Below are 144179 nucleotides of genomic sequence, written 5' to 3'. Positions count from 1 at the left end.
GTCGCAGGCATGGCCGGTCCTCCTTAAGTCGCCCTCCTGTGTCCCTTCCTTCCCAACTCTTGAGGCTTGTCTGGAAACTCGCCCAAGCAGCGGAATACATTAGCGGCCTGAGCGGGTGACCGGCCCCTTGCAGGCAGCCGCGAGGACAGGTGTACGGCGTGTTTAACAATTCCACGAACATGATGGAGGCTGGGAGCTGCTAGTCAGTGCTCCCGCCTGAACCAGCAACATTAACATACAAAGCCTGGGAACAGGTGTCGCAGAGGTCATTAATGCCCAGTAATGCACGATCACTGCGTTGGTGACTAGGGCGCCCGTGTGGGCTAATGGGCACACATTCCACCAGAGGCATTTAGCAAAAAATACTGTGGTGGACATTTTCCAAGTCCCCAAAATGTTAACGTAGCGTAAAAGATTTAAGCCTGTTTTTGAACCAGTTTTAACACGTAGTGGGCCTGTGATGTCATCAGGGGGTCAAGGGTTGTGTGATGTCACTTCCGCTACCCCTGGCATTTTGGTGAGATGACGTCGCTGTATTGGGCCCGATTCATGGAACAGTGCGCGTATATCCCACGAAGGCCAAGAACGACACTGTGTGAACCTGCGCGCAGAATAAAAATTGCGCGCTCCGCGTATTCGTGGAATTGTCTGCGCAAAGTATCCGTATACCGAGGTCGCGGCAGTAACGCCCCCACGCAAAGTGAAAACAGCCAACACAGCTACCTTCGCGTGCTCCCCCGGCCCGAATACATGTATCCTTCAGACAGTGCATGGGGTCCCCAGCAAGCAGGCCTGCATCTTGGGGACCTTGTGCGGGGGTCCCCCGTAACTGTTAACAAACAGAATGGCATACTACATCCGCACAACATTTGCGCTTTGAATAAAAAATGACTATTGTAAAAAATAATGCTTTTTGTTTTACAGAATAGAGTATCCCTCAGTTTGCTCTCCAATGAATCCCCAACCAATTAAATTAACCCCCTTGAAGGGCATAGGTCACATTTCTACCAAATCACATTCAGGAGCAGGGGCTGCAAGAAACCAATTTTCAAGAAGAAACCCAAATCTGCTCTCTTCATGCCTAAATAACATTTCTAATTGCCCCCGTCAAAAAATGCCTAATAGCCCACACAACTATATACACGTGTTTCTAAAGGGAGAGGGGCTCGCCCAGGTATTGTTATCAATAGAAAACAGGGCTGAGCCCCCGGATCCAAAATTATTCTTACACCTGCCATTGCCCGTACAGGGGTGAAACACTCACGTACCCTAGTTAACAAGATGGAGTGGCATCCTGTGGCAGCTCAGCCAACTATCGCCCGTCTAGATGCTCGCCGATGACTCGTCTAAATCTAGAGGTCCAGGAGGTGGAGGGGCTTGAAGGGGTAGACTGACGGTACGATGTATTTTCATCGCGGGATGTTTTTTCGCTGATTTTTTTACCGCACATATTTTAATGAAAAAACCCACCAAATTATTTAGGAGAGGTTAGAAAATTATATATATGGGGCGAGGGTGTTTAGGAATACATAAAACATTAAAAGGAAAAGAGGGGTTTGGGGGCAACCCCCCAAAAAATAATGAAAACAAATTTGATGTTTTTTTTGTTAAAAAAATTGCGGTAAAAAACCCCACAAAAAAACATCCCGCAATGAAATGACATGGAACCAGACAGACGATCCATGACGGGCCTTTGCCCAGATCTGTTCCTAATCTACTCTCTTTGAACATTGCTGGGGGGAAAAACACTTAGTGGATAGAGACTGGTGTAAGTCCATGGAAGGGTTTAATATCATCTGCTTTCAGGAAACCTGGGCTATTGGCCAGGTTGACCTCCGGAGATTTATGACCTTTAGTTTTGGAGCACACAAAGGGCAGAGAGGAAGACCTTGTGGGGGCCTCTTGATTTGGATGGACACCACCTTGAACTGGGATGTTGAGCAGATCTTTACTGCTCCCCAGGTACACAGCAATCAGTAATCCAAGTCCCCGACGATTGTCCTCCGTTACTGTTTACTATCTATAATAGACCCAGGGACACTGAAGCCCCCAAGGCTGCTTCTGTCATCCAGGAGAGTGTCTCATCATGGAAACTACTAAATCTAAAGAGGCACCACCATATGGTTTTGCGGGACTCGAATGTCCAGCTGGAACCTCTTAGAGTGGTGGAGGGGCTTTGGGAAGATGACGATGAACCCTGGGGCCTAGCACATATGGAAGGCAGCTTCCCTCTACGGTCACATGGTAAGGCTGTTGATATAGTTCGATCTTTAAATAATCTAGAGCGTCAGCCTTGTAATGGCCGGTTTTCAAAAGATCAGCCATCCAAGGCCACATATCAAGGATCTAATGGTAGTTTCAGAATTGATTATATCTTGATTTTGGCCCCCGATTGGTACCAAGTATCTGCGTGTCAGGTCCTAGATCGTCATGAAAGTGACCGCAGACCCATACTGCTAACTTTAAAGTCTAATGCTACGATGACTGAGCAAAATGATCACCTTGTCACTGACCTCACAGTTACTGGCCATGCTCGTCGTACCTATAAATGGACCACAGTGGTCCAGAAAAACTGGATTCCATCTATCGATGCCTCCATATTAGGGTTTATTGAACAGATTTGCAGCATCAATTGCTTAGACAATGATGTTATTTCTGAATTTGATAAATTGACCGAACACCTCCAGTCCCAGGTTACAAGCTCCAAAACTAATATCAGGGGGAGAGCCAGGAAAAAGGAAGTCTGGTATGACACTCACTGTAGTGTAGACACGGTAGCACTTCTCAACTACTTAAAGACTACTCCATTGGTAGATAGTCCTCAAATGAGTGCTCTTAGGTGTATTTATAAACATATAACAAAAGCAAAGAAGAGCGACTATATGAGGGCTAGATGGGACCACATGTTTTAAGCCTTCAAGAGAGGCGATTCTGCCAGCTTTTGCACACACGTGATCGAAAAAGATCTTAATGGGGAAACGCACTTGTGGGCTCGTATCACCCCAGACATGTGACAGGACCATTTTGAAGGCATGTATAAAATTGTGCATGGGTGCAAGAGTCTTCTTGGCGAGGACTCCATGAACATTGCAGAGCATGGCTCGCAGCCAGGGAGTTCTGACCAGGGTCATGGTCTCAAGTTTTCCATGGAGGAGGTGGAAGATGCCATTAGATCACGGGCAAGGGGTAAGGCCATAGGCCCTTATAGGATCCCAGTGGACATGTTTAAAGAAGACATTAGAATATGGGATCCACTTTTTGTAAGGGTATTTAAGTGTTTCTAGCCACCAATACTATTCCTAGGTCTTGGCAAACAGCCAAGATCATTCCAATTTATAAAAACAAAGGAGGGAAACCCAGCCAACTATTGTCCCATATCATTGCTTGATGCCTGGGCAAAACATGTGCAAAGGCACCTGCAAAATTGGGCTGATTCCGAGGGACTGCTTAGTCATCTGAAAGCAGGCTTTCAATCAGGAATGATATGATATGATAGGTTATTTATAACACGCTTAATACTCAGAGAGAGCATTGGAACTACTTCACAAGTCAACTACTATCAGAGTAAGACTTGACAAGAGGGGAACCCTTTCCAAGGAAATATCGACTTCGAAGGGCCTAAAGCAGGGGTGTCGCCTGGTCCCTGCAATTTCCAACCTCTACACGTCCGACATTGATGAAGAGTTTCTAAATGTGAGATATTTTCCACATCAAATCTCTGGAATAGCAGTCGAAAGACTCCTCTATGCAGATGACCTCTTACTATTAGATCAAACAGAGATTGGTCTGCAAAGACAGTTGGACGCACTGGCAATCTACGTTGATGGTAATGCGTTAACAATGAATCCCAAAAAATCAAAAATGTTAACGCTAAGCAACATAAGGTTCCCACAACACTCTAAAAAAGCTTGGTTCCTTAAAGGGGAGAAAGTCCCTGAAGTGGCAGAAATGAAATACCTCGACCTGTCCTTGAACAACAGCACCACTGATTCCTTTGGCCTGGAAATACTAAAATCTAAAGCCAGGAATCTGGCTACTCATGCTAGAATCATCAAATAGAGGTATGGTCAATTTTCCCTGTCCCCAGTCATCGAGTTTTATAAACTCAAGATAATGCCAATGCTTTCATACAGTGCAGAAACTCAATTAAGGTTGGCTGGTTCAGCTCGGCGACAGGCTGAGGGAATCCTCTGGAGAAGAACTCTCGATCTGCCCAACTCATTGCCAGTCGAAATAATTCAGAGAGAGTTAGGTCTGACATCTTTGTACGCTGCTCTGGAGTGGAAAACGCTAACTCTTCTTTGCAAATGCCTGGACCCCCGTGAGGAGAGGAAGGCTTCGACTTACTACACCACGCCTAAAGAAAAACCAGGAAAGATCCCTGATTGAGTGGAAAAGCATATGCTCAGAGACACTCCAAAGGTTGGCCCTCTCAGAAGATACTCTTCAGGAAAATCCAGGATTCGTGAAACGAAAACTACTTGACCTTGACTGGATAATCACAAATGACAGGATTACCTCATCCGAAATAGGAGGTGAAATGCAAAGTATTCCTGGGAAAAGAGAGGACACATTGAGTTACATTAAGACATTTCCCTCGCCTATTCTGAGACAAGAGTTCCTGAGACTTTGCCTCAATCTCTTCCCCACCAAGGAGGTAACCGAGAGATGGCGGACGGAAAGTGAGCGCAATTATACATGTAGACTATGCGCAGAACCTTTTGACACCCAGATGCACTTAATGACTGAGTGCTCGGCTTTGAAGGACTCAAGGACAAAACACCTGGGTGAATTTCTAAAACACTGCTCTACAAGGTCCCCCAGAGAAACTTGGATTCTCCTAATGCAAGGGAGAAGAACCACTGTAACACTGAATTTATTGGCTTTTTAAAAAGATATCTCAAACAGGTTTTTGAAATTGCAAATGAGTTCCATTGTACCAAAGGTGAATTAACAAAACGACAATGAAGCCTGGGCTGTGTGGTTATGTACACTGTACTTGTACGTGGTAGTTGGCTCATACACCTTCCGCTGGTGTTCTTTTGATTTCATTGCATTATCGCCATTTTAATACTTTGTATGTTTTGTTTTTTCTTGTCATTATTTACTCGCTTTTTTCTGAACAATGAATACGTTGTAAAATCATTTTTACGGTCTTTAAAAGTAGCCTCAAAAGTTTAAAATTGTAAACTAAGTATTGCCATTAAAAAAAGATATATATATAACATGCTTAATACGCAGATGTTTCTAAGCGTGGACCCAGGGGATGAAACCTGTGTCGCTCTGTGTCGTCTTGCTTCCAAGGTGAGCACGTTGCCGCTGAGCTATCTTCCTGAGTGCAATGAGAAAGAGCACGCTAGATCAAGGGTTCCGCTTGCACCTGTTTAGGCAAAAGCATATAATATTATCTTAAACCACATTATATGCATTCTTCATCCATCTAAAAAGTGCCTACAACAGTGTGCCTAGAAGGCGATTGTGGGAGACGCTGAGGGCCAACCATAGTCCCGGCCAGCTGTAGAATCTGCTGCATCTCCTTTATCCTAACAACACTGCAGTTGCGTGATGGAATCTACCGGCGATGTCGCGCAACCACTGAATGTGGTCAAAGGCATAAGGCAGGGATGTGTGTTAGCCCCCTTCTGTTTTGTGTCTATATTAAGTCTATTATTGATGAGTTATTAATTTGTAGCTCTGACTCACCCCGGCTGGGGTCTGACAAACTTCCAGCTCTTTTTTTTGCTGACGTCGCTGTTATTTTCTCAATTACCCCATCTGGGCTAAGACTAGGCTTCTGTTGTTTTTCTAGACGCTGCGATGAGCTGGGGTTGGACATTAATGCGACAAAAACCAAATCTATGCTCTTCAGCCCCAAGAACTCAAAAACTAAACCCTTGCACTTAACAGTGGGCGATGCTGTACTTAAACAAGTATCAAGGTAGGATTACGGATTATATTGATATTTTCGAATGCCATCGTTTTGAATGGCAAAGTTTCGAATTAAAATGTGTCAAAAAATGCATTTTTTTTAAATGGGGAGTCCCCCCAAACCCCTGTTTTTTTACCCCTTAACACCCATTTTAGGTAAAAAAAAAAACTTTACCTACAAAAAAATGCATTTTTTCGATGCATTTTTTTCGAAACTTTTGTAATTCGAAACTATGTTTTCAAAAAAATGACTGAATACCATTATTATGCATTCGGTTTGAAAACCATGTGAATTGGTCACTGCACCTCCTTAAAGCCAGTACTTCCCTTGAGAAATCGAGCAGAGTAATCAAAATGTTCTACCACATGCTTGGGGGAGGGTGCTTAAGCCTACCTTGGAACTTTGCATGATGCAGGCCAAGTCTTCTGCCTTGTGTGGGTCTGACACCCCGGGATCATGTTAGCACACAATCCCCAACCAAAATAGAGAATACATTCATAAAAAGCATTCTGCATCTACCACAAAGTGTACCAAGTGCGCTTGTTCGCATGGAATGTGGTTTAAGTCCTATCGAAGTTGAAGCCAGTTCAAGACCAGTTTATTATTGGTTACGGATCTGGGCCACTTTGTCTTTGAGCGAGTACCGGGAGGCCCCGACCATATAATGTCCCTGGATGGGGGGACGGCTAATTCATGTTAAGAGTTGCCTAGTGTCGCTGGGGTAACAAAGCCTTTGGATGAGCCTTTCAGAATCTCTGCCGAATCTAAAGCACGGGTGATGGAGGCACAACCTATCAATAGACGAAGGACAATGGAAAGCTCCTGCCTTCCTCTTGCGCATGCGCCGGAATATTTGCTTTGTAAAACGACATTTGGGTTCAAAGAGTATGTGGACTCCATTTTCCCCACATTTGCACAGGCTCTGTATTTGGAGTTTCACCTAGGTGGATTAAAAGTCCGAAAATACAATAGTTGTTGGAAAACGTACCCGGAGGCAGCTGTTTGCAGAGGAAGAGACGCTTGTACGTTTTGTGTTTGTCTATGAAGGGCTGAAATCTCTTAGAGGGAGGCATCTTAAACCCTTATTGTGACTGTACAGCTTCCGCACTGCGGTGGATGCTCTTGTTTCTTGCAAACCTACTTCGAATCTCAATGTTGTACGTTTTGCATCACGACACCTTGCGCGAGCATGTCTGAGGAGAAAGAGGTTACTCACATCTAGGACCTGCAATGTAAATACATATGAGTATTTTTAGTAAACTCATGATTACTTTTTGTATTTGCTTTGGATCTAACTTTCTGGGAACTTGGTCGTTTTTTATCTGACCAAGGGCTATCTTAATCATGTATATCTCTGCTGTTTTTATTGTGATCTTAACTTTGTTCTCGGTTTTATGAGTGTTGTATTTATTGATCTGCATTGATAAATGAAGTGGTTTGTGCCTAATGACTTTACAGTCGAATAAAGGTTTAACAACAACATACCTATCACAATTCTTCAAAAAGCCAAAAGCTTCAATACTAGCTAAGTCCAAAGAAACCTTCCAATGCGGGGCTTTCAGACTGAAACTATACAAATGCATATATCATAACATCTCTTTACATGAGTGAAATGTAGTAATGAGAACCGACTGTTAAATATATCATATAGCTAAGAATTGCAAAAAACCAAAAGCAAAATGCAATAATGAGAAAGAATATTAAATCAATCAATCATCCATCTCAAACATGTAATAAGCAGCACGAGCACACATGGAAGACACGCTACTCCCGAGCAATGCAACTTCTAGGTCAGGCAGGACATCCTCCATGGCTGTGGCCGGCCACTTGTTTAAGGACCATCTGACAGCAACTCCTCAGCCTGTCCCATCTGATCAGCCAGCCCCCCAATCAGGCTAGCATGGCATTTATATACATTCCATATGGAAACCCCCTAATTATTTTACTCCCATGTCACTGGATGGATGATCTCCCTGGGTCCAATGGGTCTAATGCAGTTCTATGTCACAGGGACGTTAAAGTCCTGCCCACAGGTGTGATGTGTATCAACAATCTAATTAGTACATCCCCTTCGGCTTAATGCTGGAGTAAGCAAAGTTCAACGCCCGGCGACATGTGTGTCACACGCAAAATGCTTGCATGGTCTGCCTGGTTACCAATCTGCAGAAACAAGTACCCACCGTGCCGGAGGCCACGCTGCCTGTGCCCAGTGTAATGTTTCGGGGGCAGGAGTCTACAAAGCAACAATCTCATCATCATGTTATTGCTGCAAAGCTGAGAAAAAGAAAAAGAAACACCTTAATGACAGGCAATAATTAATAAGGTTTTGCAAATTGCAGAGGCAGCGGAATGTGACAAAGAGGCCCCTCAACACTGGGACCTCAGGATGCCGTCCCCAGGTCTTCAATCTCAGTGGTTTCTCTGGACCAAATCGCCCAGGCCCGAAAGCTCAAAACCCTCAAACCACGACTCCCAGAACCCACTTCTGGGTCAGGAAGAAAACGTGGACTAAATACGAGGGAGTCACTTGCGGATGTGTAAAGAATACGCCAGTGGGAAATGTGCATGGGAGTCCCAAATGTCTAGAGGGACATCACAAAACCCATCCCTATCCAGGCTTCCCAGACTTTGTCAGAATACCAGGAAAGAGAAGGACTACATCTCCCACAATCCTCTCCTACTAAAGGAAAATCTGGACTGGACTTTATGCCTGTGTTGCTCTGACTGGTCTTGCTTCCAGTGCAAACGCGTTGCCCCTGAGCGATCCTCCGGGCCCAGAAGATGGAGCAGGAATGCAGTGGAGGCGCTTGGCAGGAGCAGAAGGAGTAGGAGTGCGTGGAAGGAGGATAGAAAGTGGTTCCTGTAGAGCAGAAGAGGAGGCTTGAGGTAACAGAAAGTAAGAAGGTGGAAGAAGAACCAGAGCTGATTTACCACTCACCCTCAAAATCTCCAAGGAGCCCCATTGACTCCAGCAATGGGTACTAATTCCACGGTTACTCCACTTGTTACCCCCTGGTAAATCTGCAGAACTAAGCCGCAGTAATGGTTAATGGGTTTGGTGGAAATTCCAACTAAATTACCGCCAAACTCATAATGCGGTCCGTTGCCTTCCACTTACTTCGATGGTTACCCATTGCTTGAAAACAAATCCACAATGTGATACTTGCTGGAAAATAATTTTGCAAATGAACTTTCGCTGAAGCAAAACTCTGACAAATTACTTCTGCCAGAAAAAAATAAAAAAAATTATTCACATTTGCACGAAATCAAATCTGCAAGTCAACTTTTGCAGGACGGTCTCCTGGGTAAATGCTAAATCAGTCTCTTCTATGAGATAACTTGGAAGTTCAAGTGTCGAGTCCACAATTATTTTACAAAAATAGAAGAAAACTTACTTTTGTTTGAGAATTCCTTAGTAAGGTAAAACCCTCACACAACTTCTTTTCCTAGAAGAAAGAAATGTTTTTTGTTTTTTTTAAAGGTACCAAATATGATATTCACTCCTTTCTGCAATCCTAAATGTGCAATGTTTTACTGTGCAACAACACATACAGGGAAACACTGGTGGGGCACTAAACCGTGCATCTGTGCATTCATTGGTCACTCTCCCTGCAGGCCTCTCGGGCCCTCTTTCAGTGAACCAAGAAGCAGACAGCCAGGCACCTTCACTGAAAACCAGTTAACTCCATGGGTACCTCTACACAGCCACAGCCATTGGGACTAGCACAATACAAGGAAGGACTATATTTTGCTATAATATAAAGAAAGCCACCTGCAATTGAACTTTTGTTGTATATGATATGGCATTTATAGCACGCCTGTACACAAGTGTATAATAAATCGGTACATTCCCTCAGTTTGCATAAGAGAAAAAAGGGAAACTTTTCCAAATTTTCAGAAGTCAAAAACGGGCAAATCCCCATAAATTCAAATTTCGCAGACTAGTTATTTTTACTTTGCTTCTTCACTTTGCTGTATTTTTCATTTTGTGTTCTCACTGTGCACCATTGCGAACTATTGCCTTTTTCCCATTCACATCTGATGTACTTCTTCCTAAGAAATGGCCGATTGAAAACACTTGGTCCATATTGTGGTTAACTGACCGACAAGGGATGTGCACTGTAAGATGATGATGCAGTGGTGCACTCAGGCAGCTGACACAGTGAAATGCACTCATGCATGCTCTGTTTGCTGCTGCACTGCAGGTGAGGAAGAGGACACCAATGACCCGTGATGCTGCGCTGCACTCAGGCAGCTGAAACAGTGAAATGCACTCATGCATGCTCTGTTTGCTGCAGCACTGCAGGGAAGGGAGAGGACACCCATGACCCGTGATGCTGCGCTGCACAAAGGCAGCTGACACAGTGAAATGCACTTGTGCCTGCTCTGTTTGCTGCAGCCCCGCAGGTGAGGGACAGTACACCCATGACCTGTGATGCTGAGCTGCACTCAGGCAGCTGACACAGTGAAATGCACTCATGCATGCTCTGTTTGCTGCAGCACTGCAGGGGAGGAAGAGGACACCCATGACCCGTGATGCTGAGCTGCACTCAGGCAGCTGACACAGTGAAATGCACTCATCCATGCTCTGTTCGCTGGAGCTCTGCAGGTGAGGAAGAGGACACCCATGACCTGTGATGCTGCGCTGCACTTAGGCATCTGACACAGTGAAATGCACTCATGCATGCTCTGTTTGCTGCAGCACTGCAGGGGAGGAAGAGGACACCCATGACCCATGATGCTGAGCTACACTCAGACAGTTGACACAGTGAAATGCAATCATGCATGCTCTATTTGCTGCAGCACTGCAGGTGAGGAAGAGGACATCCATGACATGTGATGCTGCACTGCACTCAGGCAGCTGACACAGTGAAATGCACTCATGCATGCTCTGTTTGTTGCAGCACTGCAGGTGAGGGAGAGGACATCCATGACCCGTGATGCTGTGATGCACACAGGCTGCTGACATGGTGAAATGCACTCATGCATGCTCTGTTTGCTGCAGCACTGCATGGGAGGAAGAGGACACCCATGACCCGTGATGCTGCACGGCACTCATGCATGCTATGTGTGCTGCAGCTCTGCAGGTGAGGAAGAGGACACCCATGACCCGTGATGCTGAGCTGCATTCAGGCAGCTGACACAGTGAAATGCACTCATGCCTGCTCTGTTTGCTGCAGCACTGCAGGTGAGGGAGAGGACACCCGTGACCCGTGATGCTGCGCTACACTCAGGCAGCTGAAACCGTGAAATGCACTCATGCATGCTCTGTTTGCTGCAGCCCCTCAGGTGAGGGACAGTACACCCTTGACCTGTGATGCTGCGCTGCACTCAGGCCGCTGACACAGTGAAATGCACTCATGCATGCTCTGTTCGCTGCAGCACTGCAGGTGAAGAAGAGGACACCCATGACCTGTGATGCTGCGCTGCACTCAGGCAGCTGACACAGTGAAATGCACTCATGCATGCTCTGTTTGCTGCAGCACTGCAGGGGAGGGGGAGGAAACCCATGACCCGTGATGCTGTGCTGCACTTAGGCAGCTGACACCGTGAAATGCACTCATGCATGCTCTGTTTGCTGCAGCCCCGCAGGTGCGGGACAGTACACCCATGCATGACCTGTGATGCTGAGCTGCACTCAGGCAGCTGACACCGTGAAATGCACTCATGCACGCTCTGTTTGCTGCAACCCTGCAGGTGAGTGAGAGGACACCCATGACCCGTGATGCTGCGCTGCACTCAGGCAGCTGACACTGTGAAATGCACTCATGCATGCTCTGTTTGCTGCAGCACTGCAGGTGAGGAAGAGGACACCCATAGCCTGTGATGCTGCGCTGCACTCAGGCAGCTGACACTGTGAAATGCACTCATGCATGCTCTGTTTGCTGCTGCACTGCAGGTGAGGGAGAGGACACACATGACCTGTGATGCTGAGCTGCAGTCAGCCAGCTGACACAGTGAAATGCACTCATGCATGCTCTGTTTGCTTCAGCACTGCAGGTGAGGGACAGTACACCCATGACCCGTGATGTTGAGCTGCACTCAGGCAGCTGACACTGTGAAATGCACTCATGCATGCTCTGTTTGCTGCTGCACTGCAGGTGAGGGAGAGGACACACATGACCCGTGATGCTGAGCTGCACTCAGGCAGCTGACACCATGAAATGCAATCATGCATGCTCTGTTCGCTGCAGTACTGCAGGTGAGGGACAGTACACCCATGACCCGTGATGCTGAGCTGCACTCAGGCAGCTGGCACCGTGAAATGCAATCATGCATGCTCTGTTCGCTGCAGCACTGCAGGGGGGGAGGACACCCATGACCCGGTTCAGATCAGGGACAAGTTTCGATTAGAAAGAAATCCTAGATCTGGAAGCCAGAAAACTCCAGCCCACCTTCAGCGCTATATGATTTCATATGACATGTGGGGCCCTCAAGGCACTTTGCTGCCTTATCAGAGGGGTGGAAGGGCCCTGCCGTGGAGCCTCTCTCATCTTAATGCCTCTCAGATATTTAGAGTGGCAGCCCGGGGCCACAAGGGGCCCGGTTACTAGGGGCCGCATGCGTGTCCCGAAAGGAACTACTATAAATGATGACGCAGATACCGGGCTCATACAAGTATTATATTTAATGTAGTGTGTGTTTCCCTTATTAGTGTTTGTGTGTTTTTGGATAAACCTTCCATCCCTACATGGGTTAGGAAAGAATGAAAACACAAGGAAAGAACAAAGGAACCGAACTCCCCTGACCAAGAATGGACTGGGCAGAGAGATAAGAATCTAAAGAGTTTTAGAAATGAAAACTGACAGTTGAAATAGAGTTGAAGAAAAGGAAATGAGGAAACGGAGAACAGAGAGAAAGAAAATATTTTTTTTTCTTCCTGGGGGTCGCTGCCTCGAGCGGCCCCCCAAGCATCTGGGAGCCTGCCTGTGTGGGAGCCCTCACTGTGTAAACCACAGGGGCTGAGCTGTTCGGCAGGAGCAGCTCAGGGCCTAGGCAGCTGACAATCCGCCGGGGACCAGACCGGACGGGCCCATGCAAGTAAAGGGTGCGGGCCGTATGAGGGGGTGGGCCAGACCAGGATGCCCGGCAGTACCCCAGTTAGCCAATCACGCAGCCAGCTTGATGGGCCCTTTATGAAAGTCCTCCTGGGTCACGAATTCGGGGCGCGGCCGAGAGGGTTGAAGAGCGGAAACGGCCAGTGAAGGAAAGGCCCAGGATGGCGCACAAGCCAGCCCGGGTGAAGAGCTGGAGGAGGTGAGTCCAGGGCTGCTCCGTCAGGTAGCCCAGGTGAAGAAAATCCCCAGGCTGCCATGACATAGCAGCCCGGCTGAAGTCCAGCATGAGACACAGGAGGGCGGGCCAAGAAGATGTATAGATCGCAGGCACGCAGCAGTATGTTGTGATATGCACAGACTCGTGCATGGGCACTTGTGGAATGTTGATGCATGTTGAGAGTCAACATTCCACAGTGGCCGTTAGGTTGAGCAAGCTGAAGCAGGAGGCATGTGGGGTCTCGCAATAAAGCACTTATAATCCTCCTACCTGTGTCCGGTGAGGCTTTGTCATTCCTCCAGTTGCACATGGCCTTTTCCAACCTTAACAACTCTCCTAGAAGGCAAGAACTTGCTGTAATCTTTGTGAACCATCCTGGGATTTTTTATGTGCACCTCATCCCCAGGCTTAACGTCCAACTCCTTTCTAAACTTTTGTGAAGACACCGTGGCCTCCTGGCACGCCAAAATGCTGCAATGAACAGCCTGCAAATCCATATTACATGGCCCTCCACCACCCATAGCCAGGGTTCTCAACATTGTCCCTGCTTTCCTGCCCCTCATGAGCTCAAATGGAGATCTGCCCGTAACAGTGGCAGGGGTTCTCTGATATGCTGCCAAATATTGTGTCACCACTTCCTGCCAATCCAAACCATTGGCCAAAGTCAATTGTATAGCCGATTTAATCGTACCATTGGCCCTCTCAACTAATCCATTAGCAGAAGGATTATACAGAGCTGTTCTATAATGAGAAATGGCATGCTGTTGCAAAAATTCTCTCATTGGCCTGGAAGTGAACTGCACCCCATTATCTGTAACCAAACATGCAGGTAATCCCTCACGATCAAAAACTTTCCTCAAGAAAGCAATAACTGAATTGGTTGTGACACAGGGACATGCCGCCACCTCAATCCACCTGGACGTATAATCCACCAACACCAACATATATCTCGACTCAGGCTCTAAACACTCAAACGGACCCATGATGTCCAAAGCTAATTTCGACCACACTTGCTCTGGAACCTCTGCAGGATGTACAGGTTGTGGATGCAGTACCTTACTCTTATCGCTGACAGAGCATGCCTGACAGTCTTTCACCACTTGTTCCACATCCTTGTCCATGGACGGCCACCAGTACTCCTCCCTGAGTCTCCTCTTAGTCAAAGATCGACCCAAATGACCAACATGTGCCAATTCCACCATTCTACCTCTCAGACTTTCAGGGGGTATCAACCTACTTCCCCTAGACACACCCCATGGACCCTCGGCTAATTCATGCAAAACGTGGGCATAACCTTTCCCTTCAGGCCTATCCTCAACCGTGTGCCAACCTTTCACTAGACCTTCCCTAACCCATTTCAACTCAAGGTCAGACTCAGACTCCACATCCCACAACGACTTCTCCACTGCCGAAGCCACGAAAGCCACCTGACATTCCTGCAAATCTTCCTCTTTCACCGAGCCCGTCTGACTGTCCGCCTCCACAACAGGCAAACGGGACAAACAGTCTGCCGCAACATTAAGCTTTCAAGGAAAATACTGCAAGGAGAAATTATAATCCTGTAGCTGTACTGACCACTTGGCAATCCTCGGGGATACCGCCATGACCCCCTTGGTAGAAAACACTTGCACCAAGGGTTTATGGTCCGTTCTGACAATATAGTGTATGCCCCAGAAAAATGTCCTGAAGTGTCTTGAAGCCCATAACACTGCCAAAGTCTCTATCTCAATTACCGAGTACCTGGTTTCCAAATCCCTCAAAGTCCTCGTGCAAAAGCCATGGGCATCCATTCCCCATTCATCCATTGCTCCAGCACTGCCCCCAGACCCACCTCACTTGCATCCACAGTCAGGGCAGTTTTATTTTTCGGGTCAAACAACTTCAGACAAGGAGCATTTTCCACATCCCTCTTGACCAACTCAAATTCTGCTGCACACTCCTGCGACCACGCAAACCGGACACACTTCCTCATAAGAGCTCTCATGGCCACCGTTTTTTCAGCATAATTCGATACAAATTTAACATAGTACTCCGCAAGGCCCAGAAAGGCCCTTTTCTGATCCTTATTGATCGGAGCTGGTGTATCCCTCAACACCTGAACCAACTCCCCTCTGGGGCTCACACCTCCTGAACTCAATGTATGTCCTAAATATGTGACCTCCTCCTCTCCTACCTGACACTTGGCCAATTTTACAGTCAAACCCTTGTCCTTAAGAATCTGAATGACCTTCCTCACCCTGACATCATGCTCCTCCCTGCTGCTGCCCCATACCAGAAGGCAATCTTGAAAATAGCTGACTACCCCTCCAAACATCTGCTGCATCAATCTCTGGAACACAGCCGAAGCCGAAGCAAGGCCAAATCGCAAGCAACAAAATCTGTATGCCCCAAACCGAGTCACAAATGAAGTAAGAGGTCTAGATTCAGCGTGCAGATCAATTTGATGGTACGCCGTTGACAGATCAAACGTTGAAAAAATCTGGCATCTCCTAATGTCAGCAACAACACGTTAATATTCGGCAAGGGATGCCTATCCACCCATATGCTTGAATTTAGCTCCCGGAGATCCACACACATTCTGATGCTCCCGTCACCCTTCTTAACTAAAACCACGGGAAACAACCACTCTGAAGATTCAATGGGCTCGATTATCCCTGCTGACTGCAGCTTAGCCAACTCCGCTTTGAATGCCTCCCTCGCCGCTACTGGCGCTCCCCTCACTTTATGTACTTTAGGAACTGCACCCTTCTTCAAAACAATGCGATGTGTAAAACCTCTGAGCTTACCAAGGATGTCAGAAAACACCTCCGGAAACTCGCCCATGAGCACAGTCAGGGTAAGCATTCTGTCATTCTGTACCACTCCCTCCATGACACTGAGAACCGGTTCCTTCTCACCTGGATGAATCTGTATTTTTAGTGCCACCTGCTCCTCCCAGCCCAACACACTTGTCCCTTTTGAAGCCACATACAATTTACCCAACGTTTGCCTCCCTTTGAAAGAAAAATTTGACCAATTGTAGCCAAGTATGTCGATAGGACTCTGCCCATATGCACATGGTTTGATGTCCGGAGCCAGCAAAGTAGAAATCTGTTTACCCAAAACTTCTTGATACACTTCTGGGGCCACCAATGTATAAGGTGACCCCGAATCCACCAGCATATCCACAGGGTGCTGATCTACCAATACCGACACCCATGGACCCTTCCGCCCCCTTCCCTCCACATGTAATATGACACTATGATTAGATCCACCACCTGATGCCCCTTCTAACAACATGCTAGAGTCTTCTTGAGCCACACTAACGACCATCCCCTTACACATGCGTGCAAAGTGGCCCAAACGCTTACATTTCCTGCATTGAACATTGCAAGCAGGACAGGATTTAGAATCAGCAGTGTGACTCGACCAGCCACAATTATTGCACCCCTCTTTACTCTTAGATGCTCTACTCCCTTGCACCATATTTTTATCCAAACCTTTCTTGTTCCTTGACACTACGGCATGTACCATCTCCCTATTGATATCTCTTTCAGTAACAATTTGTACGCTCGTCTTAGAAGCTTCAATTGCCCTGGCAATCTCCAACACCTTATCAAGTGAAGGATCACTCTCTTTCCACAACCTTTCTCTGATTTTTTGATTGGATGTCTTCATCATAACCTGATACCTTATATTTTCCTCCCCATTTCCGGGGAACCCACACGTAGCCATGAGTGCACGTAGTGCCGTAACATAAGTATAGATGCTCTCCGTGGTACCTTGCGCCCTAGAGAAAAACTTATACCACTCTAAGACCACATTAACTCTTTTACCAAAACGCATTTGCAATTTCCTCAAAGCAGTCTCATAAGTACTAACAACCATTTCTCCCTCACCTCCCCCTTGGACCATTACATTCTCCCCAGGCAGGTGACGAAAAACCCTCAACCCTTCAGTACCAATACAATTCAGTAACGCAGCCTCCTTTTCATCATCGTTGAACTTTGCCCCACCAGCAGCCCTTAAATATACTTTGAAGGCATCCACCCACTGCTCCCACGGAGCAACAGGCTCTCCAGGATTTGGCAGAAAAGCAGGCGGAGACCTGGCAGCTGTATGCATCATGGCTGGATGAAAAGCCTTGTTCCTTAGGCCCCCAACAAGCACTTGCCCAACACTGTGAGAGCCTCAACACTTGCTGTTCCCTTGAGATGGTGGATGTCCCCACTGTCACCTTGTGCACGTGCACCCACACATAATTGCAGTACAACTGTGAGTAGGCACTGGGTGAGTCACAACAAAACAAGTGATGCAAGGGCAGCCTTCCAGATATCACAGCCCAAATCAGATGCACCCCCTTCACCTGCCAGGGCTCCACAGCAGTTATATGCCCCAACACAAATCAAGTGAAGCAAAGACAACTTCCAGGGATCACAGCCCAAACCAGATGCACCCAACTTCACCTGCCAGGGCTCCACAGCAGTCACGTGCCCCAACCTTACCACCAATGGCCTCCTAGGTAGCACATGGCAGATGACTTGTTGCAACTTGGCTCCCATGTGTCCGTGGACTGAGTTAGTATGAGGCCTCTGCTTCCACCGAAGAGCTGATATCAGCAGTCAGCTGATTCCAGAAGCACGCCGCGCAGCACCTCCGCAGCCCCTCCTCCCTCCGTCAGGAGGCCAACGATGAGTCGCTCGATGTGTGAGTGCTGTCGGGGGCAGAGCAACCACCCGGCACCCAGCGTCCCACTACGAACACACGCAGGGATGCGGGCCCGCGCACAGCGTTATGGCTGCTCCGCTCCTCCTCCAAGCCGCTTGATACACCTCGAGTTTGATCGTGATCCCGAGTCTCTCAGCTGATGGTTCAAGAAAGTGCCTAGTGATGGGGGCACGGCAGAGGCCCATCCCTGGACCCCATACTGTCCCAGCTTCCCAGTCCCGCTTCCAGCAAAAGGTGACAACTTTCGCCCTGGTCTGCATTCTGCCCCTAACAATTACCATGTTGACTCTTTCCAGCCCCATTCCCCATGATGGACCTCTGCCCACAACATGGCCATCCTGTTCCCTGTCACAGTTCCCTGTTCCTAAACTTTCCATTGCTCACAACATGTGACAATTCCCAATCAATTGATCACATCAGGCCATTTCACAGGTCCTTACTTCCCTTCTCCCTAGCTAGCGCCTAGTGAATGTTCTCTGTCTCTTCATGGCCCCACTGGACTCCCTGCTACAGTTATGTGTCCCCCCATGAACAGAAGTGTTCTCCATGTGAGATCTCTGTCCCCCTCTTAGCCCATCCCACCCTCTAGGATGCTTTCTTGTCTTTCCCCCTCCACTGCTTTCTGCTGTTACGCTCACCTTGTTCCCACAGGCGTGTCGAGCGGAACTGGACAACCATGGTCTCCACCACCGTGATGCGTAGTGCAGAGATGACTGACTGGACTGGCCCACCTAGCTTCGTCTACTTGACCCATAGAAGTAGTCTCCTAAAGGCGAAGAAAGGGAATTAGCCACCCGTGGATTTGAGTAATAGCCCCTCACTGCGTCCCCATTAATCACCTCTGATATTCCCGTTCACAAAGCTCACCTTATAGTTTTGAATGATGAGCTCTCCATCCTGCAAGGAACGCAAGGGCGCGTTGATGGCCAGTTACTTCACTGGCTTGAGGATATTGGAAGAGTTCTAGACAAATCTTGGCTCCAAACCTCCTGGCGAAGGACCGTAAGTATATAGTTCTTAAGAGTTCAAAAATGTCGGAATAATCACTCTTGTCCAATTCCTTTGTTTATCTTGCAGCTTAGACCCAAAAAAAGATTGTCCTGTGGCAGCTAAAAGCGTTCAGGTAAGAGTCTGTTTTATCTCACACTGTCCGTTAAATGATGCCAAGGTTTAACTTGCTGCTTTCTCTTTTCTTACAGGTGCAGCGTAAGAAGATTTGGCGTGCTGGTGAATAATACCTCAGGTGGTAACATCAGGTAAGTATATGGTGGCAAGAGATTGTCCTTGTTTGTTACCTCGGCTCACCTTGTTGTTTTCTTGTCCCCCTTAGGTGCTGGAATGCGGCAACACAATGATGGAGACAGCCCCGGATCGTAGAGATGCTCCGAGGAATGGTGAGTATGGCGCGGCGCTGCTGCTGGCGATGCAACGTGTTTAAAATAAAGTCTGTTTCTTGTTCAAAGGTGCGATGAATCCGGAATCAGGTAAAAAACCCAATAATGTTCTTGTTCTAACCTTTCTTCTTCTTTCCCTTCTTTCTAGGCGCTCTGGACTCGAGGCGGGCGTGGCAAGAGGCTGGATGCTGACTGCAGGCACTGTGAGCGTTACGCTGCAGGATGCAGAATAATGCGAAGCATGTGCTGCTCTTCGGGCCTGGTTTAAATAGCCCCCAAAGTAGTCCCAGGTAAGTATTCCTCCACAACCACATCCGAGTAACAAAATTGTCCCTAGGTAAAGTAGTCCCTTCCAAGCCTCACATGGGCTTGGATCTCTTGCAGCATGGTCTGCATCAGCTACGTTTTAACATATGAGCCTGACGCCTATGGCGCCAGGACTGATGCCCCATATGAGCCTGGCACCATAGAAGCCAGGACTGTACCCATATAGCCCCTAAAGGGGTTGCTGGGCTTTCTCTGAGTAACATGATGCCTGCTTCTGGGGTTGATGGACTTGGTCTGGATTCCCGGGGGTAGGCATCATGACAGCACTCCCCCCCAAGGCCCCTCCTAAAGTCGTTCTTGCCCTTGGTCTTGGTTTGTCTGGGAAATTCCAGTGGAATCTTCTCACCAACCGAGGTGCATGAACGTGGTCACTAGGTTCCCATGACCTTTCTTGTGGTCCGTAACCTTTCCAGTCGATTAAATAAAAAAGTTTTGACTTAACCATTTTAGAGTCCAGGATACTTTTAACTTCAAATTCGTGTTCCCCGTCTATAAGGATGGGGTCAGAGGGCTTGGTTAGTCTTGTTCCAGGTTGTACAGGCTTCAGAAGTGACACATGGAAGACGGGGGGAATTCGCATTCTAGCAGGTAATTCCAATTTGACGGCCACCGGGTTGATAATGGCCTTAATAGAGTAAGGTCCCAAATATCTAGGGTTAAAGGTCCGCGTTCCCTTTAGAGGTATGTGTTTTGTGACCAACCAAACTTGATCCCAAATCTGGTATTGTGGAGCATCACTCTATGCAGATCAGCATTTTTCTTGTATTTTTCTTTCGCTTGTTTCAAATGTTCAGCTGCTTCCTTAAAGGCTTGTGTAATAGTAGCGTGCAGATGGTTCACTGAGGGCATTTCCAAGTGTTGAGGTGAGTCAAGTTCTGAGGTTCGAGTATGGTGCCCGTATATGGTATAAAAGGGGCTTTGGCCAGTTCCAGAATGTACAGAGTTATTGTATGCATATTCGGCAATCCATAGAATGTCCTTCCTATTACTTTTTGTCTGGTGTAACATACAACGCAGGTTCTGTTCAAGAGTCTGGTTGGTCCTCTCCATCTGACCATCGGTCTGGGGGTGTTGACTGGTTGATAACCTCACGTCGATTTGCGCCAATTGACAACATTTCCTCTAAAAATGTGAAATGAATTGACTACCTCGGTCAGAGACCAATACGGAAGGAAATCCGTGTATTCGAACAATGTTTTCGAGGAACTCCTTGGCCAGAATTGAAGCTGAAGGTAATCCCTTTAAAGGAATGAAGTGGGCCATCTTGGAAAAAAGATCCACAATAACTAGAATGGTGTTAAATCCATTACATGGAGGTAGATCTGTAATAAAGTCTAAAGATAAGGTGTGCCATGGCGTAGGTGGAATATCCAAAGGTTGTAAAAGGCCAGGTGATTTTTTCTTCTGACTTTTGTTTTGGGCGCAAATGCCACAGGACATTACAAATGACTTTACGTCTTTCGCAAGGTGGGCCACCAGAATTGTCTCTTAATTTTAGCTTCAGTCTTTGCGATACCTGAATGCCCTTCCATCAGGGTGTCATGATAATTGGAGATGACTAGTTCTTGTAGTTCCTTGTGTGGCAGAAATAGTCGCCCTTGATAATAAGGTAGGTCATTGATGACTGAGTAGTCCGGGCCTTTCTTTACCCAGTCCTGCAGGGCTGTTGGATCGAAGAGTTGTTGGATCTTTACCTGAATATCTTCTAGTGTCTTTAGAGTAGTTATGCCAAGAATTCTTTGTTCTGAAATTATAGATACCGGTTCTGGGTTCACATATGCTTCTCCCATCCCTATTCGGGATAAGGCATCTGCCTTGCCATTTTTACAGCCTGGTCGATAAGTGATCACGAAATCAAACTCGGCAAAGAACAATGCCCATCGAAGTTGGCGTGACGATTGGGCCTTGGCTGTTTTCAAATACTGCAAGTTCCGGTGATCAGTGATTACAGTAATGGTATGTCTGGCACAGAGAAGATAGTGCCGCCAAGCCTTGAAGGCGGATTTGATGGCTGATAACTCTTTATCGTTAACTGCATAGTTTAACTCGGGTGCCGAGAACTTTCTGGACCAAAATGCTACTGGGTGAAGTTGACCAGTTTCGAGATCCTTCTGGGACAGGACAGCTCCCATGGCTAAACTGGATGCATCAGTTTCAACTATGTATGGAAGTTCAGGGCGTGGATGCTTTAATACAGGTGCAGATGTGAATTTGCTTTCAACTCTTGGAAGGCATTTTCAGCTTCTTCGGTCCACAAGAAGCATTTGTTTTTTCGCAAGAGTGCTGTGATAGGGTGTACAACATGTGAGAAATCCGGAATGAATCTGCGGTAGAAATGAGCAAATCGGAGCATGCTTTGTACTCCTTTAACTGAACTGGGTGATGGCCACTTGAGAATTGCGTCCACCTTTCGAGAGTCCATTCGGACTCCTTTTGGGGTCAGGATAAATCCAAGGAATTCAACTTCCGTTGCATGAAAAACGCATTTTTCCAATTTTGCATATAACTTGTGCTTGCGTAGTTTCTCAAGGACTGCATGAACATGCTTCACATGGTCTGATTTTGAAGAGGAGTACACTAGAATATCGTCTATGTATACGACAACGCAGACGTCAATGAGTTCACGAAGGACATCGTTCATCAAATACCGGAAGGCTGCTTGTACATTGCACAACCCGAAGGGCATCACCTGGTATTCTAATAACCCGTACTTAGTGCGAAAAGCAGTCTTCCATTTGTCGCCTTTCTTTACACGTACCAGATGACATGCCCCTCGGAGATCTAATTTAGTGTAGATGCAAGCGTCCTTTACTTGGTCTAGTAATTCAGGGATCAGAGGCAATGGGTATCGGTTCTTAACCGTGATCTGATTCAATGTGCGGTAGTGTATGCATGTTTTGAGGTCACCTTCCTTTTTTGGCACGAAGAACAAAGCTGAAGATGCAGGGGACTTGGATGGACGAATGAAGCCATTGGCAAGGTATTGGTCCAAGTATTGTTGTAGGTGAAGGTTTTCAGGTTCCGTAAGGGCGTAGATCCTACTACATGGAGGTTGTGCACCGGGTATGAGATCGATTTGACAATCGCATGATCTGTGAGGTGGTAAGGTGTTTGCCTGTTCTTTTTGGAAAACATCCTGGAATTCTTGATATTCCTGAGGTAACTGCACGACTGGAGTAGCGACTGTGGCCAGGCCTTTGTTCAAGGGTTTTTTCGGGTAACAAGTATGTGCACAATCCGGGAAGGTTATTCTCTTCTCTCGCCAATCAATACAAGGATTATGTGTTTCAAACCAAGGTATTCCCAGTATTATTTGGAACTGCGGGGCTTCGATTAAATCAAACACAATAGTCTCTCGATGCCCATTCTGACCCAATAGTGTCATCTCTGCGGTGGAATGAGTTACAGGCCCAGAGGCAATTTCAGTTCCATCGACTGTGGTGATGACATCCGAAGTGGTCTTTCTGCAGAGAGGTAGATTCATCCTAGAAGCCAATTCGTGGTCCACATAGTTTCCTATGGCCCGGCTATCAATGTATGCCCTTACTGCGTGCATACGCGATGGCTGCCTTGGATCTATAAGGACCATTGGTATGATGAAGTGCGAGGTCTGAGTATCCTTCTTCAAGCTCAGCAAACGGACCTCTACGCTTGTCGGGCGTGGTCGTTTCCCGAGTCAGACTCCATATGGCTTTAAAGAGCAGCTCCTAACACTTTCTTGGGTGGTTTTACAGGGCAATCCCATAGAAAATGTCCCGAAGTTCCACAGTATAGACATAATTGCATTTGCTGTCTCCTTTCTCTTTCCATCTGAGTCAAGGGTCCTTTAACCCCTCCAATTTGGATGGGTTCTGAGGCATCTGCTCCTTTGGGGGTAGCGTTGGGTTTAACCAACACCCGGCTCTCGAACTTGGCTCGGTCAGCCTTTCTGTTCTGAAGTCTGTGATCTAACTGGACCACTAAGTCTATATATTCAGCACAGTCTTGAGGTGGGTACACAACTTGAGCCAAAACATCTTTGAGTTCTCCTTGATGAAATAACGTAATCCGTTTTACCTCGGGCCATCCAGTTTCCACCACCAACCTATTGAAGTTTACGATGTAGGTTAGAAGGTCCTGGTTACCCTGTCGTAGGGACAAAAGTTTGTTATCCAGGGCCTGTCCTTGGGAATGCCGGGCAAATAGTCTTTCCATGCTCATTTTAAAACCCTGAAAATCCAGAAGAATAGGGTAATCCTGATTGACTAGTGGAATTGACCAATCTGCTGCACTGCTGCTAAGATATGATAATACAAAGGATACTTTGGCTTGATCGTTTGGAAAGGCTCCAGGTCTGCATAAAAAGTGCAAGCGGCATTGGTTCATAAACACGGCAAACTTTTTCGGGACCCCAGCAAAACGTTCCGGTGGGGCTAAAGGAATGCTCCCTGGTAGAACTACTTGCACAGGATTGCTTGAAGAAACATGAGTTGAATTCCCCCCGAGTCCTTGTAATGGTGTTTGCCCAGCATTGTTTTGCAGTAATTGTCTAGCAAGATCATCAGTGCATTCCTTAGAAACAATCAGCTCTCTCAGGGTATTAGTTTCTTGGCAAGCGGCATGTACTTCAGCCCTAAGTTCCCCTAATAATTGGGCTAGTTGGTCAGTTTCTGAGGTCTCCATGACACCCGGGTGAGGATTTGTAGGATGACTTTGTGTTCTGTTACGCTCACCTGGTTCCCACAGGGGTGTCAAGCGGAACTGGACAGCCACGCTCTCCACCAACGTGATGCGTAGTGCAGAGATGACTGACTGGACTGGACCACCTAGCTTCGTTTGCTTGACCAGTAGAAGTAGTCTCCTAAAGGCGGAGAAAGGGAATTAGCCACCCGTGGATTTGAGTAATAGCCCCTCACTGAGTCCCCATTTATCACCTCTGATATTCCCGTTCACAAGGCTCACCTTATAGTTTAGAATGATGAGCTCTCCATCCTGCGAGGAACGCAGGGGCGCGTTGATGGCCAGTTACTTCACTGGCTTGAGGATATTGGAAGAGTTCTAGACAAATCTTGGTTCCAATCCTCCTGGCGAAGGACCGTAAGTATATAGTTCTTAAGAGTTCAAAAATGTCTGAATAATCACTCTTGTCCAATTCCTTTGTTTATCTTGCAGCTTAGACCCAAATGAAGATTGTCTTGTGGCAGCTGAAAGCGTTCAGGTAAGCGTCTGTGCTATCCCACACTGTCCGTTAAATGATGCCAAGGTTTAACTTGCTGCTTTCTCTTTTCTTACAGGTGCGGCAAAAGAAGATTTGGCGTGCTGGTGAATAATACCTCCGGCGGTAAAATCAGGTCAGTATATGGTGGCAAGAGATTGTCCTTGTTTGCCTCCTCGGCTAACCTTGTTGTTTTCTTGTCCCCCTTAGGTGCTGGAATGCGGCAACACAATGATGGAGACAGCGCCGGATCGTAGAGATGCTGCGAGGAACGAGGAGTATGGCGCGGCGCTGCTGCTGGTGATGCAACGCGTTTAAAATAAAGTCTGTTTCTGGTTCAAAGGTGCGATGAATCCGGAATCAGGTAAGAAACCCAATAATGTTCTTGTTCTAACCTTTCTTCTTCTTTCCCTTCTTTCTAGGCACTCTGGACTTGAGGCGGGCGTGGCAAGAGGCTGGATGCTGACTGCAGGCACGGTGAGCGTTACACTGCAGGATGCAGAATAACGCGAAGCGTGTGCTGCACTTTGGGCGTGGTTTAAATAGCCACCAAAGTAGTCCCAGGTAAGTATTCCTTCACAACCACACCCGAGTAACAAAATAGTCCCCAGGTAAAGTAGTCCCTTCCAAGCCTCACATGGGCTTGGATCTCTTGCAGCATGGTCTGCATCAGGTAAGTTTTAACATATGAGCCTGACGCCTATGGCGCCAGGACTGATGCCCCATATGAGCCTGGCGCCATAGACGCCAGGACTGTACCCATATAGCCCGTAACAGGGGTTGCTGGGCTTTCTCTGGGTAACATGATGCCTGCTTCCGGGGTTGATGGACTTGGTCTGGATGCCCGGTGGTAGGCATCATGACATCTGCCTGGTGAGAGATTTCTCTCCCCGATCCGTCAACGTTTCCCTCTATCTGACTGTTTCCTGTTTCTCCCCCTTGCCTTGGCCAATCCTTGTAACTTTTTCTTGACTCTCGCTCTTCCTGGTCCCTCCCCTTTTCAAAGTTTCCCACTCCATTGCCTGCTCACCTAATCCCTCTGTCTTCTCAGTTAGCAACGTCTATCAAGCGATAGTCGGATGGTGCAAACCCGCTCAAGTTGGTAGAAGTTACACTTCTGGAATTTTTAGAAATGACCATGGATGCATGCTGAAAAGGTCAGAGGGCAAATTAAGAATCACTTTCAGGACAAGGAACTTAGAACAAGAAATAACAAGGAATAATTATACAAGACTCTGGGTTTAAGTGGACACACACGCTTATTTAGTACACACAATATGGTCATTGCGCAACATCACTCCTGGAGAAGGTGGAAGTGGATCCATGCTGTCATGCCTTCATATTTAGATGCAACATCCGCATACTGGTCTAGGGCAGTCTTTCAAAGGTTTACTGACCGGATCTCTCCTGACCTTCTGTTTCATTCGATCATGGTCTCTCTTGACGATATTCTTGTTTATTCTATCACTAAGGAGCAACACCAACAACATCTTAAGGGAGTCCCGCACCAGTTAAGAATTAACAAAGGTTTGGTCAAACCCGAGAAATGCTCCTTTGAGGCAGGATCAGACTGGGGCATGCACTTGTCTCGGGCACCAATGAAAAATTGTCCCAAAGTTGCAAATGGCAATTCAATCCTTTTGTGACAGACTGTTTGAATAGTACGGAAGGGGGAGTTTTTTGATCAAATGCAGTACACATTGTGCAATTTAATGAATATTTATTCAGCAACGATGGTCAAAACTCCTACTGGCATAGTGAAATAACTCACATTGGCCCACATTGGCCAAAGAAGTGGCCCAATTTGACCCAAAAAACAGGCCCACACTAGCATTTCAGGTTTTTGGTTAGGGCATTGCCCTATTGCCCTATAGGCCAGTCTGAACCTGATTGAGGTCCTGCTTGTTTCCTACCATGTAATCATTCTGTCTGACAACTGGGTTGAGCTGGATCCACGCAAGATCACTGCCATCCTCCAATGGCCATCTCCAAATTCCATCCAGGACAATCAATGGTTTTTCAGACTGGCCAATTTTTTTACCGTCGGTTAACGCAAGACTTGTCCAGGATCGTTCTGCCTTTGACCGCCCTGCTTAAGAAGAACGTAAGCTTTACTTGGGAAAGGAAGGCGGGGCAAGCCTTTCAAATACTGAAATCCAAATTCTATTCTGCCCCAATTCTCATTCAGCTCTATTAATCTCGGCCATTTATTGTGGAAACTGATGATTGCTACTTCTCGACATTTGTGTAGTGCATGTCGTGTTGAGTGCCTGAATCTCCTGTTGGTATTTTCTTATTTTCTCTTTATATTTTGTGTGTTGTGCAGGGTCAACTGGCGAGGACTTCAGTCATTCTGTTCACCGTCAAGTGGAGTCAGATGTCTTGTTCCCTCTTCACGGGTAAGCTGTCAGTAGTCCCAGTGTATTGCCCTGTGTTCCCTGCCTTCTCTCACATGACCAAATCTTCTCAGGTAGGTACATCTTGCAACGGTGAGTAATACTGTTAAATGGGATATCATATCGTGCCTCCTTTATTGTAAATATTGGCCTAAGCCCAGTCGCTTTGCGAAGAAAACTGCGTTGCAAAATTCCGATTTTAGATCGACTTCGCTGCCATTTTAGGTCCATCCGCCATTTTGATTTATATTCCAATGTAACTCTGTGTTCTAAAATGGTGGACAGTGTTTCCCGCTTGTAAAAGAGCCGTCCTGAACTTTGTACATTAGTTAATGTACAAACTGTCTGTGGGCCGAATGTTTGGGTTGAGTAAAGAGACCTTGTCCCATGCCTGACTTGTAGACAAAGGATTGTCTGCACCAATAAAGTCTGATCTACGGACATACATCGACCACAATGTTATACAAATACTGAACGTGGACACTAGCTGAACTGCATTGTAAAGGACATGTGTTAAGGCTTATTGTTAAATCCGAGAATACACTGTTGCCATTGTGACTTGTTTGTATATGAATTTAGGATGATCCATGTGAATATTGTCGGACAAGCCAGAAGTGAACTCGGCACAAACTCTAGACCATGAATTATTAACTTGCAGAGGGGCTGGGCATTATGATCACAAATGTACAAAATGCACAACTGTTTAGACATCTAGTACCTCTCACTTCTCACACCGAATGGGCTGGTATTCGCTGTGATGTACTGAAGGCCAGATAGCTATCTGTATCTGACTTTGTTTCTTTTTAACTGTACAGTTTTAGAATAAAGATCTGTGAATCTTTATAAACCCGTGTTTGATGTATTTCCTTTTTGGGGTACTCAGCCTCGATATTTCCTTTTGCTTTAACAGATGGCGCCCAAATAATGACCCTCAAGAATGATGCCATCTCGTTGAAGGTTGATGCGGCTATCGGACCGGGATCGGACAGTGAAAAAGGGGGCCCCTTTCTTGGATGAGACGCGATACCTCAGCAGTACTGCACGACCCAATCCCTGCATGGTGAGCCCGCGGTCCGAGACGGCATCTTGACGAGGGTCCATATATCGAGGCGGGCAGATTTGCCGAAACCACCAACCACGTGTGTCCTTTTAGTTTTTAGTAATCCGATCGGACCTCCTTAGAATTTGATTAGGTTAGTCTTTACACGATTCTTAAGTATCCTGAAAATTTATTTTGGCATATTGCACTCGCGAGTACAGTTACTGACCAACTAACACCAGTATTCTGATATGCCTGGGAAATTGTCTGCCTGCTTCAGGGTGTTATTCCGCAGTGACAGACAATCTTTGGAATTTGGCCGACCAGCGCCAATGAAGGGATCGCAGGCGTGTACTATGCACGGCATTGGTAGTATAGTTTTTAATGATATTTGGCACAGACAAACTAGACATGCTTCCAAACTTCAGTGGCCAATCAATGGTAGTTTTGAAATTCCTCGTATTGAATATTTAGAATCTATATTATTAAAGGTAAAGGCTAGACCTGCAGTATTTGATGTATTACAGAATTGGAAGAAAGAAGCTTTGCAGCAACTTAAGAGTAGGGAAAAACATGAGCGCCATCATTTGACAAACGCCGAAAAAGCGTTGTTATATGATCAAGATAAACAATCTGAGTCAGTTAGGAATATGGATAGGGCTTTTTCACTTGGTATACAGAAAATGTATCCTTCTGAAGACTTTCATGTATCTGATGAGCTGATTGACAAACTTCTAAATGAACGAAGGCCTGGTTCCACTGCGCCACCTCTGTATGTTCCTCTTCCTGCTGTTTTGCCTCTTCCGGCTGTTGTTATTCCTCCTCCCATAGCTCCTCCTGCTCCTCCTATTGCTCCTCTTGTTCCACTTCCTCCCGCTGTTGTTCCTCCTCTTGTCGTTGCTCCTCCACCTGTTCCTCCTGCTTTGCCTGCTGTTACGGGTTTGGTGGGTTTGCCTGCTGCATCAGTGACAGCACCCCTTTTGCCGAATGTACAAGATTTGCCTACTCTTCCTCTTCCAAGTGGTTCTGTACCATTTGTAGTTGGTCGGGGAGCGGGATAAAGGGTTGTAACGCGTAATATTGTGTCTCCAGAGAGAAAGCATGAATTTACTGCATGGGCTAGACGCTGCATGGAGAAGGGCGAACAAGCTGATGTTTTTGCCACACTCTCTAACTTAGACAATTTTCCTGAGAAACAAGTTTTTATTGAAGGGTTGGGAATGCATTTACGTATAATGTGGAACAGATTAAATGATATAGAACTCCCACAAGGGTTGAGGGATATGAATATTTTAGCACATTCATGAGATACTGCGGAGAAAGTACATGAGCACGCCGAGAGGGCTTTTGAATGTAGAAGGGAGTTGGAAAGGTTGCGGAATGAAGATATTGATGGTGATAGTTTGGATGCTATTTTAGTACAGAAACAGTTCTTTCTGGTCGTAAATCGATAAATGAGGAAACACAAATTTGTACAAAACATGCGATTAGGTGGATTTCAGACATGTCGATAACTCCCGTAGAAGTATCTGACACTTATAGTCAGTATATTTCAGAAATGCAGAGGAAAGTGATACAGATAATGGTAGAGTACCTGCAGGATGAATGTATAAAAAGAAAGATTTGTTGTCCAGCAGAATTATTGAATATTTATAAGAGGACTTTTTTCGTTTGACACTTCTTCATCTGCTTTAGTGCTTGATCGAGCTCTGTTGCTCAGTAAGCTTTCGGAGTTGCCTACTTCTCAGTTGCATATGAGGGAGGTTCCTCCGACATTTGTCCCAAAAGTTGAGATCCCTGCTAATGTCGCAGCAGGTACACCTGCACAGGATATCCCTGCACATTATGTGTCGCAGTTTGTTCACGTCCCGTTATCGAGACAGGAAGTGAACACCATTAAACAATATATTCACAATATTAGGAAGAATCCAACAGGGTTATACAAAGAGATAGAGTCTGTCTTGCAATCATCAATATTCACCTTGAGTGATGTTGATTTGTTATTTCCCGTACTCCTACCTGTTGATTTATGGATACAGATTAGAACTGTAGACGATGTACCAGGGTTAGGAGATCCATGGAATAATATGGTTAGATTAGATAGAGAAAGGCCAGCTGGCGAGAGACCGCCGAAGGTAATACTAACACTGCCTGATAGAATAGTTTCGAAATTGAAAGCAATAATCCCTGAAAGAGGGATCTTTTGGGACAAACGTACTGCTTGTGTCCAAGGGAAATCTGAGGGTGCTACCGAGTTCTTTAATTGGTTCGAACAAGTATTTTCAGATTACAGCGGACAAGATTTGAGCACAGAGTCTGGGAAACGACTATGTGTGGACAAATTTGTGGAATGCTGCCTGACATGCAGTCGCAAATTATGTCTTCAGAGAGCGCTTGGCAAGCTAAGTCTCAGTCAGAAGTATTGCATATGGCTCAATACTATTAGAATCGTGTCAACAAAGAAAAAGAAAGAGTTGAAAAGAGAAAAGGCGACTTAAAAACAAAATTCCTATTACAGCAAATTGTTAGAGGCCCTAGAGGGGGTAATTCACAGTTTAGGGGTCAGTATCCTCCACAGGGAAATGCGCCATTGGGATATGTAAACATAAACCAGTGTGCTTATTTCAGACAAGAGGGTCATTGGCATGCACAATGCCTGATTCTCCAACAGAGGTCGAATAACGCATTTGGAAAAATGTATTGACGATCCAGATGACTTCCTGGGGCAGGGGGTCCTGGTAGAAGTCAGTTTTCGCAGGACTCGCAACAACTTTTTTCGCAGGATAATCAGGCACCGAGTGTGGATAATAGAAACATTTTTGATCATCCTTCTACTGTTTACCTCTCTGAAGAACTTCCTTTTGACGACATTCTCTTTCGTTTGGATTGCCCGAAGCAGGGTTTGGAACCAACGCCTATTCCCATTAATCAGAAAGGTCCCTACGTTGAAATGATAGTGGGAAATAGGAAACATCTATTTTTGATAGATACAGAGGCACAGAAGTCTTCCATCTACCATTCACGGGTTCCAAATATTCCACTGTCAGGGCAAACCAATGTTTCTGTAGGGTTTTCTGGCACACCAGTAGTCTGTCCGGTTTCTTCGCCGGTACCGATTACCTTTCGTCCATTTTCGGACCACTGTCTATTCCTTTTGACTACGAACTGTGGAGAGAATTTGTTGGGGTTGAATCTGTTGAAGGAATTAAATGCGGTAATTCATGGTTCTTCTGATGGAGTGCGTTTGACGATTTGACCACAGCAACTTTCTGTCTCTGAGTTCTTGACCTGACCTTTGCTGTCGGAATTCAGTGATGTTCCGGAGTGCTTATGGGCAATTGATGATAATGATGTCGGTGTATTACAAATTGAACCTGTTAAGATTGTTTTGAAACATGGAGTAAAGTTGCCACGTATTAACCAGTAAAAGATTTCGGTTGATGGTGAGCAGCATAGTCTCCGATTTTGTGCATCGTGGGGTAATTGAGGAAATTGCAGGTAGTTTGTGCAATAGTCCGATTTTGCCTGTGTACAAAAAAGGCGATAATGCAATTCCTTTTTGTTTCATTATTGATCTACGTGCCATCAATAAGATTGTTGCTCCAGAATTTCCCACTGTGCCTGATGTGACGACAATATTGACTATGATTCCGGCTTCAGCTACTCACTTTAGTGTCGTGGATCTTAAGAGGGTTTTCTTTAGTATTCCTATACACAAAGATAGTAGATACTTGTACGCGTTCACCTTAGGGGGACGCTCGTTTACTTTCACCTGTGCGCCGCAAGGTTACACAGAGAGTCCTAGCATCTACAGTAGGGCTTTGAAAGAGCAGCTTGACACACTCAAGTTGCCTACCACTTGTACACTGCTTCAGTATGTAGACAATCTACTCTTAGCTGCTCACTCAGAAAGCGCTTGTAAGGAGGGCACTGTGTTGTTGTTTATTCATCTAGCACGACATGGACACAAAACTTCACTTAAAAAGTTTCAGTATTGTCGACAGGAGGTCGCCTATTTAGGCTATCTCCTCTCAAAGGAGGGAAGATGGTTGACGCCTGAGCGGATAAAAATCATTTCTAGCATGTCTATCCCAAATACACAGAAGGAAGTCAGACCCTTGATAGGAATGGTTTCTTACTGAAGGCAGTGGATCCCCAATTTTTCGTTAACGATTAAACCAATGTTGGCTTGACGAAGAAGGGCATTTCTTCGTCATTGCCGTGGCACTTGGAACACCAGCAAGCGTTTGATTTGCTCAAGACTGCACTGTGATCGGCACCAGTTTTGGGCAAACCAAATTATGAAAAGGCCTTCGTGGTGTATGTGCATGAACGTGATGGATGTGCTTTGGCTGTATTAACGCAGGAACATGGACGGAATAATAGGCCGTGCGGCTACTTTTCTTCCATCCTTGATCCTGTTGCATGTGCTTTGCCAAGATGTTTGAGAGCTGTTGCTGCTGCTACTGCGTCCGTGAAACAGAGCGAGGGAATGGCCCTAGGCCATGCTTTAACCCTGATTGTACCTCACTCTGTAGATGTTCTATTAAATAGAACCCAAACGCAACACCTCTCCTCTGCACGATTAACGAGATACAAATTGATCTTGTTTGCACCGCACATCAAAATTTAGAGGTGTTGTGTTCTTAATCCGGCTGAACTTTTACCTTTCCCGCAAGGTACTGCTTGCAGTGACCAAGAGTCACATGACTGCCTTTACACCACAGAGCAAGAGACAAAAGACAGAATTGCTCTAAAAGATATTCCTTTGAACAATCCACAAGGGGAGCTGTTTTGTGATGGCTCCTGTTTCAAACTTCCGGATGGTACATCCACGGCTGCTTATGCAATCACCATATTGAGCACAGTTGTGGAGACCAAAAGAATCACATATAACTGCGCACAGGCCGCAGAGATTATAGCATTAACCCGAGCTTGTGAACTTTCCGAAGGGCTTACAGTAAATATATATACTGACAGTCAGTATGCCTTTGGGGTGGTTCACAACTTTGGCAGACTTTGGGCAGAATGAGGTTTCTTGACCTCTCATGGCACTAATATCCATTACGGCTCCTTGATAGTATGGTTACTCTCAGCGCTTGCACTCCCTACTCAGTTAGCAATTATGAAATGCGCAGCGCATCAGAAGATTATAGATAATGTGGGAAAAGGGAACACCATTTTCTGACCAGATAGCCAAACAGACTGCTACTGATCTCTCTTCAGAAATGTATTCTTCAAGGGAAGCCACAAATGCCTGTACTTTGGATGAGGGTATTGAATCAGTGAAAGACATTCAGGCCGGTGCCACTTCAGAGCAATCTAAGAAATGGGCTGAGGGTTTGGCAAAATTGGATGATGGCGGGTGTTGGGTGGACAAAGTAGAAGGGAAATGGTTACTGTCAGATGCATACATTACGATGATGGTCGCTATGGCTCATGGTCCCACCCATATCTGTGTGCAAAAAGTTACCAAAATGTTGCAAAATGTGTGGGTGAATGATAAAACCTCCAAAGTAGCCGAGCGCTTTGTTCAAAGCTGTATGATTTGCTTGCAGCATAATGTGGGAAAGGGCACATCGACTCCTAGGGGTAACTTTGATCCACCTTCTGTCCCCTTCGAGGTGATACATTTTGACTTTATTGAAATGGAGCGTTGCAACAACTACAAGTACCTACTAGTGGTTGTCTGCGCTTTTAGTAAATGAGTTGAAGCCTTTCCTGTCAAAGATGCCACAGTTATGACAACGGCGGAGACCATGCTGAAGGAATATTTTCCTAGGTTTGGTTTGCCAAGAGTCATCTGGTCTGACAATGGTCCACATTTTATCGCTGCTGTAATTCTACAGATATGGGCGGGATTACAGATTGATAAATGGTTCCATTCGGCTAGACACGCTCAGAGTGCTGGTTTAGTAGAAAGACACAATGGCATCATCAAACAAAAACAAGCTTGCTAAAACGTGTGCCGGTACCAAACTAAAATGGCCGGACGCCTTACTGATCATGTTGTTGTCTATGAGAACGACCTCTCAAGCTTAGACTGGGCTCTCTCCATTTGAGGTGGTCATGGGCAGGCCAGCTAACATTTGGAACCTGCCTAGGCCCTGCTCGCTACGCGACATTGAGCATGTACTTCTTTTTGATTATTGCGGACAGTTAAGTAAAAATCTGTATTTGATTTACCAACAGGTGCAAGAAGCTCTACTTGTTAGGGTCGAGGGCCCAGGTCACAGCATCCGACCTGGGGAGTGGGTGCTTATTAAAGCATTTGAAAGAGCATCCTGCCTCGCACCCTGTTGGCGGGGCCCACACCAAGTTCTTCTGGTCACACAGACTGCTGTGCGAGTGGAGGGCCGGAAGCACTGGATACACGCGTCCCACATCAAGAGGATTCCCTTCCCTTTGCCACACGGTACAGAAGACACAGTTTACCCTACCTGCCCCGTAACCAACGATCAGGAATCATCAAACAGCATCGAGAGTGCATCAGAGATTCTCACAGAGCCTTTTGGGCCTGGAGAAACAGCTGCTTCATCTCCACACTCTCCACCAGATCCTTTTGCACCAGTATCAAATTCTGTGTTAAATCTTGCTTTGAATTTACTGCTTCCATCAGGAAGTAACGACACGTTGTTTGCAGTTCACTCAGTACCAGGGATCACAAGGTACGATCTGCGTCCGAGGAGTTAGACTTATTGCACGGTTCGGCTGTGCCATCAAGGAAAAATCATCGAAGGGCTTGTCTTTTTGGCCCGATCTTTTGTACGTAAGGGGATTCGGTTGGCTAGGGTTTGGGAAAGGACTAAGAAAATGCTTGATCTGGAGATCGCCAGCAAATTAACTTTGGTGAATCCGTTTGAAGAAACAATGCCTGCAATCGCTACTACTCAGAACAGATAATAGACTGTGTGACCGACTGTAATAATTAACAATCGAATGTGTGGGGCCCGAAAACCTATTGTTGTCTTGTGATTATGTTAACTGGCTTCACAAATTTCATTGCTTTAGGATTTTGGTATTTGGAAGAAGTACATCCACTTGAAATTCCCTTACCCACTGAAAATGTACCTACTGTTTCTGCACCTTTCGTGCATCTGCACACTCTATCTCCTAGAGACTCTCAGCACAGACAGAGTTACCATAACAGTACTCTATTACTTATCATGAATGCCACACATGCCATTTTTAACAAGTCCAATTGCTGGGTCTGCTCGCATTTACCGCAATACAGGGATAAGGGGCTGGGTTGGTATATTCCCCCTTTACGTTTGACTACTGCATGCTATGCTTCTCTAAGGGCACTATTCTTTGGCTGATGGAACAATAGCATCTCGGGGAACTTTTATGGAACCAATTTGAATGACTTTGAGAAACATGTTCTAACGCCCCTGGGATGCTCACTCTTTGCGAACAGGAGCAAGCCTAATGTTGCTTCTATTAGGCCTTCTGATAGACTGTCCCGTCCTTTTCAATCTCTGATCTCGGCAATAGGGATGCCATGCCACCTTCTTATACTGTTAACCACAGCCCCGATTCAGTTTGTTTCTGCATACAGAGGAATGGTACTCAGTCAATGGGTGATTTCAAGGAGTGTGACAACGTTGTGAACTTGACTAGTGAGGACAGACCTTTGTATGTAGGTGAACCTGTCTACTTTGTTTGTGGTGATGTAGCTTTTCCATAGTTACCCAGGGATTGGCAGGGAACTTGTTATTTAGGGATTCTGTTACCCGGGGTATTCATTGCTAGTACTGTAGAAATGTCAAAGACTCGTCCAAGGCAGGACGAGAATGGCGATATTTCAGCACAAGTTCTGGGTGACGTAGCTAAATCCTTCATACCATTTTGGGGGCAAATACTGAACTCTGAGGATATCAGAAGACTAGCGAGAGTACTGGAGAGGACCATCAACCGGACCACTGACATACTCTATAACATGACTTAAGAACAAAAAGCAATAAGGTTAGTAGCACTTCAGAACCGGATAGCATTAGACGTCGTCCTGGCTGAACGTGGTGGGGTATGTAAATTAGTGGGGATCGCTTGCTGTCTTTTCGTGCCAGATTTCTCCCCAACGTTTTTTAGGGCAATGCAAAATCTGCACATCCTTAGTTCAGAAGTGCATGTCCCCGAGTGGAGCTGGGATCTTAGCGCTTGGTTCTGGGACTTCTTGCGATTTTGGGGATGGAAGCTACTTTCGGTCTTGCTGATTATTTTAGGTATTCTGTTGTTTTTCTGTTGTATACAATGTCTTCCTGGTATATGTTCGATGATAGGAGGATGTTGCACAAAAGCGATGGGTACATTCGGGCACAAGGTATACGCCCCAGAGAAAATGTCTAATGAATTTGTGCTGAAGGATATCTCAGTATCTGACCTCATGGCGATCGATATCTCTGATGATAGAGATTCAGGGTATATGGACATTGAGATGTGGAGTTACTCGTAAAGTGACTAGAAGTAGTTTAGCGCTTGGCTTAGGCCAAAAGGAGGGTTTGTTAAATGGGATATCATATCGTGCCTCCTTTATTGTATATATTGGCCTAAGCCCAGTCGCTTTGCGAAGAAACCGCGCTGCAAAGTTCCGATTTTAGATCGACTTTGCCGCCATTTTAGGTCCATCCGCCATTTTGATTTTTATTCCAATGTAACTCTGTGTTCTAAAATCGTGGACAGTGTTTCCTGCTTGTAACTGAGTTGTCCTGAACTTTGTACATTAGTTAATGCCTAAACTGTCCATTGGCCGAATGTTTGGGTTTAGTAAAGAGACCTTGTCCCATGCCTGACTTGTAGACAGAGGATTTTCTGCACCAATAAAGTCTGATCCACGGACATACATCAACCACAATGTTATACAAATACTGAACATGGACACTAGCTGAACTGCATTGTAAAGGACATGTGTTAAGGCTTATTGTTAAATTTGAGAATACACTGTTGCCATTGTGACTTGTTTGTATGTGAAATTAGGATGATCCATGTGCATATTGTCGGACAAGCTAGAAGTGAACTCGGCACGAACTCTAGATCATAGATTATTAACTTTCAGAGGTGCTGGACATTATGATCCAACAGTATAAAATGCACAACTGTTTCGACGTCCAGTACCTCTCACTTCTCACACCGAAAGGGCTGGTATTCGCTGTGATGTACTGAAGGCCAGATAGCTATCTGTATCTGACTTTGTTTCTTTGTAACTGTACAGTTTTAGAATAAAGATCTGTGAATCTTTATAAACCTGTGTTTGGTGTATTTCCTTTTGGGGTACTCAGCCTCGATATTTCATTTTGCTTTTGCAATACAATGGTTGGGCTGCTGATAAATTGCATGTTGAAGAGGTGGCTTTGGTGGTGCAACAGGCAAGATGCTGTTCCACCTTAATATTCTTGTGCAGGCGTTGTGGTGTTTTTCCGTCATGGTGTTCTGTGATGTCATCAGTGTGGTCATGGGCTGCACTATGGGGGAAATGTGGTTTACTGTTCAACCCCGGCCGAATCGGAAGGATACGATCACCTCAATATTGCTTAAATCACCACTGAACTTCAAATGGTTTTGCTGTGTGGAACTGTTTCAACTTAACTTTCTCTTAACCAAAGTTTCTTGACTGAATTTTAACTGCATAAAATCAAGGCGTTATCAATTTGCCCCTGACTTTTATACTCCAAGGCATTTCAATGCCATTTGGAGCGGTGAAGGGGCACGAGATGCACTGACTAGCTGTGTCGCACTTTATTACTCAGAATTCAAAGAGCACATAGTTTAACGCCAGCATGAGATGTTCAGACAGGCATTAAAGCAATGGACTCGGATGACACCAGCGTGTTTACAGCACCCGAGGAAAGCATTGCAGATTCCACAGGAATCTGTCGTAAATGCCATCTGCAAAGCATCCTTTGCAGGCAGTGTTTAGATATCTTACAGAAGTGTGATTAAAGGAGCAAATTAGAGTTTGCCTGCTTTTCCTCTTCACTTCTAATCAGTTTTGTAAATGTTTAAAATTGCTCCCCAGAAGCCCTAAGTGTTAACGGCGATGGGTCCATGAACGCACTTAACATTTTCTGTGTGAAATTACCCCCCTGGTGTTTTAGCAGACATTTTGGAAAGAGCATTTTGGGACGTTCCCTTTGTTCTCGTGTGAATGTTCTGGAAATTCACTGCAAAATTATCATTATTGCAAAATTACTGTGAGAATGGCATGCATCAATGGAAAAAAAACATATGGAGAGAGTTAGAAGGAGAGAGAGAGAGAGAGAGAGAGGGAGAGGAAGTGGGCTAGAAGGATACACATCACTCGATCTGTGTTTGGCACAATAAGTAGAGCCATTTGGTAATACATATCTAAGTTCCTAACACCATTGCCCGGTACTGCCTCTTACACATTGGGACAGTACTATGCAATACCCAGGTGCTCAGAGATTTGTCTAGGATATGCACAGTTAGGATAGAGATGGCAGATTCCATCGAAGTTAAACTGCAGAGCCAAATCCCATTAGACTCAAGTAACAAAGCAATGGCAGGTTCCATTATGGCCTGTTCTATTAGTACAGCAAGACCTGCTTCTGTTCTGCACACACACTGTAGTAAGGCAGATACTGTTATGCCCAGTTAGCATCCAAATGCCAGGTTCCTTCATACTCGGTGCACACACTCAGCAAAGTAAGGTTGCATTCCATTATTCATCGCTCCCGGAGTGAACCCAGATACAATTATGGCCAGCAGCAAGCACAACAAGGACAGATTCCATGAGCAGTTAGCAACCCAAGCTCAGGTTCCAGTATGACCAGTTAGCAACCCAAGCTCAGATTCCAGTATGATCAGTTAGCAACCCACGCCCAGATTCCAGTATGAACAGTTAGTAATCTAAGCTCAGATTCCAGTATGACCAGTTAGCAACCTAAGCCCTGATTCCAGTATAACCAGTTAGCAACCCACACCCTGATTCCAGTATGACCAGTCAGCAATCCAAGCCCAGGTTCCAATATGACCAGTTAGAAACCCAAGCCCAGGTTCCATTATGACCAGTTAGCAACCCACACCCTGATTCCAGTATGACCAGTTAGCAACCCAAGCCCAGGTTCCAATACGACCAGTTAGCAACCCAAGCCCAGGTTCCAATACGACCAGTTAGCAACCCAAGCCCAGATTCCAGTATGACCAGTTAGCAACCCAAGCCCAGGTTCCAATACGACCAGTTAGCAACCCAAGCCCAGGTTCCAATACGACCAGTTAGCAACCCAAGCCCAGATTCCAGTATGACCAGTTAGCAACCCAAGCCCAGATTCCAGTATGAATAGTTAGTAACCCACCCTCAGATTGAAGTATGACGAGTTAGCAACCCAAGCCCAGATTCAATTATGACCAGTTAGCATCCCAATCCCATATTCCAGTATGACCAGTTAGCAACCCATGCCCAGGTTCCTGTATGACCAGTTAGCAACCCAAGCTCAGATTCCAGTATGACCAGTTAGCAACACAAGCCCAGTTTCCAGTATGACCAGTTAGCAACCCAAGCCCAGATTCAAGTATGACCAGTTAGCAACCCAAGCCCATATTCCAGTATGACCAGTTAGCAACCCAAGCTCAGATTCCAGTATGACCAGTTAGCCACCCAAGCCCAGGTTGCAGTATGACCAGTCAGCAACCCAAGACCGGATTCCAGTATGACCAGTTAGCAACAGAAGCTCAGATGTTGAGAGGTAGTGGGTGGGTGCGGGGGGGCGGGTATGTGTGTGTGTGTGTGTGTGTGGTTGGGGGTTGCGTGCGTGCGCACGTGCGTGCATGCGCGCGCCCAACGTGTAATCTCTTAAATGTGTGGCTGCAAGCATTTGAATGATGGCCACTAAGGTTTTCACGTTTTGTCTTGTAGGCGGTGAATAGCAAAATGATGGTTGGAGGTCCTTTCAGATTCTCTATCCAATCAGGATGCATCGTTTAGGCAAGCTATGTACTTTTGTTTCACCATAGTGGCTCTCTATTGGCTTGGATCAGTTTGCGATCCATGGACGAATAGTGAATGGGCTGCAAAAGCCGCCCTTCACACGCCGACCGATTGGAGCAGCAGAGAACGAGACCGGCCAAAGTCTGGCACTGCTCATATCTTGGTAGAGGAGCCCTAAAGTGGTGCCCGGGTCTTCAGGGCACACATTGTCCACTTACGCATTAACTCTCTGGCCTAGGTCTGCAACCTCTGGATCTACAGGTGTTTTGGACTACAACTCCTTTCAGCCATAGCCAGTATATCCAATGGTGAGAGATCATGGGAATTGTAGTGAAAAACGTCTGCCGAGGCGCAGGTTGCAGATCCTTGCACTAGGGAGTGGGGAATTAACCAAGGAGCTGCTAGGAGCGTGATTGGAAGGAAGCAATGGGAGGGTCCTGGAACATCAGTCTTCATTTACAAAATCCAGCTGCACAGAGCGATGCTTCTAGACGCTTCCACCTTCCACTTGGAGTAGATGTGGCATCTGTAAACTTAAGTCTCCAGTGGGCCACCACACTGGTACCATCTGCTTGACAGTTAAACCCTCTGATGTGGGCACTTTCTCCACAGAGCAGAGCTCTGACGCTTCTGGAAGTAAGTGTACTCGTTTTTTTAGCTGCCCTTTGTAAACCTTCTCTCACAGCAGCTCATTTTGCAAGCCCTATAGATTACGTACACTTATATGCAAACAGATCCCCTGTCATCATTCGCATGTTGGAGTACAACAGGGAGGTGTAAGTGATGGGGAAAGTCACTGGGACGCCTCGCTTCTGCACTCTGCCGTGCAAGTGAGTAAACGCTGCCTGCCAACGCAATGTCAGGCAGCATTGACAATGGGTTCATATGGAATTGCTCACACTGGTGGACATGCTGGAGTATTTGTATGGGGAATAGGAAGGAGGAGGCGGAATTGTAAATGATCCTCTGTGCCCCCCCACTTGTTAAGGAACATGAGCCCCGCTGTTTGTCCTTCATCTCCCCTATATTCTGTGATTATTCCCCTTATTTGAGCAGCATCCCTTAGTCCTCCAAGTGTGCCTGATTTACTCCCCTCGCCATGCCTGCTCTGAACTGTGCTTCCTTGGCTACCAAGATGCACCCATTTACCCAATAGACCCCTGCCCCCGCCCATCACTCGCTGGGATCTCCACTTTCACTCGATTAATTAACTTCCACAACAGTGCGTCACTTATATATCCTCCGGCTTCTCGTTACATGCATGCGACCTTATGACACCCCTCAATTTCCCAGCAAGATATCCCTTCCACCCCCCACTCCATCTCTCACCTCCCACCCAAACTATGCTCATGGCCCTCCCCAGAATACCCATTTCCGAAACAACAGCAGGATAGCTCAGTGGATTAATGAACATGCTGCTGACTGACATCCACATATGGTAAAATCTATACCTCTGGGTGCTGCTGCGGTTATTGCCCATGTTCATTGATTTAGCAATAAAGTGGGCACCATTCAGTTCATAAGAGGGGTTCTATGTGATTTTATCGAAATGAATTCATGGACAGAGAATTCATGGACAGAGAATTCATTGATGGAGAATTCATCGATTTTTTTTTTTATGATTGATTTTGCTGTAATTATATGCATGCCCCCCCCCCCCCTTATCCTCTTTACATTGTGTATTCACCTAAACCCAACCCCCACATATGTTTTGGGGCAAAATCCAATCAAAAACATGTGATGGATTCTCATGTGGCAAAAACTCCTGTTACTGCTAAAAGGCATTAATACCCATTAATTGCACTTTGAAACAGGAGCTAATACACAGACTTAAATACTATTACCCCCTTATTTTAATTGTGGTGGTGGTACAAGGGAACAGAGCCAGGGAACATCTGTGTCCCAGTCCAGGGACCACGCAACTATACTTTGAAAGGTTCCATCATTGGGCGTACAAAGGCGCGGGAATATGGACCGTCCCTGGGTTCACGTGGTGTTATTATCACCACGTGGAAAATGCACAAGGAACACCACTGTGCCCGCGTGTGCAAATGGTGGTGATCAATAATGGTGGGCACCACCTACACTCATGGCGTCCATCATTGCCCTGGATCCCTAGGAAGTCCACCTGAAGAACTCTGCAGCGATCCTCGACTCTCTCATCGAAATGTGATGCGGGCCAAGAAGCTGGTGGACTCTGCATGGATTGGGCAAAAGCCGGGGTAGGGCTTCCTGCTCTGTGCCCACTGCATCTAGCAGCAGTTCCTCACACCTGCAGCAGGCTCGATTCTGCAAGTTTGAACCACTTTGTTTTATTGTCCAGGTGCTGTTTTAGTCCCTGCTGGGACTTCTTCTCATCCTGAACCTTTTTCTTCTTAATTCCACCCTCATGGAACGCTCGCTGCATCGTCCTGCCACACCGCGCCCACTCCACACTTCCCGTGGTGTCTACCACAGCCTTTTAAACTACCCATCACTAGCTGGCAGTCTCTAGAGATCCAACACCATTGGGATCTGACAGACTCCACCCGCGCCACCCCTGCTCCTTGTGACTGGAGCTTAGTGCTGAAAAGTGGCCTGACTAGGGGGTATTAGAATAAGGCACAGGAAGGAATCAGGGGTGCAGCCCCAGTGCCACGATAGTGCAGGTCGTTACGTCAGGTTGTGGAACACTCACAGGCAGGGCTTTAAATGGGGTAATACATCGAGGCGGGCCCTCATTTGGGGGCGTGGCTTGTGGGTTTGGGCGTGGCCTTACAAACAAAAGGTATGCAAACATTTTATATATTTTCAATGTGTACCTTACTATGGTTTGTGTAGTTTGCATGGCATCTTTAATAAACATAGAAATATGTAACATGTTTCTATGTTTAGAAAAGATGGCTTGCATAGTACACAAACCATAGTAAGGTACGCACAGAAATATATACATGTTTACATGTATATATTTGATTGCGTGCCTTACTATGGTTTGTGTACTTGAAGATGGCTTGAAAAGTACATAAACCATAGTAGGGCACGCACACACATATATAGCAGTTATATATTTGTGTGCGTACCTTATGGTTTGTGTACTTTCCAAGCCATCTTTGTTAAACATTTCTATGTTTATAAAAGATGGCTTGAAAAGTGCCGCATCCCGCTAATGTTGTGGTCGGACAGGGGGCCCCGGCAGGGCCGCGGCGCAACCCCACTTTTGGGAGATTGCCGGGGGGCCGGCCCCGGCCCACTTAAAGCACTGCTCACAGGATTGATATAGCTTCAAAGGGAGAGCCGCTGTGAAAGGAAAGATACATGACTCAAGAGTGTGTCCATCAGCCCAGCACCGCCCACACACCTGATTCCCTGCCTGTAACCTCTAGACCCACTCCCTGCATGTCCTTCCAAGTGACTCCTTACTATCCTAGACTCTTCATTGTATCCATGTTTTTGTACCCACCACTGTATCCTCCTGTCGTACAGCGCTTGGCTGCTTCACAGCTATCTTTGCGCTATATAAAACACGGCAGATACGCGTGCACTTGCAAGAGGTCAGCGTCCTTAGTGCAATCACCCAGCGGAACATGTGTGCCTGGGAATAACCTCCGAGGCCCCCTACACGCATTACCAGACCGGACCAGCCGCAAGTCTTGTTTCCCGCGCCCCATTACCCCGGCGCTCCGCGGATATTACACGGAAGGTGTTGCGCTGAATTCACCGGGCCATAATGCGGAGTTAAACATTTCCACTAACGGCCCCATAAAGGAGTAATGATTGCAAGCACCTGACTGCCGCCCTTCCTCCGCTGGGAACGGGATGGATGCGGAACCCAGAGGCCGGGCGCAGACTGGCAGGCATGGGTGCCAGCCCCTTATGCAGATGCCACTTTAGATGGATTTCCATGGAGCCTGGATCGATATGGATGATTTATTAGGCGAGTCTATTAGGCAAAGCATCCAGACCTTTGCTGGCACACAAACACAGTGCCAGCGAGTGGAGAAAGTGAACAGGTCTCCATGAAAAGAAGAGGGCCTGAAATATCCCTTCACAGAGTATTCAATAGCAAGCCAACCTTCAGAAAGGATCTTTCCAGGTGATCCTACCAGGCTTCCAGCACCCCGACTGCACTGCTTCCGCAGGTATGTTCATACCTTCCTCAACTCCATTAGTTCAGCTCCAGGCCTAACGGAAGACGCTGATTGGATGGGGCTAAAAGCCTGCCTCCATGGAGCGCACGCACTGTTACCAGTCAAAAGCCCGAGGGCCCGGTTCATGGAATCATTTGCGCGGGAACCCGGTTCATGGAATCATTTGCGCGGGAAATAGGGAACTTGTGTGCCGAACTGCATGCAAAATCCCGTTCGTCGAATTCACGGAATCGTATGCGTGAGACTTTTCAAGGACATGCATGGAGTTCTGGCAAGCTCGGCACGTCTCTGCGAGCCGCCAAGCACCTTGCGCGAGACAGTATGCAGAGCGTGGGCGTGGCTTTCGTAGAGGGCTGGGAAGGGGGTGGTACACAGAAAATGGGGACGAACATGCGAAGAAGTGGGTGTTCTAAAGGACAGCCCACAGGCAGTCCCTCGCACGCCCACAATTGCGCCAAACGACACCTTAATTGAACCACTTGCGCAGCCTCTCGGCATAGAAATGGCCACGCAAACCCCTCGATCTCTACGCCACCCGAAGGCAGACGTAAAGACACATGCGCATAGGAATGGCAGCGCGGAAGTGGGTTTGCATGTCGGATTAGGGGTGCGTGTACGCAACCGGGGTTCCCATCTAACTTAGTGGTGTGTGTACACAGTGTAGGAGGGTGCAGGAAAGGTTTACAGGGGTACGCAGGCAGAGTTTCCAAGTTTAACCCTAGTTACGAATTTTCATACGCTTGTTGTGGGGTGCCGACAACAGTTACGGAGGACCCGGCGCAGGGTCCCTGAGATGCAGGTCTGCTTGCGGGGGACCCCACGCTCTGTTTGGAGGGTGTGTCTATTCACACCCAAGGAGCACGCAAAGGTAGCTGATCTGGCTGTTTATGCTTTGCGTGGGGGGCGTGTCAGGGCGTTACGGCGCAACTTGCGAATGCAGTTACTTTGTGCAGTACATTCCATGAATACGCAGGTTGCACATTTTTTATTCTGCGACCGCAGTGTCATTCTCTGCGCGCGCCAATTGCGTGAGAAATGCACACGTTTCCATGAATTGGGCCCTGAATCTGTGAATTACACGCACCTGCCAGAAGAAAGTAACTATATCTTCCTTAAGCTTGAAAACAAAACATGTACTTCCTTAATGAAGGTCTTCTCCTCGGAAGATCGCTTACTGCCAGCTGGTTTTATTAAAAAGAAAAACACTTGATAGGCCCAAGATGTTTCTGGTCCTAGATTTGATTCCAGCCATTGAACAGTCACCCATGGGGTTGTTGGTAAAACGCTGCTTTGCCGGTGCTTCCAGGCGCTTTGGGACACCGCTAAGGCATCCCCAGCACGGAGCATTGTCATGAACCATGTAGTCCCTGAGTGCTCAGAAACAGAGCCATGCAGAGGAGGGGTGCTTTGGTGGCTCTGCAGAGGTTTACAACATGCAGGGATTTGTGAAACGTCCAGTTCGAAACTCCTGTGGCGCATTCCCCTTTGTGGAATGCGAGTTCTGAAAGGGAACTTTCTTGTTTCTTGTTCCCTTTCCCACTCCACACTCTCCGGGTGACTCCCCCACAACTCCCAGCGGTAGCCCTCTAAGTTTTTACCATAGACTGGCTTTGTTACTTCAAAACACCTGTTAGTGCCAACCTGCATTAAGCACAAAAAAACCAAAACACTTTTTGTTAGGATTTCAAGAACGCAGACCGACACACATCAAAAAAGCACCGTTTTCCTCGTTGTTGGGACTGGGATGCGCACCACACAGCATTTGAAGTACCACCACCGGGCCACAACTCTGGTCCTCAACCACTTCCACCTCTGCCCCTACCCCCAGTTCTCCTCTGACATGATAGAGGGCACCCTAGAAGTACTGCCACTCCATTCCCCTGCAGCTCCTCTTCCCCAAACGCCCTCTAGGTCCCAGTCAATACCCCCCCCCCCCCCCTCCCAGGCCCCCCGACGGTCCCTCCTGTTGCCTCCATTCGCGCCTTGAATTGCGTAATCGATGTTTCGTACTGATTACGTCGGAATCATTGATTTTGCTATCCAGGAAATGCCCCTCTCAGACTGCATTTCCTTCCTTGGAGCTGGTGTGTATTCGAATGATCCTGAGTAGGTTGTGGTTAGATTAGACTTAGGAGAGTCCAGGGTTGAAAGGGAATACAGCTGGTATTATGAATTTGCACCACAGCTGGTATGGGATTACTGTCAGTAATAATCACAGTTGGTGGTATTTACCAGAGATGGTAAAAATACAAGGAGCTGAAAATGTTATCACTCCGTGAACAGCTGTAAAAAATACATCCAGGATAAAAAAAAGTACCACTGTTGATTAATCTACGTTTGGCCATTATATATTCAGATTTCAAAGACCGGCAAAGATCCCAAATAGCACAAACCCCTTCTGAGCAATTCGACCATCCGCACGGTGGGTGTGCGCTCGCCTGGGCTTTTTTGAAATTAATGAAATTGCATGATAGTAGATCAACCTCTGGAAAATGCGCGGTGCTAATCGTCACACAGTTTCCTATGTTCGCTGCACAACGTACAAATAGACCTGTGTACTCTGGGTGGACACAGCCTATAGGCGCAGTCCCCCCTGTCATGTATAGTTGGGATCTGACAAGTGGAGGACACAATGCATCTCCAGAAGGGAGAGGGCCAAACCCTCCCCCTGCCACGGCCAGACTAATTAACTAAAAAAGACACCATGGATCCAGTCCTTTAGTTGAGCCCTGTAGCAGGTGGCAGCCCTCAGATACTAATCAGAGTTTCATTCAAACAGGCCCACATGGGGTCAGGCTGTAGAGGCTAACAAAGGAGACAGGAAACCCCAACACTCTATCATATGCACTGTGTGAACCTGAAGCCAGCTCCCACCCTCAGTATCGATTGACAGTCAAATGTCATGTTTGGGACTGCGTGTTTGCAGTAGTCATCCCTACAGGGGGACCCGATTCAGAAGGAACGAGAATGTGGTTTCATGGAGCCAGAAAGTCTGGTATTGCAGATGCTTCAAGGGAGACCTGCCACTTTAATCAGGAACCACAGAGAGCTTCATCAACCAGAGATACCCTTTGGTCCACAACAGACAATAAGTTCCCTCCCCTAAAAATCTCACTGAGAACAGAGGGAGATACTGAATCCAGAGGACCCTCCAGCAGCTCCAAAACCATTACCAGCCAGCACACAGCATTCCCTGCTAAGCTCTGCAACAAGCTTCCTAGGTGGGAAGTACCAGAGTGTCTCTGAACGAAACCAAGGACAAGGCAGCTTCCTGCAACTCTCTCCTCAACTTTGGGCCGTCCGCCTTAAAGGACGACACAAGCCCAATGAAGAAGCTAAGAGGAGTGCATCATAAAAGCATCTACCGATGTGTGCCTTAAAGGACATTTTTGGGCCAGTCGTGCCACTCGAGCTGCAACCCGCTGCAGACTGTTGTTACGCTGCAGTCGCTAAAGAGGGTGATAATAGGCTATCAGTTATTGAAAGTACTTAGTTTAAATGTAAAATGAAATCAAGAACTACAAACGCCAAAACTATTGGCTTTGCCAATGCTTGTTTCCTAAATTGTTCAGAGTTCAGAAGTTTCCTGTGTAGTTCCAGGTTAACCCTGAAATTACTAAATCACTGCAGTTTAACACTAGCAGTAGTATCTATCTATCTACTGCCTCATGTATTCATTGCATTATGGGGGCAATTTGTATACCGTGTTAATTGCATGCAGGGGACCCCAGACGTTAGCACTTACAAGCTATTTGAACACATGCATGCAATTTTCAACTTTGAAAAAAAGGTGTCATGGTACACACAGACAAAATCACCTTTAATTCAGAAACATAAAGGAAGTAATAGACATAGTAGAAATAGTTCACTTCACTGCAATGTACAGAAGTCTTTTTTCTATGGCAAAGAATTCAAATCTTGCAGAACAACGCGCTTAGAGCAGCACTAGGTATTCCCAGGAGAGCCCACATCACCAAATTTAGAAGAGCCAATAACTGGCTTTCAACGCAGGATAAAATCCAACTAAAAGTAGCCTCACTTGTTCACAAATGCCTAAACAATGCCGCACCACGTTACCTTTCTACAAGATTCATGAGAATAAAACCAACAAGACTCACCAGATCCGCTAACTCTAACAACATTTTTACACCCAGATTTAAACTGTCCAGAGTTGGTGGCTGTAGCTTTCAGGTCAAAGCAGCTCAACTCTGGAACTCCCTACCATCCACCCTGCGGACAGATCAACCATACCCCACTTTCCGACATAACCTCACAAAGTGGATCAAAGATGCAGACAAATAACAGACCACCAATTGCCTGGACCTTCCCCGCATGTCCCTCCACCTTTGTATCTTTGCACACACCTACTTCCTTGCAGTTACTGCCTGTCTGAGTAGGACTGTAAATATGTGTACCATTATTCTTGCCTTCTGTGCATATTCTATGTATATTTCTGTGTATATTTCTTGTTCCTTTATTTGCCATGTGTTTCTGTAACTAAGCTGTAAGTTGTCATATGAAATGCGCCCGGTTACCCCTGGGTCTGGCGCGCAATGCAAGTAATAAAAAACAAACAAACAAACAAACTATGTCTATTACTAAAGTTACTTTCCAGAAAACACTATTTGGAAATGTTATGGTAAGCATAGTGATTTTAAGGGTGAGCTAAAGAGGCATAGCTATTGGTGAGCAAAGGTGGTAGGGGGAAGAGGTGAGCTAAATTGGGAGGAAGTAGATAGGGATGAGCTAGGATCAGTGGAAATAGGGATGGGTGAGCTAGGAAGGGTGGGTTGGTGGAGATACACTGGGGTGAGGTGGGATGGTGCTTGAAGGATGGATATGGAAGGGTGGCTGAACAGGGATGGGGTAGGAAAGGAGGAGTACGAGGTGGGGTAGTATGAGAATGTTCCAGGATGATATGTGGTAAGCAGAGGAGAGCTAGGGTGGGTGGGCTATCAGTGGTAGGCAGGTGTGAGGTAAGGCAGGTACGGTAGACTTGGTGGGCAGGTGTAAGGCAGGGCATGTGTGGGGACAGTGGGGCAAGGTGGGGAAAGGACAGTGGTAGAGAGGGGTGAGGTGTGTGTGCAGACCGAGAGGGGCATGGTATAGACAACTGAGGTAGGGTTTGAGTTTAGATGGGTAAGATAGGGTGAGTGAGGTTAGAGGGATTGGTGAAGGATGGGTAGGATTAGAGTGGGGGCTAAGGGTGGGTGGTGGTAGAGCGGTGTGGGGAAGGGGTGTACACACACATGGATACAGTGGAGCTTGGAGCAGAGTAGGTTAAAGGTGTAGAGTTGCACATGGGTATAGAGAGGGGGCATGGTGTTAAAGTGAAGTGGGTTTGAGAGGGGTTTAGATGAGTGGTGTGGAATGTGTAAAGTGGTGGTTTGGTGGGGGTGATGGTGATGATTGGGTGTGTGGAGACGAGGAGCGATGCAGAGTTGCAGAATAATGGGAACTAGAGTGTGGATTTGGAGTGTGTGTCCTGAGGTGTGTACTGGTGGTGTTGAATGATGGAGTGTTCTGGTGTGTGAAATTGTGGTGCTGTGGAGTGGTGAGTTGGTGTGGAGTAGTGGTGGGATGGAGTGGTGGTGTCCAGTGAGGTAGTGTTGAGGTGGGTTTTGGTGTAGAATTATAGTGTGGAGTTTTGCAGGTGTTGAATGGTGGTATGTAGCGTGGGTGCGTGGTGGTGTGGATGGGGTGTGGTGGTTTGGAGATGTGCAGTTGTATGGTGGGATGGGGAGTTGGTATTGAGTGGTAGTGAGGTGTTGTAGAGTGTTTGTGTGGCGTGTTAATGTTGTGAAGTGCTAAAACGCACAACACACATTTGAAGGACAGGCTGACTGGTAAACCTCTCTGCTCATACTGCATGAGAATTATTCATGTGAATGCGAAAATATATGTGCAAGTTGGTCATTGTTTTCCAGTACTGGAGTGGAGTATTGATTAGCAGGTGATTTCTGGTGAGTGCATCTGTATGATGACAGTGGTACTGCAATCTTCCTTCCCTGTTTTATCAAACCCTGGCTCTGGCAGAAAGTCTGCAGTTCTACTCACCTTAGAGCAAACTGTGATAAGTCAAGTGCTGTTGGCAGAGTGTTCTTATAGCTCGCTGCCTGATTTCACTTCTTTGCTCTCTGTAGTTAAAGGGAACTTCTATAGAGGTAGAGCCTTGTTGTACAGCTTGTGTAGTAGAAGTGGCAGAAATGAACATCTAAGAGACATGTACAGTGTTCATATGTAAGCAACTCAATTGCCGATTAAGTACATCTTGCTGTGCCCCACATTTCTGCCTCCCCTGTGGATGTAGTAGCATGGGTTTTACTTGTTTTTAGCAGGGGTCAAAATTGAGATTAGATAAGCAGGAGCTAAAAGCAGCTCCTGGGTATCCAGCATTAACTAATGACCAGGATCTGCCACTAGGGAACTAGGAGCTAAAAGCAGCTGCTGGGTATCCTGCATTCACCAGTGACCAGGAGCTACCACTGGGGAACTAGGAGCTAAAAGCAGCTCCTGGGTATCCAGCTTTCACCAGTGACCAGGAGCTACCACTGGGGAACTAGGAGCTAAAAGCAGCTCCTAGGTATCCGGCATTAACCAGTGACCAGGAGCTACCAGTGGGGAACTAGGAGCTAAAAGCAGCTCCAGGGTATCCGGCATTAACCAGTGACCAGGAGCTACCACTGGGGAACTAGGAGCTAAAAGCAGCTCCTAGGTATCCGGCATTAACCAGTGACCAGGAGCTACCACTGGGGAACTAGGAGCTAAAAGCAGCTCCTGGGTATCCGGCATTAACCAGTGACCAGGAGCTACCACTGGGGAACTAGGAGCTAAAAGCAGCTCCTAGGTATCCGGCATTAACCAGTGACCAGGAGCTACCACTGGGGAACTAGGACCTAAAAGCATCTCCTGGGTATCCAGCATTCACCAGTGACCAGAAGCTACCACTGGGGAACTAGGAGCTAAAAGCAGCTCCTGGGTATCCTGCATTCACCAGTGACCAGAAGCTACCACTGGGGAACTAGGAGCTAAAAGCAGCTGCTGGGTATCCAGCTTTCACCAGTGACCAGAAGCTAGCACTGGGGAACTAGGAGCTAAAAGCAGCTCCTGGGTATCCTGCATTCACCAGTGACCAGAAGCTACCACTGGGGAACTAGGAGCTAAAAGCAGCTGCTGGGTATCCAGCTTTCACCAGTGACCAGGAGCTACCACTGGGGAACTAGGAGCTAATAGCGGCTGCTGGGTATCCAGCATTCTCCAGTGACCAGAAGCTACCACTGGGGAAGCTGGAGCTGAAAGCAGCTGCTGGGTATCCAGCATTTACCAGTGACCAGAAGCTACCACCAGGAAACAAGGAGCTAAAAGCAGCTGCTGGGTATCCAGCATTCTCCAGTGACCAGAAGCTACCACTGGGGAAGCTGGAGCTGAAAGCAGCTGCTGGGTATCCAGCATTCACCAGTGACCAGGAGCCACCACTGGGGAACTAGGAGCTAAAAGCAGCTGATGGGTATCCAGCATTCTCCAGTGACCAGAAGCTACCACTGGGGAACTAGGAGCTAAAAGCAGCTGCTGGGTATCCAGCCTTCACCAGTGACCTGGAGTGTTAGGCAGAATCCTGTGCAGTGCCCTTACGGACCACTACACACAATTAAGACTACAAGTGCCAATACAAGTTCACCTTTGGTACAAGCCTGTACTACACTGTTAAAGTGGTAGCAGTAGCGGAGCAGCCAGACTTATCTCAAGAGTAAATGTGCAGTAGTAGAGATTACACAAAGGACCACTATTACTGTGACTCAAGCACACACTGACTCAAGGTTTCAGGTAAAACAACAAGTACATTTATTTTAAACCATCTGCTCACGAAACACTTCATTTCTATAAATTCAAACCCATACGTAAAATACACTACACACAACCAATTCCACTTGTTCCAGCAAATTCAAGGTACGTACATTAGGATTTGACAGACCGGTGTTGCGATACTAACCCGTACCCGTGAATAGAAGTTCTCACAAAGTTCAAAACACTCTTTGTACTTTAGAATTTTAAAAAAGGGAAAAGTGGATAAAATCACAGGCAATACTTTTGTCAAGGCAAGGGAATCAGAGGACTCGTTCAAAGATACAGATTAAAGTCAATAGGCCTGCGCCAGTGTCAATGGAGCAGATGCTCAGTTGCCGAGGATCACACGTTGAACAGTTCGAGATTCGAGATGCCAAGAGTACTTAGATATTGTAAGATGGAAGTAAAAGTTAAAGAGGGAAGGAAGAAGGAACAAATCTTCGAGGAGGAAAAGGGTTCACCCCGATTCCGGATGGTCAGACGGAGAGAACGACCAAATGTGCACAGTACCTTATTCCGTTGGAGAAAAGCTGGTGCCACGGCAGTTGTTCCTGGTAGTTCCTGCAGACTCACGGTTCCTGCGGCTTCAGTCATGGGGACAAGAAGGAGGATATCTGGAGCGTTCTGCACTACCCAAGAATGAAGCAGCGAAAAAGACAACAATGAATAAAAAGTGCGCTCCTTTAAATCAGGAGAGCTATCTGATGGCTATCCGGACCACTACAGCACAGCAGTGATTTCGAACCAGGAGAGGATTCTCTGACTGAAGAAAGGGTGAGCTGGTTGATCCCACCAGGCTCAAGGGAAGAAGACTCTGGACTGGATCTTCTCTTGTCGTTTAAGGGTAGATAGCTCAGGAATGCAGCAGGGCTTCACCAGGATTCGGGGTTGCAGCAGCCGTCTTCTTCTCCGCTTATCTTCGGTTCTTTGCAGTTCCAGTGGCGACTCTGCCTTCTAGCCCAGGAGTCCTGCCTTTTATGCCAAAATCTCACATTCACAGAGCTTGGCTGTCAATAACTCAGCATGGGGGTTGTCCAGCCCCGACAACCACCTCAGCCAATCAACACAAAGTGCGACTTGGGGCTCCAAGGAGACCCTGTGGGAGACCCTGTGCAGGGCGTGACTACACCCCTCCCTTACATTCAGCCCACCTAGACACCTATTCGCCAAAGGAGGGCTTCTGGTCAGAAGCCCGCCAAAGGTCAGCGAACAAAGGAGGCAAACCTGGTTTTCCACGCAAAGAAAGACTCAAGAAGGATATTAACAAAAAGAAATTAACTATGTAAAGTTAATGGCAACGTTACCCTTTTCTGGAGGACAGTAGTCAGCACCAGACAATGGAGTCAGTGGGAAGTCTAAGAGACAACCCTGTGTCACTGCACTGAGGATGCTGTGTAACACACAAAGAGTGGGGCTACTGAAGTGGTGTACTCCAGAGTCCACAATCACAAAAACAGTTGAACTACACATGGAAAAACACAGGTAAGAGTGGGTGAAAAGCTCACACTCTTACAGGTGGAAAAATATAAACTCCAGAAATCCAGCAAAGCTGCTGGGGGACTCACTAGGTAAAGGAAATTAGCCATAGAATGAGAATTCTCCGTAACACTTACCCCCCACCCCCAGACTAAGGGACATGAGGATTTAATCCACTCCTGGAGAGGCCAGCTGGGGTGTAAAATGCAGTTTTCTCCTTGGCATGATCTGTCATGGCTATTTGCCAATAACCTGACGTTAGGTCAAATGTGCTGAGGTACTTGGCTGCACCAAGTTTGTCCACCAGCTCATCTGCCCTTGGTAAAGAATGGGTATCAGTCTTAGTGGCTGCATTTGGAGCTCTATAGTCCATGCAGAATCTCAACTCCTTGGATCCTGCCTTTGGTACAAGCACAGCTGGGCTAGACCATGGGCTGGTAGAGGGCTCTATAACCCCGAGATCAAGCATCTTGTTGACCTCATTCCTTATATGGGTTCTTACATTGTCTGACATTCCGTACCCCCTGCTTTTGACAGGCAAACAGTCACCAGTGAGGATATCATGCTGGCCCCAAGGGGTCTAGCCTGGTGAAAGTGAAAACAGGGAGGCAAACTGATTTAACAGTAATTTGCACTCATCATGCTGGTCAGATGTGAAACTGGAAGAGAGATTAACCCCTTACACTTGTTCATCTAAAGGTAAGCCTCAGAGGCGGTCAGGCAGAGGTTCACTCCCCTCCTCCTCCTGAGCTGAAGCTAGGAACAAGGCCCCTATATCAGGTCTGGAGACATAGGCCTTTAAACGGCTGGAGTGAAAGACTCTAGGCGCCTCCGTAGAATTGCCTAAGTCCACCAGATACTTCACCTCTCCAAGTTTACCCACAACTTTGAAGGGTCCTATCCATTTGTCCTGCAAGGCCCTCTGCCTTGTGTGGCCCATAACAAGAACAAGTGTATCTTGAGTAAACTCAACCATGTTAGCCTTCTGGTCATGGCAATGTTTGACCAGAGCTTGACCAGCCTTTAAGTTATCACTTGCCTCTGCCATCATGTGTGACATTCTCCTCCGGAGACCTATCACATAGTCAGTCACTCTGACTGGCTTGGGGGAAGGAGCACTCTCCAACCCCTCCTTAATCAGGGCCAATGGACCTCTGACTGGATGGCCATAGAGAAGTTTGAAGGGACTGCAACCTATTCCCACCTGAGGGATTTCTCTATACGCAAAGAGAAGGCATGGCAGTAGAAGGTCCCACTTTCTTTTAAGGGGTTCTTCTAAAGCACCTATCATGCTCTTCATAGTTCTGTTAAACCTCTCTACCAATCCATTGGTTTGCGGATGGTAGGCAGTAGAGAACGTGTAGGTGACTCCACAGGTTTTCCACAAAGCTTGCATGTAGTGGGACATACAATTTGATCCCCTGTCAGATATCACCTCCTTAGAAAAACCTACTCTGGTAAAAATACCAAGAAGGGCCTTCGCCACAGCCGGAGCCGTAACAGTCTTCATAGGTATTGCTTCAGGATACCTAGTGGCATGATCCACTGCAAGCAGGGACGTCATTTAGGGGTTTCCAGAGGTCGCAACTGTGACCTCTGAGGTCTCCCTTGCGACCTCTGTGGTCTCCCTAGCTACCTCTAAAAAAAAAAGAAAAGAAAATATTATTCTTTTTTTTTCAAGCTCTTGGGCTGTGACCAGCACCATGTGGCTCGTGGCTGGCTTTCTTGTTCGGGCCCCTTAAAAAAAAAGAAGACAAATAAGAACAGGAGTGCCACAAGGGTAACACTTTCAGCAGTGACCCTAAATATGAAAGAATAGGAATACCAAATAATGTGTCTTTCTGGAATTCTATACAATAATTGCTAGACTCATTAAAGGTTTATTTCTGGCAGTCTATTCTTAAACGCCTCAACTCAGCCTTTCATTCTTCTGAGGTCGATAAATGAGTACCAACACAGGTTGGGTGATATTGGATGTATTTTTTTTCTACATAAAGCGCTTAAGCGTAAGTGCTTTATAATAACACATCATTATCATTTGGTCATGGACATCTGCTTGCATTCACAGTAATTTGGTAATATGGGCCTACACACACTGATCTTAACGATACATATGGCGATCCATTCTTGTCTGAAATGTACATCACACTATAGTGATATCGTAACCATATTTTTCGTAGTTTACAAAACTATGTGATTCCACTTCCTATTTTGTCAACGGGTGAAAGGTCGTGTTGCATCGCTTCCCGTGATATTACTTTGGGGTGGATTCAAATGACATCACTTCCTGTGATGTCATCAGGGGTCAAAGGTTGTGTGATGTCACTTCCGCTACCCCTGGCATTTGGGTGAAATGACGTCCCTGACTACAACCAGGATAAACCTGTTACCTGAAGATGTGGGACGGTCAAGAGGACCAACAATGTCAATCCCGACCCTCTCAAAATGAACTCCCACCACTGGCAGAGGCACCAGGGGTACCACATTCTTGGCTCCGCTCTTGCAAGAAGTTTGGCAAGTGTGACAGCTCCTGCAGAATTTGTCTACTTCTGAACCCATTTTAGGCCCGTAGAAGTAAAGAGAGAGCCTTTCCTTGGTTTTCTCAAAATTTAAGTGACCAGCCAAAGGTATCTCGTGGGCTAACTGCAGAAACTGGAGTCGGTTCACTAGAGGTACTACAAGTCTTTTGCAGTCTCCAGGGGTTGACTCAGGCAGTTCACTGTAGAAGAGGCCATCTTCCCAGTCCAACCTATACTTTCCAGGCTCAGTCCCATTGAGCTGGGAAGCTGCCTGTAGGAGAAGACCTTCAAGAGTAGGACATTCCCTTTGTCCTCTGCTGAAGTCTGCCCTGTTGGGTCCACCTTCTGCCAGTAAAGACTGCAGCTCAGGATGGTCAACAGGGTCAAGATCTCCAACCTGAGTAAGATCTTCTTCTAGATCTGATTCCTCAGTATCTAGTTGAACAATACAGGGTTGAACCTCACACTCAGCCTCAGTTGGTGGTGGAGTCACAGATGTGACTTTGGACAATCTTGGAGATGTCCTTCTGGGCACAGGAGTGCTTGCTGGTTTCTTGCTGGCAGACTTGGGTTTCCCATGCTCTTTCTGCCCTGCAATAGCAGTAAGTAAGTCCTGTGGACTTGGGGTGATAGTTTCTTCTATCAAATCCCCAGGAGAGCCTCTGAAGGTTCTCTCCCTAGCAGACCATGTGAGCTCCTGCTTCCTTTTTCTGGGAGGCCAGGGGGTACTAGACACAACTCCAAGAGTTTTAAGGTCATTACCCAACAGGACTCTCCCAGGCACGTTTTTGTGCACACTTACAGGTATTCTGACAGTCATGTTATTGCACTGGATGAGAGCTGGTAACTGGGGAACCATTTGCACAGGGCCTCCAGCTAGCTTGGTTAGGTGTTTGGGTGCCTTAGCAACATCCTCCACTTTGAAAAAACATTCATCAACCACAGTTATGCTGGTTCCAGCGCCTGATGGCAGGGGTTTCCTGACCATTCACAAGAACACTATCTTTGTAATACTGTTTAGTATTATCTGGGATTGAGTTATAGACATCTAAGTTCTGTTGTTCCCAAAGACCCAAGGACACTAAAGAAACACTAGCTGAGACTCTCATGGGCTCATCGGCTAGTAACTGAGAGTTTCCACTGGTATAGGTACTTCATCCACCTGGGAGAAGGCTAAGGAGACAGTGTGGACCCATGAAGGTTCACCCTTACATCTGGGATCTCCTTTCACATGGTCAGTTGACCCACAAACAAAGCATTCACCAAATGCTTTATTGAATGGGGGTTTGTTCTGACCTCCATCTGGTTTGGGACCAGAGGGTACACTAGCCTGATTCGGTTTCCATTGTGGCTTACCCTGGCTATGTTTGGGGCCCTCTTTTGGATTGGAATTATTGGAATTATCTGTGTTGTCTTTCTTTGGCTGCTTTCCCTCATCCTTCTTCTGAGTTGCCCCAGAATCCTTGTGAGTAGCCCTGTTGGCAACCCACAAGTCAGCAGCCTTAGCTAACTTCTTAGGATCTATCTCCTTTGAATCAGCCAAGTGCTGCCTAAGCTCAGAAGAGCAGACATCAGAAATAGACTCCAACATTACAAGATTCCTCAAACCTTCATAAGAGTTCACTTTGTAACCCTTAACCCAACTATTTGAGCTTTTCAAACATTCACACACCCAGGTAGCCCAAGGGGTACCATCATGCTTTTTAAGGGTCCTAAACCTCTTAAGCTTCTGGGAAGGGGTCTTCCCAAATCTAGCTATTAATGCTAGCTTCACACACTCATAATCCTGTTTATCCTCCTCCCCAACTGCATTACAGCATCACTTGAAACATGGGAAGCCTAGAGAAAAGCCAAGGAATAAACCGATACCCTGAGATACCCTGAATCCCATGATTGTACTCAAACATTGCTAACCAATCCAAAACATCAAGTTTAGTCTCATACATACCAATCATTTCCTTTGGCATACAGGGTCTCTTAGGGCTGGAAGACCTAGAAGACTCTGGGAGAGAAACATTTTCCAAAGACAATTTCTTCATTTCTAGAGCATGACCCATCTCCATTTCTCTGAGCCTTAATTCTAGATGTTTCATGGCAGTTTGTGCTTCAATACGTTTCACTTCTAATTCAAGTCTCATTTTCTCTAGTGCAATAAACTCAGGAGTGAGTGTAGGACCTGTGGGGGTCCCTGTGGACAGAGGTTGTGGTTGCTCAGCAGGCAAGGGTTTGGTAGGAACTCCTAACAAAAGGTTATCTACTTCTTCTTCAACACTCCTCAGAATCAGAAACATCAGTATCCACATTTGCTGGAGGGGTAAATCCTCCTGACCCACTCTCCAGACTTTGTTTTCCAATAACTTAGCAACCAGTTCAGATTTGTTTCCTTTACCAGAGAGACTCCTCTCCGTACCCGTGGTTCTCAGAACCTCAGCAGTGTAGTTTGAGAGACCCTCTTCAGTGCAGCTTTCCATATTTGACATGATTTCTCAGTTAATAGAATTTGTGGTGTTTAGCCTTGTGGCTAGTTGACCCAAAGCAATAGCAGCACTCTAAGTGTATACTTCCAAATCCCACCGCTGTACACCAATGTTAGGCAGAATCCTGTGCAGTGCCCTTAGGGACCACTACACACAATTAAGACTACAAGTGGCAATACAAGTTCACCTTTGGTACAAGCCTGTACTACACTGTTAAAGTGGTAGCAGTAGCGGAGCAGCCAGACTTATCTCAAGAGTAAATGTGCAGTAGTAGAGATTACACAAAGGACCACAATTACTGTGACTCAAGCAAACACTGACTCAAGGTTTCAGGTAAAAAATATAAGTACATTTATTTTAAACCATCTGTTCACATAACACTTCACTTCTATACATTCAAAACCACACGTAAAATACACTACACACAACCAATTCCAATTATTCCAGAAAATGCAAGGTAACTACAGTAGGATTTGACAGACTGGTGTTGCTATACTAACACGTACCCGCGAATAGAAGTGCTCACGAAGTTAAAACACTCTATGTACTTTAGAATTTCAAAGAAGGGAAAAGTGGATAAAATCACAGGCAATACTTTTGTCAAGGCAAGGGAATCGGAGGACTTGTTCAAAGATACAGATTAAAGTCAATAGGCCTGCGCCATTGTCAATGAAGAAGATGCTCAGTTGCCGAGGATCACACGTTGAACAGTTCGAGATTCGAGATGCCAAGAGTACTTAGATATTGTCAGATGGAAGGAAAAAGTATAAGACGGAAGGAAGAAGGAAGAAATCTTCGAGGAGGAAAAAGGTTCACCCCAATTCCGGATGGTCAGACGGAGAGAACGACCAAATGTGCACAGTACCTTATTCCGTTGGAGAAAAGCTGGTGCCACGGCAGTTGTTCCTGGTAGTTCCTGCAGACTCACGGTTCCTGCGGCTTCAGTCATGGGGACAAGAAGGAGGACATCTGGAGCGTTCTGCACTACCCAGGGATGAAGCAGCGAAAAAGACAACGATGAATTAAAGGTGAGCTCCTTTAAATCAAGAGAGGGCTCTTCTGATGGCTATCCGGACCACTACAGCACAGCAGTGATTTCGACCCAGGAGAGGATTCTCTGACTGAAGAAAGGGTGAGCTGGTTGATCCCACCAGGCTCAATGGAGGACGACTCCGGACTGGATCTTGGCCCTCATTCCAACCCAGGTGGTAAGTTCCCTACTTTACGACCATGGTGTAAACTCTGTTTACACCATGGTGGATGTCGGATTTACCGCCCCATTCCAAGGTGAGTGGGGCGGTAAATCCCCAATCCCCATTTACCCTTCCCCATTCCCATTTTTGCCCCATAGGGCATAATGGGAGTGGGGAAGGCGCTAATTACGGCACCGTAAATTACGGTGCCGTAATTAGCGCCAAGGACGCTTAGCGCCTTGGTACTTAACGCCTGCTAAAAGCAGGCGTTAAGGTGGAAATCAGGCGTTAAGGGTTAACGGCGCCGACGGCACCGTTAAACCCTTAACGCCTGGGTTGGAATGAGGGCTCTTCTCTTGTCATTAAAGGGTAGATTGCTCAGGACTGCAGCAGGGCTTCACCGGGATTCGCGGTTGCAGCAGCTGTCTTCTTCTCCGCTTCTCTTCGGTTCTTAGCAGTTCCAGTGGCGACTCTGCCTTCTAGCCCAGGAGTCCTGCCTTTTATGCCAAAATCCCCCATTCACACAGCTTTGCTGTCAATCACTCAGTAGGGGGGTTGTACAGCCCGGACAACCACCTCAGCCAATCAACACAAAGTGTGACTTGGGTCTCCAAGGAGAGCCTGTGCAGGGGGTGACTACACCCCTCCCTCACATTCAGCTCACCTAGACACCTAGTCGCCAAAGGAGGGCTTCTGGCTTCTTTGGCAAGCGGGTTTAAAGTTCGGGGCTACTAAAATAGCCTAAAACGTACCACGTTATGTAATATAATTGCGGTAGGAAATTAGGGTAGATACCACTGCCACCAGCCACGTCTTAATGTTAAGGGAGCAAAACAATGCTCCAAGAGCAAAGATAAAAAGGGCTAAGAATTAACCCTCTCCAGTACTCCATATAAGATGGGGTGTACTGGATCCGTGGTAAAAGTCACTATGTAAAGTTAATGGCAACTTTACCCTTTTCTGGAGGACAGTAGTCAGCACCAGACAATGGAGTCAGTGGGAAGTCTAAGAGACAACCCTGTGTCACTGCACTGAGGGTGCTGTGTAACACACAAAGAGTGGGGCTACTGAAGTGGTGTACTCCAGAGTCCACAATCACAAAAACAGTTGAACTACACATGGCATAACACAGGTAAGAGTGGGGGAAAAGCTCACACTCTTACAGGTGGAAAAATATAAACTCCAGAAGTCAAGCAAAGCTGCTGAGGGACTCACTAGGTAAGGGAAATTAGCCATAGAATGAGAATTCTCCGTAACACTCACCCCCCCCCCCCCAACCCCAGACTAAGGGACAGGAGGATTTAATCCACTCCTGTATGGATCTCATACCTCTAGTCGGTTATAAACATCCTAGAGAGACCATCAACATTTTGGTGGTGACTTCCTGCTCAGTGCTCAATGGTAAAATCAAACCCTTGTAGGCAGATTGACCATCTGAGTAGTTGTGGGTTTTCCCCTTTCATTTGCATCAGCCATCTCAAGGGTTGGTGGTCAGTGTAATAATGAGTCTCCTTAGAACCTCGTGCATGTATATTCCATTTGAGAGTGCCTCGCCAGTTGGTGCCTCCACTGTGACTACCCCGGGGGCCTCGAATAAAGCTCTTACTCATCTCCATTTCTGTGTGCCTCTTTATTAGAATGGCGACGAGGATGGGATGTTACAGTGAGTATTTGTACCGTTTGTTGCATTGGACTGATAGATAACATGTCATTGTGCTCTTGGTTGCTTTCAATGACTCTCACAGAGGACGGTCTGGTGAAAGGTCGCCTGGTGAGATCGCCATATCTGGTTGTCTTTCCCCGTGTGTTCTTGCAGACTTTGGCAAAGTGTCCAATCTGGCTGCACTTATAACACTCCATAGCGATGGCGGGGCATTCTTTGTCAGGATTTGCATGCTTGTACCATCCGCACCTCTGGCAGCGCGTTGGATTCTGGGAGTTGTATGGCCTTGCTCTGTTTGAGCCAAATTTTGAACCCCTTGATGGCGGAGCCTTTCTTACTGCTGCTACTAGAGGCTCGTAAGGCTCGGACTCAGGGCTGACACATTTGATCTCCACACTGGTCGTGTGGTCACGTCTTTCCCTCATGCATCGATCTCCCAATTCCATGCTCCTTGCTATCTCCGTGACTTGGTCCAGGGTGGGATTTTTGGTTTGCCACAATTTTTGTTGGATGCGTGGATCAGCCACATTCAGCACCAATTGGTCTCTCAAATACTCATCACAGGCACCTGTGAAACTGCAGGTTGACATAAGCGCCCTGAGGGACGCTATGTATGAATCAATAGACTCGCCTTTGAGCTGCTTTCTGGAAAAGAACCTGTATCTTTCCAGTACTACGTTGGTCTTGTTGCCAAAATGACTGGTGAGTTTGGCCAATGCTATGTCAAACTTGCGGTTGCCATCTCTTCCCATGTTGCCGGGTTCAGGAAGGGTCCTGAAAAGTCTCAGTGCTTCTGCCCCTATACAGTTCAAAAGGGTTGCCTCCTTGAGGTCATCATTGAATTTGCTGCCCCCAATGGCTCTGAGGTAGACGTGGAATCCATCGATCCATTGTTCCCATGGGCAGGTTGGGCTCCCAGGGCATGGAAGAAACTTGGTGGGAGGCGGAACGCCCTGCATGGTGGTGTGCCTGATTCTAGGTTGTAAGTGGTGAGGAATGGCGTTGAGTGGCACCAGTTGCTGTAGTGTAGGCAGAGGTTTGCAGTACTGTTGGCAGTTAGCAAGGAGGCGCTGAGATACAGTCTTTATAGAATTGCTTGCATGGCAGGGTGGGACCCCATTCAGAGAATGCCCAGGTGTATCTGTACTGCAGAGTCTTTAGGCTTCAGTGTATGGATGGTCCTTAGTACAGATTGTGACCTCACAATGGGCTGGGAGCGCAGGTTGGCTGGTTCGGGGAAGACCTGATGGAATGTTCAGTTGTGATGTCACAATGGACCAAGATAGTGAGTAATTAGTCCCGGAAGGTCAGGGTAGCCATTGAGAGAATGAAGACTGCTAATGCTGTGTGTGCGTTGCTGGGCAACAGCTAGCATCTTTTGAAAAAGATGCAGGGTTCTGCTCAGGGCAGCGGTGAGGGTTTTACACAAAAAAATGCCAGCAAAAGGAAAGCGCACGTTTCACCTCGTCCGTTTTACACATAAAATGCCAATGAAAGGAAAGTGTGAGTTTCACTTCGTCCTCCCCCCTCCTCTGACCTGATAGATGGACAGCTCCTGCTGTCTGAAGCACTTTTGGAGTAGGGCAGGTGTGCAATGTGCGCCGCTCTGGACTCCCAGCGGGGAGGAGCGGCACCTTTTTCAGTGTAGAACTGAAGATGGGGGGAAAGGATGTCGAGGCCTCTCTTGGCAGCGCCCGCAGCGGCCTGCCTGTCAGCTGTCAGCAGAAGTCGGCGGCAGTGAAAGGGGGGGGCTGTGCTCGCAGTCAGGTGGCATGATACGCTCCCAGGGGCCTCGGGGTACGGTGCCTCGTCGCCATTGTAATAAAGAGGCACACAGAAATGGAGATGAGTAAGAGCTTTATTCGAGGCCCCCGGGGTAGTCACAGTGGAGGCACCAACTGGCGAGGCACTCTCAAATGGAATATACATGCACGAGGTTCTAAGGAGACTCGTGCATGTATTACCATAACAGTCAGTCTGAATAATGAAGGTAGAACCATACAAGTATGGCCTAAACCTCTTCAGTGACCACACAATAGCAAAACATTCACATTCTATTGTTGCCCACCTTGTCTCAGGATCCTGTAACTTCCTGCTGATGAAACAAATGGGATGTTCCCTACCTTTCACATCCAGCTGACTAAGGACTGCACATATACCTACATTTGAAGCATCATTTTGTACAATGAAGGGTTGGTGGTAGTCAGAGCTCTTAGGACTGGAGCTTGACAAAGGGCTTTCTTTAGACCTTCAAAGGCTTGATTGCACTCCTCATTCCACCTGACCTTTTTAGAAAATTTGGGAGAAGAGATGACATTCAAGGGAGAAGCTATGGTCCCATAGTTCTCAATGATGTTCTTGTAATACCCAGTGAGACCTAGGAAGGCTCTCACTTGGGTTTGAGTAGTAGGGGTGGCCCAGTTGTGTACAGCTTGTACTTTGCTAGGCAATGGCCTTATTTCACATCCTCCTACCTCATGTCCAAGATAGACCACTGCACTCTGACCAATTTGACATTTCCTTGCCTTTATGGTCAGATGGGCCTGTTCCAGTCCAGAGCCTGCAATACATATCCTAAGTGATCAATATGTCCTTTCCATGTAGGGCTGAACACTGCAATGTTATCACCAGTGAGGATATCATGCTGGGCACAAGGGGTCTAGCCTGGTGAAAGTGAAAACAGGGAGGCAAACTGATTTAACAGTAATTTGCACTCATCCTGCTGGTCAGATGTGAGACTGGAAGAGAGATTAACCCCTTGCACTTGTTCATCTAAAGGTAAGCCTCTGAGGAGGTCAGGCAGAGGTTCACTCCCCTCCTCCTCCTGAGCTGAAGCTAGGAACAAGGCCCCTATATCAGGTCTGGAGACATAGGCCTTTAAACGGTTGGAGTGAAAGACTCCAGGTGCCGCCGTAGGATTGCCTAAGTCCACCAGATAGTTCACCTCTCCAAGTTTACCCACAACTTTGAAGGGTCCTATCCATTTGTCCTGCAAGGCCCTTTGCCTTGTGGAGCCCATAACAAGAACAAGCTCATCTTGAGTAAACTCAACCATGTTAGCCTTCTGGTCATGGCAATGTTTGACCAGAGCTTGACCAGCCTTCAAGTTATCACTTGCCTCTGCCATCATGTGTGACATTCTCCTCCGGAGACCTATCACATAGTCAGTCACTCTGACTGGCTTGGGGGAAGGAGCACTTTCCAACCCCTCCTTAATCAGGGCCAATGGACCTCTGACTGGATTGCCATAGAGAAGTTTGAAGGGACTGCAACCTATTCCCTCCTGAGGGACTTCTCTATATGCAAAGAGAAGGCATGGCAGTAGAAGGTCCCACTTTCTTTTAAGGGGTGCCTCTAAAGCACCTATCATGCTCTTCATAGTTCTGTTAAACCTCTCTACCAATCCATTGGTTTGCGGATGGTAGGCAGTATAGAACTTTTAGGTGACTCCACAGGTTTTCCACATAGCTAGCATGTAGTGGGACATACAATTTGAACCTCTGTCAGATATCACCTCCTTAGGAAAACCTTCTCTGGTAAAAATACCAAGTAGGGCCTTAGCCACAGCCGGAGCCGTAACAGTCCTCATAGGTATTGCTTCAGGATACCTAGTGGCATGATCCACTATAACCAGGGACATCATTTAGGGGTTGCCAGAGGTCGCAACTGTGACCTCTGAGGTCTCCCTTGCAACCTCTGTGGTCTCCCTTGCGAGCTCTAAAAAAAAAAGAAAAGAAAATATTATTCTTTTTTTTTTGTAATTCAAGCTCTTGGGCTGTGACCAGCACCATGTGGCTCGTGGCTGGCTTTCTTGTTCAGGCCCCTTAAAAAGAAAAGACGACAAATAAGAACAGGAGTGCCACAAGGGTAACACTTTCAGCAGTGACCCTAAATATGAAAGAATAGGAATACCAAATAATGTGTCTTTCTGGAATTCTATACAATAATTGCTAGACTCATTAAAGGTTTATTTCAGGCACACTTCAGGGGGTGAGTCACTGATTTAGTCTATTCTTAAATGCCTCCACTCAGCCTTTCATCCGTCTAAGGTCGATAAATGAATACCAACACAGGTTGGGTGATATTGGGTGTATTTGTTTTCTACATAAAGCGCTTAAGCGTAAGTGCTTTATACTAACACATCATTATCATTTGGTGATGGACATCTGCTTGCATTCACAGTAATTTGGTAATATGGGCCTACACACACTGATCTTAACGATACATATGGCAATCCATTCTTGTATGAAATGTACATCACATTATAGTGATATTGTAACCATATTTTTTGTATTTTACAAAACTATGTGATGCCACTTCCTATTTTGTCAACGGGTGAAAGGACGTGTTCCATCGCTTCCTGCGATATTACTTTGGGGTGGATTCAAATGACATCACTTCATGTGATGTCATCAGGGGTCAAGGGTCGTGTGATGTCACTTCCGCTACCCCTGGCATTTGGGTGAAATGACGTCCCTGACTACAACCAGGATAAACCTGTTACCTGAAGATTTGGGACGGTCAAGAGGACCAACAATGTCAATCCAGACCCTCTCAAAAGGAAATCCCACCACTGGCAGAGGCACCAGGGGTACCAAATTCTTGGCTCCGCTGTTGCCAGAAGTTTGGCAAGTGTGACAGCTCCTGCAGAATTTGTCTACTTCTGAACCCACCTTAGGCCAGTAGAAGTAAATATAGAGCCTTTCCTTGGTTTTCTTAAAACTTAAGTGACCAGCCAAAGGTATCTCGTGGGCTAACTGCAGAAACTGGAGTCGGTTCACTAGAGGTACTACAAGTCTTTTGCAGTCTCCAGGGGTTGACTCAGGCAGTTCACTGTAGAAGGGGCCATCTTCCCAGTCCAACCTATACTTTACAGACTCAGTCCCATTGAGCTGGGAAGCTGCCTGTAGGAGAAGACCTTCAAGAGTAGGACACTCCCTTTGTCCTCTGCTGAAGTCTGCCCTGTTGGGTCCACCTTCTGCCAGTTAAACCTGCAGCTCAGGATGGTCAACAGGGTCAAGATCTCCAACCAGAGTAAGATCTTCTTCTAGATCTGATTCCTAAGTATCTAGTTGAACCATACAGGGTTGAACCTCACACTCAGCCTCAGCTGGTGGAGGAGTCACAGATGTGACTTTGGACAATCTTGGAGATGTCCTTCTGGGCACAGGAGTGCTTGCTGGTTTCTTGCTGGCAGACTTGGGTTTCCCATGTGTCTCTTTCTGCCCTGCAATAGCAGTAAGTAAGTTCTGTGGACTTGGGGTGATAGTTAGTTTCTTCTATCAAATCCCCAGGACAGCCTCTCAAGGTTCTCTCCCTAGCAGACCTTGTGAGCTCCTGCTTCCTTTTGCTGGGAGGCCAGGGGGTACTAGACACAACTCCAAGACTTTTAAGGTCATTACCCAACAGGACTCTCCCAGGCACGTTATGTTGCACACTTACAGGTATTCTGACAGTCATGTCATTGCACTGGATGAGAGCTGGTAACTGGGGACCATTTGCACAGGGCCTCTAGCTAACTTGGTTAGGTGTTTGGGTGCCTTAGCAACATCCTCCACCTTGAAAAAACATTCATCAACCACAGTTATGCTGGCTCCAGTGTCTCTGATGGCAGGAGTCTCCTGACCATTCACAAGAACACTATATTTGCAATACTCTTTAGTATTATCTGGGATTGAGTTATAGGCATCTAAGTTCTGTTGTTCCCAAAGACCCAAGGACACTAAAGAAACACTAGCTGAGACTCTCATGGGCTCATCGGCTAGTAACTGAGAGTTTCCACTGGCTATAGGTACTTCATCCACCTGGAGAAGGCTAATGAGACAGTGTGTACCCCTGAAGGTTCACCCTTACATCTGGGATCTCCTTTCACATGGTCAGTTGACCCACAAACAAAGCATTTACCAAATGCTTTATTGAATGGGGGTTTGTTCTGACCTCCATCTGGTTTGGGACCAGAGAGTACACTAGCCTGATTCGGTTTCCCTTGTGGCTTACCCTGGGTATGTTTGGGGCCCTCTTTCGGATTGGAATTATTGGAATTCTCTGTGTTGTCTTTCTTTGGCTGCTTTCCCTCATCCTTCTTCTGAGTTGCCCCAAAATCCTTGTGAGTAGCCCTGTTGGCAACCCACAAGTTCGCAGCATTAGCTAACTTCTTAGGATCTATCTCCTTTGAATCAGACAAGTGCTACCTAAGCTCAGGAGAGCAGACATCAGAAATAGACTCCAACATTACAAGATTCCTCAAACCTTCATAAGTGTTCACTTTGTAACCCTTAACCCAACCATCTAAGTTTTTCAAACATTCACACACCCAGGTAGCCCAAGGGGTACCATCGTGCTTTTTGAGGGTCCTAAACCTCTTAAGCTTCTGGGAAGGGGTCTTCCCAAACCTAGCTATTAATGCTAGCTTCACACACTCATAAACCTGTTTATCCCCCTCCCCCAACTCCATTACAGCATCACTTGCAACAGGGGGGAGCCTAGAGAAAAGCCAAGGAATCAACTGATACCTGAGATACCTTGAATCCCATGATTGTACTCAAACAGTGCTAACCAATCCAAAACATCAAGTTTAGTCTCATACATACCAATCATTTCCTTTGGCATACGGGGTCTCTTAGGGCTGGAAGACCTAGAAGACTCTGGGAGAGAAACATTTTCCAAAGACAATTTCATCATTTCTATAGCATGAGCAATCTCCATTTCTCTGAGCCTTAATTCTAGATGTTTCATGGCAGTTTTTGCTTCAATACGTTTCACTTCTAATTCAAGTCTCATTTTCTCTAGTGCAATAAACTCAGGAGTGAGTGTAGGACCTGTGGGGGTCCCTGTGGACAGAGGTTGTGGTTGCTCAGCAGGCAAGGGGTTGGTAGGAACTCCTAACAAAAGGTTATCTACTTCTTCTTCAACACTCCTCAGAATCAGAAACATCAGTATCCACATTTGCTGTAGGGGTAAGTACTCCTGAACCACTCTCCAGACTTTGTTTTCCCAATAATTTAACAACCAGTTCAGATTTTTTTCTTTTACCAGAGAGACTTCTCTCCCTACACATGGTTCTCAAAACCTCAACAGTGTAGTTTAAGAGACCCTCCTCAGTGCAGCTTTCCATATGTGACATGATATATCAGTTAATAGAATTAGTGGTGTTAATCCTTGTGGTTAGTTGACCCAAAGCAATAGCAGCACTCTAAGTGTATACTTCCAAATCCCACCGCTGTACACCAGTGTTAGGCAGAATCCTGTGCAGTGCCCTTAGGGACCACTACACACAATTAAGACTACAAGTGGCAATACAAGTTCACCTTTGGTACAAGCCTGTACTACACTGTTAAAGTGGTAGCAGTAGCGGAGCAGCCAGACTTATCTCAAGAGTAAATGTGCAGTAGTAGAGATTACACAAAGGACCACAATTACGGTTACTCAAGCAAACACTGACTCAAGGTTTCAGGTAAAAAAATATAAGTACATTTATTTTAAACCATCTGTTCACCAAGCACTTCTCTTCTATACTTTCAAAACCACACGTAAAAGACACTACACACAACCAATTCCACTTATTCCAGCAAATTCAAGGTAAGTACATTAGGATTTGACAGACTGGTGTTGCGATACTAACAGGTACCCGCGAATAGAAGTTCTCACGAAGATAAAACACTCTTTGTACTTTAGAATTTCAAACAAGGGAAAAGTGGATAAAATCACTGGCAATACTTTTGTCAAGGCAAGGGAATCGGAGGACTTGTTCAAAGATACAGATTAAAGTCAATAGGCCTGTGCCAGTGTCAATGGAGCAGATGCTCAGTTGCCGAGGATCCCATGTTGAACAGTTCGAGATTCGAGATGCCAAGAGTACTTAGATATTGTCAGATGGAAGGAAAAGGTATAAGAGGGAAGGAAGAAGGAACAAATCTTCGAGGAGGAAAAAGGTTCACCCCAATTCCGGATGGTCAGACGGAGAGAACAACCAAATGTGCACAGTACCTTATTCCGTTGGAGAAAAGCTGGTGCCACGGCAGTTGTTCCTGTTAGTTCCTGCAGACTCACGGTTCCTGCGGTTTCAGTCATGGGGACAAGAAGGAGGACGTACGGAGCAATCTGCACTACCCATGGATGAGGCCAGCAGCAGCGAAAAAGACAATGATGAATAAAAGGTACGCTCCTTTAAATCAGGAGAGGGCTCTTGTGATGGCTATCCGGCCCACTACAGCACAGCAGTGATTTTGACCCAGGAGAGGATTCTTTGACTGAAGAAAGGGTGAGCTGGTTGGTCCCACCAGGCTCAAGGGAAGAAGACTCCGGACTGGATCTTCTCTTGTCGTTGAAGGGTAGATAGCTCAAGACTGCAGCAGGGCTTCACCGGGACTCGGGAGTTGCAGTAGCCATCTTCTTCTTCGCTTCTCTTTGGTTCTTGCAGTTCCAGTGGCGACTCTGCCTTCTAGCCCAAGAGTCCTGCCTTTTATGCCAAAATCCTCCATTCACACAGCCTGGCTCTCAATCACTCTGCACGGACAACCATCACAGCCAATCAACACAAAGTGTGACTTGGGTCTCCAAGGAAACCCTGTGCAGGGGGTGACCACACCCCTCCCTCACATTCAGCCCACCTAGAAACCCAGATGCCAAAGGAGGGCTTTTGGTCAGAAGCCCTCCGAAGGTCGGCGAACAAAGGAGGCAAACCTGGTTTGTCACGCAAAGCAATACCCAAGAAGGATATTTTGAAAAGAAATGGCGATTAAACCCAACAGGAGACGAAATAAAAAGTATTTGGACAAGCGGGTTTAAAGTTTGAGGCTACTAAAATAACCTAAAATGTTACCACATTATGTAATATAATCGCGGTAGGAAAATTAGGGTAGATACCACTGCCACCAGCCAAGTCTTAATGTTAAGGGAGCAAAACAATGCTCCAAGAGGCACAGATAAAAAGGGCTAAGAATTAACCTTCTCCAATACTCCATATAAGATGGGGTGTACTGGATCCGTGGTAAAAGTGACTAGGTAAAGTTAATGGCAACTTTACCCTTTTCTGGGGGACAGTAGTCAGCCCCAGAAAATGGAGCTGGTGGGAAGTCTAAGAGACAACCCTGTGTCACTGCACGGAGGGTGCTGTGTAACACACAAAGAGTGGGGCTACTGAAGTGGTGTACTCCAGAGTCCACAATCACAAAAACAGTTGAAATACACATTGCAAAACATAGTTAAGAGTGGGGGAAAAGCTCACACTCTTACCAAGTGGAAAAAATAAACTCCAAAAATCCAGCAAAGCTGCTGAGGGACTCACTAGGTAAGGGAAATTAGCCATAGAATGAGAATTGTCCCTAACATTGAGCTACCACTGGGGAACTAGGAGCTAAAAGCCGCTGCTGGGTATCCAGTATTAACCAGTGAGCAGGATCTACCACTGGGGAACTTGGAGCTAAACAGAGCTACTGGGTATCCAGCATTCACCAGTGACCAAGAGCTACCACTGGGGAACTAGGAGCTAAAAGCAACTGCTGGGTATCCAGCATTCACCAGTGACTGTGAGCTACCACCGGGAAACAAGCAGCTAAAAGCAGCTGCTGGGTATCCAGCATTCACCGGGGACCAGGAGCTACCACTGGGGAACTAGGAGCTAAAATCAGCTACTGGGTATCTAGCATTCACCAGTGACCAGGAGCTACCACTGGGGAACTAGGAGCTAAAAGCAGCTCCATGGTATGCAGCATTAACCAGTGACCAGGAGCTACGACTGGGGAACTAGGAGCTAAAATCAGCTCCTTGGTATCCAGCATTAACCAGTGACCAGGAGCTACCACTGGGGAACTAGGAGCTAGAATCAGCTGCTGGGTATCCAGCATTCACCAGTGACCAGGAGCTAAAAGCAGCTCCTGGGTATCCAGCATTAACCAGTGACCAGGAGCTACCACTGGGAAACTAGGAGCTAAAAGCAGCTGCTGGGTATCCAGCCTTAACCTTTGAGCAGGTGCTAAAAGCAGCTCCTGGGTATCCAGCATTAACCAGTGACCAGGAGCTACCACTGGGGAAGTAGGAGCTAAAGGCAGCTGCTGGGTATCCAGCATTGACCCGTGACCAGGAGCTACCACTGGCCAACAAGGAGCTAAAAGTAGCTGCTGGGTATCCAGCATTCTCCAGTGACCAGAAGCTACCACTGGGGAACTAGGAGCTAAAAGCAGCTGCTGGGTATCCAGCATTAACCAGTGACCAGGAGCTACCACCAGGAAACAAGGAGCTAAAATCAGCTGCTGGGTATCCAGCATTAACCCGTGACCAGGAGCTGCCACTAGGGAACTAGGATCTAAAAGCACCTGCTGGGTATCCAACATTCACCAGTGACCAGGAGCTACTAGTGGGGAACTAGGAGCTAAAAGCAGCTGCTGGGTATCCAGCATTGACCATTGACCAGGAGCTACCACTGGGGAACTAGGAGCTAAAAGCAGCTGCTGGGTATCCAGCATTCTCCAGTGACCAGAAGCTACCACTGGGGAACTACGAGCGAAAAGCAGCTGCTGGGTATCCAGCATTAACCAGTGACCAGGAGCTACCACCGGGAAACAAGGAGCTAAAATCAGCTGCTGGGTATCCAGCATTAACTAATGACCAGGATCTGCCACTAGGGAACTAGGAGCTGAAAGCAGCTGCTGGGTATCCAGCATTCACCAGTGACCAGGAGCTACCACTGGGGAACTAGGAGCTAAAAGCAGCTGCTGGGTATCCAGCATTGACCAGTGACCAGGAGCTACCACTGGCGAACTAGGAGCTAAAAGCAGCTGCTGGGTATCCAGCATTCACCAGTGACCAGGAGCTACCACTGGGGAACTAGGAGCTAAAAGCAGATGCTGGGTATCCAGCATTGACCAGTGACCAGGAGCTACCATTGGGGAACTAGGAGCTAAAAGCAGCTGTTGGGTATCCAGCATTAACCAGTGACCAGGAGATACCACTGGGGAACCAGGAGCTAGTACATAGTGTTGTGCAAATCTAACGTCAACATAAGATGTACACTTAAAATTTTGCTTATTTCGTTATAACTAATTATGCTTTAAATGTCATATAGATGTGTCCTAATGCTTATTTATAGATTGTCCCAAATGCACTCGGTTGGCCAGGGAGCCACAAGTAGCTCCTGGTAGCTGTTGTTGGCACGTAAGCCAGGCTCATTTTGGCTACAAACAGGAGCTAAATAGCCTCCAGCTCCCCTCAATTTCGAACACTCGTTTAGTATTGTAAAGAAACTATGATTTTTGTATTGTTGGTATTAATGCTGTTGCTCTTGTATTTATTCTGCTGCCAATTTCATGGCTTAATGCAGAATCAAGTATTTTGATATCAAATCACTCTTCTTCTGTAAATAAACCATTAATGAGAAAGAGGAGGGAGGACAAATAGCACCATGCAGATTAGTTGTGATTTGCATAAAACTAAAAAGGATTTTGGGAACATAGGAACAACCACAGAATTGTATGTTGGACAAATGTCTGTGCTGATGATTCAAGCATGAAACTCTTCTGGGCATGTCATGCTCGCTGGGCTCTCCATGTATTTCATTTGTCACAGCAATCACCCTAACAGTAAAATGTCTGCAGACCACATGACACGTATCCTACGGTGGAGATCTGGGGCTGGTCGCTGCGAGGCTTTGGCTGTTTCAGGAGTTTTGATTTTCTTAAATTTTCTGCAGAGCTTGTTTGGTTACCCAGCCCCTGGCAGAGCATTAAGAAATCATATGGACAGAACAGCCCAGCAACAGGTGGACACAGGCACTTCCCAAACAGTGCAGGCCAGTCTAGCAGCTCTGTGCATAGGTCCAGGTTGCAAAGGTTGGCCTCACCACAGTCCAGGAACAGGTGGACACAGGTGTTTCTCAAACACAGCGCAGGCCAGTCTAGCAGTTCTGTGCATAGGTCCAGGTTGCAAAGGTTGTCCTCACCCCAGCCCAGCAACAGGTGGACACAGGTGCTTCCCAAACAGCACAGGCAGTTCTAGCAGCTCTGTGCATAGGTCCAGGTTGCAAAGGTTGACCTCACCCCAACCCAGCAACAGGTGGACACAGGTGTTTCCCAAACAGCGCAGGCCAGTCTAGCAGCTCTGCGCATAGGTCCAGGTTGCAAAGGTTGACCTCACCTCAGCCCAGCAACAGGTGGACACAGGTGCTTCCCAAACAGCACAGGCAGTTCTAGCAGCTCTGTGCATAGGTCCAGGTTGCAAAGGTTGGCCTCACCCCAACCCAGCAACAGGTGGACACAGGTGTTTCCCAAACAGCGCAGGTTAGTCTAGCAGCTCTGTGCATAGGTCCAGGTTGCAAAGGTTGGCCTCACCCCAACCCAGCAACAGGTGGACACAGGTGTTTCCCAAACAGTGCAGGCCAGTCTAGCAGCTCTGTGCATAGGTCCAGGTTGCAAAGGTTGGCCTCACTACCTCGCATTGGGTTGCCTGAGGCCAGGAGGCTCCTGCTTGCACAGGCTGCAACAATCACTGGGTCACCTGGGAAGCGCAAGCCTACATTTGCTTTTTCATGCAACCGAATATGTCATTTGCTCCATTATTATTAAACAAGCCCTGATTATTGGATATGGCGGCAGGAGACAAGAAATAAGGATCAGTGATCTGAAAATTCACTGTGAAAGCCCCAAACCCTTCCTCTGTAGCATTGATTCACAACCAAAACACCCAATCGGAGAGACATGCATTACATCCTTTCACAAGTGGGCAGCGTGCACGCTTCTCTAAAGTAGATACATCAAGGGTGATAATGCAGGGGCGCAATACCGCGGAATTCCAGAAAATGCGTAAAGATCGCATTTAGAAGATACGTCGAGGGTGTGGAGAATCCCAAACCCCCATTTGAGGTGCTTTGCAAAAATGTAAATTGCAGGCAGGTGACCATCAACGTTTGCACTTATATGCCATTGGGTGCCCTGCATGCCATGTTCAACTTTTGCAAGGCAAAGTGCAAAAGTATGGAGTGAAACAGGCCAAAATTGCATGTACTCCTTACTTTTACTCTCTGTTATGCAATAAAGTAAATGTCGCCTGCAAATTATGCTTTGCATGCATTGTTTACTAATAGACTTGCAGGTGTGTTGCTAGCTCTGGAAAAGATCCAGGGCTATGCTGATGTCGGGACTCGGGGCTCGGGGCTAGCTAGCCTTTTTTTTGTAGCCCCTGCGCTTTTATTCGGGGCTACAACCAAAAGACCTGGGGCTACAGCCCCCTCAGCCTCCCCTAGCAACGCCTCTGCCAACAGATTCCTATGAAATCCACCTTCGCATTAGCACTAGACAAAGGAGGTTAGCACAGCAGCAATGTTAACTCTGTTCCATGACCCTGCTCTGCCTTGTTTCAGCACGAAAATGCGATGTGGGTCAGTCTGCACCGATGGAGTGGAAAATGGAGGCGTAAAAGCAAAACGCTTCCATTTTTCTTAGCGCCCAGAGCAAAATGATCCCAATCGTCGTGTCGTGGTAGGGGATGAAGAAAGGACACTTTAGAGATAGAAGTTAGTGGTAAACTAGGAACTGACTCCTGGGTGGTGCCCCCACTCCTTCCAACCCCATACTCTCATCGCGTGGTCCTCTAATTAGGGACAAGAACAGTCTGTAACATTGATTAATTGGTATGCAGTGATAATAACGAATTCACAATAACGAATAACTTTTTCAGTGAAGAAAACATATCTAATTTTTGGGTTATAGGCCGGGGGAAGGGATTAAAAGGAGCAGTGGGTTGGGGTGGAGTAAGAACACTAGGGAAACAGGGAGCTTGGGGTAGGGGGAAAATTGAAAAACAAAACAAAAATAGAAATGTTTTCGTTATTTTTTATTCACTCAAAACGATTTCGTTATTAGTGAATTCGTTATAAACACATGGAACTGATTAATTGATTTGAGTTGGTATTTCATTTGTAGCACTGGCGTTCTTGCCTACGTCTTCCAGAGTTAATGATTCTAATCACTTCCTTGGTGTTTGATTGTCTGGCAGAGCCTTCCGGAACACACCATGTGATCTCAAGGGGCGTGTCTCCACAGGTTAACAGGATGTTAATCATTTCCTGCTGATGCCAAACAGTGTACTCTTGAAAGGAAGCAAAATGGACACAGAGGGCCCCATTGCGAGTGTGGCGGTCCGGAAACAAGGGTGCCTGTAAGCTTACCGGCATCCTTGTTTCCCGACCGCCACACTAGAACTCTGCCGGCGGGGGCCGTTGCACCCGGCAGTTCTGACCCTGCTGGGCGCAGCGGCCCTTACAGGCAGAGTTGTCACGGAAGCACCGGCACCGTTAGCAACGGTGCCGGTCCTTCCGAGTCCCCAATCCTGTGCAGTCCTACGGGACTACATGGGAATGCGGATTTACCAAATCCAACGCCTGACTTCCCACGCTGCCAGGACTTGTAATGTCTTGGTGGCACCGGGAAGTCAGGCATCGGAAACAGTGTTTCAGGGTCGTTGGCAACCCGCCGGTGTCCCTGCCGGGACCCCCCAACCTCACAATGTTTCCAGGACACATGACAACAGAAACTGTATGATTTTCACAAATTCAGTGATGAGTGGTACACCATTGCAAAGTGTTACATGACTGTTCGAGCTCTGCCTCTCCCTTGTTCCTGTTGAACCATGCATCGTTTCAGCTCGATCCTTCTATCCAATCTCCTGGACCTTGTGAACCTACTCGTCCCCATTGTGTCCTTAATATCTGCCCGGCTTCTGCCCTGACTCTGCTAATAGCATCCCTGATGGAGTGACCAGCCTACTCCAAAGCCTGATGTGTAGTGGCTCCTGGGTTAAGCACAAGGAGTTGGGGTAGAAAGGCTGTCACTTTAGAGGCAGGTTTGATATAAGCCTGGGATTATTGACATTCTGGGTCTATGCATTAATTCTCAAAAAAGGTAACCTTGTATTTGCACACATTTTACAATATTTCACTATCAATAGCCCATAAAGGGTGAAATGCGGTAACATGTTCAGTAATAGAGCTTCCACAGCTTTACTGTAATCCCTCTAACTATACATGAGGGCCTCGGGTGTTGATCTGCCCCCCCCCCAACCCTTCTCCTGCATTTACTTTGCCTATGAGCTCTTTATAGCGCTTGGAAGTTCAGTATTAATGTGCACGTTCTTGAGGACAACTGGACTCGGCCACACCCACATCCCCACCACACTAGCCCTCCCACACCACTCTGCCTCAAGGGAGCATGAAGGCGGGGGAAATGCACACAGGGGCATCTTAAGGGGTTTTGCCCCCCCCCAAACAGAAAATAATCAAGGGCCACATGACTCTCTGGGTGTGTTGCACCCTAACCCCTGCATCACAGTCACAACCCACAGCTTGATATATTGCCCTGGCAGCCATTAAGGTAAGCATGGCCCCCCATAACTCCCCAGTACTAATAATAAGCAAATGTCATTCCAAGGGCGACCTTGGCTGCTACGATGAGGGCGTTTGTGTTCCAGCATACGCACATGAAACGTTATAGCAATAGCTTCCACAAGGAAGGTGTACAGGATGCGGTGTAGAAGGGGGACACAGATTAGCAGCCATGAAAATGTTACTCCTCTGCAGCATAGACACAGAACTCAGATTAAACCTTATGCTTTGATATGATATGTTACTTATAACGTGCTTAATACCCAGAGGTTTCTAAGCGTGACCCAGGGATCGAACCTGTGCTGCTCCGCGTCGTGTCGCTGCCAAGGTGATCACATTACCACCGAGCTATCCTCCCGACACAGCACCTCCTTTGAGGCATGAGCTATGGGTTTAGGAGCTATGGGGAAGGTGCATGACCCATAGCATGGATACAGAACACTGAGTGGGAGTGAGGAGACAGGACAGGCTTTGGAATCTATGAGTCTGAGCACACATGGACGCAGGACTCCGAATGTGCAAGCACACACGCATGGAGGAAGACAGGGGGCAAGGAGGAACCGTACCATAGACAGAGGATACAGATGAGAAGTTGCCAGGAAGAGACACATATCTGAACATACAGTCAGATCACAAGGAGACAATTTTCAAGTGGTCTTGCCAGGAGTCTGACATCTCACCACTGACCACTTTCAGTAGATATGAGCAGCCCTACAACCACAGTTACACCATGAAAACGAAACCACTTGTAGGGGCTGAGAAATGTGAACTATTTAGGGACGGTCATTCTTGTATTGGATAGCCACAACGGGTTGAATACGTTGCCCAATTTCAGATACTTTGGTAAGTGGTGAAGCTGGCATTTGAGCCAGGTCTGCTATTTCAGCACTTATTTGTTTCCCAGTTCTTGGCAGATGGCAAGGTTCAGTACCCTGTGAATGTCTGACTTTCATGATCTGAAAATAGTACCCTGAATTGGTATGCACGCAAATCACATGATAAACCAACGTGACAATGTACAGATATATCATTTGCAAAGAAATATGTTATGCAAATAGAGAATACTTGTAGATGCATTTTCTCTATCATAAATGTCTGTCTACAAGATCCACATCACTAAATGATGCAGTTCAAAAATGTCTCATCTGGGTTTTGCTACTGAATATTAAAGATGTGCACACACCGTACCAAAAAACACTGCTAAGTTCACCTGCTTTCAATCATTGTTTGACACAGACTTGCAGATTCTTATTCATGATGCAAAGAGGCGTTTTTAAAATAGATTTATTTTTTGGTCAAATAATCATATCTGAAAATAAGCTTGTCTGAGGCCTGTGACATTTGGTCACCTCTTTAATGTGCCTAGTGTAAAAGGCTGTCGCGAAATTCCCAGTGAAATCCAAGACGCAATAACAGAAATAGTCAAAGTAAGTGGCAACGCTGCTTTAATAAAAATCCATGTAAAGCAGGGCCAGCAATAAGAGCACAGGTCTCAAGAGCTCTCAAAGTTTTCAATACAGAACAACACATTATAAATGAAATACACGTCATAGCTGATGCAATACCACAATATTAGTTGCAAAAACCTGCAGGGTAGGGGGATTGGTTAAGGGAACTGTCTACATATACAATGTATAGGGATAATTCTTTTCATTGGACATAACTATCTGATGGCCCCACCTTAGACCATCCCATAAATGAATGCGCGGCATGCCGAACTCGGCACGGGGGCCCCCAACAGGAACTTCTTTTACTAAATAGAGCAAATTTCAAGGACACCAGTACAGCTAGGATATTGTACCCATACTTTGTGGGATGACACTGAGGATAATTAGAAGCAATAACAGACCCATGCAAGCTATCACAATTCTCATGAACATTGACGAATAAGAATTACAATACTGGTGATGTGAAGATGTTTTGAAGCACATTACAGTCACTGGGAGTCTTTCACAGAATTCACCCTGAAGAAGGACTCCATGTCCGAAATGCATTGGCGCTAGTGACTTTCTGTTTCGCTAGAAGAATGAACTTTCATTAAAAGATTTTGCGCATTACCTTAAGTCATCCCAAGAAGTCCTTTTTGTGTTCAATCATATATCAAGATGGAATAAATGGAAAATAACTTTCAGTAGTCTGCACTACAATGTTTGGCTACTCCAGGTCTAATGACATTTTTTATCAGACAATTTCTTGCCTACTTTAGACCATCCCATAATTGACAAAGGTAAAAAGACATCATCTGAGCAATATGTGGTCAATGCAGCAGTTACAGGCCGGCATCACTTTGAGAGTGTGTATTGGTTGGCATCTATCTTATCAACCATGAGCACTTGACAGGTCATCAGCACATGAGTAAAAATAGTACTAGGGGGAGAGAAACCCAGGAACTGCTTCCTCTAATTAAATAAGACACCATCCCTTATTTCCTAGGCCATGAGCCGTGGCATCTAGTTTTGTACTTGACCTTGTCGGGTGTCCTTTAACTGCAGGGGTGAAACCTACTAGCGAAGTGGACTAAACTGGCAAAGTCTGGTTCAGACTGTGTCGAGGGTCGAGGGTCGGTGAGTACTTTTATCACTTACCAGCAGCCCCCCGGCACATCCATCTGTTTATACGCACGAGAATCCTTTAAGAGATATTCACCTTGGCTGGGCTAGCCTGTGCTCCCCAGCTATTCCCGAACTTCGAAAGTCATTCTATGTGCAAGGGTAGACCCTACTCAAGGATTAGGGTTTTATTCTTCATCACCTCAACCCCCTTCCTGAACATCTACAGCTCCCTGAAGAGAACCCACTTTACGCATGACCACGCATTGTAAACGCACTGCTGTACTTTGAGCATAAGGATCCTCACTTCTTAGGGCTGGACTGCATAAGCCAGGGATAGACTACTAAGAACTGCCTAGTGCAATATCTGTTTTGTATCAGGTTGGGGTTATTTTCTCCCCTTTCATCAGCCTTAGGCTAAATGCATTTTTTATATATGTTATATACTGAATAAGCATGCGTGGTAACTGTTTTCTTGATACTGTGGTTTAATCGTGTTTTGTTATAAAGGCCTATGATGTTATGTTATGTGAATTTATATAGCACACGATCACCCAAGGGCATCATTGCGCTCACCAGACAAAAAGATATAGCAGGATACAGCAGGTAAGATTCAAAACAGAAAATCCTTCAAAGCCCTGCGGAAAGGAAGATGGTCAGAAGTGGCACGCAGGTACAGGGGGAGTGAATTCCAAGCCTTAGCCGCTGCTACCGAACACACCCACCCATATGCGGGAGTTTAATCCAAGGGATTTGAATCAGGAAGGCTGATTGCTAACAAAGGAATCTCAGGGGAACATAAGGAGGGAATTTGGTTCGCAACTATTCAGCGCCACATTTATAAAAATGCTCTGTGCACAGTACAGAGTGACTTAAAAAGACACGTTTCTTGACCAGAAGCCAGTGAAGCGGGTGGAGAAGGGGCGACATATGAGCGTCGAAAGGAGGGCGAGTTCCTGGCCAAGCTGCTGCATTATGAAGAAGCTGCAGACGGTGCACAAGATAAGCAGGCTGAGACAGGTAAAGCATGTTGCAATAATCAATATTGCTAAGCACGAGGGCAGCTACCACGGGTGCCTGAAATTTCTGAGGAATAAAAGGCAAGACTTTCCGTAAGATTTGACATTTGAAATGGCCGGATTTTAAGACAGAGGTGACCTGGTTGCAGATGGAACGATAGGAGGAGATTGTAACCCCCAGATCCTTCACAGAGGAAGCAGGCCCGATGTCAGGGATCCAGAAAGACAGAAGGCTGGAGGTGCCAACAACTCCATCTTTTCACGATTCTGGTTCAGCCAGTTCTCAGCCAATCATAAACCCAGGTCCTCAAGGCACCCCTTAAGCTGTGTAGCAGTATCAGGCCTGGCAAGATCCGGATGAAACATGATCTGCATGTCATTGGCGTAGGAGTAGCACAAGAAGCCATGGGAATGAATAAGGTGGAGAAGTGGCTGAATATAAAGGTTGAACAGAGTGGGAGAAAGAGCAGATCCCGACAGGACTCCGCAGGACAAGGAGACAGACCTAGAGCGAAAGGGAGCAAGAAAAACAGAATCAGAATAGTCAGCCAAAGAGGCAGAGAACCAAGCCATGACCTGGCCAGACAGACCCGCAGACGACAGCCGGGAGATCAAGGTGGGATGGTCGACAGTATTAAAGGCAGCTGATAAATGTAATCCATGTATTTTTTATATACATCTGTCCAAGAGTAATCTGTGACGTTTTACTGTGCATGCTCATTGTGGGCTTCTGATCACTCTCACCCCTCCTGAGACTTAGTCTTGACCGCCTGACAAGCGCTCGTTGATTGGTCTGGTTTGTCCAGAAGGTTGCCCTGTTCCACTAAACTAGGGTGGCCTCCTTAACTTCTGCCCACCAGGTCAGAGTTTAGAAATCCATCTTATAACCAACATCCGGGCATTTCCTTCCCTGTATTATCATTGCATTGCGGCATTTATTCTTATTTATTGTAATCCCAGCTCCATTCATTCCACGTTGTCCACATCCTATTACCTGATGCATTGTTTCAGTTTTTATCATGGATTTCATCTCTTGTATATAATTATCTTCTCGTTAAGATTTAGCTTTGTTCACCCACACTAGTGAAGCAGTGTGGCCCTGGAATTGCACTCTGGTCTGACAAAGTGCAAGGTGCGTTTGGCAATGTGCCTTTTTTTTGTGTACTTCTGTGGCTATAAAAACACTGGAAGTGCTTGTGGCGTAGGGAATAAGAGAACACACATAGAAGCTCTCATCAGGTGTCCCTCTCCCTACCTTGATCATGTGCAGGTAACACATATTCTTAGTTACTTCTGTGGAATCAGCCGTATAGGTGTTCATGTGTTGAAATTCAACCATCACGTTTATTTTTAGTCTTCTTATCTGATTAGTAGCTGCAGAAGATTCTTGGGTTGTTAATTCATCTGCCATAGAAATAGGTGTTACATTAATATACATTAGTTCGGATACATTATAGAGATCCAACTCTCGTAGTCCTAAGAGAATAATAAAATAGAAGATTCACAATGTAAAAAATGTAGCTACAAGCATTATTGCTAATGTATCAAAGTGTGGTGTGGCTTGTGCCAGTGCCTGGTAAAATGTTTGGTTAGGATTAGATCTCCGTGGTATAATGCTGGGGGCTTTAACAATTTTTCAGGATCAATTTGTTTGCTTTATTCATCATTCTTCTTTGACCTCCACTGCCGGGCCCAAAGCTGTTGAGACATAAAAACAACACCTGCTGTCATAACAGTCAAGTAGTCATGCATTTCAGTACCAAGCACATTTGCAACAGTATGAACAACAGTTTCCGCTCAAGTGCAAGGTGCAAGATGTACATGCATAACGCATGCCATTGCCAGCTCATGTGGAGTCAGGTGCTGGTCTGAACCGGGCTGATTGCATAATGCAAATAGGGCTAAGGATAGGCAATGGAGCCATCCATTTTTCAGGTTCACTTTTTGCTTAGAAATGCATTCTTTGAGGAGGCCACTGAGGTGCTCTCAAAGTTTGTTTGCCTGTGGGTGATAAGCAGAAGAGAATGTGTGATTAATACCCAATAGGATTGTCATGTGCTCAAATACTTTGTTTACAGAATGTGGTCCATTATCAGACCAAAGGAATTTCCAGACTCCCCACCTCAGGAAGAACTCACATGGAAGGAACCTCACAACACATGTGGCATCAGGATGTGTGCATGGACCGGCCTTGTCCCATTGAGAGAAAGGACACCTGACTACTAGCATATATCTGTAGCTGTTACAAACTTGAAGCATATCTAAATAATTGATATTCAAATGCTAAAAGGGTCCAGTAGGACAGAGTATTGCTCCTCTTATTATTCACAGCATGTGCCCCGCAGTGAACTGCTGAAAGATCAAACAATTAGTAATGAAGGCGCAACATGCTCTGACAGGTTGGGCATAAACCACTCTTCTGATATCAGAGCTTCAAGACTCTCTTGTGTTGTATGTGCTGGGTAGTGCAGTTGTTCTAATGCTACATTAAGTAATCCATTGGGCACAACCGGTTTTCCTGTGCTGCCCTTTCACAACATTGCATCAGCGGGCGACAATGAGTACCCCATTCTCTTTCACAACTCTTGCTCTTCTGGTGGTGCTCATCCTTGCAATTCAATGATCAATGATTTGGGCTATGGGAAATGTATTAAAGCCTTCTTTCGTTACCATACTGGGTGCACCTACGTATTTATTGGGTGCTGTGTCAAATCCTGGAAAATATGCTGCTTTTTGGGCCTCTAATTTGGCAGTTTGGTTGCAGCAGGAAATTAAATCTGCCCCTTTAGTGTGGGCTGGCCACTTCACCACGTCAGAGTCAGAATACACTGTTACTTCTTTATCCTCATGCATTTCAAGTGCCAAATTAAGCACCACCAATTCTGCTGCTTGCCCTGAAAAATCTCACACTCGCCACTGTCCAAAGCTTCCATTCAGTTTTGCTTTTACCACTACAGTCCCTGTGTGCCTTTCACCTATTCTCTGGTCGATCATCGAGGAACCGTCAATGAAGAGGACCCCCGCCCCCCCAAGCCAGGGCATTTTCTTTAACATGGGGTATAGCATCATGGTAATCCATATACTTGGTGCAACATCCACATAGTTCCCTTCTTCTACTGGTTGTGCTCTGAATGTTGCTGGATTCACTGCTCTGCACCTTACAATTTTGATTGCTGGGTTTGAGATTATCTCCTTATACCCAGATGCTCTCTCTGGGGTCAATGTGCTTTTAGGTTTTTCAAGAATGGCAAACAGGGCATGCGCCACACATGAAGTTACTGTACAGCCCATCATAATACTTGCAGACTTCTCAATTGCAAAGGCGGCTGTCGCCAATGATTGTTCACAGGGATAATGGACTCTCATCACTAGATCTAGAATACTGCTGTAATATGCCAGTGGTTTGTGTCCTAGGGTAGACTTTTGCATGAGGCCTGCTGTCATTACCACTCCATTTGAATGAGAGACTGAGACAAATTCCGCACTGTAATCAGGGATCCCAAGAATGGGTGCTGTGCATATTGCAATTTTTTACTCGTCAGAGGCTTCTGTCATTTCACCTGTCCAGGCTATGTCACTTTGATCCTTCTGAGCTTCATTGAGTCCTTTTAGGAGGGGTCTGACATATGTACTATATGCATGCCCTGCAGTAATTGCACAGACCCAGAAATTGTTTACCTCACTGCCCTAATGTGTATTTATTAGTATTGTTATGGTTAAAGAAACCTTATAACACAATAATACATAAACAAAAAGAAAAAAGAAAAGACATACAATTAAAACAACAAAATAAACAAAATGGAATCAACAAATACAAACATTATAAACAAATGTAATGAATATTATTAATCAAACCTACCAATTACATTACAACAAATAAAATTACACATTTCATGGCACATTTCAAAGCACATGTCTCAATACGGACACGCAATGCAAAATCACATTTCTACACAACAAACTATAAAATATCTAAAGTGATGCAATATAACCACCTGGTAAATACTTAATGAGACTCTAACAGTCCATGTATTTTTAGCCATATATGAAACACCGTCAAATTGAATATTGTTGAGTTTCCTGAGAATATCAAGGCCCAAGATTGGTCTGATGTGAAATGTTCAATCTCATATCTCTGTTTGCTAAAACCCCTTTTATAAAATGAATTTAATTTCATGCAGCCAGTTAATAAATGTCTTGTCTCCTCCACTTCGATGTTACATATTCTACATAATCGCTGGGTGACAGGAATGCCCCTCCAAGCCCCAACTCGGGCAAGAGTGGGAAGTTGCTCCAACCTAAGCATCATTATAAACCTTCTAACATTTCTATCATAATGATTAGTTAGATATTGACATGGCACATCAACTGGAAAGTCTTGTCTAACACAAAATGCATATTTTCTATACTTGCCAAGGTTAGCAATATTGGCATTTCTGTCCCATATGTTGGCAAGTTTTTTTTAATCTGTTTTTCCATTACCAGGGCTGGAGTTACCTTATCCATTGAAAAAACATTTGCATTAAAGAATGAGAGTACATCCTTCTTCCATTCTTTAAGAGCACAATTAGTGGCATTAATTGTTATGGACTTGATGGTCGTGCAGAGTATAAATACCTCCGTCCCCAAGTACCACACAAACAACACCAGAAATACTGCCTGTGCGGTCTTTGAGGCCACAGGTGGAAGTCCGTCGAGCCGATTTGGGAACAGCCGGAAGAACCCCTTGAACGCTGTAAAGCAAAAGGTTAGGCAGTTATGCACAGAATAGGAAGGACAACTAAAGACACAGGTAAGTTGGTGCTGCTTACCTATCTGTACAAGAGGAGGCCCAGAGATGTGAGGGAAGGCTGAACCCCGGAGCAGGAGTTGCTGGAGGCTAGGTTACCAAACAGACAGACGTGATCCGTAGAGTATCCAGAGACGAAGCCGAAGTCAAGTAAACAAGAGGACCAAAGTTCGAACAGGAGGGTGAGGCAGTAGCAGTTCGTGGAGCAAAGCGTAGGTCGGCAACTGAAGATCCAAAGTTCGGTAGTAGAAGGGTAATGCGAGACAATCCGTGAAACAAAGCGTGGTCAAGGCACAAAGACAATCCGTAAGTATCAAAAAGCGTAGAGTAGCGTCACGTGATCCAGGAGGAAAACAGCTGTGAAGCAACGCTCCTTGTTTCCGGAAGTCTCTTATAGTAGTTCAGGGGTCACGTGATACGTGACACGGGAGCGTTGCTGCGTGAAGGGCAATCACGTGATCCGTGACGCGCGGGTCTCCGTGAGCAACGCTTTGCGTTGTAGCGTGATGTCAATCTCCAGTTCAGCTGCCAAGAACGGGAGGGGCGATAAACGCCGGGTCTGCCATGCAGTGATCTGACAGGATGGTTGAGGGTCAAGGGGTTACGTGGACCCAGGTAAGTGTGTGGGGTAGTGGGAGGCGTAACAGAGTCCCCCCTCAAAGGCCCACGACCCCGTGGGCAGGCAGGGCAGTCCCTGTGGAAACGGGCAACAAGAAGCGGGGCATGGACATCATTGGAGGAAACCCAAGATCGGTCCTCGGGACCGTAACCCACCCAGTCGACGAGATATTGAAGACGACCCCTGTGAAAACGGGAACCCAAGATAGCACTGACCTCGAAAACATCCGGAGAGGACACCGAGACAGAGGGTGGTGGAGCAGTGACACGGGTAGGGGCCAGGCAAGGCTTGAGGAGAGAGGTATGAAAAACCGGGTGGACTCGCCAAGAAGGAGGGACAGCAAGGCGGAAGGCCACAGGATTCAAGATCCCAGTGATTTTATAGGGACCCACGAAACGGGGCAACAGTTTGCGACACCCAGGTATACGCAAGTGTCGGGTTGACAACCACACCCGGTCCCCTACGCGATAAGCAGGGGCCACCGACCGTCTCCGGTCAGCCTTTGATTTCATCAATGTTTGGGCCTCACAGAGATGGACAAGGGTCCGAGCATGGACGTCCGCAAGGTCGCGAACACAGGCGTTGGCAGCAGGGGTGTCGGAGGAGAGATCCGGGAGAGGAAGGGTGCGCGGATGTTGACCATACATAGAATAGAAAGGAGAGAAACCAGTAGCCGAGTGTCGTGAGTTGTTATATGCGAACTCAGCGAGGTGGAGCAGGTTGTACCAGGAGTCTTGGTATTGAAGGGTCAGGCACCGCAAATATTGTTCCATGGCTTGATTTACCCTCTCAGTTCTGCCCATCTCTTTCTGGGTGATAGGCAGAGGAGAAACGAGCATCGATTCCCAGTAGTTTGGTAAGGGCACGCCAGAAACAGGAAGTGAACTGCGACCCGCGGTCCGATATGATGACCTGTGGGAGACCAAAGAGACAAAAGACTGTCCTGAAGAACAGGCGGGCTAGCGTTGGGGCCGAAGGTATGCCGGTACAGGGAACGAAGCGTGCCATCTTAGTGTAGGAGTCCACGATAACCCAAATGGTATCATAACCTCGTCTGCGTGGCAGATCCGTGACAAGGTCCATGGAGATAGTATGCCACGGTCGGGGAGGTATGGGCAATGGGTGGAGTAGGCCTAGGGGGCGTCCTCTACGTGACTTACATTGGGCACATATCGAACAGGTGTTCACGTAGTTCTCTACGTCCCTCCTCATGGACGGCCACCAGCACCACCGGTGTAACAGATCCAGGGTGCGTTGCTGCCCTGGGTGACCGTTTATGGCAGCATCGTGAGACCAGGCCATCGCTTGGTTGCGCACATCGCATGTGGGAAGGAACAACCTGCCCTGAACAAACGGCAACCCCTCTCGTAGTACAATGTCCCATTCTGTGAGTGCATGCGGATGTTGGGAGACCCAATGTCTGATGGCGGTAAGCAGTGGCTGGGATGGTGTACACAAACAAACAACATGACCCTTCCCCAACAATGTGTCTGGAAACGAAGACAGTGGTTCCCCCCCAGGTGAACGGGATAGGGCATCAGCCTTACCATGAACAAGACCTGGCCTGTGCTTAACCACAAAATCAAAAGCAGCGAAGAACAAATGCCAACGCACTTGTCTGCTGTTCACGCATTTAAGAGAGGCCAGATCCTGTAGATTCTTGTGATCCGTGTATACTATGGTTTGGTGTTTCGCCCCCATGAGGTGGTGACGCCATGATTGGAGGGCGTCCTTGATGGCCAACAACTCTTTCTCGGTCACTGTATAGTGTGACTCGGCTGCAGTGAACTTCCGTGAGTGATAGGCTACCGGATGCAAACTACCCGTGGTTGGACATGGTTGTGACAGTATGGCACCCAGAGCAAACGAGGAAGCGTCAGCCTCTATTACAAACGCAAGGTCCGGGTCAGGGTGCTGCAATACGGGGGCAGAAACAAATCTGGATTTAAGTGCTTCAAAAGCCTCCTGGTGTACGGAGGACCAAACAAAAGGGACGATAGGGCTAGTTAGCGCAGTCAGGGGAGACACAATGGAAGAAAAACCGGCAATGAAACGTCGATAAAAATTAGCAAAGCCGAGAAAAGACTGGAGCTGTTTGAGGTTGACAGGGACTGGCCATTCCGTGACAGCACGGACCTTTGACTCATTCATAGACAACCCTCCAGGGGTGATGTGAAACCCCAGAAACTCCACCTCCCTTGTATGAAACAGACATTTCTCGGGTTTGGCGAACAGGGCGTTCTTCTTGAGACGGGAGAGTACCTCTCTAACATGAGCGATATGTTCCTTCAAGGAGGATGAATAGATCAAAATGTCGTCCAGATAGACCACCACGTACGTATCCAAGATGTCCGAGAATACATCGTTGATGAAACGCTGGAACGTTGCAGGTGCATTACAGAGCCCGAAAGGCATCACTGTATATTCAAATAATCCCTGTCTGGAGCAAAATGCCGTTTTCCATTCGTCTCCACGCCGCATGCGGATTAGGTTGTATGCCCCTCTCAGGTCCAATTTGGTAAACAGGGACGCCTTCGTCAACCTGTCCAGTAGCGTGGAGATGAGCGGAATGGGGTACCTGTTCTTCACGGTGATAGCGTTTAACCGTCTATAGTCCACGCATGGGCGCAGATCACCTTCTTTTTTTGGGACAAAAAAAATAGGGCTGGCAGCTGGAGAACAGGAAGGACGGATATGACCCAAACGCAAGGCTTGCTGAATGTATTCTTTCAAAGCCCGTTCTTCAGACTGTGATAACGAGTAGATCCTACCCCTTGGTATAGGAGCATCCGGGAGTAGATCAATAGGACAGTCATAAGGTCTGTGTGGAGGTAGACCTTCCGCTGTGACTTTGTCAAAGACCATATGATAATCATGGTATTCCACAGGAATACCTGCCATAACGGCTCCCACAGTGTGTGTTGACGTGGTGTCAGTGGCTGTTTCCCTGATACTGGAGGAAGCCAAGGCGCCAAGGATTCTGGCGGGAGAGGAGAGTGATTCAGGTTCTGTTAGGCAGAAGTGCTGGCATTCTTCTGACTCGAATGTTACCTGTCCCGTTCCCCAATTGATCAAAGGGTTGTGGTGCCTTAACCAGGGGATACCCAAAATAACCCCGAACTGTGGTGTGGTGATGAGGTCAAATGACAGGCTCTCCTTATGAGTGCTCTGTATCACCACTTCCAAAGGAGCAGTTTGGTGCTTAATCGGACCAGAGGCCAAGGACGTGCCATCGACCGCTTGCACTGGTTCCGGGTGTTCCTTTTTGATCAAAGGCAGATTGAGACGATGGGCTAATGTGATATCTATAAAACAACCCGTGGCCCCGGAGTCGATCACGATCTGAACGACATGGACGATCTCCTGGGTAGGTTTCAACAGGGCCTGGACCACAACCGGTCTGATAGGACCGAAGGCGGGTTCAGTGGGGGTCGTGGATAGGCTCGCCGGTGCCCCCTGTATCATGGGCGAGCCTTCTGAAAACCCGGCGCTTTGTTCTTTGGTCGTCGGGGGCATTCCCTTACGTAGTGTCCATTTAACCCGCAGTAAAAACAGGCGTTGTTGGTTCTCCGACGTTCCCGTTCAGACTGCGTTATTGGGCTTCGGATCCCACCTATTTGCATGGGTTCAGAACTGGCGGGGGAAGGAACAGGGGTTGACTGGCCAGAAAACGTGGTTTCTGCCTTCCGTTCGGACCTCCGGGCGTCCACCTGTAGTGCAAGGTCTACAAGATCCGTAAACACAGACGGAAGAGCAGGAACCACTGATAGAGTGTCCTTCAAGGAGTTACATAACCCATGGTAGAACACGATCGCCTTTTTCTCCTCTGGCCAGGAGGTTTCAGCGGCGAGTTGGTTATAACGGGTGATGTACTCGATAAGTGTTTGCTTTCCTTGTGAGAGATCTAGTAATTCCAGGTCCCTTGACTGGGCCTTGTAGCGGGTGTCAAACACTCTAGCCATTTCCGTTATGAGGAGCTCAAAATCATATAAAGCTGGATGGTCGTTTTCTAGCATTGGGTTTGCCCAGGTGGCCGCTACACCAGATAGGTGGGACAAAAGGAATGCAGCTTTTGTGGTAGAATCGGGGAAGGCTTGGGGTCTGCACAAAAAGTGGAGCTTGCATTGGTTTATGAAGGTGCGGTACTTCCGCGGGTCACCCTGATAGCGTTCTGGAGCGGCAAGTGGGAAAGAGGTTGGGAGCAAAACAGGTGTGGGTACGGAGGCCGGGGCCGGGACAGGTTGTACTGGAGGGGCAGGGTCTCCGAACTCGGCGTCTATAGGCAAAGAATGACGTGTGCTTTGCAAGGCGTCTAAGCGATGGTGAATGGCGGTCGTAGCTGCCGCCATGTCGGTCCTAAGGGCCGCTACGGCCTGCATTAAAGCGGTCACTGGGTCCCCGGCGGAGGGATTCATACTCTGAACGGCCAAGGGCTTCACAGTCTGTTATGGACTTGATGGTCGTGCAGAGTATAAATACCTCCGTCCCCAAGTACCACACAGACAACACCAGAAATACTGCCTGTGCGGTCTTTGAGGCCACAGGTGGAAGTCCGTCGAGCCGATTTGGGAACAGCCGGAAGAACCCCTTGAACGCTGTAAAGCAAAAGGTTAGGCAGTTATGCACAGAATAGGAAGGACAACTAAAGACACAGGTAAGTTGGTGCTGCTTACCTATCTGTACAAGAGGAGGCCCAGAGATGTGAGGGAAGGCTGAACCCCGGAGCAGGAGTTGCTGGAGGCTAGGTTACCAAACAGACAGACGTGATCCGTAGAGTATCCAGAGACGAAGCCGAAGTCAAGTAAACAAGAGGACCAAAGTTCGAACAGGAGGGTGAGGCAGTAGCAGTCCGTGGAGCAAAGCGTAGGTCGGCAACTGAAGATCCAAAGTTCGGTAGTAGAAGGGTAATGCGAGACAATCCGTGAAACAAAGCGTGGTCGAGGCACAAAGACAATCCGTAAGTATCAAAAAGCGTAGAGTAGCGTCACGTGATCCAGGAGGAAAACAGCTGTGAAGCAACGCTCCTTGTTTCCGGAAGTCTCTTATAGCAGTTCAGGGGTCACGTGATACGTGACACGGGAGCGTTGCTGCGTGAAGGGCAATCACGTGATCCGTGACGCGCGGGTCTCCGTGAGCAACGCTTTGCGTTGTAGCGTGATGTCAATCTCCAGTTCAGCTGCCAAGAACGGGAGGGGCGATAAACGCCGGGTCTGCCATGCAGTGATCTGACAGGATGGTTGAGGGTCAAGGGGTTACGTGGACCCAGGTAAGTGTGTGGGGTAGTGGGAGGCGTAACATTAATATTCAGTACATGTTGGAAATCTGAAAATATCGATTAATTATCATCAAACTTGCCAACCATACGAGTATAGAAGATTCCCATCCTAATTCTCAGTTGTGTGTTTAGAGGAGATATTAGTCCCAGTCCAAAAACTATACGCTCAATTGGGGTATGTTTTGGTAATCCCAGAACTCTATGCCATAGTCTACCTTCCACCAAGCCTTCTATATAAAATCCACTTTTATGTTTTATGAAGTTTGAAGTTGCAAGAAATCTCCTATCAATCTCCTGAGACACGAAACTCTCCAATAAAGCTACATTTATAGTATCCAAGATAAGTATTAATAAATATATATAAGTATGAGTGATCTCGATTATTTCCTTATCCATTTTCCATATACCTGTGGGTAATTTTCTCTTAATAGAACGAATCATCATCATTTGTGTTTAAAAATGATTTATTCTTAGGTTATCTTTTGAATATAATCATATTTTGCCCAGGCCATGCTGCAACCCAATCAGGGTTTTATATATTACGAGAGCACCGTCAGCGTAAGCAAGCCAATTTATCGATTGTATACCAATTCTCGGGGGGGGGGGAATTAGAGCAATCATTCATAAAGTGGTCCATGTCAGAGACATACACATTAAATAATGTATGTGCTCATGGGCAACCTTGTTTAAGTCAAACATTTTTATCTATTTTCTCGCTCAATATCCCCTCCTGGTTGAGGCACACCTGGACAACGTTTTCAGTGTATAATTCTTGTATGAAATAGAGTACAACTGAGTTTAGGTTCCATTGTCTAAGTTTAGACCACAAGATGTTCCAATCTACTGTGTCAAAAGCACCTTTATAATCGATGAAACAAATATATGGGGCTCCATCTTTCCTTTTGAAGCTCTCCTGAATTAGATAAAGGAGGTTCTGTGCGTTAGACCAGGTTCCCATCCCTCTTCTAAAAACAGTTTGCATTTTCGGGAGTCGAATATTCATTTTTATCCAGGTATTTATATCAGTTAATAATAACTGTGCAACTATTTTGGAGAAAGCATCAGACATAGCCAGCATTCTATTATTATCATGGTTTTCTCTTGCTCCATTTTTGTAAACAGGAATCAAAATGGATGGTTTACAACTAACTGAAATGAAGCCTTTATTGATTATTGTGGAAAATAAATGAGAAAATATCGAGGCCCAGAATGCCGGCCTATGCTTGTATATCAAATTTGGAATTCTATCGGGGCAGGGGCCTTCGATGGCTTCAGTTTAACAATAATTCTTTCCAAATTCTCTATAGATATACTTACGTTTCCACCTATAATGGAATTGACCAATATGATTTATCCAAACGGTCTCCGTTATAGGGTTCATTTCTTTTTTTCAAACTATATTTCTTGCTATGTGATTTATACAATTCCTAGAATCTACAACCATCTGTGGTTCTCAAGATATTACACAACTGAAACAATTTGATAGCACATTCTAAGGTATTGTGTCTGTCCTATGTACAAGGCTTCTTCCTGCCAATATTGTAATTTTTCCTTGTCTACCTTGTACCCCTTCTCTGCCAAGACTGTCATCAACATATTTAGTCTTTTCTGTACTGTTATTTGTCTTGCTGGACTCCAAAATGTCATCTACATATTGTATCACCATACTATCAAGGTGTACATTTCCCAGGTCCATCTGGAGGACTCAAGTGAATATTGAAGGAGACTTGCAATACATTTGAGGTAATTGTGTATGTTTCCAATTATTCCCTCTATACAAAAATTAAGTCAAGTCTTGTGAGTCCTAGTGAAGGGGGATTGAAAGGAAAGACTTCTTTAAATCAATCACTGTAAAATATTTGTCATTGGATGGAATATTATGGTGTCTGGATTTGGGACTAATGCAAATTCTGCTTCAACAATATTGTTAAGGGGGCTTGTGTCCTAAATACATTTCCATGACCCCCGCAGATTTTTTCACTGGGTACACTGCTGTGTTACATGGGGATTTAGGTGGCACTAAAATTCCTTTTTGCACTATAAAGGAAATGGTATCATAAATGGCTTCAACCTCTTCTTTTGACATTGGGCATTGTTTTACTCGTGGCAATATTGCTCCGGGCTTCAATTTGATTTTAACTGTACCTACTCCTCTTAATAGGTCAACAGCATATGGCTGCTGGTCCACAGTATGCTTGACATCTGTGCCAAATCTTTTCGTAAAAAATGATGGTGTTTTTTTTATCAATGGCATTCTCTGTGGTACTCCTCTGCGCTCATTTTCCAACCAATAGGTAAGGCATATAAAAGCCCGACCTTGCCATCTGCAAGGTAGCCCTACCTTGCAATTCCTAATTTGTCAGATCAGTCAATCTTTTTCCTTCATCAAGGGCTAGCACTGTGCTCCATGCTTTTCCCTCATCAGTCCTGTGAATACTCACCCTGTCTTCTCTCACAATTACTGCTTCTAGTTCTATTGGAATCCCCTGTCCTTCCTCATCTATAAGTACTTCTGGTCGGAACAAAAATTCTGATGGTAGCCGCAATGTTTTCCCCCTTATTCCGGGAAGCCATGCCAACACTATGTGTACCCCATAGAGAATTACTTCTGCTTCTAATGGCATGCCCGCAGTGCTTTCTGCCAATAAAATGCTGATATAAATGATTGTGCTTTTACATAGTGAATCCCTGAAGTGGACCATATTATCCACTGGATAATATAGATATTTAGAATTGTCCATGTTTCTTCCGTCTAAATTGAGCAATAGTTGTCCCCCCACCCACTCATTTTGGGTAATCTCCTTCTCTTCCTTATTGCCCTGCCTGCCTTTCTGCCTCTGAATCTCTTCCTCAGCCCCTGTTGATTTCGCTCACAGCTCGCAGTGTTTGTTATACTCATTGCACGCAGACACTGGCTTTTGTTTGTTTATCTTATCTACGTCTAGAGCATCTTCACTACTGTAAATGGGTTGGTGCATAGTGTACGCTGCCACTGCTTTTAGTTATTTCAATGGATATACCCCTAGTGCTTTGGCATACGCATGGCTGTCTGAGGAGGAGGAGCAAGAGGTGCTGTGCCCCCCCTCCATGCTAATTAAGCATCCACCATGTCATGGGTGGCTCTTCTGTTTCATCCCCATACATCTTTCATAACTCTAGAATGGCTCATTGCTTTTGCAACTTTGTATGTGGATGCAAAAATGTTGTCACGTGATGCAGCACTGATCTCGAAAGGGTTCCCTCCTGGGGCCAGGGTATGAACATTTTGCCTGCTGTGCCTTTAACCCATTCTGAATGGTATTTGTGAATCTTATCTTTATATCTAAGCACTGCCTTACATAAATGCGTAAGGAGAGTGTCTCCCATGATGGCATGTCACACTCTTGACTGCCAATACTTACTGGACATTAATACACCCTCAAAACTATGTTATGTTATGTTATGTAAACTTGGTAGAGCGCACATACACCCAAAGGCATCTTGGTGCTAGTTACTGAGGAGAAATAGAGATCCAGAGCAACCGACAACACCATAAAAGAGAGAGAGATGGTCTAAAACAGAGTGGTTTTCAGCAACCAGCGGAAGGTAAGGTGGTCTTCAGTTGCCCGGAGAACAATAGGCAGCTTGTTCCAGGATTGAGCAGCCGCCACCGAGAAGGCACAGCCTCCCATACATGACAGACGATAACGGGGGGCAGTGAGAAGACACGCAGACTGAGAGCGCTGAGTGTAGTGAACAAACTTTTCTTGGAGATACTCAGCACCCACGCCATAAAAGACATGATGTGCCAGACATAGTGATTTAAACAAGATCCAGCTGGCCACAGGAAGCCAGTGCAGTTTCTTGAGCAGAGGAGAAATGTGAGATCCAAAGGGAGGGCGAAGTATGGAGTGAAAGGCGGCATTTTGCAGCAGTTGAAGCCTTTGGATCAAATAGCGAGGCTGGGCCAAGTAGAGAGAGTTGCAATAATCGAGAGTGCTGAGGACCAAGGCTGCCACTACCGGAGCCTGGCATTCAGCAGGAATAAAGGACAAGACTTTCCGCAAAATGCAGAGATTAAAATGCCCGGCACTGCAGACACTAGCCACCTGATTGTCAAGAGACAGAGATGCAGAGATTTTGACACTGAGGTTGCGGACCGATTGAACCGGAAGTGGAAGAGGGCCAAGGCTCGATGGCCAGAATTGCGAGGTCCAAAAGAGAAGGGGAGAGGAAGTACCCACAACCAGGACCTCGGTCTTACTGCCGTTCAATTTTAGCCAATTAGTCATCATCCAGTGCCCCAGGTCCTCCAAACAGTTCCTGAGACGTGCAGCAGTCTCAGCTTGAGTAAGATCCAGACGGACGAGAATCTGTGTGTCGTCCACATAAGAATAGTAGCAGAAACCATGTGAGTGGATAGGAAACACAAGAGATCTAATATAAATGTTAAAGAGAATAGGAGAGAGTGCAGAGCCCTGAGGAACACCACAGAGAAGTGTAGCCAACTTAGAGCGGAAAGGGGGAAGAGAAATAGACAGAGCGATCAGACAGAAACAATGTGAACCAATTGAGGACCCGGCCAGAAAGACCAGCATTGAAAAGGCGAGTGAGCAAGATGGAATGATCGACTGTGTCGAAAGCAGCCAACAAATCTAGGAGTAGGACTGCTCCGACACCACCCTTGTCCACCAAGCATACCAGGTCATCAAGTACCGAGTTCAAGACAGATTCAGTGCCCCTCCCGGGGCGGAAACCAGACTGAAAAGGATCAAAGAAGTGAGAGGACTCAAGAAAGTTAGAGAGAAGAGGGGACACCAAAGCCTATCACCTCTACACTCCTTCTTCACACTCTCCTTCCAACAATATTCCCCTCTATTTTCAACACTTCTATGTTTCCTCCCAACACCTTCTCTGCTGCAATAAGTATTCGGTCAAGCACCACAAATGCCACCCACTCTCAGGACCACACCCTTTAGGTCCAAATCACAGCTCCACGTGTTCTACGATGTATACAATATACAAAATCCCTATCCTTTCACAATTCAAACCACTTTTCACCCACCGCTGGTGCCAGCAATCACTACATGTGTAGGTGCACCTCCACTATAATACAACACAACACAGCCGTCTTCCTGTCATGTGGCAAGGTATCCTTCTCTCTTAATCATACCCCGGAAGGGGGCTTGTGACACACTCTTCAGCGAACGTGTCTTGGGCAATCGCATTATCATCAGTACCTCAGTACCTTAATACATTATCACGAGGTTTAGTGCGTCATCTTCTGTAACCTTGTTGCAGGTATCCTCTCATAAAGCAATCCTTAATCATCCAAAAATCCCCACTATACAAACCATTCCTTCCCCCTTTCTGTTTTGCCAAGTTGATGCTATACTTACATAAACTACCCCTGTCTCCCATACTTTACCTTAGTGCACCTTTCCTCTGATTCACGTTTTTTAAAATTATTTTTCTCAAGGAACTATGTAACCATCAACGCCCAGATTTAGAAAAAATATAATACATTTATTTGCTTTTCACAATTAGTTCAACACATTTAAAACAAAATTGAAAAATACACCAACATTTTCTCCCTTTTTCTTTTTCTTTACTGATCTCTACGAAGATTTTCTGAGTTTGCCATCATCATATTTTCAAAACAGAGAATAATGTGCCACTCTTTGTACCAAAAATTCATTATTCAAAGAAAGTAATGGCATTTCGTCAGCGTGATATGTCAGCATGATATGTCGACACGTTTCGGCCTGTATTATACAAAATGAACTCCCTCCTGTAGTGGTTTCTTCGTAGTTGTTGTAGTAGGCCATCTTCAGGACAAGTGATGAGTAGTGTTTGAAGTGACTAAATAGCCTTTAACCCTTGTGTCATAGTGTATCAAAAGGGAAAAATAATAATAAAACCAAATCAATGGGCTAAGTAAAACTAGAGTGTCAGGACACATAAATCAGGGGTTTGTGTCTACTCACCTTGTTGAGCAGACTTTCAACGGGGACTAACGAATATCAGCTTTCAATAGCTGGAGAACGGATGTGTCACAAAAAAATAGACATAAAGGTTATTCGATGGATCCCACTCTAGTTTTACTTAGCCCATTGATTTAGTTTTATTACCTCTCATGACTTGCAATGGCTTTGTCTCTTTAATAAGATCAGGCAGAGTCAGGCACGTAATCCTGACTACACACACCTGCCACTTGTTAGCACTCCCTATCAGGAAAAAAGGTGGCATACACAGACACACTCTGAGCAAGGCTGGGTACGAGAAGAAGCAGCTCTTCCAGGGCTAATGCAAACCAGGCTATTGAAGGCCACAGGATTGATCAGCATTAGCGGAGAACGAGAGAGAGCCAGGCGAGAATTCCATACTTTCGGAATGCCGTAAGCATTCCAAGACTTGAACCAACCGAGTCAGTTGGAAGGATGTACCATCAAAGTTCCTCAAAGCATCCTGCTACCCTCCCGGGTGAATGACGAAGTCGGCGAGGAGCAGAGGAGGCATTGGTAACACCGTTCACTGCTGCATTAAAGACATTCAAGAAAGTCACTCTGATCCTAATTGAAAGTTGATTGAAAGGAAAAGGAAGTATATGAGCTTTAATACACCAAGAGAATAAAATAGGAACTTTAAATCGGTACGCCACGAGGGCAAAGGAAAGAAAGGATAATACAAAGGAACTACAAGTACCAAGGAGCATTGGTGCTGAGACGTGTTGAAGATTGTTAGAACTACAAGTACCAAGGACCATTGGTGCTGAGAGTTGATGAAGATTGTTAGAACTACAAGTAACAAAACGCATTGGTGCTAAGAGTTGATGAAGATTGTTAGAACTACAAGTGCCAGGGAGTATTGGTGCTGAGAGTTGATGAAGATTGATAAACTTGTTAAAGAGAGGTCAAGTGGTCATGCAGAGGTCTATGTAAAATCCTTGCAGTTTCGCAAAAGTCTTCGACAGTAAAAGTAAAGTAAGGTTAAAGTTGTATGGACTGTCTTGGGGAAGAGAACCCCCACAAAGAGAACAGACAGGCTCGAGACCAGCCGAGGGAAGCCTGTGTTGAACTGGTTTTATGGTACGGTTTTGGGGAAGGGAACCCCCGCAAAGAGAAGGGAGTGTTTGAGGTCAGTGGAGGCAGACCCATGTGAGAAGTAAAAGTCAAGTGTGAAAAGAAAGACAGGCTCGAGACCAGCGGAGGGAAGTCTGTGTTGAACTGCAGTAAAGTACAAATTAAAAGTAGAACTGCATTTATGCCAAGGCAGACAATGCCTAAATAATTTGTTGAACTGTCAAAATCTTGAAGCCCAAGCCTGAACTGTTGAATTGTACAAGTAAGCCAATGTGTGCCAGACTGATAGAACTCTGCCTTCCACCTTTCCTTTTAAGAAACTCTCGCAACCCCGTGCTTTTGAACGTGGGGAAGGGAGTTGTTACCTTATCAATTCTGATATTTCTTTTGAGACACTATTTTTCCTTTATACAATTCCTTTACACATTTGTTATTTAAGAAGGAGGGAAAGGTTTTTTTTTAGTGTATGACTTCTTATTTCTGATTAGAATGACATGGACTTGTTTGTTATTGGTTTAATGGTCCAGACTATTCACATTCTAGAGTTAGGGCCAGTTAGGAATTCTCCCAAACCATATTAAAATACAAAATAAAGGTTTTGACACTTGCATCTATTGTGAATGTGCCTGCTGTTGAGATCATGTTTTCCTTACAAATTATGTCAGGGATAGGATACAATTCGATTGCTAAAAGTTGAAGACCTCCATGTTGATAATTGTTTTGCCACCAGTCAGGAAGGGACTAATTGCTAATGTAGAAGGTTCAGACTGGATACATACCATTAAAAAATCCCTTTTCTTGCAAGCCCACATCCCCATTAAAGACCAGGAATTATTTTTTCAATCCCAACTGTTACTTGATACCTTACCCATTTCCCACTATAATCTACAACAATGTTATTGTTTGATCCTAAAGGTAAGATCACCTCACACCTTCATTAGACCTACTGCTTTAGAATCTGCCTTAAAATGGAAACCCTTTCTCAGATTTAGCTCCCCTTCCACCTCTGCTTTACCAATATGATATCCGGACCTTCAGGCCTCCGTACAATCCGGTTCAAATACCGAAGAATCCAAGCTTTTTTAAGTCAGTCCTGAAGAAGGAGTTGAATTCATTTTCTTTCCTTACGAATTAGGAGAAGAATCAGACACGAATTAGGAGAAGAATCAGACAAAACCTTGGTACACCTTATAAATATGGCAGCTTTGAAGATGCATTAGCCCAATCAGTGGCCCATCAGATACAGACAGAAACCTGCCTTCAGTAAGGTTTAGAACAGTTGATTGCTATTCATGCCAAACCTCTTTTGCCTCAAGGTATTTTAAAACAATACCAAGAATGTGAGGACTTTGGATTTTCTTTTCAACTTCGAAAGATTGGCAATACAGTTTGGATGGGATGATAATTTAAAGATCTGTTATCTAGGACCATTACTTAAAGGTGAAATGGAGGCATCATATCAATTACTTAACTTCCAAGGGGATGCTACTTTTGCATATATTAAGGAAGACCTCCTGCAAAGAGTTGGACAAACTAGTAATTTTAGTAGACAGAAATTGAGAAACATCAGACTGAACCCTGGAGAAACTCCCTTGGAATTGGGTGAACAAATCAAAAACACTATTTCTCTATAGACTGCTAAGAAATCATTACCAGAGCTGATCGAGATGTTGACTATAAACCAGTTAATTAACTCTCTACCTCGATCCTTTCAGAAAGCGGTCTTACAATTGAATAAGTCTACCCTTACCATGACCATTGAGACAGCTGAGAACCACTCAGATGCGAATAAACAATTTCACTCTTTACATAAATTTGATGAGAGAAAATATCACAAACGTTAATCTCTATCAATACAGTTCGCATAAGAATGAGTGGGGAAATCCTCCCAAGACTAGAGAGAGAATGAATAGGGAAAAATAGAGAAAAACCTGAGTTTAGAAAAACAAAATTTAAAAACAAAGAAGAGGAAAAGAAAGTCCAACATGTCTAAATTAGAGAGAATGTAAAGAGGTTGGTCACGTAGCTAGAAACTGTCCAAAGAATCAGAAAAAAGCACCCATTGAAATAGGGTGTTGGAGGAGAAATAAATGGGAAGATCCAAAAGAGAATATCGAATCCGGAGGTGTAGGCATTTGTTGTTCTCCCACAGAATTTACCTATCAAAAGGCTTCCATTAATGGAAGGATAGTATACCTTTGATAGATTCAGTAAGCAAGCAGATGTCAGTCAGAGTAGACCTTGTTTCGCAAAGAATTCTTAGAAACCAGAAGTTGGTCAGAGTTACCTGTGTACATGGGGATAATGAAATATATCCCAAAATAGATGTAGCTATCAAGGTTAGAGAAGAAGAAGTAATCATTGGTAGGGATTTCCCCAACTTTTCTACATTAATACACAATGTTCCATCACAGCTTCCTCAATTTTCCCCCATAAAAAACAGGCAGTCCGATTTTTTTTCTTCTCCTGCACCGAGATGGGATTGGTCAAAATATTCACCTAATGACCTTAACATGCTAAAACTCAATTCAACGGGTGACCAAAGTTTTAAGGGAAAGATATATGGAAAACCTGAAGGGTTTTCTACCTATGATCCTTGGAGATCTTTGGTCCTGGGGGTGAAGGTGGGGTGTCTTTGGGGACTGGAAATAAAAACTAAAAAAAACTCTGATGAGAAACGGCATAAAAGGTGTAAGGAAGATGTACAAGAGACGTTTATGGGATATCTAAAAAAAACTCCTATTAAAACCAACCATTCTCCCCATATCAGGGTAAGTCAGCGAAAGGAGTCTAATCCACGTGGTATGCGATGGTTCCGGGACTCACAACCATATTATTTTCCAATAGAACATGGGAAAGATAAAGATCAGAGCAATGCGGATTTCCTTTCACAGTTCCCATGTGAAACAGATTTGTCCACGTCGCATAGGGGAAGGGTATGTGAAAAATCAGAGGGTGTTTCACTTCCTAGTCTCCAGGGATCTCGTATTCAGGTGGCCAGGGAAAGGCCATTGCTTTTGGTTCCCAACCCTGGGGTTGGACAAGTGAGGGTGATCACCGGGGTAGAGGGTCATTAGGGAGTGGGGGAGAAGCACCTGATGGTGAGACATGGTATCCTCCTTTTCCTACAGCCCATCTAACCCCTATCCCTACCTATTCTATGGGAAAACTACAGCTCCCATAATAACTCCCACTTCACATTGACAACACTACTGAGCCGAGGAAGGCGAGAAATGAGGCCAGAAAGATTACCTCTCATGACTTGCAATGGCTCTGTCCCTTTAATGAGATCAGGCAGAGTCAGGCACGTAATCCTGACTACACACACGTGCCACTTGTTACCACTCCCTATCAGGAAAAAAGGTGGCATGCCCAGACACACTCTGAGCAAGGCTGGGTACGAGAAGGAGCAGCTCTTCCAGGGATGATGCAAACCAGGCTATTGAAGTTGGAAGGCCAAGGGACTGATTGACATTTGCGAAGAACGAGAGAGTTCCAGGCAAGAATTTCATACTTTTGGAAATCTGTAAGTGTTCCAAGACTGGAACTAAGTCAGTCAGAAGGATATACCTTCAAAGTGCTTCAAGGCAGCCTGCTCCCCTCCCGAGTGAATGATGAAATCGGGGAGGAGTAGAGGAGGCATTGGTAACTGCTTTGACTGCTACATGAAAGACGTTCAAGAAGGTCACTGTGATCATGAATGAAAGTTGATTGAAAAGAAGTATACAAGCTTTAATATGCCAACAGGGCACAGTAGGAACTTTACATTGGTACGCCAAGAGGGCGAAGGAAAGAAAGGATAACAGCAAGGAACTACAAGTACAAAGGAGCATTGGTGCTGAGAGTTGTTGAAGATTGTTAGAACTAAAAGTACCAAGAAGCACTGGTGCTGAGAGTTGATGCATATTGTTAGAACTACAAGTACCAAAAAGCATTGGTGCTAAGAGTTGATGAAGATTGTTCGAACTACAAGTAGCAGGAAGTATTGGTGCTGAGAGTTGATGAAGATTGTTAAACTGGTTAAAGAGAGGTCAAAATGGTCATGCAGAGATTATGTAAAATCCTTGCAGTTTCGAAAGACTTTCACAGTGAAAGTAAATTAAGGTAAAAGTTGTACGGAACTGTCTTTAGGAAGGGAACCCCCACAAAGAGAACAGACAGTCTCGAAACCAGCCGAGGGAAGCCTGTGTTGAACTAGTTGTATGGAACTACCTTGGGGAAGGGAAACCCCACAAAGAGAAGGGAAGATTTGACCCCGGCAGATGAGAACCATGTGAGAAGTAAAATTCAAGTGTGAAAAGAAAGACAGGCTCGAGCCCAGCGGAGGGAAGTCTGTGTTGAATTGTGGTAAAGTACAAATTAAAAGTAGAAATGTGCATTTGTGGCAAAGCAGACGAGGCTTAAAGAATTTGTCGAACTCTCAAAAGCTTGAAGCGGAGCCTGAACTGTTGAATTGTACGAGTAAGCCAAAGTGTGCCAGACTGATAGAACTGTGCCATGCACCTATCCTTTTAAGAAACTCTTGTGACTCTGTGCTTTTGAACGTGGGCAAGGGAGTTGTGACCTAAGCCATTGTTACATTTCTTTTAATACGCTATTTTTCCTTTATACATTCCCTTTACACTGTTATTTAAGAAGGTGGGCAACGTTTCTTTTTTAGTGTAGGCCTTTTTATTTTGACTAGACTGACTTGGACTTGTTTGTTTTTGTGTAATGGCCGAGACTACTCTCATTCTAGAGTTAGGGCCAGTTAGGAATTCTCCCAACCTTCTTAAAATACAAATTAAAGGTTTTGAAACTTGCATCTATTTTGTCTGTGTCTCCTGTTGATACCATACCTTACTTACAACAGGTTGAAGAGTTCTACAAGGTGAGAGGCCACTATAGGGGCAATAGGCTCAACTAGCTGAGAAGCAAGAAGGTCTGATGGGGCACAAGAGAGGTTGGCCTTCATCAATAGAGATAGAACTTTGTCAGTATTAGTGTGACTAAAGTGGGAGATGGAGGCAGAGTATGATGGAAGAGTAGGCAGAGTGTACAATGTAGGAGGATGGAGTGTGAGGAAGGTCAGAAGAGAGTCTCTAATTTTGGTAATAATTGCAGCAAAGTATTCAGCTAAATCATTAGCTCTGAGAGTGGAGGTGCTAGTCATAGAGGAGGGAGGAGTGAGTTTAGGGTGCCCTGTAGCCGGCGATGATGGTTGGAGTGAGAGTCAATGAGGGTTTGGTAGAATTTACTTTTACCTCTATCAAGAGTGGACTTGAGAGAGTTCAGGGCAGGGAGGTAGAGTTGCAGGTCCTCATGTGGGCGGGTACGCCTCCATTGCGCAGCAGCTGACTCATGTCTGTGTGGAGAGAGCATTTGAATGGGGTGACCCATGGTTGAGGATGCTGAGACTTAGGGGTGAAAGTAAGCAGTGGGAAGTGAGAGGAGAATGAGTCATATAGTAAGGATTGGAAACTGGAGAAGGCAGTGTTGGTGGAAGAGGCATCGGGTGTGAAGGAGGAGAGTGAGAACTGTAGGTCAGAGAGAAAGAGGGGAATGGCAGAAGGTTTAAATCTTCTTTTAGTAATAGGCAATGCAAGTGGTGGGGAAAGGTCAGAGTGTGGAAAGGAGATGGTGGTGGAAACAATTGAGCAATCAGATATGGATGGTGTGACAGACGTATTAGTGGCTGAGAGAGAGGTGGAGATGAATAAGAGATCCTAAGAGTTACCCCCATGTTAGTTGTAAGGTGCCGGATAGAGTGGAGAGCATGGTCACTAAGAAAAGACTGATGTTCAGATTTCTGAGAAGTGGTTGGAGAGGGAAGGTTAAAGTCACCTAAGACAATGAGGTGATGTTTAGTGGAAAGAGAATCAAACAGTTTTCAAGATCATCAAAGAATGGTCCAGTGGGACCAAGTGGGTGATAAATGCAGATTATGTGAACTGAGTGAGGCAGAGCAATAGTACAGAAGATTAATTCAAAAGAAGCAGGAGAGGACGTGGCATTGGAGATTTATGAGGCATTGATGCAGGAAGAAAGTAGGTTTCTGACACCTCCACCTCTGCCAGTCAGTTGAGGAGAGTGAATGAGGGATAGTTCGGAGTTGTGTATGGCCACCAGAGTGGCAGTGGCAGATGGAGAAATCCAGGTTTCAGTGATAGCAAGAAGGTCTAGGGGAGGAGAGCTGGAGTGAAAGTAGAGTGCAATGTTTAGTTGATGGGGTAAGGAAGAGAAGTTGAGTGTCCGAGGAAGAGAGGTGAGGTGGATAGGTGTTAGAGGAGGTATGGTTAGCTCATCGGAATGTTTGTAGGAAGAAGGTGGGAGAGAAATGGAGTAGTAGGAGATTTGAGTTGTGAGTTGTATAATAGGGATAGGAAAGGAGGGAGTTGTAGTGTGATTGGAGAAATCATAGGGAGATGTGAGGAGGAGGACCAGCAGAAGGAGCAGGAGTGAATGCAGGAGTGAATGCATTTTAGGTTAGTAGCAAAGTGTGGAGAAACAGTACAGTAATTAGGAAGCTTCGAGTACTCACATGTGCAGAAGGAAGGAGGCGAAAGCAAAGGCTCATAAGCTCATAGGCCAAAGGTCTGGTCTTCACCCTTCACTGTTCTGCTCTTAACCTCAAAGTAAATGGAAAAGTCTGCTTTATTAAGTATCCACATAAAGCAGGGACAGCAGTAAGCTCTCAAAGGTTTCAATACAGAACAATGCATTATAAATGAAAAACCTGTCATAGCTGATGCAATACCACAATCTTAGTTGCAAAACCTACGGTGTTGGGGGATTGGTTAGGTGAATTGTCTACATATACAAAGTATAGGGGTTAGTCTTTTCATTCGACATAACTATCTGATGGCCCCACCTTAGACCATCCCTAAATTGATAAAGTTATAAAGGCATCATCTGAGCAATATGTAATTGGCTAATGCAACATATACAGGGTGGCATCACATTGAAAGTTTTAATTGGTTGGCATATGTCTTACCAACCTTGAGCAATTGGCAGGTTATCAGCACATCAGCAAAAGTAGGGGTAGAGGGAGCGGAACTGCTTCTTCTAATTAAAGGAGACACCATCCCTTATTTCCTAAGCCACGAGCGACAGCATGAGCTTTGTACTTGGCCTTGTCAGGGGTCCCTTGTTCTTGGAATTTGCAGGGAGTAGAGACAGGTGCATACCTGTGTCTAGAGTAAATGAATAGACAGTGTCTTCCAATTATAGGTCACGTGTGAGAAGACCATGATTTAAATTAGTTTACTCAAGTTTTACCACAATTTGAGCTAATATTAATACAAGTGTTGTTACCATTTCTAGCCTCTGGAGACATAGTTGATCTGTTCCTCATACAGTAATACGCTTCTAATTAATCAGCACCTGGAATTAAAAGGCTTTTTCTTCTTTATTACATCTAAAAGAAATATCTCTTACTCTTGAGAATGATTATCTTCTGTTCAATGGGCCATCCAGACCGCCCTTATTTCACAGTAAGCTTGGAAGGGGGCAGCTCAAAAAATATCTGTCCTCATTGGGTCTGTATTTCAGCTAATTTAGTAAGTTGAACCTCTCTGCAGCCTCGGGGCTTCTCATTCACTCTAATGAGGCTGCGCCGTCCATTTTATACAAGATGGCCCCCCATCACTATTGCGTTTCTACATTTAGCAAGCTATGTGTGGATATCGTTTGTGTTAAGTTTCAGTGTACACATTGGTTATGTTATCATGGTGGAAGCAGTATTCTTTGTGTCTAAATGCATGTTTGACCCAGTGTTCGCGTTTCTTCATGGTGAGTGCATATCTACGTCATGTCTATTGTTCGTGTGTATGTCAGTTGACAATGTGTTCACTCGCTCTAACCATCTTTAGTTACATCAGGTTAATTTCTTCTTGTATTTGGCTGGGATAAGGATATGGTTGCCTTAGTGCATATTGTTTCTCACCTCTATAGTATTGGGGCAGGGAAGGGGCAGTCACCATGAATGACGCATTCATCTGTCTCTCAACAGAACCCCTTCCGCTCAAATGTCCTACATGAAAAGAAAGAGAAGACAGTGGGATCCATAATTTCACCTGAATGTGTGAAGGCACACCTTTCCACAGAGGACTGCACATTACTTGACAGTGAGGCAGGATGATCTGACTTGGATCACAGTATTGTCTGTTAGCAAAGCCGTGATATGTGTCTCAACACTTTGACTCCACTACCTATCATGTTATGCTGTTCATTGTGTCGGTGGCTGCCCAGTTTTTACAACCCTGCGAGGAGGGGTCAAGCTCTAGACCTGCATCATACTGATTCTCTGTTTGTTTTCATAACTAGGGCTTTCTGGAGCAGGAACATTGCATCGTAGCACAGTAAGTGTTACTATCATCAGCGTATACATATTCAAGAATATCCATCTCAAAGAGAGAAAGAGCCAAGGCTAAACGGCTTTGTTTATATTTGGAACTGTGATCTGGCATACGGACACAGAAATCTGCAACACGTGCTTGATAGACTAATCTATCTTCTGAACATTGTGGCACCCACTCTTATCAATATGCATTTCAAAGTACTCATAAATGTACTAGTATTAGTAGTAGTTTTTCACTTGTATAGTGTTTTATCCCATTAGTATGGCCTCAACAAACATGTGGGGGAACACCCTCAGAGAACCAGACAGGGATGTCATTTCACCAAAATGCCAGGGGTAACGGAAGTGACATCACACGACCCTTGACCCCTGATGACATCACAGGAAGTGATTTCATTTGACCGTACCCCAAAGTGATATTGCGGGAAGCAATGGAATACGACCTTTCACTCGTTGACAAAACAGGAAGTGGCATCACACAGCATTGTACACTACAAAAAATATGGTTACGATATCACTATAATGCGATGTACATTTCATACAAGAATGGATCGCCATATGTATCGTTAAGATCAGTGTATATAGGCCCATATTACCAGATTACTGTGAATGCAAGCAGACGTTGATGACTAAATGATAATGATGTGTTATTGTATAGCACGTACGCTTAAGCACTTTATGTAGAACAAATATACAACCTATATCACCCAACCTGTGTTGGTACTCATTTATCGACCTCAGAAGAATGGAAGGCTGAGTTGAGGCATTTAAGAACAGACTCAAGAAGTGACTTCCCCCCTGAAGTGTGCCTGAAATAAACCTTCAATGAGTCTAGCAATTATTGTATAGAATTCCAGAAAGACACATTATTTTGTGTTCCTATTCTTTCTTATTTAGGGTCAGTGCTGAAAGTGTTAGACTTGTGGCACTGCTGTTCTTGTTTTTCTTCTTTTTTTAAGGGGTCTGAACAAGAAAGCCAGCCACTACAGAAGTAAAGATCCACATGATGCTAGCCACAGCCCAGAAGCTTGCATTAAAAAAAAAAAAAAAAAAAAACTTTTCTTTTTAGTTTTTTTAGCGGTCGCAAGGGAGACCACAGAGGTCGCAAGGGAGACCTCAGAGGTCGCAGTTACGACCTCTTGCGACCCCTAAATGACATTGCTGGAACCAAAGTTAAGGGTATGGGAGCATTGTCAGAAGGATTAGAATGCTTGTGTGCATTTGGCCAAAATAGGGATTTGGGTGGGATGGCTGAGCCCCAGTAAGCTACCCATGACGGTCTGGCATGTGGGTGGGTGCTGAGATGTGTTCAGCAGAGTGCGGGAGTACGAGAGACTCATTGTGTGTCCAGCTAGAGCAAATATTTTGTCATAGGACGCAGCTGCAATCTGATGGCAGAGATGTTGTGCTTTGTGTTTCAGTCTGGTGTATGGAGGTGAATGCGTGCAGGGAGGCGGCGGTGCCTGCGGCTGGTGTCCACCAAAGTGGTGCATAATTACGTACCTTGAGCCTCATTTGGATTTTGATTTTGATGTAGGATGTAATCTGATCATCCGGTCTTTTCCGAGATGATACTTTACCCTGCTCTGAAGACGATGCAGATATGTCATCAATGTAATCCCCAAACAAAGAGGAAAATGCAACATAAGTTGTGCTGTAGTGAAAACACATACGGTATGCACCACAGTGAACACAAAATGCATTAGCTGACTAATCGGTCACATTGGTATATACTTGCCAATAACCACTGGGTGGTAGGCTCAGAGCCTTGGCAGCTAAATACATGATATCAAGAGTTATTTATGTTTTCTAAACCATGTGTACTGACTTCTTTGTGTCAGGTGGCATGCTGGCACCCCTTCCATGGTGCGACCGAGGGGAAATGCCCCTTGTGCACTTTCATAATTCTGTCTCAGGATGTAAACCACAAATTTAAGAAACTTAAGGAATGAGATGGTAGGAACAGCAAGAAATTAAGCAGCGGGGCCTGTCGTTTTAGGGTTGGTTATAGGTTTACAGACATCGGAAGGGGCCATTAGCATTGGTGAAGGGTCTTTATACCAAGTGATGAGCACCCCTCCTGAGGTCTATAAAGCTATTAGCATGCAGTGGTAATAGCAAAATAGGTTTTGGAGTTGTGGTTGTGAATAAAGAAATGCCAATTTAATAGACTTTAGCACCCACGGAGACGACTTCCACCAATGAGAATTCTCGGAACGCTGGCTGTATTCACTAATGAAAGCCCATGCTCAGAGCAGTCTCATTGCTGTCAGGCGCTTTCCTTCCCTGCTCCCCCTTTAACTAAGTACCCGCAAACCAACCAAGGATCATCCTGCTTAGCTTCATGGTTGGCAGGGTCGTTCCCATCCAGTCTGTAAAGTCAAATACAGTGAGTGCTTCACCCTAGCACCCCGAATGCTACTGATCATTTGCTGTCCTTGACGGCTGTGAAGAAGATTGTTGGTGGGGACCCAGGATTGGCTCATTAAGATAGGCTTAACCTGCACCAATCACTGAGGCCCATTTGGCTTTGAAAGAGGGTTGAGCCCTCTTTTGACAGAACATCTGGTGACTTTGAAAGGAGTAAGAAGAATGACTCATTTGGACCCTGGCTGAAGCTACAGTCTGCCTTAGGGCTCCCACCAGTAAAGAAAGGCCAGATTTCCAAGAGGGAAGCAAGATCTCTCCCCTAAAGATCTCCTAGGGACCAGAGGGAGGTACCAAACCCAGAGGACCCATCCAGCAGCTCCAGAACCGGTACCCAGCCAGCACACAGCGTACCCAGAGAGTGTCTGACCAAAGGACAAGGCTGTTGCCTGAACTCACTCTCCTCAGCTTTGGGCCGTCCACCTTAAAGGATGACACATACCCATCAAAGAAACTAGGAGGAGTGCCACAATAAGCATCAACCAGCGTCCATCTTTTAAGGACATTTTCGAGGCAGTCTAGCCCTCGAACCACGACCAGGTGCACCACGGACTGTTGTCATGCTGCAGTCACTAAAGTCATCTGGGATGCCTCGACCAGCATTCCAGATCAGCCAACGAGCACAGAGACAACGATTCATGATTCTGTGTTGCTGTGTAGGCCAGCCTGCAGCCGTCCATCCAGCCTCGCTTGCCGAACTGCCTGCTGCCTGATACCCGCAGCTGTCTCCCGCTTTGTACTTGTCGCAGGAGCTGCAAAGCATCCTGGAACTGACTCGACACTGTCAAGCATCAAGATCATCTCAAGCACCAGGTACATTGTGGTTCTGCCCCCTGCACCTTCTCCGAAGTCCCCTAGAGACATTTACCACCCCTTTCTCCCTTGGTGCCAAAACCAAATAACCTTGAACAGTTAAGACTGATTGCTTTACCGACTACCCTCCTGTCAGTATCCAGAGTGCATCCTTTCGCTCCGTAAAAAGGTTGTCTGTCCTCTGTATTCCTCTACAGGGTGGGTTGTATTTTGTAGTGTGCAATAACTGTCTGTTGTAATAATAATAAAGTAGATATTTTTATATAAACTTAACTGGACAGTCCGTTTTATCATTGAGTAATAATTGTATTTTCACTGTGTTACAACTAACCAATGATCCACCGCCTTGTGGAGATAAGCCTGCCTTTCCGTCCACATTACCAAAATTGGACAATGGGGTTTATAATTTACTTGTGTTTGTAATCTGTTCGGATCCCTTCTGGTTTACTAGAGGTGTGGGGCTGATTGATGGTTTAGAAACCGATATACAACCCTGCACGACTGGTGCCCCGGAAGTAGATTTGTCACACCCCGTTCCCCGGGGGGGGAAACCCAGCAACAGAATGAATGGTTCTTCAAAGAGAGAAGGAAGTGCTACTTTGGGATTGGTTGTAAGCCCTCCATGAACATTGTGCCATTTCTAACACCCACCCCTACCCCATCACCTTCTCTGGACCCCAAAACGTTTTTTGGAGGAACAAAGGTGGTGGCTATTAGGCAACAAGACCTGCCCACACGTCTCTTTCTGACCACCTATTACTGCACCTACACAACCTCTCCACCCACAACCATGGCAACTCTCCCTGACCTCATCTTCATTTTCGCCACTCTCGATTCTTCTTCATCCCTTTTGAGGCTTCTCTCTCTGATCACTCATTCATTCACTTTCACATCACCGTTCCCCAACCACTCTCAGTCCCCCCTCAACCATCACTAAAATAACAAATAAGTCTGATTCCAGGGAGCTGTTGTAGCGTGTCCACTAGGGATCACTGCCGGCTAGTAAGAACTCTGCCCTTTGCCCTGAGCTGAGAGAAAAGGTCTAGCATTCTGCTTATGCAAGGAATGACACTAACAGACACTGAACTAGACCACACAGGATATATCCCCTCAGTTTGTGCAGTGCAAATATTATGCTCCTGCTACAATTATTTAGAATTGGAGTACATGGGCTTCCGAGTGTATTTCCCTTCCCAACTCACTGTCATAGCAATGTCAATGTACAACCTTCAAACCCGGTAGCTGACTCACAGGTTCTGCAACAATTACACAATCAATTCCTGTTGTTCCTAATGCACATATATAGGGAAAGAGAGATTTGACAAAACAGAAAGACAACAGGGAGAGAGACAAAATGCGCCACATAACACAGTGCTGGTAATTAGAAATTCACTGTACCATCATTTCCCCAAGTCAAGAACAACCAATGTTGTAAAAATAAGTATTTTATTTACATATATATACCCTGATTTATTCTCACTAAATCAACACATTGTTCTAACATATCAAACATATTTGCCATCTTCAAAAGACCCTTAATCAATCTCACTAGCACACCATTTGCTTCAAACATTTTTTGTTTGTTAGGTAACAAGTCACTGTTCTGTAACTAAATCAATAAACATCAATACTCTCATTGTGGGGCTTCATTCACATTGCCAATACAATAAGCCCATTAAATCTAACAAATTAGTCCTTTGCACTTGCAGAGGCCCTTCTGGGGTTTAATGACAGCCCAGCACACTAAAGGAAAGCCCAGGTTAGGCCTCTAATTTGAAATAGACTGTTCTTATGGCAAAGCACAGTGGTGAATGAAAAACCTACCTTATAACTTGAATACTACTAAATGTGTCTAGCAAATCCAAATTCAGCTATTTCTGCAGTTGACACAAGGAATATGTGAAGATGGAAATGACACAGGGCCTCATCACGAGTTGGGCGGTAATGCCGGCGGTATTACCGCCGATGCTATTAGCCCTACCACCAACCCTCATGGGTTTGGCGGATCGGTTAATGCCCATTCCCCATTGGGCCCCTTCAGGAATTTCCCATTCCCATTGGGCCCAATGGAGAATATTCGTGCTATTACCACCGGCAGATTTCCCGCCAGCGGTATAAGCACCGAAAATCAGCAAAATTGTGGCAGATTTTCCCCCAGCTCAGAGCTCGGGGGAAATCCACCAAGGCTGTGATATGGGGGACCCTTAAATGCAGCGGTAATAGCATTACTGCCGCATTTAAGGGTTACCGCCAAACACGTGATTAGGCCCACAATGTTGATTGAGAGACAAAAAGTGGCATTTGTCATTGAAACTGCCACACATCAAAATGATATGCACCCTGAAAATTGAGCAACACAGAAACTAACATCCTGTTGAATGGAAAGGCGTGTGCATTTGCCATCTGTAGTCAAAAACACATGGAGTTAAAAATGTTGCTGAAAAAAAAAATATGAAAACGCTCATGGGAAATGACAAAATGCACAACATAGTTTCATTTTCTGTTGCCCCATTGAAAAAACAATGCTGTGAAAAGCCAAAGAAAATACACTGATTCAAAAGAGCATTGAACAATTACAGAATGATGCAAGTGGTTAAAAAAAATAAAGGCGTGAAACCTAAAGCAATAATTGAAAAGGCTATTTTGTTTTCAGATGCAACATGTAAAACTCTTATGAGCCCAAGAAAAAAACATGCCTTTATTTTAGGTTGCTAAGCAGATCTTCTAAGTACCTTACCACCATTGCAGATCTGTTTGGCTACTTATCTAGAAGCCAGATCGCTGTGAGACAACGGCTCAAGCATACCAGTTATTTCCGACAGGCTGATTGAACACTTAGACAGCCTGGGTGGGCGAAATGCTTACAAATATACACCAGTAGATCAGAATTGTGGTCAACTCAAGATTACATGGACAAAATGGCAAATTCCAGTATGGCCTCATGATGCCAGGGACCGTCTGTTGACAGAGATGCAATCTCTGCAGTGTCCCCTAGCTAAGCCTTTGACTTCACAAGAGTGATTGATCATTTTATTGAAGGCTAAATAAACATGCAGCCCAGAGACTGGAGATGCTCTGGACCATGTGGTTTGAAAGAAATGGAGAAATGAAACCGAACAAACATATGTATAAATATGGCCATTGCCTTATATCACAAATGTCATTGTATTCAATAACATTTAGACTGGGATACTTAAAGGGTTGTAGCCACCTCAAATAATTTATAATTCTAAATGTTGAGGAGCTAATGGCTTATTAAATTAGATATCTGATTAGAAAAATGTCACTTCCCAACTATGTTAGTTTTTGCATGCAGGGCAAAAAATCATATCTCGCACATGCAATAACATGCTGAAATGAAGTAAGTTCTACCTATCCATCATGGTTAGGGGAACATTAATATCTATATGTTATGGCATTTATTAGTACATTATTTTGCCAAGTAGGGACTTTTTGAGTGAAAAAGTTGTCATGTAAAAGAAACTGTGAATGACAAAAGCTGTGTACCTCTTTACTTCACTTCAATCATAGGACTTCATGGGCCTACCGTCAGAAAGGGGTGGAATCTCAGGGGTAGGAGAGAACTGCAGAGGTCCAGTGAAAATGCCAAGGCTAATAAGGTGACACATCCTGATCTAAATATTTGGTGGGAGGGACTTAGGCATTAATAAGCAGTTGCTCTATGGACAGGGACAGAGAGACACAGACACATTCTACCTAAAACCATCCTGGAGGGAGAGCTGCTAAACATCTTGAAGGAGAATTGCCCTTAATCCACCTGGGGGTATGCTGAGATAGTTGCCTGAACTTACTTGGGCGGAGAGGCCTACAATTGATGGAGCAGTAACTTTGCATGGGAGAGAGAAACTGGGCAAGCCCAAGGGTGACTGGGCCCAGTTATTAAGGAGAGCCATATTAGGGATAAAAGCTGGTGACGATCTCTGACTGAAGTGACTAGACCTTGTGCTGTCCTAAAGAGGAGCCTTGTAGATCTTTCCTGAGTTCCCAAAAACAGAGGGTTCCAATGCAAGTAGATTGATCAAAATGATAACATATGTGTGGGGGACCAGCCTGCCTTAATATCTTCCCTTAATCATGTGTGGAGGCAATTTGTATAGATCCTTAGTATATTTAACTCTATATTAATTGAATTAACTCCCAAATAGATTGATGCATGGGAGAACTCAGAGTAGTTCAAAACCTCCACCCTCGTCCCTAGCAGAAAAGTATTTGGGTGCGTTTTTTTTTTTCGTGTCAACCACAGATGTCTCTAAAGTGCAGGATAGTATGGGCCTCATTACGAGGTGGGTGGTAAGGGATTACCGGCACCGGTAAGGGCACCGGTGCCGGTAATCCCTTACCGTCCTACTATGACTTCCCTTTGTGGGTCCTCCCTTAACGCCTGGTTTTTCCAAGCGTTAAGGACGGGACCCGCAAAGGGAATTTGGAGCTAATAACGGTACCGCAATTTGGGGTACCGTTATTAGCGCCTTCCCCATTCCCATTGAGCCCTCTACGGGCTCAATGGGAATGGGGAAGGGCCCTGGTGAATGGGGAATTACTGCCCCCGCCAACTTTGGAGTGGGGCTGTAATAGTTCCATTCACCAGGGCGGAGTCGGTAAGGGTTTGGAGGCAGCCATGGCGCTATTAGCGCCATGGTTACCTCCAAACTCCTAATGAGGCCCTATGTGTCCCAAAACAAAATTTCCAACTGTTACCACTTCCCCAAACTGAACTTTAAAAAAACGATGGAGTTGCAAGTGCCAGAGAGTCGCTGAATGTTACGCTCATCTTGTATCCACGGGGACGCCACTCAGCCCTGGTTGGTTGCCGGGAACCTTCTCCCGATTTCCGGCTGGTGTCTTCAGAGGAAGTCTAGCCTGAGGAAACAGGAGGGCTGGGTTTAAAACTGGCCGACTCAGGTAAGTATCCCCCCACCACACCCTTTTGGCTTCAGCCCCTTAGGCCCTCTCCTCACCTTGTTGCTGTATTAGGCGTGCTCTCCATCCTGCCTTATTAGCAGGGGTGCGTAGTCTTCAGTGGACGTGGGCGACCGAGTTACTTCACTGGCGCATGCCTGTTCAAGTGTCTTTAAGGTAGGTCTTATTGCAGCAGTTTTTGTACAGCGCTGATTGTTCTTGCCTGCCTTTCTTTTGTGATTAACAATGTCCTTTCTTTCTCCCTAAGTGTGCGGGAGATTCGGCGTGGTGTACTGGTTGGTTAGAGCACTGCCGGTAATGATGGCGCGGGATGTGCGCTGTAATGCGGTAAGTAATGCGCTGCTTTTGTCTTCCTTTGCTAACCTGTGTTCCTCTCTTCCTTACAGGCCGTGGTCCTTTCCCAGCGGGTGAGGAACTCCGGAGCGATGCCGGCCGTGAGGTGAAAAGCCAGGTAAGCTTCCTATAATGTTGGGGGCTTAAGCAATGCCGGAATATGTCTTTTGTAATGTTGTCTTTCTCCTTTTCCTTTTCAGGTCACTTCGTTCCGGTAGGTGTGAGGAGCCCAGAAGAAGCTGTTCACTGGAGAGCGGATGACAGGATGGAGATTGCAGGTAAGATTTGATTAAAGATGTTCCTTTTGTCTCCTCTGCAGGCTCATTGCTCTGAGGCTTGCGGGTATCACAGGACACAGTGAGTGTCACGTTGCAGTCTGCAAAGTAACGCAAAGCGTGCTCTGTTGCTTGGGTGTGGTTTAAATAGCCTCCCAACAAAGTAGTCCAGGTAAAGTAGTCCCGGGCCACCACACCCAAAACACTATACCGCATAGCTTAGTTCTTTAGGAACCAAGCAATGCGAATGCCTCCATGTTAACTGCAGGCCTAATTAAAAGTAGTCCCCCTTCAAACATGTTCTCCATAATGAATATGAGCACTCCCCCCCCAGGCCCCTCTCACTGTGTTTCTTCTATTCGGTTCAGGCTTGGTTGGAAAGTTCTGATGAAATTCCTTGATCAGACGTGGTGCATGGATATTCTCGCTGGGTTCCCAGGATCTATCTTGAGGTCCATACCCTTTCCAATCGACTAGATAGTATAATTTGGATCTAGTGTATTTAGAGTCCAGGATTTCCTTGACTTTGAATTCTGGTTCACAGTCAACAATTATGGGTTTTTTCGTGGTGTAGTAACCCGTGTACCGGGTTGCACTGGTTTCAGGAGTGATACATGGAACATCGGGTGGATTTGCATATTGGATGGTAATGCTAGTTTGATTGCTACTGGGTTGATGATTGCTTTGATGGAGTAGGGTCCCAAATATCGAGAACGAAAGGTCCGGGTTCCTTTAAGGGGTACGTACTTTGCTGCTAACCAAACCTTGTCCCCTACTTGATAGTCACAAGCCTTTCTTCAGTGTTGGTCGGCGAATTTCTTTTGTCTGTCCTTTGCTTGAGTTAGAAGTTCTGTCGCCTTTTTAAAGGCTTGAGAGATGATTGCATGAAGAGTTCTTCCTGCATTTCCAAGCTGGTTCGGAAGTACGCGGGTGTCTGCCGTAAAGGATGTAAAAAGGCGTTTGTCTCGTGCTAGAATGCAATGAATTGTTATAAGCATACTCTGCTATCCACAGTAAGTCCCTCCAATTTCTTTCCACTTGATGCAGCATGCACAGTAAGTATTGCTCAAGGGTTTGGTTAGTTCTCTCTGTTTGGCCATCCATTTGGGGGTGGTGAATGGTGAATAATTGGATGTCGATTTGCGCCATTGAACAACATTTTCTCCAGAAGTTGGACACAAACTGGCTGCCTCGATCCAAGACCAGAACTGATGGGAAGCCATGTTGTTTAACAATACTTTCCAGGAACACTTTTGCTAAACTGGATGCATCTGGGAGGCCCTTGAGAGGAATGAAGTGTGCCATTTTTGAGAACAGGTCAACAACTACCAGAATGGTGTTGCAACCTTGACTGGGAGGCAGATCTGTAATGAAGTCAAGGGAAAGGGTGTGCCATGGGGCAAGAGGAATGTCCAATGGTTGAAGGAGACCATCTGCTTTCTGTTTTTGTGATTTGTTTTGCGCACAAACACCACAGGACTGAACATACTGGATGATGTCTTTACGCCAAGTAGGCCACCAGTAGTTTCGTTTCACCTTGGCTAGGGTTTTGGCGATTCCAGGGTGACCTTCCATCAGTGAATCGTGGTAATCCGAAATAATTTGTTGTTGTAGTTCCCCCTTGGGCACATATAGACAGTCCCTAAAATAGGGCAATTGGTCCTTGAAGGTATATTGTTCTCCCCGAACATGCCATGCAAGCAATGTGTTGGAATTCAGTACCCGTTGGATTTTGTTTCGGAGTTCAGTTTGTGTCAAAGCTGTCGTGAGACCTAAGAGTTTGTCTTCAGGAATGCTGGGTACTGGATCTGGAGTTGTATACACCTCTTTTTCAATGCCCATGCAGGACAAGGCATCAGCCTTCCCATTCCGGACTCCTGGTCGAAATGTGATTACATAATTGTACTCGGCGAAGAAAAGGGCCCACTGCATTTGACGCGAGGACTGGGCCTTTGCTGTTTTCAGATATTGCAGGTTTCGATGATCCGTGATTACCGTAACGGTGTGCCTGGCTCCTAAGAGATAGCGTCGCCATGCCTTAAAAGCAGATTTAATGGCCAAGAGTTCCTTGTCGGTGATAGCACAATTGATTTCCGGAGGTGAAAACTTTCGCGACCTGACGGCCACAGGGTGTAACTGAACGGTTTCGGGGTCTCTCTGTGAGAGGACAGCCCCCATAGCATGCTGGATGCATCAGTTTCTGACGAGGGTGTCGTAGGATCGGAGCGGAAGTGAATCTTGGTTTGTGTTCTTGAAAGGCTCTTTCGGCTTCTTCGGTCCAAATTAACTTCTTATTGTCTTTTCGCAATAGTACTGTGATCGGGTTTACAATCTGAGAGAAGTCTAGGATGAATCGGCGGTAGAAGTTCGCAAAGCCCAGCATGATTTGGATCCCTTTCAGTGAAGTTGATGATGGCCACCTGAGAATGGCATCTACTTTGTGTACGTCCATTCTGATGCCTTTCGGAGTGAGAACGAAACAAAGGACTTCTACTTCGGTGACGTGAAAAAAGCATTTTTTGAGTTTCGCATATAATCGATGTTGGCAGAGCTTGGTGAGAACAGAGCGAACGTGCTTAACATGGTCTTGCTTTGAGGCCGAGTACACTAAGATGTCATCTATGTAAACCAAGTCGTAAACATCGATTAATTCTATCAGGACATCGTTCATGAAGTATTGGAATGCCGCGCTAGCGTTGCATAGCCCAAAGGGCATTACTTGGTATTCATACAAGCCATATTTAGTACAGAAGGCGGTTTTCCATTCATCTCCTTTTTTAACTCGGACCAGGTGGTACACTCCTCGAAGATCCAATTTGGTATAAATCTGGGCATCTTTGATTTGGACTAACATTTCTGGAATAAGCAGCAAGCGGTAGCGATTCTTCATAGTAATCTGGTTTAATGCACGGTAGTCGATGCAGGTCCTCAAGTCCCTTTCTTTCTTTGGTACGAAGATCAAAGGACTGGCTGCCGGGGACTTTTAAACGGGCGGATAAATCCTTTTGGCAGGTACTGGTCTAGATAGGATTTCAAATGGAGTTTTTCTGGTTCTGTGAGTGCATAACTTCTACCGCAAGGAATTGGTGCGCCTGGAATGAGGTCAATCTGACAGTCATAGGGCCTGTGCGGCGGTAGTGTGTTAGCTTGTTCTTTTTGGAACACATGCTGGAAATCTTGGTAGTCACTTGGTAGGGTATTAGTCACTCCAAGTGCTGGTGCTGCCATTCTGGGAATCGCAGAGGTACAGAGGTCAGGTTTCTGCTCTTGGTAACAGCAGGCAGGAGCACAATCGTCGGGGAAGGTCAGTTTCCGAGCACGCCAATCTATCAGAGGATTGTGAGCAACTAACCATGGCATCCCTAATATTAGCCGGAACTCAGGTGCCTTGATGAGATCAAAAGAAATGGATTCCTGGTGGTCCTTCCTGGCACAGCAAGGTTACCCCGGCTGTACATTGGGTTACTGGTCCGGAAGAGATTTCTGTCCCATCCACGGTGGTCACCTTGTCCGTGGTCGGCTTTGAACATAAGGGAAGCCCCATCTCTGCTGCCAGTTCTTGATCGATATAATTCCCAACTGCTCCACTCTCTATTTATGCCTCAACGGCGTGCATCCGAGACGGTAGTTGGTGGTTAATTAAGATCACTGGTATTGCAAAGTGCGAGGTCGGTGGCTCTTTCTTCTCACTCAACAAACTGACCTCTACGTTTGCCGAGCTGAGTAGTTTTCCGACTCCTTGACCTCGTCCTTCTCTGTGGCCCGACTGTTCTCCTTGGAGGTTTCACTGGGCAATCCTTAAGGAAGTGTCCTGGTTTTCCGCAGTACAAACATAGTTGCTGTTGCCTTCTTTTGTCTCATTCTGTTTTTGTTAACGGAGGTCGCATTCCTCCGATTTGCATGGGTTCTACAGTCAGAGACGTTTTTATGGGAGGGCAAAAGGGGCACTTTCCCAGGCCCGACCTTGGAGGGGGCCCCACAAGGCTGTGTGATCTAAAGAAGTAAGATCTCATTGTTCTCCAGATTTGAATAGCACGCGTCAGGATATTTTATGGCATGCTGCTGAGGTTCTAAGCCCATTGCCTGTCTGTTTGGACAAGTACATTCTGCCTTGATCAATTCATCATGTTATGCCTTCTGTGTTCACTGTGGTATACATAGTTTGTGTGTTCCTAACGGCACAACTCTGTGGCATTCTTTCCTTCCTGTGGTAATTATGCTTATCATGTGCAATAGCTAAAGTTGAAATGCATATTGATAAATTGAATGCCACAATCGTTTAGAAGTTAGCTCAGTGTGAAGCACTCATTGCAGAGATGTGTGTTTATATGCAAGATTGGAATAGCACATTCCAGCAAAGCTGGCTGCTCCTTTCCTATGTTTGAAGTTTATAAACCTACCTGCATATGTACTTCGTTTTATAGCATAACAGGTGCTATTATCAGCAATGTACCTGCACCAGACATGGGTTGCTATAAAAACTATCATCTGTATTGTGAAGGTCTATAAATTGGTTTGTTCAGATGGGGTGTTGTAAAACTTAGGCAATCATCTCCAATGATGAGCATAAACTGTTTGTCCAAGAGGTGAATAAGTATCCAAATTCAAGACTGTGAAACAAAAGCATTCATGCTTGTATCCTGGCTTTGTCAGCAGACGATACAGTGATCCTGGTCAAATCATCTAATATCTTTTACATTACTGTGCTGTCTTATGTGAGGTTTGCCTTCTTGCATGCCTTGGCATTGTATTGTTTAGCCCATTACGTGTTCCTTCTTCTTATGTAGGCCATTTGACTGAAAGGGGTGGTAAACAGAAAAGAGAATACGAGATGCTGCAGGCCTCGGGCAAGCATATATTAACGCCTGCTTGTTTGACACAAAAAAACAGTTTGCTTTTTTGTAATAGTCAAAGGTTTTTATGCACGTTTATAAATGACAATGTCACAAGCTATTGTTTTGAAAATATTTAAAGCTACAAAATATGAAAGCAAAACCTAGATTAAATGTGTTAAATCACATGTATTGGTATGCTGGTACTTATATACTTCCCTTGATGATGGAGAGAATGAAGCTAGAATCATTCCCATTTTTTACGTAAACACCATTCTATAATATTTTGTTTTTATAAATGGTCATGTTTGGTAATGGGATCTGTGTACTTTCCAAGTCAGTTTTATAAAAATTTGATTGTATTAGTTCATGATAAGAACTGGAAAAGAAAGTGTTCAAATGCAGAAATTGCAGACTTGGCACAAATCCACTCCTTAACCAGTGTGGAATCCTGGCCATCTCATTTAATCTTGTATTGCCTAAGCTCTCAGAATTGCCAGTCCCTAAACTTTTCCAAATGATCAGCCCTTCAGAGTGATTTCCTTCTCTGGGTATCATCTTCATGAAAGCCTCACATATAGGTTCACTGGCTATAGTGGTGCTTCCACTATATTAGTGAGCATTGATATATTGCACACCACAGGCACTTGTTCCTTTAATCTTAAATGGCAACACTATATGAAAACCATATCCCACTTCTTATCTCTGTCTGTCTGGATACAGATACCTTCCTGGTAGCTTCTAATCTGCATCCACTGTCCATGCTATGGTATGTGTAGATTTCTCCTTCCTTCCGATTGATCTCCTCTATCCATGCTTGAGCACTTTTTATTCTGTGAGGCAGCTAATGTGAGTTCTCGGTCTATTCTGGGTTACATGTACCTTTTACATATGGTCCTGGATGCTATTGAGAAAAAGTCTCCTGAATCTATGCTAGAACAGAAGTAACCTCTTTGTAGACTGCTAATGTTGGCCTTCAAATGCTACTTGGTTATCATTCTGATTAGAGCAAGAATGAAGGGGGTAAGTGGACTTAAAGGGAGAAAACATGCTTATTTTGAATGCTTCAAGGCAGGTTAGTATAGGTTGTGATCAGGAAAGAGGGTGGGGGTGTGACTAGATATTATTGATCACTTAATTCCTTTGGTTTGGTGGAGGGGGCCTCAAAGATGTCCGTGCCCAGGGCCCCACAGATGGTTAAGATGGCACTGCCTCCAGCCACGTTCATATGTACTCCTCCTGCCACCTTACGTTCACCTGCAGCCACCTCCACATGCACTCCTCCTGCCACCTGATGTTCACCCCCAGTCACCTCCATACGCACTGCTCCTGCCTCCTGATATTCACCCCCAGTCACCTCCATTGCACTCCTCCTGCCTCCTGATGTTCACCCCCAGTCACCTCCATACGCACTCCTCCTGCCTCCTGATGTTCACCCCCAGTCACCTCCATACGCACTCCTCCTGCCTCCTGATGTTCACCCCCAGTCACTTCCATACGCACTCCTCCTGCCTCCTGATGTTCACCCCCAGTCACCTCCATAAGCACTCCTCCTGCCTCCTGATGTTCACCCCCAGTCACCTCCATACACACTCCTCCTGCCACCTGATGTTCACCTCCAGCCACCTCCATACGCACTCTTCCTGCCTCCTGACTTTCACCTCCAGCCACCTCCATATGCACTCCTCCTGCCTCCTGATGTTCACCCCCAATCACCTCCATACGCACTCCTCCTGCCTCCTGACGTTCACCTCCAGCCACCTCCACATGCACTCCTCCTGCCTCCTGATGTTCACCCCCAGTCACCTCCATATGCACTCCTCCTGCCTTCCGATGTTCACCTCCAGCCACCTCCATCTGCACTCCTCCTGCCTCCTGATGTTCACCTCCAGCCACCTCCATATGCACTCCTCCTGCCACCTGATGTTCACCCCAGTCACCTCCATATGCACTCCTCCTGCCTCCTGACGTTCAACTCCAGCCACCTCCATATGCACTCCTCCTGCCACCTGATGTTCATCCCCAGTCACCTCCATATGCACTCCTCCTGCCTTCCGATGTTCACCTCTAGCCACCTCCATATGCACTCCTCCTGCCTTCCGATGTTCACCTCCAGCCACCTTTATATGTACTCCTCCTGCCTCCTGACGTTCACCTCCAGCCACCTCCATATGCACTCCTCCTGCCTCCTGACGTTCACCTCCAGCCACCTCCATATGCACTCCTCCTGCCTCCCAGCCACCTCCATATGCACTCCTCCTGCCTCCTGACGTTCACCTCCAGCCACCTCCATATGCACTCCTCCTGCCTCCTGACGTTCACCTCCAGCCACCTTCATATGCACTCCTCCTGCCTCCTGACGTTCACCTCCAGCCACCTCCATATGCACTCCTCCTGCCTTCCGATGTTCACCTCCAGCCACCTTTATATGTACTCCTCCTGCCTCCTGACGTTCACCTCCAGCCACCTCCCTATGCACTCCTCCTGCCTCCTGACGTTCACCTCCAGCCACCTCCATATGCACTCCTCCTGCCTCCTGACGTTCAACTCCAGCCACCTCCATATGCACTCCTCCCGCCTCCTGACGTTCACCTCCAGCCACCTCCATATGCACTCCTCCTGCCTCCTGACGTTCACCTCCAGCCACCTTCATATGCACTCCTCCTGCCTCCTGACGTTCACCTCCAGCCACCTCCATATTCACTCCTCCTGCCTCCTGATGTTCACCTCCAGCCACCTCCATATGTACTCCTCCTGCCTCCTGATATTCACCTCTAGCCACCTCCATTTGCACCCCTCATGCCTCCTGATGTTCACCTCCAACCACCTCCATATGCACTCCTCCTACCACCTGATGTTCACCTCCAGCCACGTTCCTATGCATTCCTCCTGCCACCTGATGATCACCTCCAGCCACCACCATATGCACTCTCGTGCCACTTGATGTTCACCTCCAGCCATGTTGATATGCACTCTTCCTGCCACCTGATGTTCACCTCCAGCCACGTTGATATGCACTCCACCTGGCAGCATATCAACCTATAGGTTGTGATCAGGACGAGGGGGTGGGGGTGTGACCAGATATTATTGAACACTTCATTCCTTTGGTTTGGTGGAGGGGGCCCCAAAGATGTCCGTAACCAGGGCCCCACAATTGGTTAAGATGGCACTGTCTAGAGGGTTTCAGGCACACGTGATGCATTGTCCCTGGGTCGAACATACACGGCCCGAGTGTCTGACCTAGATCGATCTGCTTTTCGATCCTGCAATCAGTGATCTAGTTGCACAACCAAGTTAATGAATTTGGTACAGTCTCTGGGTGGGTCAACCACCTGGGCTAGAACGTCCTTCAATTCGCCTGGTAGGCCTCAGTGGAATAACGTGGTTCTTTTGTTCTCCGGCCACCTAGCTTCAGCAACCAATCTACTGAAGGTGGCAATGTACGTTAATAAGTCTTGATTCCCCTGTCGGAGTGACAAGAGTTCATCGTCTACTGCTTGTTCTTGGATATGATGAGCAAAAATCATCTCCATTTCCCTCTGGAACCCCCAAAGTCATGTAGCAATAGATCATCATGGCTTAGCAGCGGCACCCACCAGTCTGGTTTGCTACCGCTCAGGTATGACAAAACAAAAGCTACCCGTGCTTGGTCGTTGGGAAATGCACCAGGCCTACAAAGAAAGTGAAGTCGACACTGATTCATGAATGCAGCGTACTTCCTTGGGTTGCCTGAGAACTGTTCCGGTGATGCTAGGGGTAGCGTAACTTGTACTGGGGCGGATGGTAAGGTGGGTACTTGTGCCGATGGGTTGTTTCCGGGCAAAGGGGTCTGTCCTGCTTGTGACTGTAGGAACTGCCTACCGATCTCTTCAGTGCGATCCTTGGTTACTACTAAATCCCTCTGGAGAGCATTGGTCTCTTGTCTGGCAGAATGAACTTCGGCGTGTAATTGTCCTACTAATTGAGCCAATTGGTCGATTTTGGATGTCTCCATGGCGCCCAGGTGGATTAATTATTGTAGGCTTTGCATTCTGTTACGCTCACCTGGTATCCACAGGGATGCCACTCAGCCCTGGTTGGTTGCCGGAACCTTCTCCCGATTTCCGGATGGTATCTTCAGAGGAGGTCTAGCCTGAGGACACACGAGGGCTGGGTTCAAAACTGGCCGACTCAGGGAAGTATCCCCCCACCACACCCTTTTGGCTTCAGCCCTTTAGGCCCTCTCCTGTAACGATCACCAGGTATCCACGGGGACGTCACTCAGCCTGTTATGACCTCTTACGGCCTCGAACCCTTCCCTGGAGGCTATTCAACTGGAGACTGGGCCTGAAACACAGGATTGGTAGAGTTTAACTCCCTATTGTCTCCATGTGCTTGAACCCCTTCTTCCCCGGGGTCCAACCCTTCCCTTTGATCTACAGCTCACCTTGTTTTCTTCGATAGGGTGCTCTCTGTCCTGCTTTCAGCGCAGCGGTGCGTTGATTGATGCGGGCTCGTTGCTGCCTGGTTATTTCACTGGCAGGAGTCCGACAAGTAAGTATAATGAGTCTTTTGAACAGTTCTCTAACTTCGTTCCTTTCCTTCCTTAGATGATGGCCGGCGTCCGGGGATGGCGGCATGCTGCTGAGATGAGTAGCGCTGAAGGTGAGTGAGAGTGCAATGCGCGATGCACCCCTTTCGTATTTGCATTGAACTGAGTTCTTTTTTTGTGTCTTTTAGGTGCTTCGATGTTTTCAGCTTGGATGCCGGTTATGCAGAACAAATGCAGTGGGTAAGCACGGTATGCAGCGCCTCTAGATGTTTCCACGCTAACCTGGAGTGTCTTTTCCCTCTTGCAGATGGATGAGAAGTTCCAGAGACAGAGTTCCCCCGGAGCGGCTGGGATTCAGGTAAGTGTTTGAAGCTCGTACAGTATTTAAAAATAAGCGAAGATTTGCAGAATGCTTACTAATGCCTTTTTTCTGTTCTTTTCCCTTTTCCTTAGGAAGCGGCGTGCCCGTATGGGAATGACACTGCCGAAGATGCTCGCAGAACAGAAGGAGCGATGAATGATGGGTAGAAGCGCCACAAGGTAAGGCTGTTCCTAACAGTGTTCTTGTTCTTGCAGGAGCTGAGCGCAGAAGAAAGATGCAGGCCTACTGGAGACTAATCCGAACACAGTGAGTGTCACGCTGCAGGTGCAGAAAATGCAAAGCATGTTTCTAAGCCTGGGTGTGGCTTAAATAGTCTCTGGGTATCCCAGGTGTCTCTGGGCTGAACCACACCCAAAAGACTAGACCGCACATGCAGTTCTGGGAACCGAAATATGTGGGGGCATCCATCTTGTCCCCATCAATGCACTACAAGTCCAATCTCCAATGTTATCCTACGGGGGTGAGTGAGTCTGGTGCCACAAGCGCCAAGTCTGACTCCAAGTGGGTCTTTGGAGGGATGGAGAGGCCCTTGAGGGCCATTTAGGTGATCGTGGCCTGGCTCCAGTCTGACATCTTGGAGGGCTGGGGACATGAGGGGCAGGAATCATGACACTCCTCACCTTGTTGCTGTATTAGGCGTGCTCTACGTCCTGTCCTACCTTCTTAGCAGGGGTGCGTAGTCTTCAGTGGACGTGGGCGACCGAGTTACTTCACTGGCGCGTGCCCGTTCAAGTGTCTTTAAGGTAGGTCTTCATGCAGCAGTTTTCATATAGCGCTGATTGTTCTTGCCTGCCTTTATTTTTTGATTAACAATGTCCTTTCTTTCTCCCTAGGGGTGCGGGAGATTCGGCATGGTGTACTGGTTGGTTAGAGCACTGCCGGTAATGATGACGCGGGATGTGCGCTGTAATGCGGTAAGTAATGCACTGCGCTGCTTTTGTCTTGCCTTGTCAACCTGTGTTTCCTCTCTTCCTTACAGGTCGCGGTCCTTTTCCAGCGGGTGAGGAACTCCGGAGCAATGCGGCCATGAGGTGAAAAGCCAGGTAAGCTTCCTATAATGTTGGGAGCTTAAGCGATGCTGGAATATGTCTTTTCTAATGTTGTCTTTCTCCTTTTCCTTTTCAGGTCGCTTCGTTCCGGTAGGTGTGTGGAGCCCAGAAGAAGCTGTTCACTGGAGAGCAGATGACAGGATGGAGATTGCAGGTAATATTCAATTAAAGATGTTCCTTTTGTCTCCTCTGCAGGCTCGTTGCTCTGAGGCTCGCGGGTATCACAGGACACGGTGAGCGTCATTTTGCAGTCTGCAAAGTAATGCAAAGCGTGCTATGTTGCTTGGGTGTGGTTTAAATAGCCTCCCAACAAAGAAGTTCAGGTAAAGTGGTCCCAGGCCACCACACCCAAAACACTATACCGCATAGCTTAGTTCTTTAGGAACCAAGCTATGCGAATGCCTCCATGTTAACTGCAGGCCTAATGAAAAGTAGTCCCCCTTCAAACATGTTCTCCATAATGAATATGAGCCTGGCGCCAACAACGCCAGGACTAACTCCAAGAGAGTCTTGGGAGTGGATGCAAGGCCTCCAAGGCCTTGATGGAGTCCCGAACCCTGACCTTACCTGGCAAGTGGGCTTGCCAGTTGGGGTCTGGGGAAAGGGACGCGACACTGAACCAAACCAAGGACAAGGCCGCTGCCTGCAACACTCTCCTCAGCTTTGTGCCATCTGCTTTAAAGGATGACTGGAGCCCAGTGAAGAATCTAGGAGTGCATCGACAAGCATCTACCGACATCTGCCTTAAAGGACATTTTCAAGCCAGTCGAGCCCCTCGAGCTGCAACTGACTGCACTGCTGACTGTTGTTACACTGCAGTCGCAAAAGCCATCTGAGATGCCTCGACCAGTGCTTCACCACCAACCAGCCCTGAGACAATGATTCCTGGCCCAAGCTGGCGTGTAGGCTAGCCTGCGGCGGTCTATCCAGCTTTGCTCACCGAACTGCCTGCTGCCTGATACCCGCAGCTGTCTCCGCTCTTGAACTCTGTCGCAGAAGCTGCAAAGCACCCTGAAACCAACTTGAACCTGCCGAGTACCAAGAACTCATACAGCACAAGGTACATTGTGGTTCTGTCCCCTGCATCCTTTGATCTGTCCTATGCATTCCTTTACGAGGTGGGTTTTATTTTTGTAGTGTGCTAGAACTGTCTGTTGTGATATTAATAAGGTAGATATTGTTATACAACCTTAACTGGACAGTCCCTTTTATCATTGGGTAATATTTGTATTTTCGCTGTGTTGGAATTAACCAACGATCCACAACTGTGTGGAGATTAGCCTGCCGTTCTGTCCATGTTACCAAAATTGTACAAGGAGGATTATAATGTGCTTGTGTTTCAATCTGTTCGGATCCCTTCTGGTGTACTAGAGGTGGGAGGCTGATTGATGGTTTAGAAACCGATATTCATCCCTGAGCCACTGGTGCCCTGGAAGTTTATTTATCACACCCTCCTACCCTCCATTCCTCCTTTGCTGCTCCTCCTCCCTTCACCCACACTCCCTATAATCTATCTCACTTTCGCTCCCACTTCCGTTCCAAGCTAACATGCATTCTCCACTCTGCCAAGCCATTGAGTGCCCGCTCCTATTGATCCCTTCACACTCCAACCGAGCAAAGATCTTGCTCCTCCTGCCTGATTTCACATCTTCTTGGTCTCCAATCTATTTCCACCAATTGGCACATTGCTGCCTGCTCTAAGGTCGCTACAGTCAGAGACATCTTGAAAAACATAAATTTGACCATACAATTGCAATTTTTTCACGGAACATCTCTTTTCTATCACACCATGTATACATCTTTTAGAGAGTTATTTCTAACCACATTTTAAGTTCCTTTAGGATCATGCACTATCATAAACCCTCCAATCAGGAATTTGCAGGAAACACCCCATAAAATTGCTCTCACCCGTGTCTTCGACGCTCTTATTACTAGTAGCCCCTCACTTCTCCATACTCATTCTAACTAATCAATGTTGCCTTGCACACTGCGGATCATCTCTCTCGCCTCCAAACTCTTTCCTCCCTAGGATTCTAGGATACTGTCCTTAATTGGGTGGCCTCTTGGTTCTCTGACCGCTCCTTATCCAAAATCCTTGTCCAAACACTTGGAACTCTAGAACCCCCTCCTTGAGCCCTCTTCTGTTTGCAATGCCAGCTGGACGCTTCCATGTTCTATGTCCTTTCCTTTTGACCTCCCTACGTCATCACCCAAGGCCCAGAATGTCTGGATCCTCTCAGTCAGTACTTGTAAATTCAGCCACTTCATATTCGATGCACTGAGGTTTAAAACCGGGGTGTATGTTGGCTTCTTCTTTGTTGAATCTTTTTATTTCAGACTTAGGAGGAATCCTATTTAAGGCTTGATCTTTCCTTCTGCGTAAGGGAACCCATGTCGCATACGTCAACAATCTGGTTCTCTTTGATAGGACTCCCATTGGACTTCAGCACCAATTGAATGAGTTGCAGCTGTATGCCTCCCAGAACGATCTTTCTATAAATATGTCTAAATCTAAAATCATGGTCATGAAGCCGCCCAGGGTGAAGGTGACTGCTAACTCCTTTATGTGGTGTCTTGATGTAGGCATTTTGGATATGGTACAATCTTTTACACACCTGGGGTTTCATATGACGAGTGGCTCAAATTGTCTGTCTATAGTCACCACTTTAAAACAGAAGGTTAATTACCTAGCTGCCCAAGCAAGTGTTGGAATGTAGGTACAACGTCCATGCAGAGGCAAGAGGTTTAGACTGCTCCAACCCTACGAGCAGGGAGGTTTGCTTATGTAGTATCAGCATGTTCACCTATTGACGCAATAGTTTTGCATGTAGCTCAAATGTAATGTTTATAGTTAGCATTAACACACACTAGAGAGCATTACATGATGAAAGGAAGAGCAGCAACAGTGTTGGAAATGAAGAGGCTGAGGCCAAGTCTTGTTGAGAGCATTCATCCAGTGGCAGTGAGTTATGCAGCGTTTTATTAGTATGAGAAAGACATCCGAATATATTAATGCCCAGCATAACACACATTTCGTAAGGGGACATTGGCTTCCAGTAATATTAGGGCCGTGGGCCACGATAGCAAGAGGGTCACCATTTTTTAGATTTGCTCTGTTAGGAATACATTCCGCTGGAAGGGTTTGTGGAAGAGAGAGTATTAGATCATGCTTTAAAAGGCCAGCAGTTTGGTCAGCTAATTAAAAGGTATTTCCCTTCCTCTGTGAGTGTTTGGATAGTCAAGGCTCAGAATAAAAGAGCTAGGCGCTGTGTAGATAGAAACTGACTTAAGGAGGACGTCCAGGCTGCAGGAGATGGGGATAGAATATGAACCAGATTCCTACTGTGGCTACAAAGTCAAATCTTATGGGAACAGAGCACGGGTGTCAGACATGGCACCAGCTAACTAAGGCACATAAATATGAGAGCGGCGCAGTATTGTGTTATTGTAAAGACATCTGGTTTCCTAGAGCGATAAGGAAAAACCATGCACTAGGGAGGGAGCGTCTTTCAAGATGGGAGTAGTCCGAGGTGAACGCGCCACGACAAGACCATGACATCTTGAAGAGGTGTCCCGCTGGTCTGCACACCTCAAGCTGATCAAAGTGTATGAGGACGATGCATCGGCATAACTGAATATCTAATTAGCAGAGATCAATGGTATTGTTGATTTTTACGATAGCTGCAGAGTTAGATCATTTTATGTGGTGCATTTTAGATAAATGCGTACCCAATGGTGTAGTAATATATATGTGAATGTTTACGGTTGTATAGGGTTTTGTCCAATGAGAAACTTGGGAATGTTTTGATCTGATATATTAATTCCACGGGTTTACCGCTATAAAAGCTTGTGACTTGTATGAGTAAGCAGAGCAAGTGTTCGTTTTCAGTTCCAAGGAGCTGACTGGCCTCCCCAGCCGGGTTTGCATGTAATAAATCTTGTAATCCTTGCAAGAGCTTGCACTCGTTATATGCTGCATGGATTCTCAAATTGTTTGATTTTGGACCTGCCTTACATGTTGGTAGTAGGGGATGGTTTCCAGGTTCCCTGGAGAGCTGTAACTGCCCTGCTGCACACTCGGGACTGCCGCGCGCACCTCAAGTGACCCATCCATGTGCACACTCAGAGGAGACTGGTGGGGACCATGGTTATATGAAGGCCCGCCTAGTCCGTGGAGGGTGGGGCGCTGCGCTCAATGTTCAGGCGATTGATATGGGGAAATCACAGCAGATGAGATCGGAAGATATTCAAGAACGTGACTGCACTCTTGTGGGAAAAACAATGGTGTGAATGAATGTGGAAAAATGAGGTTTTAGATTTGTTTTTAATAAAAGCGGTCCAGCACCCCAGTGGAGGGGAACCATGATGTCATAAGACGTAGTAGAAGAAACAAGGAATTGAAGTAGGATATCTCTCCATTGAAGGAGAGACACAGCACTGTGTATTAACTAAGGTCCGGTCCATTATATTGAGGACCCGGTATCCTTCCGCCCCAAAAAGTAGTAGGGTGTGAGGAGGGTTGACTTCCCTCACCTAAAGTGCAGGAGGTAGAGGAAGGGTGTACACCATTGTGTTAATAATCGTGTTTTCATTATTGATTGTTGTAATTAGTTGTACATAGAGATGTGAGTGGAGTGTGTGTTGGGGAGGGATATTAGCAATTTGGGAGGGGGTGGGTGTAATTTTGAGGGGTGAGGGTGTTTTGTTGTGTTGGGGCTTTGGGGGCAGACACAGCAGGATCTGTGTTGAAATATTCATTTTTGTCTTTTTTTGTTTTGTTGTAGTTGTTTAGATAGTGTTATTTCATGGAAGGAAATGGTGGTATTAATTTATTAGTTGTGTGATGTTTTAATTTAACAACAATGAACTAACCCCAAAACATTTATGTTGTGTGTTTTGAAAAGTTAAAGTGTGATTCATTTTTGAAAGGCAGAGCCCGTGGAACTGCTACAGGCAGACAAACATTCTTGGGAAAAAGGGAGAGTTGAGTTTCAAGGAGCAGCTGAAGGCAGATTGCTTGCAGAACTACATTCCCGAAAAAGAGAGAGCCTCTGAGAAGTGGCTAAGATAGCTCAGTGAAATGAGTACTTATGGCAGAGATATTCATATTCTTGGAACACTATGTATTTTTGAGGTAGAATAAAAGACAAACTGTTATTATAAGCGCCCTTAAATAATACATGAGGAAATGTTGCTTGATGGCCCATTTCAGATAAATTTGATTTTGAGAAGGAATACGAGTCCCCATTAGAGAATATGGGTGAGGCACTCACACAATATACATTGAAAATAATGAAGTACCACTGTGAGCAGTTTCAGGAAAAAAAGGGTACACTGTTTAAAGCATGGCCTGAGGGGGGCATGAATGATCATCAAACATAAAGGGAAACAGCAAAAGCATAGGCAAGTCTTACTAGAATTATGGAAAATGATTGCAGATGTAGAGACTGCCTCTGACGATAATAACGAAGGGAGTGATCATACGTACACAAACCCAGTCATACCCACTGCCCCACCTCCTTATGGATGCTTCCCTTTACAGCCTGCAGCAGGGTAATCTAACCCCCATTATGGGACTCCCCCTTGACGTAGGTGAGGAGTGTGAGATCCATTGCAGCATAGCGAATTAGAAGCAGCATTAAAAAGGAAAGAGCAGGAGCTGGCACGAGCAGCAAGACAAGCACAGGGACATGGGGAAGGACATGGGGAAGGGTCAACAGGGGCAGTAGGTGCAGACGAATGTGAAACAGGACACATCCTCTCAAAAATAGATAGTAAAGCTTTTAAGGGAGCTTTTAAGGGGATCATGGTAGACACAAGAGAGGAACATGCAGCAACAGACTGCCAGAAATTCGGCCACTCAGAGGAGGGCACAGCTACAGTGTAGATTATGATTCGGTAGGGACCGAATGGGGAGAAGAGGACAAAGATGATCGTAACCATAATGCTGGAGCACCATTTAATAAATGCGGGTCACACATATGGAAAGCTTTAAGGGACATGTACCCAGATAAACCTGACATTAATTCAATTATGGCTCCCAAAATGAAAGCAGATGAGGATCCAACACTGTACAATCACCAGATATAGGGGATGTGGTGAGCAGAGACAGGGGAACCATGGGACAAGAACATAGCAATATTCTATCACATGCCGTGAAATGGGCTCCCTAAAGAAGTACAGAACGATCTATATAAGGTGATCAGAATTGAGGCGAAGGGTTGGGCCCACTACAGGCGAATATAGTGCATCACTGTAAGAGGAGACAAGAGAAGAAAAAGGAAGTAGCGGAACATGAGCAGAGGTAGAAGTGAAGTTGGTGTAGAGGAAGCTAGCTAAATTGAGTATAGAAGGAGCAATGATTACCAGTACCACTGAAGGCTAGCCCGATCAGAAACCGATCTACACTCGACGGAGGGGCATCGAGATGATAGCGGGAATATGTGAAGGTTTCATAGGGGATATTTTCAAAGACAAAGAGGGACACGATATGGAGAAATGAGGCCCAGGTTTGGAGGACAGTGTTGGAATCGTGGAAAGATGGGACATTTTACATGAGCAAGTATAAGCAGGCAGTGTTTTTCTTATAACTACCCTAGTGTCACACTGTTTAGACCACCCTATCACCCGCAGTCACACATGCAACACCCAGCAATGCAGTGTGCCACTGGAAACCACACAGGCATGTGCGCTAAGACCCATGCAATGGCCACAGACACAGCAGATTCAGTATCCAGTGACGTGACACACTGTACAGGGGTTAGTGTTTTAGGGGGCAATTCCTACCTTTTCCCTGGAACGAACACATATCCCCACTAGGATAGCTCACAGAGAGCCCTGGCGTGCCCAGTTCACTCCCAACCCGGAAGAGGCACCCTAGGTAGGCGTGCAGACAGGAGGTCAAACATTTAAGTATAGGTTGACACATATATGGTTGACACAGGAGCAACAAAGCCTTGTATCAAGGAGAGGTTTCCCTTGTTTGGTAAAGTAATAGACACACAAGGATAACTCTGGGACAATAAAGATTGTTCTTTTCACAGATAATTTACCCATCACGGTAGGAGCACAAGAGTTAACAGCACCCTTATTGTATTAGAAAGACTTCCCAGTGACCCTTTTGGGCAGGGATCTCCTGAGTAAGTTAAACATTACTATTTCATGTTCTGAAGAAGATAAAACATGCTCGACACTGGGTGTGTAGCCCGCTAAAACTGCAGCAAGAATGCAAGCCCTTTGTAGCAACAGCTCTACACAAGCAGTGATCCTGCTCCCAGATTTGTTTTTTATGGGGTGACCATTGTAATAGAATGTGTGCCGAGGATTCAAAATAAGGCAAAGTGCATACCTGTTGATTTTCAGTTCAGATCAGCTGTTCCCCAGGAAAGGGCACCAAGAGCTATTGTTACACTAAATTTAGAAGCAGTGCTTGTGAAAAAAGAAAGACACAGTGATTCTCCATGGGGTAGATGAGGACAGGAACAAATGGTGCACAGTTCTATGCATAGACAGCACAATATTACTGAGAGAGGTGTCCGATAACCAGCTGTTCAAAGATTCTGAGGACACAGGGGAAATGGTTTTTGAAATGTACATACCATGCCAAATAATGATACAGCACAGAGAAGTGCCTGACACCATGATCCAGTATTACCAGTGCACCAACACGAAGATTTGGAAAAGGTACCCAACAACTGAGGTATTAGCAACCGCCCCACACCCTCCCCCATGATGTAGGACTACTAAAGAGCATAGGAGCAGTGCAGATCACGCTTAAGCAAGGTGCAGTACAACCCAGAGTAAGGCAATACTCCATATCTAGGGAAGTGGATCAAGGGATTTATGCCACCATTGTAGCGTTATGGCAACTAGGAATAATAACGCCACCAGAATCCCTGTGTAACATAGTGATATATCCTGTAAAAAAAGTGAAGGGTTCAAGTTAGAGGTTCATCCAGGATTTGCACTCTTTGAATAACATCTCAGAAGCAGAATGTCCAGCGGCACCTAACCTCACCACCTTGCTGTGCAATATTCCCACAGAAACAACAAACTACACAGCAATAGATCTATAAAATGCTTTTTTCTATTTTGTTATTGCACCCAGACTCTCAATACCTCACTGTGTTTACCTATTGTGGGCATTGATTCCCACACACGAGATTACCTGAGGCGTACTGTGAATGCCTGAGTATGCTTAATAGAGCAGTACAGAGGGATTTAGGGTACTTACAAGTACAGAGCACAGTAATTCAATATGTGGATGACCTTTGGGTTTGCAGCGTGACAGAAGAATGATGCAGAGCAGATTCAGTGATACTACTCTGTAACATTACTCGAAGAAAAGGGATATAAGGCAGACAAAAGCAAACTGCAGTAATGTCAGAAAGAGGTTGTATATCCAAGAGAGAAAATATCATCAGCAGGTAGGAGAGGAATGTTCGAAAGGGCAGCAGCATTGCAAAAAACATATATGGTGTATTTTGCACTGCTGATGCAACAGCTTTTGGCACTGTAATTTTTGTAGGTCATAGATTTTTGACTACTCTCGCTACACAAGACCTATGTTATAAGCATTAAAGAAAGAGCAGAAACCAAAGGGACCCATTAAGTGGACAGATGAGATGGTCAAATATTTTCAGGAGCTCAAAAATGCGATCACCCATGCCCTAATGTTAGCAACATCTGATTACAATAAACACTTTTTTCTGTTCTTACACTCAAATGGTCAAGTGATGACGGCTGTCCTCATTCAGCAGAAATCCATAGGAGACACGGCATATGCCTATTATAGTGGGCTTTTAGATCCAGTAATGCAAGCCCATTTTCCCTGTGGGCAAGCACTAGCAGCAGGAACTTGCACAATACAGAAGTCCTCTACATCACCATTTATTTATTTTATTCATTGTTTATTTATACAGTACTTATACACAGGTGAAGTGCTTCAAAGCGCTTCAAGGCGGGAAGGGATCAAGGGACTACAGTAATAATTCTTAGGCCTTGAAGAATCTGAATGATCGAAACAGAAAAAACTAGAGTACTAGGCCTGACGACATTTCTCCTAGTGCAAGTGCGAGAAGTGTTACAGTTGCGACCAAGCTCGGGAGGGGGGAAGAGAAACGGTGGGGGGGGACAGTACAGACAAACTGGTGCTAGTACATTTAGGTAATGCATGCGTGCAGACAGGGGTGCAGGGACGCTTGGGGTAGGGTGGAACAAACAAGTCTGGTCAAGTGCCTGGGTGTTACGCTCACCTGGTCTCTGCAGAGGTGTTGGGGCACGGTTGAGCTCTCCCGGGGGTGAGGTCACTTGGGTCTGACTTCGCCCTCTGCAATTATGTGGTGACTGGTCGTAATAGGTGATGCTGCTTAGGACTGCTCCTGCATGGAGAATATGGGGCGTGAATATGCCAGCTTGTGCACCTGATTCCCTTCCAGATCCCTTCTCCCAAACCGTGGTACCGGTGGGATGCGCTGTCCCTGGAAAGCTCACCTGTTGATTAGTTTTGGCGAGCACTCCATCCTGCTGCTTCTGGCAGGAACACTTGTATGATCTGGACCGAGTTCCTTCACTAGTCCTTTGCATGTGGTAGTCCAGTCCTGCTGCAACTAAGCCACTATACTTCAGGTAAGTGTTCCTGTTTGCCTTTGTCTTTCCTCATCTGTTTTTGTTGTATTGTAAAGTTTGTTGTCTTGTATTGCTGTCCGTTCCACTTTTGATGCGGAGCGCAGTGCTGCGGCGTCGACATCAAGATCACTGGATGTCAGGAGATGAGTCTGCAGATGAAGCGATGAAGCGCCAGTTTCCTGGAGGTGAGTATGCAGGAGAACACCTGGTTTCAAAGGTAAGTAAACTGGCCCAAGCCGTGGTGAGCGTCACGTTGCACGCGAGTGCACAGTAACGCGAAGCACCGGCCTTAAGGATGTAGCAGCTTATATAGCTGAGCTTCTGAAGCCACTCCCACCAGGTTTAGCCTGCCTGCCACACACTGCCACACATGATGAGTCAGCACATGAAGACCAGGCCTAGGGAGCCACACCCGATGAGTCAGCACATGAAAACCAGGCCTAGGGAGCCACACCCGATGAGTCAGCACATGAAGACCAGGCCTAGGGAGCCACACCCGATGAGTCAGCACATGATGATGTATCAGCTCCATGAAGGTTCTTGTAAAATAAAAGCACTCCTGCACTGAAATAAAGTGTTCCTGCTCACATCTCTATATGAGCCTTGCACCAAAGGTGCCAGGACTGAGTCCAGCCAGGGCCCCTGTGTTTATGGGTCCCAAAGGGACATAAGTGAGCCAAGTGACCCATTCGCTCCATCCCTAGTTGGTGTGGTTTTTGTGTTCTGGGGCCTGTAGCCATGACACTGGGTGTCCTCAATCATGGATTGTAAGCTAAGTGCAGTAATGCTGACCAAAGTGCAGTGGCCCAGAGGCAAGTGCAAAAGACTGGCGGGGGAGCCTGGGATGGAGGGGAACCAGGCAACCATTCAGCAAAACTGAACCTAGTTAGGGGGGAGAAGGAGGGTGAAGAGAAAAGAAGGAGGTTAGCATGGGAGAGGGTGAGAGAAGGAGGAGGATAAAAGGAAGGTCTTGAGGAATTTCCGGAACATAAGGCGCTCCGGCTTAAGACGGTGGGAGTCATGGAGGCTAAGGATCTACCCCCAAATCGCTGTTTGTGAAAGTGGTTCACCCGCAGAGAGTTGGAGGAGGACAAGCGGAGGACTCTAGAGGGAGAGTATTTACGAAGAGAGCATTGTAGATAGTAGTCTAGGCCCTGGCCCCAGACAGCCTTGTGGATTATGCAGAGGATCTTGAACTTGATCCTCGCAGCCACAGGGAGGCAGTGGAGGGATTTCAACACCAGAGAGATGTGGCCCCAAGGCTTGAGGCCAAGGATAAGTCTCACGGTTCTGTTCTGGATGAGTTCTAGAGGGCACAGTGTAGAAGTAGAAAGATTGAGAAAGAGGCTGTTGCAATAGTCCAGCCTACAGAGAACCAGGGCTCTCGAGGTGATGAGCCTCTGGGGGAAAGAGAGAAAAGGTAGAATACCTCTGAGGAGGTGCAGTTGGTAGTTGGACGTTTTGGGGATGTCTGAGATGTGAGAAGAGAAAGAGAGGGTGGAGTCGAAGATGACCCCAAGATTTTTTGCCTCATTGGTGGCCGAGGGCGCAGGCTCAAGGGAGGAGGCCAGTGAGAAAGTGGGAAAGTAAGAGCAGGGATCCCAATGAGTACGATTTCTGTCTTATTGGCATTCAGCCCGAGATCGTTAGCAGCACACCAAGCCTGAATTGCGGATAGACAATCAGGGATGAGCGAGGAGTAGGAGGCCGAGGGTAGCCTGAAGAGAGCTGTGTGTCATCCGCATAACACTGAAAGTTGGAGGTAAAGGTAGAGATCCTGTGGGCCAAGGGGGGCCATGTAGATATTAAAAAACCAGGGTGAGAGGTTAGATCCCTGGGGGACACTACAAGTAAAGAGAGTGGTAGAGGAGAGAAAGGGCCAGAGTTCCACCTAGGAGGGCCGGTCAGAGAGGAAGGAGGCGAGCCATACCAGTGCCTGATCTGTGATTCCCAGGGTCTCATGGAGACGGGTAATCAGGATATTGTGGTTTACCGTATCAAAAGCAGAAGAGAGGTTGAGAAGAATGAAGACAGAGGGAGAGTTGGTGTCAAGATTTGAAAGCAGGTCTTCAAGGGTGGTCAGAAGAGCAGTTTCCGTGCCTTCTGGATGCTCTGAAGCCAGACTGATGGTCATGGAGACAACCAACAGCTTCAGTATGGAGGGTAAATTGCGTGATGGCCGGTATCTCTAGGAGATTTCCCAGGAAAGGGGTGATGGAGATTAGGCAATAGTTTTCCGGAATGGACGGGTCGGCAGAGGGTTTCTTGAGCAGAGGGTGAACAAGAAATTGTTTGAGAGAAGAGGGGACTGGAGCAAGAGTGTTATAATTGTCCTTGATGGCTTTGGAGGGGCAGGGGGCCACGTGTTTGGAAGAGGCTTTCATAGACCAGACTTGTCTAGTGACCTCATCAGGTTTGACAAGGGATAGGGAGGAGAGAAGAAGGGGAGGGGAGGGGTCAGCCGAAGGGGACCCAAAGATGTTGGTGCATAGGGGGAGCAGAGGAGAGAGAGGACAGGATGTCCTGTGTTTTGGTGGTGAAATGTGCGGCAAGTTCTGAGCAAAGGGCCTGGGTAGGTGTAGTAGAGGATGCAGCAGCGGTAGGGTTGGCCAGTTCCTTGCATACTTTGAAAAGTTCTGCTGTGTTGTTAGATGCCGTGGAGATGCAGGCTTGAATGCAGAATCTTTTCTTGGAGCGGATGCAGAGTCTAGATTGCATATGAAGAAGGCGGCAGGCCAGTTTGCCAGAGGGTGCCCCTGATGACCCCCATTTCTGTTCCACTGCTCTGCACTTGTATTTAAGGACAGCCAGATCGGAGTCGTACCAAGCGTTGCACTTTTTGGCAGGCTACAGTCGGACCCTCATGACGGGGGCAATAATGTCAAGTGTGTTGGAGATGGAACGCTGAAAGTTGGAGAGGGCTGTATCAGGGTGGGAGTCAGCCACAGGAGTAGAAGGAAGAGAGTAGGTGGTAGCAAAGGTAGCCACTGACACTGTTTTCATGGGTCGAAAGACCTTGAAGGCAGGAGGTGTGTAGGGTGTGCTATTGCCAAAGGAGAAGAGAGCTTCAAGTGGGAAGAGAAGAGAATGATCAGTCCATATGAGTGAGGTAATGAGAGGAGTAGAGAGTGGATGTCTGTGGAGGTGAGAGCATCCAGGGTGTGGCCAGCAGTGTGCATTGGACCAGAAAGAGAAAGGGAGTCACACAGTTGTCGGAAGGATCCTGAAACATCAAGAGTGTCAAGGAGGATGTTAGGATCCCCCAACAGGAGGAGATAGGAAGAGGAGGAGAGAAGAGGCCAGGTCAGCTCATTCTGAGAGGGTGGACTGGCCCGGCGGCCAATAGAAGGTGGCCAGAGTAAGAGAGGCGACAGGTGAGAGAGAGAGCCTGCAGACTAGGCATTTGAAGGAGGAGTAGACGTGAGTGGGAATAGTAGAAACAGGGACCCACTCAGGAAAGATTAAGAATACTCCACCTCCTGACATGTTGGGCCTGGGCACGGAGAGGATCTTGTAGCCTTCAGGGAGGAGTGTGTCAAAACTAGGGACAGAGCTGTCCTTAAACCAGGTCTCAGTAAGAGCCAGAACATCAAGGTCCAGGAGTTCCAGGAGGTGGCAGATGTCAGAGGAGTGCTTGACAGAAGAGCGTGAGTTTAGTGTGGCTACATGGAGCAGGTTGCCACTTTTGAAGGACTTACGTGGGGTTGATGCAAGGGACAGAGGTACCCCCCGCAAGCGGCAAGGGAGCCTGAGAGATAGAGGTAGGAGGCAGCAGAGAAGGCAAGGGAGCTCCAGATGCAGTGGCAGTGGGTGGCCAGGGCCACAGGGTGGATGAGGCTGACGAGGTTGTCTGGGTAGTGTGAGTAGGCAAGTGAGCCTTTATAGTTGAGGGCGATAAGGGGGGAGTTGTCAGAGAGGTAGTGAGGTTGGTAGGAGGCAAGGAGGTCAGGTTGGGCATAGTTGGCAAGGGAACCTGGCAGGTGGCAGGGGAGCCCGTGAAGAGGAATGAGGAATGTTGATAAGTCAAGGAAGGAGCCTATCCAAAAGTAAGAGGCTGGGTTGAGGCCCTTGTATTAGGATGGTGCAGTTTCGGTAAACATTTAGGATGGCCTTGGAGGTGGAAGAGGAGGCAAGAAGGGCCTCCCAGCGGGTGCAACCATTAATGTGTGAGGAAAAGTAAGGAGAGAGCAGAGCGGCCATATACACAGTCCATATGACGGGTGAAGGAACGATAAAGAGGATGTTGGTGGGAGTCTCTCTGGCGGAAGCACTGACGTTGGTGCCAGCGTTAGGAAGGCCTGGGTTGGAGGCCAGTATGTCCTTCTTGGGTTTCCTCCTGCCAGACTTAGTGAGAGGTGAAGGATAGGAGATGGAGAATCAGTTAGAGTAGATGGGGAAGATAGAAGGCGCCATTGCGAGGGGCACAGAGTGTAGTACACTTAATCAGGTAGAGCAGTTGCTATATGTGGGAGGAGGTAGGCAAGGAGGGAGCAAGCGCACAGGGAGACACAGACCAGCTAGGGAGGAAATAATGGGAAATAAGGAGGGTGTGGGAATGGATAACAGACCAGAACAGAGGTAAGAGGGGGGTGTAACCAGTTAGCACATTCCCATGAGAGCAGGATGTGCACACCCTAAAAATAAAACGATTTTAGAGCAACAGCAAGGTGAATGCAGGATGTGAGCACAGCTAAATCTGACTTTAGAAGCAATAGAAACCAATGCAGGGTGTGAGACAGCTAAATTCGACTTTAGAAGCAACAGAAACAAATGCAGGATGTGAGCACAGCTAAATGTAGTTTTTGGTGAACAGGTATAGTAGTCCAGTTGTACACATTACACAGGTGAGTAGACAGCCGAAATGAGAAGCCATGAAGGATTAAAAGTCCAGAGGATGCTGCAGGCAGTATATCAGTAGCCCACAATTACATTCTAGTTAAGGGTGGGATGCCATCACCCCTGGCCGCCAGGTTGAGGAATCCAGCCTCAAGATGCATAACAAATGTTTTGATGAGGAGTGGAGGAGACCCCAGTGCCGGACACTGCCTTATATATGGGCCTTTGCAGAGGGGGCTGGCTAAAGCCTACCGGCTCCACGATAGGCCAGAAGAATGCTGCATTGCGCAATCAGCAAGAGGGGAGGCGGGTGAAAAAAGAACTCAGAGGAGCCTTCTGAGTATGCATTGAAGGCGGTGGCCATCTTGGAAATGCTGCATGGTGCCCGTGGATACAAAGTGAAATGCAAGCAGTAATGCCCCACAAATTACAATCCAATTAAATGCTCATTTAGACATATATTGCATTATTTTATTTTTTTCTAGATTGAGATTTCTAAATAAAGCATACCGCACGTGGTGTCTGGAAGAACGCAGGCAGATGAAGAAAGGCGTCAGGGAAGGTGTTGCTGTTTTCTGGTGTGAGGCGGTAGGGACTGAGTTCAGGTCCTCGTCACTCTGTTCTTCCGTGGGATGCCCAGTCACTTTATATGTGGAACATGCAGTCTTTGCCATTTTGGAAATTTCAAAATCGATACACACAACACAAAGAGCTGCTGACTATGAAGTGATCTTGTCAAACCCTTCAATTCACCCATTCAGATTTCATACTGTCAACCCGGCAACTTGTATTGCAGAGCCAGTTCAGCCAGATGATATAGCGCACGATTGTGTGATATACGAGGGAGACATAAATGAAAATGGCAATGCCAGGGGGGATGCACTAGGGGAAGGAGAAGTGCTATTTGTTAACGGGTTATCGATGATTGATCAGAGCACTGCGAAAGGCGCACAGGGCCGCAGTAGTCATCTTTAATGAAGGAGAATATGAGGTCATTGTAAAGTAGTGGTTGCCATCTCATTATTCCGCGCAAGCAGCAGAATTAATAGCCCTGATTGAAGCGTTGTACATGAGCAAAAGAATCCTTGTCACCATATATTCTGATTTAGCATGCGTCACATCCATGGTACATTCAGGATTGTAACAATGGTGCAGAGGGGTTTACAGATCCTGAAGGGACACCCATGCAGCATGCAGCACTATTGTCCAGACCAATAACAGCCTTAACTCTTCTGGCATTGGTAGCGGTAGTGAATTGCGTGCCGCATACTAACAGTACATACCCTATAGCTTACGGTAATGATGCAACATGTAGGGCAGCAAAAGAAGCAGCCTATTTACCACTATCAGAAGCTCCAGTAGTGCCCCCCACACCAGTGTTCCGGCAAGTGCAGCTGTCAGTCCCATGCAATGCCCCCCCCCCTTGAACCATATGATCAAAATTCAGGGCCAAGCCCCACAGCAGGAAAAGGGCCTGTGGACGAAATGAAGGTACTCTCTGTCACCCACAGATTTGCCCTGAAGACAAAATATTACAGGTAAGGTAGTAATGCTTCATAAATTATTGACTGTTGCTCTGGAACAATTGCATTACCCCATACATGTCACCAAACAGTATATAGCATCAGACCTTCAGGGGGAGTGGTTCATTCCCAACCTTCAAGAACGCATTGATGATTTTGTAGCAAATTGTACCACTTCCACCTTAATAGTACAGGTCACACTCTCAAGACGTTGAAGGAAATATTGCCTGTTCTATGTTGATAGGATTAACAGGTGTAGTAATTATCATGACTTTATTGTTGTTGTATTTCCATTCTCCTGTTGTTGGCTTGAGGCCGGGCCCTGTGCACATCCTAAAATCAGCTGTAATATTTTGGTGTGCAAGGAATTTCCTCGCTGGGGAATATGTGAACCTCTAAGATCAGACAATGGGACTCACTTTTTCAATGAACCTTTTCCAGAGCTTACTTCGTTACTGACGATACAACACAACCTATGCTCAGTTTACCACCCACAAAACAACAAGAGACTCAACGGTTTCTTTAAAACAGAAGTTATCTAAGAAATGCCACCATTTGGGGAAATACTGGCTTTAGTGCCTTCCCTTTGCCTTGTTTAGTATTAGGAATCCGCCTACCAAGGACCATCATTTGGCCCCTCATGAAGTAGTGACGGGGAGTAGGCTGCACTCATCACTCGTACCTGCATGCAGTGCCTCCGACACACACAAGACTGCTGCAGTGTTAGAGGAAGAGTTTCAAGGCTATGTGACGATTTCAAGCACATTGTCACTTATTCTAAAATCAGAAATCTTTCTCCCTCTTCACAATCTACTCAGATATCTGGGAAAACCATTTTATTTTCAAATAAAGCCATATATCTGTGTATGGTTGAACCAGTTATACGAACTGCAACTAGGAAGAATAGCCAAACCCCTACAGAAAGTCCTGATCACCTAATTGGGAGGGGAAGATGCTGTGGGGATGTTTTGCATAAACGGGAACCTAACTGCAATGTTCTGGTTGTTTGTCAACCAGAGATTACGGTCAGGGATTAAGAAGGAAAGAAGGACAACTGCAAGGAGAGAGTTGCAGCAGTAGATCGGAACAGAAGCATTGTAGACGGAACGCTGAGTCGAGAAACCGTGAGGCACAACATGGGAAAAGAAATCTAAGAATTTGCAAGGAGCACGCTCAGAAGCAATTACAACTCACGCCATTCGACTTGTGGACTACGGAGAGGACAGGAGAGTGAGACAAGGATACCAAGCAGGTTCCTAAGGAGCCCAGATGAGAGCGCAGGGCTTGCCAACCCAAGGCATGATATCAGAGTCCCGCCAGTAACGTGAGTACAGAAGACCACAGCAGAAAAGCAGTAAGCTCTGAAGACCCCTGGCAACACGTTAAGACTTCTTCGTGGCCTTGCGGAAGACGGGAGGTCGACAGCAGGCAGTTTTTGACTTTAAAAGCAGTGCTTTGCTGCATCTCCCAGCGGCTTTTAAGGAAGGACAGGGTGAACCATTCTAATCCCTGTTTGTACAAACCCCACAAGAGCTACAGCCCGCAGTTTTAACTATTCAAAAGAAGGCCTGGGGAAACTACCTCTCTGACACCCTGCATAGGGAATGTGCAGCCGTGGTGGAGCTGAAATACAAGGTGATATGGAGAGGAAGGCTGGGATCCGTACCCGCATGCTGAGAAGCTTTGCACAGCCCAAACATATGGCCATAATGTGAGACAGGTAAGTGAATCAAATAGACTGTGACTGTTAAAGGAAGCACATGAGGAAGTCCTGGTAGGAAAGTATACCAGGCAGCTTTAAGTTGCAAGTGTTTCATTTCAAGTGAAGCACATGAGAAAGCCCAGGCAGGAAAGTATACAAGGCAGATTTAAGTTGCAAGTGTGCCACGTGAAACATATGAGAAAGTCCTGGCAGGAAAGTAACCAGGCAGATTCAAGTTGGACAGTGTGTAAAGTAAATCACATGAGAGATCCTGATAGGGATACATCAGATATAGCCAAAGACTGTGTTGAAATTATATTATAGAGGAGAAGAAATATGGCAGGAGAGTACACCAGGTTTCCTCCCAAAATTCAGACTAACAGGCA

At 46.2% G+C, this 144179-nt stretch overlaps 1 protein-coding gene across 3 annotated transcripts in view; it reads right to left on the bottom strand.

The window, feature by feature from the left end:
• Positions 1 to 158, bottom strand: part of TMEM207 (transmembrane protein 207) — a 198495-nt gene extending 198337 nt beyond the window's left edge. For all 3 annotated transcript variants that reach the window (XM_069617450.1, XM_069617448.1, XM_069617449.1), the window contains exon 1: positions 1 to 158. This exon is cut by the window's left edge and continues 70 nt beyond it. In XM_069617450.1, the coding sequence (XP_069473551.1) occupies positions 1 to 100 (100 nt within the window). In that variant the 5' untranslated portion in view covers positions 101 to 158.
• Between the last annotated feature and the right edge of the window lie 144021 nt (positions 159 to 144179).

The sequence above is a fragment of the Ambystoma mexicanum genome, chromosome 10, assembly GCF_040938575.1.
Source record: "Ambystoma mexicanum isolate Mex_15411 chromosome 10, UKY_AmexF1_1, whole genome shotgun sequence".
In the NCBI taxonomy this organism is placed as follows: Eukaryota; Metazoa; Chordata; class Amphibia; order Caudata; family Ambystomatidae; genus Ambystoma; species Ambystoma mexicanum.
This window is presented reverse-complemented; position numbering and strand designations above follow the sequence as displayed.